The sequence below is a fragment of the Acipenser ruthenus genome, chromosome 7 (genome assembly GCF_902713425.1).
Source record: "Acipenser ruthenus chromosome 7, fAciRut3.2 maternal haplotype, whole genome shotgun sequence".
NCBI lineage: Eukaryota > Metazoa > Chordata > Actinopteri > Acipenseriformes > Acipenseridae > Acipenser > Acipenser ruthenus.
Genome location: NC_081195.1, coordinates 42,243,521 through 42,365,416, shown reverse-complemented (window position 1 = coordinate 42,365,416; position 121,896 = coordinate 42,243,521). Strand labels below are relative to the sequence as shown.

At 38.3% G+C, this 121,896-nt stretch overlaps 2 protein-coding genes and 1 pseudogene across 18 annotated transcripts; 1 reads left to right on the top strand and 2 right to left on the bottom strand.

Moving 5' to 3' along the window:
• Positions 1–3,809: 3,809 nt before the first annotated feature.
• Positions 3,810–13,741, bottom strand: LOC117414984 (SIN3-HDAC complex-associated factor-like). Of its 5 annotated transcripts, XM_059026974.1 has the most exons (8): positions 13,536–13,740; positions 12,553–12,602; positions 11,335–11,446; positions 10,810–10,942; positions 10,080–10,179; positions 7,698–7,821; positions 7,133–7,283; positions 3,810–6,683 (listed from the first exon to the last, which is right to left on the bottom strand). In XM_059026974.1, the coding sequence occupies exons 4-8, from the start codon at positions 10,935–10,937 to the stop codon at positions 6,515–6,517; spliced, it is 672 nt and encodes a 223-aa protein (XP_058882957.1). In that variant the 5' UTR covers positions 10,938–10,942; positions 11,335–11,446; positions 12,553–12,602; positions 13,536–13,740; the 3' UTR covers positions 3,810–6,514. The 5 variants fall into 5 exon arrangements, with proteins under 5 accessions (XP_058882957.1, XP_033880770.1, XP_058882959.1 ...); XM_034024879.3 differs by lacking the exon at positions 12,553–12,602; XM_059026976.1 differs by lacking the exon at positions 12,553–12,602 and having other exon boundaries at positions 11,335–11,401.
• Positions 13,742–19,601: 5,860 nt separating this feature from the next.
• LOC117415847 (DENN domain-containing protein 5B-like) lies at positions 19,602–104,062 on the bottom strand. 13 transcript variants are annotated; one of them, XM_034026699.3, is made up of 24 exons: positions 103,684–104,062; positions 67,627–67,686; positions 60,047–60,156; positions 54,812–55,478; positions 46,782–46,969; positions 42,634–43,170; positions 41,056–41,287; positions 39,717–39,867; positions 39,097–39,187; positions 38,268–38,378; positions 36,669–36,800; positions 36,182–36,334; positions 35,554–35,632; positions 34,675–34,756; positions 33,287–33,415; positions 32,728–32,849; positions 32,168–32,313; positions 31,880–31,924; positions 29,433–29,551; positions 28,886–29,070; positions 27,377–27,459; positions 24,039–24,165; positions 22,463–22,637; positions 19,602–22,182 (listed from the first exon to the last, which is right to left on the bottom strand). In XM_034026699.3, the coding sequence occupies exons 1-24, from the start codon at positions 103,784–103,786 to the stop codon at positions 21,999–22,001; spliced, it is 4,011 nt and encodes a 1,336-aa protein (XP_033882590.2). In that variant the 5' UTR covers positions 103,787–104,062; the 3' UTR covers positions 19,602–21,998. The 13 variants fall into 13 exon arrangements, with proteins under 13 accessions (XP_033882590.2, XP_033882589.2, XP_033882591.2 ...); XM_034026698.3 differs by having other exon boundaries at positions 39,097–39,190; positions 103,684–104,061; XM_034026700.3 differs by lacking the exon at positions 31,880–31,924 and having other exon boundaries at positions 39,097–39,190.
• A 3,176-nt stretch (positions 104,063–107,238) lies between these two features.
• On the top strand, positions 107,239–110,251 carry LOC117414569 (electron transfer flavoprotein beta subunit lysine methyltransferase-like; annotated as a pseudogene).
• The last annotated feature ends 11,645 nt before the right edge of the window (positions 110,252–121,896 follow it).

Here is a 121,896-nt window from a genome sequence, read left to right as displayed (position 1 = left end):
CCCGGTTCAAATCCCGGTTCAGCCACTGACTCATTGTGTGACCCTGAGCAAGTCACTTAACCTCTTTGTGCTCTGTCTTTCGGGTGAGACGTAATTGTAAGTGACTCTGCAGCTGATGCATAGTTCACACACCCGAGTCTCTGTAAGTCGCCTTGGATAAAGGCGTCTGCTAAATAAATAAATAATAACTAGCTAACACAGGGCTGTAAGCGACCAGCAAAAGCAAACAAAACCGAAATACTGCTCAGTTATCGTTGTGATCTTAGTCCCATACCTTTAAAGCCAATTGCACTTAAAATACACATCTATTACGATAATAATTTTAAAAGTTATATTATACCTTTTAAAATGAGATCTCCAGTCACACAAGCAGGGCTCTGATAAGGGCACAATGATTCAGAAGTGCTGTGATTGATGACTGCACAAATCACTACGCACAAGACAAACTGTAGTTCACAAACAAAATCGTATGCTTACAATTTTAGATAACCCAATGTGTTGCTCATTAGTTAAAGTCACATACATTTGCTGAATTGTCAGAAACATTATATTAAATAGAACTTTAAGGGTTAAACTCAGTACATCATACTCCGTTCAAATGGGTATTTCCTTTTTTCTGCGCTAAAATCATCTGTGCGTGTCTGGGCAATCACAGTACACAGCATACTCGGGTTGGCAGTGCTCTGGGTTTGCTGGCTCCAGCTCTGGAGTGGCTCCGTTAGCTCAGCTCCAGCTCCAGACTGGCTCCAGAGCTGAAAGAGACCCCTGCTCCAGCTCCTGGCTGGCTCCAGAGCTGAAAGAGACCCCCTGCTCCAGCTCCTGGCTGGCTCCAGAGCTGAAAGAGACCCCCTGCTCCAGCTCCTGGCTGGCTCCAGAGCTTAAATAGACCCCTGCTCCAGCTCCAGAGCTGAAAGAGACCCCCTGCTCCAGCTCCTGGCTGGCTCCAGAGCTGAAAGAGACCCCCTGCTCCAGCTCCTGGCTGGCTCCAGAGCTTAAATAGACCCCTGCTCCAGCTCCAGAGCTGAAAGAGACCCCCTGCTCCAGCTCCTGGCTGGCTCCAGAGCTGAAAGAGACCCCCTGCTCCAGCTCCAGACCAGCTCCAGAACTGAAAGAGACCCCCTGCTCCAGACTGGCTCCAGAGCTGAAAGAGACCCCCTGCTCCAGCTCCAGACCAGCTCCAGAACTGAAAGAGACCCCCTGCTCCAGCTCCAGACTAGCTCCAGAGCTGAAAGAGACCCCCTGCTCCAGCTCCTGGCTGACTCCAGACCTGAAAGAGACCCCCTGCTCCAGCAACCCCTGCTCTGGCTCCGGATCTGCTAATGTGGGGAAGCTATAAAAAAAAGGCCAACAAGATGCACGGATATATTATGAAAAGTGTTGAATTTAATCAAGGGAAGTAATGTTAAAACTTTACAATGCATTAGTAAGACCTCATCTAGAATATTTTGTTCAGTTCTGGTCACCTCCAAAAGGATATTGCTGCTCTAGAAAGAGTGCAAAGAAGAGCGACCAGGATTATCCCGGGTTTAAAAGGCATGTCGTATGCAGACAGGCTAAAAGAATTGAATCTATTCACTCTTGAACAAAGAAGACTACGCGGCGATCTGATTCAAGCATTCAAAATTCTAAAGGGTATTGACAATGTCGACCCAGGGGACTTTTTCGACCTGAAAAAAGAAACAAGGACCAGGGGTCACAAATGGAGATTAGATAAAGGGGCATTCAGAACAGAAAATATGAGGCACTTTTTTACACAGAGAATTGTGAGGGTCTGGAACCAACTCCCCAGTAATGTTGTTGAAGCTGACACCCTGGGATCTTTCAAGAAGCTCCTTGATGAGATTCTGGGATCAATAAGCTACTAACAACCAAACGAGCAAGATGGGCCGAATGGCCTCCTCTCGTTTGTAAACTTTCTTATGTTCTTATATAAGAACGCTTCATTGTGTATGTTTACTGTCATGCTGGTCGTGCGGTGTTGACTTGAGGGGATACGTTTATTATTATATGATAGAGTGTTTTTTTGCATATGACCCCTCCCATGTGTATGATGCTGTGGAAGGGTGTGGGTATTCACTGACACGGGAGACAGAAGGGTGGACTTGAAACACCTCACATGTGCCCAGTTTTATTGATTTACTTTTTTTTGTACTTACTGGGGATGAGTTGTTTTAGCCAGGAGAGGGCGCTGTTGCCTGTGGCCTGAATACCAGTGATTGTAAAACAGGTCCACAGAAATACCCACAGGTAAACAGACACTCTGGGGCATTCACAAGTGCTCTGAGATAATAATAACAAAAGGTAAAATGAAAAAGAGAAAATAAAACACAGTAATCAAAAACTACAAAGAAAAGGTGCTGCACTCGGCAGCGTTACCCCGACCGTCGCTACCCGCTCGGCCCGGGTCCCCGTCCTACACTCGCTGCTCCCTCAGCCTGCTTCTTATGCCCTTATGGGGTCTTCCCAAGGTCCCCCCCCCCCCCCCCCCGAACAGTTTCTAAATGTTGGCAAGTATGGAAGTAGTACTGATGCAAAATGTTAAACTGGAGCATCTGGTGTGGGGCTAATGGGATTGCTCTCAAAGACTGTCAGGGTTGTGGAGTCAAATGATTTTTGGGTTGGTCAGAAAAAGATCTTTATTTATGTGGCAATTCAGGTGCAGGGGGCCCCATGACTCCAGCATGTGACCTTAACTCCCTGGCAACCAACTTTTAGCCAATCAAAAGTCAGGACATCATTTCTGAAAATAGATTGCTGTAATAGATTACTCTGGTGGGCCTGAATCCAGCTCCGCTCTGGCTCCGGAGTACAGCTAAAAAAAAATGGCCAGCTCCACTCCGGGTGTTGAAGCTGGCTCTGGGCTCCGGAGCCAAAACACGGCCAACCCTACAGCAAACCATGTTTTAACGCGTAATGCAAAATAACACTATACTGGACCACAAACCACAGAATGCTACAACCACTTCTTCTTCCATAACATACCTCAGCATGTCACACGACAACTAAACAAATTAACATTTGAATTAGTATTTTTTTTTTTTTTTTTTACAAATCTGTTGCCTTTCATTGATATAATCAATATTGATTATATCAGATCACAAACATTATCGGAACAAGGCCAGTTCATATGTATTGATTTGAAAAAATCGACATAAACTATTAAGTGTTTACACTTTAATACTTCACACTGTTTATCATTACACGTAAGAATTTCAAACTAAAAATATGGTGCCATCAATGTTGTAAACAAGACAACTCGTGAATTGTATTTAAAATTAGAAATACATCAATTTTTAAAACATGTAGCCTGTCTACTTGAAATGAATATTAGTGACATATATGCAATAGCACCATTAAACAAGTAATATTTAATTGAACAATTAAGACATAACGGGTAACCTACAATTCAAGAACCATATTTCAAATGAGACAAGAATGTACCTTCTTACTGCCAGACGGTGGCTACATTTTAGAAGTAGACTACCTCCATCTTGTGGACAGATGAAACACTTCCTATAGTAGAACGTGTAATTGTATGCTTTTTTATTGGAGGTAATTGTGGTTCTAATATTATAAATTATTCTAATCACCAATAAACCATAAAAACTGGTGTGTGTGTGTCCACTTAACATATTTCAGGATTAGCAGACTCAAGCTCACAGCTCAAAATGCACTCGTCAGATATAAGCAGCAATAAAAAGGAGAACTCTAACTCCAGCAGCCATAGCTCTAAGTAAATACAAAGCCTTGCAAGGGAGGTGTCCGGGTAGATTTCATATTTGAAAGAAGAGACTGGAATTATACACAAAGGACTATACATTGAAACAATTTACAAAGCAGTCTACTTTATTATAGAACAAGTAGAAAAGTACAATATGTATAAAAATACAAAACTGTCTCGATAGATATCTAAATACATGAATACAATGTGCATAGCTACATACATGCTCATACTGCAACTAAAAGACACTTACATTTTTTTTTTTTTTTTTTTACTGCTGACCAGAAGTCAAGAATTCATGCCGGAAGTTGGGTTACTGGGAGTCCTGATCAAATTATTGTTTTGGTATTATACAGGTACCCAAACTGGTGGACAAATGCTAAATAAATACAATGTTCAGCTTTTAACAGCGTTAGCTTAATGTATTCATTTCATACAGGATTACAAATGATATATCTCCCAACACAACGTCCATGAAAGCACAAATGAAAGCGCACTATAAAAAGGTACAACAAACAGTCAGTGGTTGAAGTTTAACTACAAATAAATACAAAATAATAAATAACAGCAATAAAGGAGGTCATTTATTACAATATTTTCCCTAAATTCAACATGTTCAGAAATCCAGTTTACTGCAGCAGCACCCAACGATACCATTTCAGAGTGCATGCCCAGTACTGATGTACAGAATGCCACACAGCACTAGCATATGGACTGGATTGCAATCACATTACAATAAAAAGGAAACCAAATAAACATTTCATTATTACTGTTGGAATTGCTGTTTTCTAAAATATGCGTTTATCTGAAATTAGAACAGTCTTCATGTTAAGGGGAAGCTGCATTTAATAGTGACAGGAAATAATATTAAAAGAAGAAGTGAATAATGAAATAGCTGCCAACATGTTTTAACCATTAATGATGGCATGTGACATGACCTGGTCACCCATCAATAATGACAACTGACCAACCTACCCATGAACATCATTTTAAATCAATCTTCAGCAGAGTCACAGTCAACTGCGCAAAACAACAATATATTTATATGATTTATGTAGCAACTCCTGGTAAATGTGTTGAAGAATTGGCTAAAGTGTCCAAACCCTATTTATTTAATTATTTTGAATAAAAGAGGACTACTTGCAGCTCTTTGCAAGTATCGACTAGAAAACGTCTGTATTTCACCAGGGTAAGGGTTTCTAGTAGTAATGGGTTAAACCCATTACTGGAATTTTTAATTAGAACACTAAAACACCACAACCACACTTATTTTAAAAATCCATTATTTAGACAAATCCATACTAAATGAATTGGGGGAGGGATACAAGTTATGATTCTGGTACATATATACAATATCAATAGGTTATAGAAGTCTGGAAAGATTCCAGTATGTGATAAGGCTTAAACAATACTCAATGGCTGGGTTTACATGCATGTGAAAATCGTCTCTACAGTCATGACTCTGTGACGTTGTCATGCGAATACATCGTGAAATAGCAAAAGAACGTCCTTTGGTCAGCACGACTTTAAGGGCAGGGTCAATCGCTTTCTCACGATAAAAACAGCTGTAAAAACCTATGCAAACTGGAGCATTCTCTTTGACTGCAACATTTAAAGTAAATGTTTTTACACTGTCAATACCATCAAGACACAAAATCACATATTAAAGCTGCCCGGCCAAATAAATGTAACCACTGCAGGTCTGGCCTGGACCTTTTTAGTTTTGTTGCCAAAAGCCTGCCAAACTCTTTACCACCACCTGAGGATACTATGGTATTAGAAATGCTGACACCACCAGGTCAAGAAATGTTATTCAAAACTGACAAATGGTTTCCAACACACTAAAGAGTGGGAAAATGCAGGTTATATTGATTACCTGAAACCTGACTGGTAAACTTACAGGCCAGGAGACCCCTCACCACCCCCCCCCCCCCCCCCACCTTTTTTTCCTTTTTAAGCTTTACAGAGTCTTAATAAAATACAGAAATATCCTTTGCTTTATAAATTAATTTAACAAAAGAGTATCTTCCAAATCCAAAATTACACAAGTGTACAGTACTACATATACAGTAACAATTAAAAATCACGCTTCAGACGCAGAATACAGAAACCATTTTGGGGGTTTAGCTGATTTGAAAAGTGTTCTAACAAATCACTTGGCATTATGTTTAAAAACAAATGTTAGCTCCTGGTTGAAACAAAAACCTGGGGAGGTTCCAATCCTCCAAGGCATGCAAAATACTAGGTGATGCAAAACTTTTGGCCACAGCTGTAGGGTGCACTGGACTGGGATAATACAGCGTCATTTGCCATTTGCAGACCGCCACTGCCACTGCAGATACGTTACTTAAGTTAACTTGTAAAACATTGTTTGTGTGGACTGCTAATGCACATATAGAATTTTTTTCTAAAGTTGTCTGCAAATCCAAAAGTGGAGGAAACAGTGGTTCTTCCCTGTAAAACCAACTGTACAGCACCACTGCAGTTATTCCCTTGTTCTAGTCGCCCCCCCCCCCCCCCCATATTGTAAAAGGAAGTGTATTTGAATTACTTAAGTCAGTGTAGTGTATCCAACAAATGGCACAATAATATTAGTTAAATACTCAAGAGGGTCATATTTGTTGGCAGTCTGCAAACCACATGTCAGCACCGAGTCCCAATGCAGTCCTTCCGGCTAGATAACGGAAGTCTTGGGGGGGGGGGGGGGTATTTAAAGAATAGTGTTTGATCTGCTCAAGCCACCCAAAGCTTTTTCAGAATTCCTTCCGATTCAGGTACTGTGGGTGTGGTGGGTCACCACTCTTCATCCTCCTCTTTTGTGATCGATGGGGACAGCAGGCCTTGCGTATCCTGGGTTTCTACTACCTCCTTTTTATTGCTGCAACAGGGTTTGAAGAGATGGGGATCAATGAGGACCTCGCCAAAGCGGCCCTTGTAGATTATCCCGCAACACACCTTCTGTCTGGTGGGGAATATGAATAAAAAAATTGGTAGAGGTGAAAAGTGAGCTTTAGGGTCTTCCCCAAATGAGACCTAGAACCAAGTTGGTTCACATTGTCTTTCAAGTGTCACAGAGGAGTCGGTCGCGGCAACCAGGTTCATGGCTTTGATTTATTAACTTGAGCAACATTTTTACAAAGAACCTTGAAATTGCAGCAGATTAAAATGGAGTAGTATTGCAAGGCAGATTTTTACTGTACATGTGCAAAGACATACAGACAATCAAAGCACCCTAACTGTATTTTACAAAACTGACAAAGTGGGCGTCAAGTACACAAATCGGAAACCAACAAAAACATTTAAAAAAAAAAAAAATCAAAGCCATGCGTCCTCTAGGAAGGGTTCTGAAAACCTTTCATCAATATGAATAGCAGTTTAAGTAGGAGGCTCGGGCGTTCTTTCATCAGTTACCTTTTCCAGTACGTGAGGTCAAGGAAGGAGAAGACGGGCGCCCTGCCGGAGCCTGTGCCCAGCTCTGTGTCGGACCCCTCGTCAGAGTGATTGCTGTAGCTGGGGGACTGCGCTGGGGAGGCACTTGATGTGGTACTGTGGGCATCAGAATCTGGAAGTAGTTAAATAGAGGGAAAAAAAAAAAATACCACTAAAAACAAATACTTGTAACATTTCAGGATACTGTAACAAAACACTAACAGCTTGGAAAGAATATATATATATATATATATCTAGAATTAGAGAATGATGGAGTCCTCTGATCCTAGGAAAATACAATCTATCTAGTAAATGCTCCCTTGTATGTTGATAAAAGTAGTTTTATTTATTTTTTGTAAGCTGGAGGCAATATTACTGCAATACACAATAATTGTAACATGCTATGGATTGTACAAACAGATTCTTAATAGGATCAGCATCAATAAAAGTGAAATGTGAATATATACTGCACATTTACAGTCGCTTTATTTATTCACAATAGAAACATAAAAAAAAAATCAGAGGAAGCTGCTGCATCATTTCTTACTCTGTCGTTTTAATCCCTTCTTGAGTTTGCTGATCTGGCTTGGCCGTATTCTTCTGGTCAGAGACTTCATTTTCTTTGTCTTTACGGTGGTTTTAAAACTTGGTCCACCTCTTGCATCTACAACCTGAAATTCCCAAGGTAAAAAAAAAAAAAAAAAAAAAAGAATGATTAGACAAAATAATTCAACTTCTAAGCCAATTGTGTCCCAGCAGAAAGAAACATGCATCCCATTCAAATTGTAGGATTTAAGTACAAGTGTATCCAGAAGTCCGGACCAATACTTGGTCCTGAAAACACAGGCATGTTTCTTATTTTTAAGATGTTAGATTTTGCAGATCACAACAGCTTATATTTGGCACTTGTGCTTTTAAAGCAGACAGTCAGACTGCAAGCTAGCCACTTGCAGCAGTAGTTTACAGGCTTGCAATGTGCCCCTGTTACTTTCAGGGTTCAATAGAAATCCAGAAAACAAACTAACCAGACTGCTTCCATCCTCACAATTTAGTTACCTGAAGTTGTACTGCACGATGTTTAAATACATTTGGGATTGAAGTTTTCTTTAAGTAAATACCAATTGACATGTTTATAAAACCCTTCTTGCATTTATATAAAAGATAGTTTCAGTGAGATGACGGCCGGTGAACGTTAAGTAGCAATCGGAAACTGATTGCAGGAGAAAGTAGCAGGAGAGAATTACTGAAGTACACAACTGTACTGACCGGATCTGTACGATAATTCATTTAATCCAAAGTACATCTCAAGCTATGCATTTACCAGTATATAATATATAAACCATGTTTACAAAGTGGTGACAGTTCCATGGTTGCCATCTTAATTATTCCTGGCAAGTCTCCAGGTCACACCAGCATGTTGCAAATATGTAAAACAGCAGAAGTCTCCCTGACGGGGCGCAAAATATTAACACCACCTAGAACTACAGTACTTTGTGAATTTCATTGGGCCCTACTCATAAATATTTATATTTACCAGTTATTAAAAAAAGAAAAAAAGAAGATGGACAGGTGCAGACCAGGGGGGAGTTGGCAGACAATCACAGAAGCACAGGACTGCAAACTGCATGTCAGCATATACCAGAAATAGACAGGGCTTGAAATGAGCATTTCCATCCACTAGCCATCAGGGCTAATGGATGGAAAAATCAACTGGTCCCACACACATTCTACTGGCCCAGTATAATGTATGTTTAATATTTTAAATAAGGTAATAAAATAAACTTTAAAAACTAGCAACTATGGGAACATGTAAAAATTACATTAACTGTGACCATTGAACAAGTCATACAAAAAAAAAAAAAAAAAACACAAAAACTAAACCGTGTTTCAGTGTGGGACAAATTGCTATTCGTCACTTCCAAAACAGATTATCTCTTATGATTCATTTTTGAGAATCTCTAGTTCTTGTTAAAAATGCCTCATTAAATCAGTATGCTGCCCCTTCCTAAATTATTATTATTATTATTTTTTTTCAGTATGCTGCCCCTTCCTAAATTATTATTAATTTTTTTTTTTTTGAGTACTTTTTAAATATAGTAGTTTTTATTAATCTTCAGCACTATAAAGCTGATTTTAAAAACAATAGAATTTGCAAAGCTTAATTTTTTAATTCAAACACACTTAAAAACAGTAGCGGAATGTCAGAGCTGTGTCATCGCCACATAGAAATAAAACATTAATCCAGCTTTAACTGTATATAAACATTACCTATAGGAACTAAGTACTGTATTCAAATCAACAAGCACATAAACATTTTCAAATTATGCCAGCATCAAATACTGTACTACTATTGGAAGTATGGCATTCAGTAGACTTTTGAGAAATCATTTTGTGGTAAATCATGTTCATACAGTTTGTCTCAATCCTAAAATTCTAGGTGATGTAAAACTTCTGGCTATAGCTGTACTACTGGAGGCTTTATGCCGTGGCTACATATTATTATTATTATTTATTTCTTAGCAGACGCCCTTATCCAGGGCGACTTACAATTGTTACAAGATATCACATTATTTTACATACAATTACCCATTTATACAGTTGGGTTTTTACTGGAGCAATCTAGGTAAAGTACCTTGCTCAAGGGTACAACAGCAGTGTCCCCCACTGGGGATTGAACCCACAACCCTCCGGTCAAGAGTCCAGAGCCCTAACCACTACTCCACACTGCTGCCCACTACATAGTGGGAACATTAATTATTTCAGTTTTCATGAGTGTTGATTGAAAAACTTAATACTACAGTAACAGTTACAAAAAGGCATATAATGTACTGAATAAACAGCACATGACAGAGAAGACAGCAGCACAAAAAACTCAAAATACAGTTAGTCTTTTTTATAAATCTAATAAAAACAAACAAAAAGTACACACGTGATTCCAGTTCTTTTTAGATCCCACGGGTAGCTTCTTCCACCTCTTCACAAGTAGTACACAAGCGTTACAGATTTCTCCAGAACGATTTTCATGCAACCTAAAAAATGAGCATATTAATGTATTTTGGTCACTAAATTAAAACAAAGCGATAATAACTGTCACTGTATTGTTAAAACTGACGCCTAAGCATCCCCAGTCATGATACATATTAGACCTAAACTTCCACATACACTGTATTATCATCCAAATCAATGTCATGCTGTCATACATGCTGCAACAGATTTGGGCCTCGCAGCCTTTGTATAATTGGATGCCCATGAAGAACTGAGTGGCATGCTCATCACAGTAGTATCCATATTCTGATTGAATATGGTGTATAATACTACAATAATAATTCATACTAGGCAATAATAACAGTAATACAATGCTTCTAGGTATTTATTTAAAATCTTTGACACTCTCAGATTAGAATTAGTTACATGTTCCCATATGACAAGTTGATCTAAATATTACATGTTTAGAAATAACAAAAACATGTGGCCAATGTGACTGAACTTCTGCTGGCCTCAGCGAGTTCTGTTTGCTTTAGACTGCATCCCTACTGTCTGGAAGCAGCTAAAAAAAAAAGGAACCCCCAGCACACACACTCACGTATCTACCATCTACTTTAGAAAGAGCTTCTGGTTCACATACACCCACAAAACAAATGTGCACGGTTATAACTTACCCAAAGCAATTGTGGAAGTCCTTTTCATAGCGCTTACTGTCAGTAAAGCGAGAGCTTGAGGACTTGGCTCTGCAGATACAACAACCATCTATGCTCCGGTACATCTTTGGCTTATGGAATCCAAACATCTTCCCTGTAGAACAAAAACACTAGTGGGTATGGCTTGTGTACATCTGAAGAGATTCATACAGGATACGCCTGTGTGATGAGGGACAGTTGGGAGGGGGGAGGGTGGGGGGTAATAAAAGAAAGCACTTCCATGAACCTATTAAATGACACATCCCCAGATAAACCTTAATGCATGCAAGTGCAATAATGAACCACATCACCAGGCCTTTCGAAAGGTAAACAGAATGCAAGTAATCAGCCACAAATAGATACTAGCCACCACCTAGGTTGCTGAAAACTGTATTTAAAAAGGGTATACTACAAGTCTAGATGTATTTAATTAAATACATAATCCATTATAAATAGTGCTCACAACCCAGTCACAAAAATGTACCAAACTATTTAAAATATACTTACTTTTACAAACACAATCTTTAGTGTGTTCAGACTAAGGGATGAAAGTCAACATCATCTCTCCAGTTTCCTGACCCAAATCATAAGTAGGTCAGAGGGATACTGTATAAAAGACCTAATAAAATTAACGTATATGTCAGGCCATGCACCAACTAAATACTGTAGCATCCACTTTAAAAATGATCCCTGTTCAATAATACACCCAAATTAGAATACAGTACAAAACACTTGTTTAAATCTTTGCAATATACAACACTAGACAGGAACTGGGGCATACGTTATACTTTGCACATATTAAGAAACGAACAATTAAATACAATTTATAATCGCTAAATTGTCTGGATAGTTGTTAACGGGTGGCAATTTATCGGGCAGATAGTCTCCAGTAAGGGATATGTTCCTATATTATGGTTCGGCAACAATATGTACTGGGTAAAGTACTAGAATAAAGTATTTCACCCTCTGTAGAATACACCGTATATTGATATACTACTATGCTGCAGGCGACTACAGAGGGACAAGTGAACTGCTAGTTAAACAAAGCAGGAAAAACCACCATGTGTATTACAAGCATACGGAAACTCTTTGTAATATTAAAACCTTACGTAATTCAACATGGCTTTCACTTTATTTAAAGGGGGTTTAGTTGATATGCTATAAACACTACAATTTAGGAAATTAAAAACGAAAACACATCTGAACAATTACAAAATGCTAAGATAAACGAATAGGGTTACGAAAAAAAAACAGTAAAATATTACACCAACAGCCTTAAAATGTGCATAAGGCAGAAGACGACAATCACCGCCTACAACTATTTACATCAAGCATGGCTGGTCGTAGCTCATACCTGCTACACCATTTTTAAATACACAGTAGATCCCCTACCCCAAGTTTCACCAACAATTTGTATACAATAGTAACAACAACAAGTGTAACGGGCTTCTTATTTTTTCACTTTAAATTGTTGCAATATTTTAATAATAAACATTGTACAAGGCAGATGCGCACGACGCTCTTTGTTTTCAATCGTGCAGCCCCCAGTTATGTGCTACATGAGGCATGACATGAGCAGAAAGACGAGAAACCGAATATTTGGCAATTTGATGAAACTGAATGCACGAAGCTTTCCTTTAACCTTTAAGTCGCACTTTAGAGTCATATTAAAATCCGTTTTAAAATTACAGTAATAAGATCACAAGAAAAAAAAAATCCACGTACTCTCAGTTTGCAGCAACACCCCCTTTTGAACTGGCAAGACGCAATCACATCTCAAAATATGTATGCACATTGTACTCAATTAAAACACGCATAAACAAGTATCATTTAAAATTACAAACATCACTAATGATACAAAACCAATGTGTTATTCTTGCTGAATTCACCAAGTGAACAATTTATGAGTAGATTTAAAAAGGACCAGAAACATTAAGTTATATGGTGCCACCGCCGTCACATTCCAGTCAAAGAACGTGCAGTGAAATGGAAATCGACTCGAGCAGTGCCAGCGCCACACAAATACTTAAACAACCTCATGTTTGTTACTGAATTGATATCATAAAGAATGAACCAGTATCAAAGTTATGTAAACCGGGGAACTTCCCAATTGCTTGTACGTACTAGTCAGCAAAAAAGAGGTAGACAAAAAAATTGATTCACGCTAGCAAAAAAGGAGATATTCTCGGTTTCATGTACTGCATATATTAGCGGTGTCGTGCATATTAGCAGATCATTTTCGAAGTAAACATTTGCAACATGTTCTGCATGTTTTATTTGTAATTCTAACAATCCACGAGGCGGTAATCATTTGCATTTTAACTGTTAAAAGAAGATATTTAAATACAGGAAGTAAATGTTGTTGTCCCGATACAGAAAATAAAACAAAGCGTTGACAATTACAGTGTGGTGCATTTTCTGCAAAATGAACACCACGAGCTAGAAACATTTTGAAAAACCTGAAGGTTATTTCAGGCTATTACAACAGTACCGTATTCCACACCTGTACCATTATTTTCATTTTTAAACTGAAGCTTGCCTGTACGTAAGCGCAAATATAGCTTGATTAACAAGTTATAAATACTGACAAGACTAAAATAATAATAACAAAAAACGCTGTCTGTCTGTTCTTGGACGAATCCATCGCAATTAATTTAAATTAAGAAAAAAAAAATCTGCGCACAAAGTCAAAACCCCGATTTACTTACTTGTTCAATGACTTTAAAAGTAGTCGAAAAAACGATTCCGTCTTATAGAAGCAAATCCAAACTCGGCTAACTCACCTACACGATACAAAAACAGAAAACCTCCTGCCTGATACTTGGTTGTTTACGTCACTCTCTTGTTATGAAGCAATTCTGTAGTAAATTATTTGATTCTGCGCACGCGCTGGTCCCATGCCACCATTTTCTTCAATCAAATTAATTTACATACCCGTATGACGTAGTATAGCGGCCGCATTCTGTTGTCCTTATAAGGAAGGGAATATTGCGCGGGAAAGAGGGCTGGCATTGGTTGCTATAGTAATGTACTGTGAATGCGAGCGATGGGGGCGGGATAAAATTATTTTTAAAATGTATTTTCTATTGCGAACAACAACACTACGTACACAACAGGTATAAACCAAGGCTAAAACATAGGGGACTGTGTACAGCACATCGAAACAATGAAAACCAAGCAAACAGGAAAACATATTAAATCAAATTCAATTTTTCACACAAAATTATTGTTTTTAAGCCTTTCAATTACTGGTTGACTATTTGATTGGAAATATATATATATATATATATATATATATATATATATATATATATATATATATATATAGCTCAGCTTTAAAGTTACAAAAATGATTTTTTTCTTTAAGAATTTAGATTTATGAATAGAAATGTTGCCAACAGTATTAACAGTATTATTAAATTAACAATAAACAGTGCGCCTTTGTTTTGAGTATACTATTTACACTTTGTAGATGAACTGGTACATTTAAATGGTCTAGGACAAAAAAAGCTCAATTTTTTTTTGTAAAAGAACATAAAACACTTAAATGCAATAGACTCTTCTTCCCTATCAAATATGCCGTTTGGTTAGTTTCACTAACTTTATTACTAAGAAAATATTTAAAAACTGAAAGCTTGCAAATGTTGTGCCTATGTTTAAAAATGGGGATATGACAGACCTAGGTAATTATAGACCTATTAGTTTAACTTTTGGCAAAATGATGGAAGCAATATTAAAAGTAAGCTTGAAGACTATTTATCTAGCAACAATATTATAGGGGATAGCCAGCATGGATTTAGAAGAGGGAGGTCATGCTTAACTAACCTACTTTACTTTTTTAGGATGTTACAGCTAATGTAGATGAATGCTTATGATATAATTGAACTTGATTTTCAAAAAGCCTTTGACAAAGTCCCACATGAAAGACTAATACTTAAAATCAGCAGGAACACAGGGGAGGGCAAGTAATTGGATACAGGATACTTTGTAAAAAACAGAAAGTAGAGAGTAATTGTATGAGGTGTAAAATCAGATTGGGGGATGTACTTAGTGCGGTACCACAAGGGTCTGTACTTGGACTCTTACTGTTCCTCATTTATATAAATGACTTGGATCAAGATAACATTGCAAGATAGTTATATTTGCAGATGATACTTGGGGTAGTAGTGGACTGTGAAACCGCAGCCCAGCTAATTCAAAAGGGTTTTGACCTTCTCTGTAACTGGACAAACTTGTGGCAAACTAATTTTAATGTTAAGAAATGTAAAGTATTGCATATTGGGCATAAAAATCCATTTTATAAGTATACAATTAATGGGATGGAAATGGGGGGGGGGGGCTTTGAAAAGGATCTCAGGGTAATAGTGGAGTCATCATTAAAAGTATCTCGCCAATGTGGTGAGGCAATTAAAAAGACAAATAGAATGTTAGGCTACATTGCAAAAAGCACAGACTACAAGTAGGGGGAGGTTATGGTAAGATTATATAATGCCCTAGTTAGACCCCACCTAGAATACTGTGTTCAGGTTTGGTCACCCAACTTCAAAATATGCATCATTGCACATTTCTCTGTACCTTCATCATTGAAGGTACAGAGAAAGGCAACTAGGCTGATCCCAGGACTTAATGACATGAGCTATGAGCAGGTTAAAATAATTAAATCTCTTCAGCCAAGAAACAAGAAGAAAGAGAGGACTTGACTGAAGTGTTTAAAATCATAAATGGTATAGATAAAGTTAACCCAAGACTGCTTCAAATTTAGCACAGAGAGAAGAACAAGAGGGCATAAGTGGAAGCTGTAAGTAAGTTTAGAACAGCAGGTAGGAAGCACTTTTTTGCACAGAAAGTTATAAATGCACAGACTAGCCTACCAGGTGAAGTAGTGGGATCTAAAACACTCTGTACTCCTAACTCTGCAAGTGCGGTCCTAAATAGACTGATGCAGTCATTGAGACCCTCATTATCATAATTGTGGATCATTATTTGTGCATGTTGAGTAATTTGCATTGCTCTTAAGCTTAAATACATGTGCCTATACTTACATCAACCCCAGAAAGTCACCTGATTCTAAATTTTATATGAACCCAGAAGCACTGGAGAATAGACTAATATGATCAATGGCTTTCTTAACTTAATCCACATTGCTTTAAAACAACGTTGTACCATCCGGTAACTGTGTGATTTTAATTTCTATCAAGTTTATGTTTATATCAATAATAATTATGACTTCCAATAGCAACAGCTAATAATTGTGCTACAAGTAAAAACAAAAAAGGTGAGTATATTCTGATGCCTCTTTCCAGAAAAAAAGTCTTGGTGAGGTGCCAGAAACTAAAGTAACCTGGCTATTTATTTCTTTGCATTGTTTTTGCATTATTTTAGTAAAATGGTTCCCAAAACTGAACAATTGGTGGGCTTTAAATAGAAATATGTGCACTACAGTATCAAACATGTACCATGAGTCTAAAAACAATATCAACGTGTTTTTATTTATCTATTTTTTTATAATCCAATAAATCTAACAATAAACCAAAAATCATTTTAGTCTATTTTTCATAAAGTCCAATTGAGTCTCATTAATAACTTGGTTTAAAACACCTTTTAATCTATTGGGTATTCAAAAATACCTCTGCCTCAGTTATGGATTTCTTTGCCATTAATGTTAAGTGATCAGATTGATTTTCGTTTGAAAAAACATTTTTCCAGAGCAAATAAAAAGCTACTATTTTTTCCAACCACTTAACACAAAAGCACCTTTTGCTATTTCTTTAAAATGATCATCAAATGCAGAATGTAGATTATGCAATTCTAATGTTTCATCATTAAACTATGAATCTTTATTGATTAAAGAATATCGTTTTATCAGTAACAGATTCAATGCTACTTTTCACTTACTATCCTGTAACAAGTAAGAGTTCAATTTCCAGTATCCATTTAAATTACCCATTTCATTGAAGAGGTTTCCAGTTAAATTCTGAAAAATAGTATTATAATCTGAAAGAGAGGAAGATTGGTGTGAAACATTAGTACAGTACATTACAATAATTCTGTGGAGATTGGCCACAAATATAATCTGATTTATTATCTGTACAGTGCATTATTTATTATCACTATATGTATTGCTCCAACTAAATTCCCATATATATGGATGATAAAATCTCCCTGCAACTTCTTGATTCAAAACAGACAGAAAAAATATCTAAAACAAAATTTTGGGTTACTTGCATATTTGTTTTCTAAGGATATATGTACAAACTATTACACTGAATTTCATTAAAGTCCCCAGCTGTAATTATAAAAGTATTTAGATTTTTTTTTTCTCAAATTACAATTTCAGCATGAACACAATTTCTAAACTTTACTCTGACGATTCTCTGTGAAAAACAAAGGCTGGCTGGACAGAATGAATTAAACTGGAACAAGTCATGTTTTAGGTTCTATATAGAAGATGTATGTAGATGTAAGTAGAGGCGCTTTATGCAATTTATCGCACAGTAATTTTAAATGTATAAAAAAGCAGCACAACACTTTGGCTTGTATTTTTGATGCAAGTTCGATCCGCTTTTATTGTGCCTGAAAAACACAAGCCAAGTTAATAGAACCCAATTTTTTCTTCTAACTTAGTTTGTGTTTTTGATACAAGTTAGAAGAAACAATTGGGGCAGCCTTGGCCCCCATCGGTTTTACTGTTGTTCCTATTTGCTTTGTGCTGGGCAAGGTTGCCCCAATGGTTTCTTGAAACTTGGCTTGTGTTTTTGATATCTCCACTTTAAATGGCTGGGCACATTTGATAACTTGGACGTTTTTTCACATTTCCAATGTGTTTTTGTTTCAGATATTTTTTCACTTAATGGATAATAACACACACATTATGGTAATAGCAAAATTCTTCAACCTATATTGTCATTTGGATAAGTTAAATGTAAATAGTAGCCTAGTCTGTTGAAAGGGTTATGATGTGAATCTGTGTAACGTAGCGGTTATGTAGTTGGAGTGAAAGTATGACTAGTTAGAATTCAAATCCTGCCTTATATATATTGTAACGATCTTGGTTCCCGCAGGCAGGCGCATCACACAGGGCGAGGAAATCCACACACAGGCGTATATTGGGTTTATGTCTTTGCAATACAAACCCTGTGTGGGAATCGAACCTAAGACATGCTTCCAAAGCAGTGTACAATGCATATGCCGTAGCTTTCAGGACACAAAGTTTGTCCTTCCAGTTTACCAACATTTGCAAGTAGTATAGCAGTAAAGTTACAGTTTTTAGCAAGTAAGACGAACAGAATTTTGTAAATAATGATTATGTATTATCCCGATTGTATTTCATCTGATTTTGCAAACTATCATAATACCCTTGATCTGTTAATTTAGTGTACTACAACGTTTTCACGTTTAGGAAGTAGTACTCAGGGAGACGGTGCTGAATTCTCAAAATGTTTGTTTTATTTGAAACTACAATTCCTGTCATGGGCCGGAATTCACGGCACCAAAATAATAATCCCACGTTTTAGTCTTGGCACGTTCACTGCATATTCTCGCCGGTCACAGGTCACTCGCTCGCTCAGTCGCATCCACAGTTTCTCATTCAAGTTCAGCGCTGGACTGTCTTGTAGAGGTCTTCACGGGTCTACCCGGACCATAGGCTATATGACCCGGACCCGAGGAGGACACGAGACCCGACCCATACCGAACGGGTTTTCGGGTGCAAAATTGTCACACAAGACTCGGGTCGGGCCGGGTCAGATTTTGTTTACTCAACACACAAACTGTCGATTACTATTAAAGAGTCTCTCTTTGCTACTAAAAGTCATTGTTTATAATTCCTGTTGCATGGATTGGCTACCCCCAGTAGTACGTGACATGGCTTGCAGAGCGCAGTAGCAGACACGTGGCCCATATCAAAGGTGTTTCTTTTATTCTTAAAAGTCGGAGTAATAGATTTGTTTTTGAACAACGTGAAAGAAAAACTTAAGAAAAAGTAACTGATCTGTCTGCTTCACTGCAATCCTGGAACAGTAACGTTAGGTTACTTACCGTAACCCTGGTTCCTTAAAGAGAAGACGATCACCAATGACATGATGTATGGGATATGCCTGCCATTGGGTAGGTATTGCTACACTCTTTATATCAGAGCTGCTGGTGGTGCCCTTCCTGGGGTGACGCACTGGGTTCCGCCAACCGAGGGATTAAAACTGTCATCCTGAGGAAGCCATTTTTCTTTCTCTATCGAACCCGTGAGGGTGACCAATGCGACCTCGCGGTTGGTGGTCATCTTCTCTTCCAGGGAACCAGGGTTATGGCAAGTAACCTAACGTTCCCTTTTAATTTCAAGACGACCACCAACGACATTATGTATGGGATAGTGTATACCAGAGCCATCATGAGGGAGAAGGAATGGCAGCATATGAGGGACGCATCAGAACCGGATAACCCAAGGGTTAACGGCGCGATCTTGCACCATCAAGGACCCTCTTGTCCTATCCACGTAGCATCTCAATGCCCGCACTGGGCAGAGGAAATTCAATCTCTCATCCCCCGAAGAAGAAAACAGGGGTGGATAGAAGGACTCCAGTTCCACAGACTAATTAACGTGGAAGGCTATGATCACCTTGGGGATGAAAGCAGGGTTTGTACGCAGTGACACCCTGCTACCACCTACCAGCATCCAGCAGTTCTTGCAGAAACTGTAAGATAACTGGCATGGGGCAAGAGATTGGGTAATTTCTAAAAAGGAACAGGTTGTAGTTCTCATATAGAAGAAAAAAAAAACATAAAGAACAAAGCTTTTTTAATGAAATGTTTCATAAATATTACAACATAACAGTGATGTGAACAGACATTTTACTGCACTGACACAAGAGCGTAAGTTTAATTAATACAAATAAACATAAAAAAAGACACACAACTGTGTTTATTTATGCAGTGCACACATTGATATCCTGAAAAAAAAGACAGCAATGCTTTAAATACTGTTTTTTTTAATCCGTTTCACATAATTTCTTCCAGGGGTAAACATATACTGTAATTGATCACTGCAAACCTTTCCATTTAAACTGTGAATAGCTGTTAGGAACCATGTTCCACAATATTAGCTGCACAAATCCATATATATATTATATATATATATATATATATATATATATATATATATATTGCTACCCTCTAAGACTAACATCTAAAAGGTGTAGCAAGTTGAAAGTTAATACAAATATTTTAGACTAAAACACATTTAAAAGCCTAGTTTTATTAAAATTAAAAGTAACGTGAACAAATGATATTTTAAAATCAAGTTTGTACAAACTACAAACATACATAGATTGCACAGCCCAACACATTCTGTTTGCCCCATTTAATGATTAGGATTCCCTTAAAAGCCGTGATATCGGACAGGCCTGACATTTAATTTACACACAATCTTGCATTGGACAATTGGTAGGATCAGTTGCAGAGTAGGGAGAATGATATTTGTATTGAAATTGAGCACACCACAAAGCACATCCACATTAATTAAAGGACAACACAAATTAAATGCAAGACAACTGTACAAACTCGAATGAAATATCATTCCATGACACTCCAAAAGCTGTACACCTGGCTACCTAGTTGATTTAGTTGACTTATGAATAGTGCACAACCCTTTTAAAACTTGCTTGGCACATTTATTTAGGTTTCATTAGAGTACCACCGCTGCACTAAAAGACATGAATACACTGTGTATCAGGAGCCTTTAATACTATTTGTAATATGCAAGACCATCGACAGCCAGATAGGCATAAGCAATGTATTGTGGTGTAAAGTGCAGCATGTTTTTAGATCTATTGTAGTGATGGGACGAGTGTAGCCTTCTATGAGACTAAAACTGGAACTTTATATATTCACCCTACTTCTTAAACAGGGCCAAGCTGATTGAACTAGAACAGCCCTCACAAAACATGGCAATCTTGCTGGGCCTTTAATTGCACAAGTTAATAGCAAGGTAAATCATCAGCCACAACTTTTTACCTATGATGTAATAAAATATATATATGTAACTGATTTAATACACTAGGTCTGGGATAATATATATTTTAATGCAATTCTGTTCCAGTGAAATTCAACGTACGTTTCCAGTTCTGATACAAAAAATATATACATCCTGTTTCCAGCACAAACATTATTATGAGTTATGATGATATACTGATGCCTTAATGTTCCATTATAACCAGAGCAGTGTTCTGTACTGGAGGGTCCCAGTTGCTGTAAAAGAAACACGGAAATCTCCAATTGGACCACAAAGAAAAGCCATTCAGTGCTGATATTTCAAGCTTGCATTGACAGCAGCAGTAAACTTCAAACCTCCAGGCAAGAGAAGGTCTCATAGCCACAACACATCCTTATGCAGTGGCTGATAACTTTGATTTGATCTTGTGATGGAGAAGGCACGCTGTGCATCAATTGCTCCAGAAAAGGACACATTTGCACATTAGGGCCATTCCATAAAAGTGGTATGTTTATCACACTGATAAGGCATCAATATCTGTGGCGATAGATCTACTGTAATACAGTTTCATCATCAAAAAATCTTGGGCTTGCCACTAGTCTGATATTGATGACTAATCCAATGTAAAAAAAACGTTATTGCCCAGTGACTACACTTGAATTCCCGAGCAGTAACTATGGCATGTTTAAAGCAAACAGAACAGAACCATCAATCAAGTGTGACTGATAGCATGCCTTCTAGCAATAGCTGAAGATTCTCTGAACTAAATAGTCAGCAAAACACATTACATTACACAAGAACATGTTTGTCTTTTGTTTTCTGGTAAACTCATCTTAGCAGTGTATTAACCTTTTATTTTTATTGAAAACGTATTTACACACATCTAAACACATGAAAAATATTTTATATTCTTACTAAATGTCAATGTTTCTTTAAACAAGCTAGGTAATACTACATTCAGCTTTATACATTACTTCCTGACCAGGCCACTATGCTTTGTCCCAGGTCTTGTGGCCCAGTCTTTGATGTCTTCTTTTGTTTTCAATCTATTAAATGTCACTTGACATCCAGTGTTACACTACCAGCAGCAATTTGGGCCAGAAAAAGGTCCCTACAGTATTCTCAGAATGTAGACCGTGTAGAATGTAGACAGAATGGCAGCCAGTCTTTTTTTTAACATACAGTAAGGCTACAGGGTTATTCCTTTGACCAGCGAGGATTCCAGTGTAATATTGAACTCATGGACTGTCTGTAGCACCCGAATGAGGGAATTCACTGTCAGGTGGTCCCGCAGCAGAGCATATTCTTCATACATCCTTGTGATTAGAGGGCATTCCACCAGGAGCGGGATCCATTGAGGAAGCAAGTGGTCCCTGAAATTGCAAAAGCAGAATGTAAAATCAATGGTTTTGTCTATTTCCAGTTCAGAAAATATTTATTTTCTTATGTAGCAGAAAAGTTAAATGTCGCTAAGTGAGCTGTTAATCCTAGAGTTTTTTTTTTAATCCGTTTCAATAAAGTGTTAAAATAGCTTCTGTTTTTGTAAGATTTACTGATTTCTTTGTCCTATTTATCCTTATGTTCTAAAGTAGACAATTTGCCCTGTACAGGAATGGTACTGCTCTAAAGCAGGAGGAGATGACTGACACATACCTTGCCCCAAGACAAACAAGAAACTGGAATTTTCCATCTTTTCCAATGTTCCTTGGGGTTACGTTGATGGCGTTCGCATAATGACAGAATACTTTACACATGGATCTGAATGCTTCCGTTTCCTCCTCAGTGTCCCCAATCTGATCGGTCATTTCAAAGTAGGCCACGGCTTTCTCTGTGCAATAGAAACAAAAAATGGCATTCAAATGGGTCAGATCTGGTATAAATAGATTAGGACGTTTAAATGCATACAAAATATACATTCCCTTTATACACTCCTGCTAATCTGTGTGGAAGATACAGTCCTAAACTGTACAGAATATACACAGAATCAGCCAGGAGATGGTGCTTCTGTTACAATCAAGCATAGCATTTGAAAAAAAACATTATACAGGTACAGTAATTGTTATTTGATATTGTGTAACATCAGAACCATACTAGAAATGAGATGTTGTATTGCTGTGGTTGATCTGGTTAACTAAAACAAAATACAGTAAATAAACATAATCATGAATGCTTGTAGTTCAGATGAGTTAATGATAGGGATATAATAACTTTACATAATAAAGTACATAACTGGTGAGCAATTTTTTCAGTGGGCTCATCCAGTTGATATTTCCTGTAATAACCGTCCAGTTATCATAAGAAACACATGCTCATTAACACCTGCAACAGAGCGAGCTGTCAAACTGAAAGGGAGTAAAGCAACAAGCAACACAGAACTTTAGAACTCTGGCAGGAAAAAACTGCTCACCAGATAGTATAAAAAATAGGTTTGTCATAAATGATAATTTAATACCCACCCGAGGGGTGGGATGCTACATAAATGCACTGCCGAAGTATTCTCTATTTAATAACTTCTTATCACAATACTCATTTGGAGGTGCAAAGCAGTTAGATATTTAGTTTTACTTTTTAAACTGAAAAACACAATGGCCTTGCTCATGTTTAGAACAATACCATCCACTGTTCTACATCCACAAGCTTACAGCTGCTTCACATTTCCCTGCAGAATAAATTCTATCTTTAGATTTTTTGTAGAACTCCAATTTCTCCCATTTTTCCAGTCAGCTATACATTTTATATTACGTCATTTTACATAATCCATAAATGCTTAAGTGTTTTTATTAAAACTGCCATTACATCATCTATGGGTTTACAGTACACGATTGGCATACATAAATTTAACATCCAGAACTCAATGAAATCTAAAGATATTATTTGTCAAAAAAAAAAAAAAAATGTATTGGAGACATTTGGTATTTATTTCCAATACCCTGCATTTTAAAACACTCTGCCTGAAATATGGCCGAGTCCACTAGAGGGTGCTTATCCACTGAACCTGCCTGCGAATGGAACTGCAGTACAGCAACCTGCTGCAGCATCAGCATGACAAGGTTAGCTTCCCTGCCAGGAAAATAAAGCACAGATAGAGCATTTTGCCTTTAACTAAACTAAATCTGTGATGCATGAAACTGGGCTTCCATTTGGGTTTAAGGTCAGCTGTTTATGAACATTAATTACCAAAATAGCAACTTTTCTCCTTCACAAATAGCGGATCCCAATTTTTTCTTACCTATGAAATCCCAGACAAAGACGTTCTTCTGGAAAATGCGGGAGGATTTGAACCCGTGGTGGAAAAACTGCTCCAGAGCAGAGACCAGACCGTTCTCACCACACAGCAGGATCGTGAGACTTCCTCTCTGCAGGAGAAAGCCAGGTTAGGCAAATGCAGGGGCAACAACTAATGCAAACTTACTTCTGGAAAAAGCAGCACTGAAAGCTGGTAAATGATACTGGGAATTTACTTGTAGTACTACTATAAATTTTGTTTTTGATAAAAACTAACAAATCAGTATTCCCTACATATTTGAATCCCCCCCCACCCCAATTACATTTTGATCAATGCAGTTTTTTTTTTTTTTTATTGTACCCTTGTGCGACAGGTTGGCAGAGTGTAGATGTTCCCAGACCAGACAGCTGACAGAGAAACACACATACAGGTGTCTCGTGTGAAAAGCGCTCTGGTGCGACATTTTTATTGAAAACAAAAATAAAATAAATATTTAGACAAAAACACTGCTCATAGAGCAAAATAAAAGTTTAAATAAAACAAAACAATACCTAAGTCAGGCTGGGCAATCGCCTTCACTGATCCTCTAGACACTCTAGTTTCATTTTTGATTTTCTCCAGTCTCACTCTCGTTCCTCCTCTCAAAAACACCCACCACCCATTAATTAAATACAACCATTCCAAAATAAACAAACAATACACCACAATACAGCATTTACACACAGGGATTTGCCCTGCCCCCTCTAATTATGTGCAGGGCTTTTCTTCTGTCCTGCCATGCCTTGAAAACTACTTGCCACTCTTGCCTTACACCGTTTATAATTATTCCAGCTCAGGTGTGAATATGTCTATATATTTTACATTAAGCTATTTTAATGTAACCCATAAAAGGTTTGCCATCAATAAAATAGCTATTATAGTGTGCATGGGTTCATGCATAATTAAAAATTCAATGCTAAATGAGATTAGTTTTTGCATGGTTTTCAGTTCATGGGCAGACCCACTAAATAATGCTGCTTGTTTTGCAGGTGGTGGCTGCTTCCTTTTTGTATGAAATTAGGTGCTACAGTGGCAGTAAAGAAGCCTATAAGAAAAAGGACACAAGGCAACTTTTATTCAGGTACAGAACAATGGACTGGAAATGAAATGCAGCAATAAGAAGTGAATTAGTGATTGGGGACAAAGAAAGGTGGAAAAATAAACTTCCTTATTGTATGTTATATAACTGTAGAAAACAACAAGTAAAATGTTTGGTTTAAAAAGAGAAATGCGGTAAACGTCCTTTTAGTCAGCCTACCTTTAAAAGTGTTAGAGAACCCCTTGCAGTGTTTACAAGAAAAATATCACTTTACCTTTTCTGTAACCCGTGTTTGTCCTTTTCACTGGTTTTCAACATATTCTCAATAGTTTTGAATTTATTTATTTTTTTATTCACAAATAAAATAGGGAATTACTTTTTTCAACTTTTACTCAGGAACATTTGCCAAGAGAAAGCAAATTTACTTCTTACTCAAGGTGAAATCCTTCACATAACAAATGGGTCGGGAACCGCTATGCTGTGTCAAACACTGTCTAAACAAATAACCATTTTTCTTGTAGACTGCAAGATAAGTATATATTTTTTTAAGATGAGTCCCTGCAATATGAACACAACACTGTATTGTTTGTTTGTAATACCACTCTGCCTCTTCTGCCTTTGTGGTTTGGGGAGGGGAAAACTCTTCCCTTCAGTGGTCGTTACGACATCACCGAGCACGTATTGTAATTTAGATGGCATGCGCGTGCATTCGAACCTAAGCCAGCTCAGGGCACAACCGCAGTGTAAACACTAAGTGAAAAATGATAAGAATCTCCGCAATCAGTTGGACCTGAGTTGATTTAAGTCCAAAGTGGCAGTGTAAACGCAGCATTAGAGACTAGTCTCGGTCGATTTCAGTTTGGGAGATCACATCCTCTTTGGTGGTTTTAATAAAAAAGGTTCCCATGGATTATTCAGCAAGCCCCTGTACTATAATCAGTGGACCAGTGCAGTGGTGCACAAAGTGGGGGGTGTGGAGAGTCAGTAAGGGGGGGCGCGACTATGACTAAAAGGGCAGTTCTGTAAAAAGTTTATTTTTTTGTAAGGATAGAACATTTTAAATAAATTCATAAATGTCAGCTAATTACCAAGTTCTTACCTTTCAAATGAGCCGTTGACGATTACTCTAGGAGAAATTATGTTTGAAGTGGCGAGTGTGAGTGAAACTGCAGTAAACAGAGCCGAAATGACGGCTACCATGTATGAGGTGACAAGTGTAAAAAAAATGAGAAAAAAAAGCACTAATGTTTTAACAGCTGTTTTTTACCCGGATTCAAAGTAAATAACTTTTTCCCCATATATTTAACAAAAAAAAAACTCTTAAAACTCAGCAATGCCAAATCAAACGCTTGCATGTTAGCTTCAGATTTAGCTGACAAAATAATATCAAATACATGAATGGAGGCTATATTTGCATCCTGAGCCATTCTAAAAAAAAGGCATAATACCACAGTAGTGATGTCAAAAAGTGATAATTCCTCTAGAGGAACATATACTTGCACCCATTTGACTCCTCGAGACCATAACTTTCAATTCAAACACAAAATGCCTCGTTTTCAAACACTCGACAACACCCACAGTACAGAAATGTTCATTAATGATCAACAAAATAAGAATACATTAAAAAAAGAAGATGTAAAGCTGGTACATTCGTATCTCAGAGAAACGATAACAACATAGAACGTCTGTACAGCACTGAAACACTACGTTTAAAAAAAACCAAACTGTACTGCTGAACCTCGTCTTCTTTAATATTAGCATCACAAGGGTATCCATGTATTATAAAAACATAATAGATGGGCCTCTTCAGTGAGATATAGGAAAACAATTCCATCTTGGGTTTCTGTGACAGTTTTAAATTACTCGACCTTCGGTCTCGTAATTTATGATGTCACAGAAACCCTAGATTAAATTATTTTCCTGCAACTCACTGAAGCCTATCTATTACTTAAAACCCAGATTTATTTATTCAGATACATTTTTTTTAGATTTAATTGCTGAATGATAAATGAGGATTTATAAACTGATTTTAAATGTTGAATTTGTGATACGCTTATGTGTTTAGCTAAATCTGGACTTTCTGGGGTTAAATCTAGGAAGAAATTTGCTATTTATGTGAAATCGGGGGAAAAAAACACCTGTTAAAATACAAAGATAAGTTCTAACGCGTGAATATGTGTGTGTGTGGGGCATGACAAATTGTATGCTAAAAAAGGGGGACAGCACATAAAAAGTTTGCGCACCACTGGACTAGTGTACCTACCTCCTTTTCAGGTTTATGAAAGTGTTTTACAATATTATTCACAGCTTCCCCGATGGCCTCCTGAATTTGGCCAGCATTCGGCTCTAAAGACAATAAACAAGAAATTAATCACCTGGTACTGCTCTTAGAGAAGGTACAAAAATACCTTAAAAAATATAGAGCTATATACTGATTTGGATGTAAATGTATTCAGAGCTGTTTCATTTCAAAGATTATCCAAGTCACCTGCATGTTTACAGGTTTAAAAATGTTTGCATGTTCTCAGCGAGAGAGAACAGGTAGTAATGTAATTGAAACTAATCCTGACAGGCCTCATACAGTACAGCTCGAGCAATCATATTTAATTACGATGGAAGCGCTGGGTACTGATTATGCCCTGGGGGGGTTGTTTTGACAAAATCAAGGCTGTAATGCTATTTATCTTCTGGGCATCAACGTCATTTTGCTTTAACATCCAAAAGACAGTGTTTATTACACATATTTCAAGCAATACATAATATATTCTTCCATGACATTTCCTTCTGTGTGTGTGTGTGTATGTGTGTGTGTATATATATATATATATATATATATATATATATATATATATATATATATATATATATATATATATATACGTGTGTGTGTATGTGTGTGTGTGTGTGTGTGTGTGTGTGTATGTGTGTATGTGGTGTGTGTGTTTTTTGTATTATTCTACACATGCTTATGTTTGATTCCTAACCTATGCATTATGATTGTCTCCATCATCATGTTTACAAGTCACAATACACACTCCCTCCTTGTTAAACCTGCTAGGAAGCTTGTAAGATACACAATTGCTTACCCACTGCTGGCAAACCAACACAGCCTGCAGTACTTGCTCACTGCAGGAACAAACTTAAGTGTGAAATCAAGCAGTACTGCAGGGTTTGGTGCAGCAGTGGGGAAGCAGTTTTCGTAACAGTCCTGTGCTTTTGGAAGTTAAATTAATCAGAGCAATTTGACAACGTTATTATAGTGCTTGGAATAAGGGCATTTGTAATATAACTTTAAACAATTGTACATGCTTGTGTAAAAGGGTTCTATCCTATCTTTTGTTTTGACTTTATATTAGATTCTTAAAGTTCTCGCGACACAGCAGGATCACGAGGCTTCCTCTCTGCAGGGAGAAGTGCCAGATTAGGCTAACGCATGGCAAAACAATATTCTAGAAAAAGCTGGTACAAGATATTATACATTTATTTTGGAAGTAATTTTAATTCAAAAGGAGGTCAAATTGATCAGATTTACTTTTTGATCATAAAACAAAATCACTCCACAAAAGAACAGCTACTACTGGTATTCTTATCAATAGATTCCCCCCCCCCCCCCCCCCCATTAAAAATGTATTGATGCAATTTTCTACTGCTAGTCACTCTTGACTCACAGTGTCTAGAATTATTCCAGTCAACTGAGAATGCAGCTCCTCAGATATCTCCCCAAATGGCACTGCTGGTGTCTGAATGCTGGAGGGCCTGCCTCGTGACTTACTGTTCCTGCCTGCCAGTGAGGTGATGCTGAGGCGGCGCGTTTGTGTGGGGGAGCGCTGCAGTGGTGGGGTCCTGCACTGCTTGCTCACGTCCTCGTCGGCACACGGGATGAGCAACTCTCCAATCAGTATTCTCTCCAGGCTCCCATCGTCAACACCCTTCCCCAGCCAGCGGCCACACGGGAACCTGAACACACAACACACAGCTGCTTTCACCCTCAGGTTTTTATGATGTGCAAAAAGATACTTTTGGATAAAACAAAACAGAAAGTTTCCTTTCAAGAGTGTTCTCTGAAGTGAACACTGAAATGTCTGCAGGACTATTTCTTGCACCAGTTGACACCAGCAGCCCAAAAACAACTGAACAGCTAGTTTAATTTTGAAATGTTTTCTGGAGGACAAATTCATTGAATTAGGTCTTTCTCCAAGTCCTCTCCTACCTACATTTTTTTTTTTTACTAGTTTTAGCACACAATTCATTAATAAGGAAGACTTAACACATACATCTGTAAATGTACTGAACTGTTAAAGAAATGCCAGCTCCCTTACTTGTAAGTGTGTCCTGTGATCTCATTCCTGACCATCACACAGTCCACCAGCCACTTCGCTAACAGACCAGAGTTGTCATGTCCGATTTGAGCTGTCGTCAGCTTTCCTAGATTTTGACACTGCAGTGGAGAAAAGGAAAAAAATCAGATCCTCCTAATCTTTCATTGTATCATTCAATCCAGTACTTCTGTAAGGAGTTAGCATTAATGGTTAATGGTTAATGGTTTAAAATCTCTGTTCTGTCTGGTGTGCCACAGGCCAGGTCAATGGCCATTGAAACTCCTGTAAGTGCAGGGCTCTCTGCTACCTTTTTTTCTTTGGCGCACCAAGTTAAAAAAAGTTAGGTGCACACCGAAAAATGTAATAATACACAAACACAATTTTGTAAAAGTAAGTATTACAGTTCCAATTTATGTATCTGTATAGTTTTTAGTTTTTTCTTTTGGAGTTTCATTCTTTTGCATCAACAAAATAAATAGAATACAGTATTTGTTTCCAACTTAAAATGTATTTCTTTTCAGCTTGCAGATTCGTTTATATTTGTAGCTGACAACATTTAAATTTCTGATCATTTTTTTTAAGTAGTGAAAGCATTGGTTGTACCAACCAAATTGAGCAGAGTGCAGAGCTCTGAAGTGTTAAAAGCTCTACATCATTGAATCCTGATACAGTGTAATCAATGTTTTAATAGCTTATTTCACAAATACGGACAGTTCAACAGAACAACTTTTCGGACGGTCTCAGAGACAGAACACTTTCCTTAAAAAAAGAATTACATAAAATGGTCTAGCAAACAAGACATTCAGGCAACTTATTCCAATCATCTTAATAAATAAATAAATAAATAAAAAAACAAAGAAAACAATAATAACAAAAATAATATTTTGGATAACAATTCCAATCAGGTCATTCTGCTTAAATGTGTTAACCAGCAAAACAGATTGCCATCCAGTTAACTTAAGCGTGCATTTATATATTCCTATAAGTCACTGCAACCATTTTTGTAAGCAAGATTTAACCACACTAGTGTACATTCTACATCAAAGTGGACAATTAAGCCTGGAGATTGAACCTGCATACCTGCTGGTGAATAAAAGGCATCACCTTTTATATCATCATTATTATTTATTTCTTAGCAGACGCCCTTATCCAGGGCGACTTACAATTGTTACAAGATATCACATTATTTTTACATACAATTACATTATTTTTACATACAATTACCCATTAATACAGCTGGGTTGTTACTGGAGCAATCTAGGTAAAGTACCTTGCTCAAGGGTACAACAGCAGTGTCCCCAACCAGGGATTGAACCCACGACCCTCCGGTCAAGAGTCCAGAGCCCTAACCACTACTCCACATCATACAATGTAACAATTTGGAACAAAGCTCCAATTAATCTAGGGTACTTCATCATGAAAAACACATGTACTTTTTTCATCTACTTTAAGATCTAAGCAATAGTCCTGCCCACCACCGCACCGCACCGCACCACACCACACCACACCACACAACAAAACACATCATCAACATTAAAAACTACTGTATGGTGCAAACAAAGATCGTACCATGTTGAACTCTGCTGAGGGCTGTTGACATGTACAATCAACCACATATTTAGAAAGCTTGCAAATAACCATGATCTGCAATGGGGTTACTGGAAAAAACCTGAGAATAACAGACCCAAAATAATTTACAACCAGCGTGCACCTGGATACAAAGAGCTTATCCAATCCCCTTCACAGGCACCTAGCTCATGGATCAAATACCTTTAGGAGATTAGCCCTTTACACCCCAGCATCATTTTCTGCTGATACTATTTTTTCAGATTTTTCAATAAACAGAAACGAAGAAAACCGAAAGAGAGGTTTTATACAAATAGTATTTAAAAGTGGTAGACTTAAACAAAAGAAAGGGAAACACAAATAAAAATATGACTTACATATTTTCTTTTAACAAACAATATTTTCTTTAACAGCATTGTTTAGCCACACTTTTCTGGAGGGTCAATGATAGAACACTTCCAGACTGAGGTAGGAAGGCTAACCATGACAACTGTACGTAATAGGGCAAAGCAAACGGGCACCAGTAATATTATTATTTATTATTTGTTTATTTAGCAGGCGCCTTTATCCAAGGCAACTTACAGAGACTAGATGTGAACTATGCATCAGCTGCAGAGTCACTTACAATTACATCTCACCCGAAAGACGGAGCACAAGGAGGTTAAGTGACTTGCTCAGGGTCACACAGTGAGTCAGTGGCTGAGGTGGGATTTGAACCGGGGATATCTTGGTTACAAGCCCTTTTCTTTAACCACTGGACCACACAGCCTCCAGTAAGCACTCTAGGAATCTACACTAGTGGGTTCTGGAATCTAAAGGGTTAATAGAGTTAGCAACTGTCACCAAAACCTTTATCGAGTGAGGAGAGAATGTCATCTAACCTTGAATAATGCAGACACTGTGGAGCGTCTGGGCCGAAAGCTAGACTGGAAAAGGAACAAAAGATTAGCACTATACATTTTTATGCAGTTTTTATTATCCCTAAGTAGGCGGCAGACATTCCTGTACAGAGGCTCCTAATGCATAAATAAATACTGAAAGGCAGTGGGCAACAGCTTTAGTGCCAGCGATTTTCACTTGCATCAACCTAACCTGTTCCGTGGCACAACTAAATTGAGAACTACAAGAATGTTTGTTGGTCTGTCCGACTGAATCTTTTGGAAACTCACATCGAAGGTCATCTCCAGCACGTTCTTTGGAATCTGCATCACTCCTGAGTCCCCCAGCTCTCCCGAGACACTGACCCAGGGGTTTGAGGTGGTGATGGCATTGCTCAGCTTCTTTATGGGGATGATCACTGCTCTGTAGGGTATCACTACAGGATGCAAGAACAAGATTTATTTTTAGGGGACAAAAATGTTTTTATTTTTAAGGCAACAGAGGTAAGATAACACCACCCTATTCAGTTGTGTCTTTTTGTAGGGGTCCTCAGTGTCACTGTGATAAATGCTGTCGTCCTACCAAACTAATTGAGGGAAATAAAAAACAGTAGTGTTTCTTATTTGATCAACTTCCCACCTCACTGCAAACAAAATCAACTGCTACACCTTTTTGTTGCATAGAAAACCTATTTTCATTATTCCATAAGCTGCAAGGAGGCCGTTTTTCTATTTTCAGAGAACAAATGCTAAAAAACCCCAAAAAACACAGTACTTTCAGGTAGTTCCAGAAAGTACTTCAACACGGAGGCTGCGTTTAATGAGACACAGAGCCATTTCCTCACACTTACTGATGGTAGTGAAGACACTAGTGAAGCAGAAGTAATCAACCGTGTTGAGCGTGAGGAGGTGATAGAGGAACTGCTCCTTCTCTTCTTCACAGCGGAGGAAAGCATAACGCTTATACAGCTTTCTGTACAGCACACACAGAATAAACATGAAATGCATTTATATTTTTCATACCAATTTTCATAGAGCAATAATTCATCACTTTTATAATAACATATCCATTCCCAGAGCCCATGTCTCACGTATATTAAAAAAAAGGAAACTTAGCACATCCTTAGGCTAGGATGCAAAGTCCCAAGAACATCAGACAACCATCGTAGAACATGACATTTTTGTTCATTAGAAAATTATTTTGAAGACATGCAATCTTTCATAGAGACTAACTTGATTCAAAACCCATCTCATCTGTCCTTACAACCCTAGTTCCACCAAGATGAGTCATCATTTTGGTTTTAGTAGAAAATCAGCTTTCAAAACATTTTCCTCTCACTCTCTCTCTCTCTCTCTCTCTCTCTCTCTGATCTGCGTATCACAGCACTTGCATACATGTTTTCCCCCTACTTTGTTAATGCCTGGTTGGACAGCAGCTGTTTTAGGTGCTGGGAGAGCAGCTTCTTCTCCAGCGAGAGCCTGATCCAGCCACGAGCTCGACCCACATCCGTCTTTATTTCACTCACGTTCTGGATGTGCCTGCAATGGAGATCAAGGGTCACAATCTGAACCTTTGTCTGCAATCATTTTTTTCTGTTTTTTTGTGACTATCCACCTTATAGATAAAAGCAACAGATGCATTATTCAGCATGTTTGCTTTCAGCAGTTATTATACAACGGATGTTTCCTCTTGTTGGTAAACTGACTTTTATGTCGGGTAAATACATAAGGTGACCAAAATGGCTGGCACGACCCCATGAAGTCACAGAATGAGTCAGTGGTAGTGGTCAACGGGACTTTAATTTGAACACTCATCTTTAGCTCTAACACTGGGACTAATTAGTTGTACTCAAACACACTGCCTCCTGACAGCCTCAGGCATGCAGCAAGCAATTGCAAAGAATCGATCTGAGGGATTGCTGGAATAATGCATAGATCACTGAAACAGCAGGAATGTGGAAAATGCCATCTGGAGCCATATTGGATATGCAGTATATTATTATTGGTGATCCAATAACTTGTTTCAATTGGCTTCTGCAATAGGATGATTGTTTAGAAATATAAAAGCAGCCACAAGGAGCCGTCAGAATCTGGCTTTCCAGACAACGATGTATAAATATCAAAATATGTAAATTGCAGGTGGACTTTTACCAAGAAACCTCATTACAATGCTTTATTATAAATATTATTCATTAGTGATGTAGTTCCGATTACTGCCAGCAGTCATTTGAATAAATAATGGAACACTAAAACTTTAACGAGAATCGATATCTCACAAGTATGGAGAGGAATGTCCTGCCATCCACAGACCCAGTGATTCATATAGCCTCAGCCACGGGTATGATCTATCAAAAGCCAAGGGAGCCTCTGCATATAAACAGTACCGAGGCACAGTGCTTTGAATTATTTAATAATGTGTGTAAACTTGGCTATGGCTGTGGGAAGGGGTCTTACAGCTACAATCAATCTAAATATAAATCTTATATTTCTTCTGAAAGAGCCGACAGCCATGTCATCCTGTTTTACAGGACAAAATGCAAGTATACTAGAAAGACTTGCATGTGTCTGTCCACTGATTGTCAAGGCATCCTGATCAAAGCCATGCTCACACTAAACCTTTGCCCTGTTATCTATAAAAACACTGCATAATTGTTGTTTCCATTGAGATACCAAATATACATTTCCTTTCCATTGGGGATTTTATGTGTATAATGAATGTCAAGTGGTAAATGCCAAGAACGCCTAGTTTTAATGAGACAGCTTTAGATCATGTGGCATCTACACAATATTGTACAAACCTCATGTCCTGAATAAGGGACACCCGGAGGAAAGGCATGGTCAATCCTGTCTCAGATTTTCGTCTCTCTGGTCCTAGCAAAACTGTAGAAACATAAAAGACACTGACTGAACAAATAGTGAACATGCTTTCCAAGGGGATTATCTGTATTAAAAACCTAACCATGCCAATTGAATCAACTTATAATTTAAAATACTTTACAGTATTATTCTTTTTACATAATATCTTTAATACACTGTGCCAGTGACTCACCTGTTTTTGAAAATGGAAATTAACACCATTAACAGTAGCCTAACTAATAAAAAAAAAAAACTCATCAGTTTAACCTGCAGACTACGTTGTTTGTTATTAGCTTTTAACATGAAAAGTATGCTTTTTCTTTCACAAAAATAGTGCAAATTGCATTTTGGTCTACAGTTGATACATTTTTGGCCCGTGTAATCCACTTAAAATTACTAGTCTTAGGGGCTTACTGTTGAGGCAGTGAATGCAACTAACTGACAGGCCTGGGATTAGGCAAGAAGTGATCTATGGACATACAGCAAAACAATAACTACTGGAATTTTAATGTATTTCAGGTTTATCTACTTTCTGTGGGTTACACATGTAATTGCTTTGACATTTTGTAAGGTCATACTGGTAAAAAATAACACAACAGTATTCAAGGGCATTGAACGAAAATAGGTATGCTTAATTTCAACAATAAGAAATAGTGGCCTCTTAAAAATCATCACATTTGTGAAAGTACATAGTTAAGGCAGCTGTTTAAGAAACACAACAAAACAAAATCAGCCTTTGGTGTGTAAGAAACAACAGGTTCTTCATTTCCAATAATGATGTGTATTCATCTGATACTGTCATTGCTGTGCAGGATTCTTACCTGGAGAGATTGCTGTTTGCTCCAGTTTCTCTTCCCTCTCCTGGTACTGAAGCAAATGAGACCACAAGGCAGATTTCCCCTGTGTGAAGAACATCACAAAGATTTTTGTTTCCACAAATGTATTTCCTGATAATGTAGTTACCCATTCGTAAATTCCATGTTCAAGGACCCAAATATCCAAAGCCCAAATGCTTCTACCAAATCCAAATTCAAATTTTAGTAACAGCAAGGTGTATTTACCTACCTACTATACCGATTACACCAATAATACTACTTGTAAAATTAGTTGCAATAGGATAGCAATTGGGTTAAAAATGGTTGATAAACAAGGACAAGACAAAAAAAGGCTTTTAATCTTGAACCACAGAAAACATTCTTAGACCATTGGCTTATTAGGTAGTTTTATAAACAGTGTGGGCCCTACTTAGCAACAAGGGCAAAGGTAAATTGTGTAGGAATGAATAAAACATGCTTAATAGTTTAAAACTAGCAAAAAGTTGCTCAGAACAATAACAACAGTTCCTTTGCATCCTTGCTGAATAGGGCCTAGTGAGTTATAACTGGACTTTAGCTGTTAACACAGCTATCACGTAGAGCCCTTGTCTTCTTGAACACTGTGTCTGCGCACCTGTTTGACCTGCAGCCCGTGACTCCAGATCCGTTCCATCAGGTCGCAAAGACTGGCGATGAGCGTGTTCTCCTCCAGCCCTGTTATGTTGGCCTCTCCGTGGCCCAGCTCCACCGCCTCATGGCCCATCTTCTCCACCAGCATTCGCTTAGTCTGAGGGGTCAAAGCAGCAGAGTGAGGAAGCCTGGTCTTACCTCATTACGAGAACCACCTTGCCACATTTTAACATACATGTCTGGAGCAATTCAAATAGCTTTAAGATAATAGACTTGGAGAGGACTGACATTTATGGAAAGTAGATTTGTGTACGCAGTACAAGTGGTGTAAAAGTCATTAGGAACTAAATTACTCAGTGAAAACTCACCAGAAAGCGAAATAGCGTAAATAGCATTCAATATTTTTAAGTGACACCAAGTTGGAGTTGGTTCTTCCTACCTGTATAAATATCTGTGTGTATGAGAGTCAGTACAAACACACTGTTCCTCACCTTCATTCTGCATTCTTTAAGCAGCCCCTCCACAAATTTCCAGTTGGTCTGTGCAATGACGGCAGGGGAGAGGTCCGACAGTTTGGGCTGTCTCAAGTTCTTCCCTAAACTCCTGGCCTCCTGCATGTATTTCTGGATTAAACCAAAGGAACATGTGGTCATTAGTGGTGTTTTATTGTTCCTCAATAAGACGGCACTAAAAGTCTAACCCATTTGATGTTTTTAACATTTTTGTTACTTTTAGGCTATTTCTCCATGTTGCCATAAGTGACATACTTTGGTTAAAGGATTGGTAATGGAATTAATGTAGACTTCATGCAGTGTATTAAAGTGAACTGCCCTTTGTGACATACTGTATCACACAAGATAATGCAAAAAAAACCCATCTCTCTGAATATATCCAGACATCTCTACATCTTGCTATCATGGTTTGGTTTATATTATAACTTAAACATAAAGCAGGTTTATGTTGCTAGAAATCACAATTTGGTTTTACTAATGAATAGCCAGTACAGTGCATAGAACATCTATATTGGCTAAAGATGTCAGGATACATGAATGCTAGTGCTACAAATTCAAGTTAGTGTTAGTGTTGTGTTCCTATAAATTCCTTCGATTCCACCTCTCATAGGGCTCTGCATGTTTTTTTTAGTGCTGAACAACGATTTATTTGAGCACTTAGCTGTGAGAGCCGATTCGGAACAATGCAGGCGGTGTGAACATAACTTAATGTTCAAACATCCCCAATCAATAAAGCCACAGCCTTTCAATACACTTATGTTGCCCAGGTTGGGAGTAAGCAATACCTATGATTTCATAAATAACCCTGAGGTATTTAGACATCTGCTAACAGTACTGTGAAAAAACTGTGCTATGGAGGGTGAAGAAATAAGAAAAAAGCCACACAGATGTGTACAATGATCACTCCAAGCATTTTCCAGAGTTCTGCGCAATCCCATTTCTGATGTTTCAGTTTTACTATTCAATCAGTTTCTGTGGGACCAGAATCATTCTGTGGGTTTTACTTGATCTTTACTTGTACATGTATTTATACTTGTGATAAGGCTATTGATTGTTTATTTATTTAATGGTAAACCATATAATATGTTTATTTCATCTGAATTAAAAAAAAAAATACCTGTTGGTACTCAAGTATTGCACAGAGTAAAGCTTAGAAAATCAGTTTACATTTAAGTGGTCAGTTAGACTTGATTTAAATGCTGAATTTGAACATCAATATCCATGTACATGCACTATACAAGCAGCGGGTAGCTCTGTAACTCCACAGGATTGCTTTTCTAGATTTGCTAAAACAATAATAAATAAAAAAAAGTAAAAATGACTGTAAAATTCTTATTGGGACATTTTTGTTTTCTTCTGTCAGCAAAACAGAGCTTGGAGCTTGTAAATGTACTCTGTCACGCATAGTTTACAATTTTGCAAAGTTAACATCCTTTCCAAACCAGAGGTCTTGTTAATAAACAGTATGGGTGCTGGACATTTTCCCCAAAACATCACACTAACACTCCTGCCTTCACTCTGGGGTCAAAAAGGGGATTCTGCAGACTCAAAATGCACCTCTGTAGCACCTTGACATACCAGACAGCAGGCAGAGAAGGATTTTTTAGGTGGTCGTATGGGAGGGGGTGGGCCCTGATCCCACTCCCAGAATGCCATTGAGTTCTGCAGGACCAGACACCCCTCTACTTGCTGTTGGGATGGCAGGGTAAGCAGACCAACGGGGAACCAGAGGTGAAACAAATAAGAAAAAAGACACAAAGAAAGAGAAGCAGCATGCAGATGAATGCACAGCACATTAAAAGGAAAAAGAGACTTAAATAACAAAAAAGTAATAAAGCAACAATCTATCAAGTGTCTGTGTTCCACTTAATACTATTTCGAATCTGTATTATGATAGATATTAGTCAGCAGAATGCCACTGAAGCATGAATTCCTATTATATATGTAACATTTATTTTTAGACCACTGTTAATGTTTTGACTGTGGTTGACAGTGGTTTGCCATGCAGCTATGGTTAGGGTTGGAGCTAGGCCTGGGGTTGGCGCTAGGGAGCTAGGGTTAGGGTTGGAGCTAGGGTTAGGGGTGTTATGAAAGTAAATCTAATTTTCAACTAAATCTTTACAAACAATTACACCTTCAATAAAACACTACAGCAGTGGTAATTAACCCCCCAGTATAGTTCATGGTAAAACCAAACTACAGTAAGATTTTGGATTGATCAACTGGAACACAGAAACCCTTTGCATGGCAATACAATCAATTGCATGTAACAAACAATCCAAACTGCATGAGAAGAACGTGCTATTTAAGAGAACAGAAAAAATGATGAAAAACAGAAAAATAACACAGTAAGAGAATGGAGATGAGTCTTGGAAGCCAGGGGACAGAGCTGCAGTAAGGGAACTACCTCTCTTAAATCATTGTCCAGGCCCAGGTGCTCGGAATGTTGTCTGAGGCGGTCTTTCCTTCGCTGGGCTGTCCCTGTCCGACTGGCCCACCTGCTGGAGGGGAGGAAGTGAAACACATCTCTTTCTTTTCTTAAGAAATACATGACAAGTGTCAGAATGCATTGCAACGTTTAAAAAAAAAAAAAAAAAAAAAAAAAGTGCTGTTATTATTTGTATGAACTGTATTTTAACTGTAAACCAGATAAAGGCTGTCGATTAGCTTCTGTGCAATATTCATTTGTGTCTAAACAGTTTCATGGTTTGTCAGAAAATAAACTGCAATCTCACTACCACCAGTGTTCATGGAAATTATACACGTGAAATGAATATTTCTGGCTTACTTTTTTTACATTTTCATTTTAACAGTAATTAAATACACAATGTACAATATGTGTTGTTTTGACTGATGTTCAAGTCTTTGAATGTTTTCTGAAGGAACTGGGACCAGACGCTTTCCTACAATTCCATAATCTTTTTCAAAAACCTATACACTGCAGAAATCGCCTCATTGCTTCATCTCACAGCATGAGGTTTAGGCTTTTATGTGTTCTGTGAGGTAGTGTACAGCTTTCATACTCACTTGTTATTGGTTGGTCCTGCCACCAGCACATCGGCCTGCAGCTTTGGAAAGAAGCCCTGCTCGTACTTGCCTTGCCCGATCTTCATATCGAGCAGGTGCGGGTGGATAGCTGTGTGATCGATCTTCATTAGCCGCTGCTCAATAGACTGGGCTGCAGATAAATAAATAGAATAGATTGAACATCGATGTGACCTGGACCAAACACACTGAAGGAGTAACACTTGGGATGTATGTTGCAAAAAAAGGAAATATTCCCTCTGTAGTGCAGAATACCCCTCCTGCTGCATATCTAAGCCCTAAAAGCTTTGCACTGCCTGGCCTCTAATGGTGTTCAGTTATTCTTTTTAAAAGGTTTCCTTCACCAGGTATTTCAAAATATTGTAACCATTTTCATTTTGTTTTTCCTCTGGATGGTGGTTATGGATGGTGCTTAATTGTCCTAAATACATGATGATTCGGAGGTTATCGAAAGTCTTGTTCATGGCTGTACTTGTTTGCATCAATAAGGCATAAACACTTCAACGACTTATTGTGTCATTATATCAGACCTTGTTTCATATTAAGAAACTAATGGGTGAAGGTCTGCTTTACTACAAAAAAGTACAGTACTGTAATCAACCCTGAATCTTGCGATGCATCCATCTTTATTGGGGGGATTCCATCTTCAATAAAACTGGACTGGAAGGACCTACCAAGTGATTTGAGCTGAGGAATACCCAGTGAATGTACACTATGAAAGAAATCATCTGATTTGTACACAGACTAAATGTTGGACACAGTATATAGTAATAAATCTAACTTTTACTGTGTCAAAAAAAAAACAACAAAAAAAAACACCTGATCATCTTTACATAACACGCTCGATTATGAGGCTAAAATACATGGTGCAAAATCCATTGATTTTTCCTAACTGTGATCCAAAGTGCTGAAGCAGCAGCAAGCTCCAATTGATCTACTCACCTGGAAAACAGAATAATGGCTCTGCTTTCAGCAGCATCTGCAGTAGTTAGTGATTTAATTAGTGTCAGAAACTTGTTTCAATTAATAATGGCAATCGTGATCTATACGAAACTGTGTGGCTGGAGACCTGAAAACAAGTACCAGTATTTGTCCGGGTTCCCTTCTTGACATTCACATACTCCATCTTTGCAGTCCTTAAAGTTTTACTTAAAATGAGCAAAACTCTAAATAAACTAAGGTTACCCCAATTTAATGATGTCCGTTTAATAAAACAAAGTATTCTGCTTTGATTTTGTATAGTATAATCAAATCCATCCCAGTCAATGTGGACTGGGCTATTATCTGTCAGGACTAAAGAATCTATACCGTGCTCTCTTACCCGATTCCTTTAAGATGGTGCTTTTCTGGTAGTTGGAGGAGCGGAGGTTAGGGATGCGCACGTTATAGAGCCTCATCTTCTCGATGCGAGAATCGAAAACTCTGAGCAGGGGCTCCTTGTCCTCCCACTGTGACATGATCTTGTTGTCGATGAAAGTGGCGAACATCTGCGTCTCAATGAAGTGGGAGAGGAAGGGGAGGTATGGCTCAGGCTGGTCTGACAGGAACGAGGCCTGCAATGCACACCATGACAAATTAATCAATACAATACTATTACAAAAACAGCCACCATGTGGCACTGTGCTCCATATACAAATCTAATCAAAGGGAGAAACATGCAATTGAAAGGCATAAAACACTTTGAACATACTGGTATTTTAATACTTTCATGTCCACACCTACTAAAATAGCTATCTGATATCTCCTAAGGATTGAGACATTGAAGAAGGGGTGAGTAATTAATTTCTTAAATATTCATTCTGTTGTCAACTAATTTGTGTCATATTTAGAGACACTGTGCATTTCAATTAACTTTACTGAATAAACAAAATTGAATGTAACCTTATTTAAGTGATTAAAAAGACATTACATCATTCAAACTCTCTTTTACAGCACTGAAGGAAAGAGGCTGAGCATACAAGAAACTTGTGTAAACAAATAAAAACATTATTTTTCCTTTCTTATAATCTGTTTTGCATCCCTTTTTATGTTGGGTGTTTCTTACTCTTTTCTGTACACTTTGCTCCCTGAACTGTGAAAAATGTGCCTGCACTGGCCTGCATTAAGTGTTTTGCAAGCATTGTTACCAACAGGCATGTTGATGCTCTGCAATTCTTTATTCAGTAGTGAAAGAAAGCAGAAGAGCCCAAAGACTGACTTCTTAAAAAGCCAGTTACCAGCTTTTTATATTATATTACTTATTTATTTTAAATAGGAAGCGCCAGTATGGTGATAAAACTTATTTTATCTGGTGTACCTAAACTGGTAGATATATAGTTAATTAGCTGATTTACTGAACTAAATCTGTATAACCTGTAATACTAAAATGTAAAATTAGTCCTACACCTTGAAGATTATTCATATTACCAAGTACATATAAAAAAGCAATACATAAATGGGTCTCTTTGTGGATTAGTTATCCTTATAAAAACATACAAATATTATTATCTGCTCTTGTTTCTAAAAACCTGGTCACATTACCCTAATTTTCAATAGAGAATGTAAAACTTTGTTGTCTGTCCAGAGAGCATGAGCTTCACTGCTTTCAATAACCGAAAGGAAGCATTCCGAGTTCCTGGTAAAAGCAAGGCTGCTGAACGTCCTGTAAACGGGAACGAAGTCAATGTGTCTCTATTTCCATTTTCTTTAATTGAATTTGACCAAAAAAGGAAAACATGAAATAATGTACGTAGGCCAGGTTTTATTACATTTTGAACTGAGCTACCTTAGAGGCACTTTCAAAAGGAACATTTGAAGAAACATTTAAAAAAAAATCTCAAAGTTAGACATAGTGTACTATGGGTTATGAATATATTTATTATGCCAATAAGCACGTGTTGAAACGCTCGGCCCTCCCTACCTTGTCGAAGTTATGCATTTGCTCACGGTTGGTAAGCCAGGATTCCAAGTCCGTAGCGCTCTGGATAACGAATGCCTCATAGTCAGCGAACATCTGCGAGAAGCGGTTGGCAAAAACCTCGCGGACCTGCACGTTGAGCGTGGCTTCTCGCAGCTCCTCCTCCTCACACTGTAGCCTGCTGTCCTTCTCCTTAACTGTGCTGCCGCCCAGCGCCGGCATGCGCCCCACTGTCACCCCTGTGCGCTTTGCCAGGGCCTGCAGCCGCTCCAGCGTGGCATTGCCCTGCAGCAGCTCGAAGACGGCCAGGGCATCACCAGGAAGGTTGCCATTCTTCTTGTCATTGACCAGGTCGTGCAGCGCCAGGCTCTTCAGCTGGGTGGCGCTGTCGCTGCAGTGCAGGCTGCCCTCGGGAGGAATCCCAAACTGGAGCAGGACTGCCGAGATCTCCTGGATGAATTCCAGCTTATTGGGGAACTGTGGGAAGTCCTCTGGGAGCTCGATGAAGTGGTTATCAATGTCCACAAAGCAGAGATTTGCCTTAAATAGAAGAAGGTATTTAGTTTGTTCCAGTTTACTTCTGTTTTTTATGGGTGGGCAGAAAAAGGTAAAGACCAGGTTGAAACTGTGATTTAAGAGTTCTGTACATTCCATTATGTTGTTTCCCTAGAACCAAGAAATCCTTGTTTCAAGTCAGACTACTGAATCAAATAATGGATTATTATACAATGACCAAATACATTCGGAAGGTGGGATAGTTTATGTTTTATTTTTCATGTAGTGCTGAAGTACCCTTTAAAAACCATTGGTAGATCTTATCAGTAAACTTACTGAAAAAAGGCCCCTCGGTTTTTGCCGTATCAGCGAGGCAGTACTAGACTTCAGCGATAGGGGAATTTTGGCGTGCAAAGCAGGACTTGGCTGGTTAGACGCTGTTTCCAATTCAAGGTTCCTTCGCTGTTTATAATCTCTGATATTAAGTAATGGAAGGTACTTTATGGTACAAGAAAACAAGAAGATGATCTTACGCTCATTACATAATTATGTTATCCATCAAATTAATGAGAGATTAGTTGCTTGAAATTAGGATGTAAGCTTGACTTATTTGTAGAGATACCGGTCCGAGCGGCCTCTTGAATCTAGCAAAACTATTATCTAATGCAATGAATTTGGGAAAATGCTTACAGTTGAAATTTCTTATTAATTAGAGTGGCTCCGGTTAGAAACTGGGCCTCTTTGAGTCTTTATCAATAAATTGTCCAAGGTCTGTTGAAGAAGGGGATTTTTAGCTAGAGAGAAGCCAAGTTTGTTGAACACACACTTGTAAATGAAAAGACACAAGTTTATTAAAACACATTGAAAAGTATGGTTTTCTGTTGAGAAGGAAATGCATTTTAGACCAAGGCTGGAATAATTAAACAGAGCTGGTGTTGTATATTAAAAACATCTCTCTGTCTCTCTCAATAAGTAATATGAACCTTGTAGTACCAGAAAATATGTTATCAGTCTGAAGATTACCTCATATATTTTAGAGATTAGAAAGGTGTTGCATTCATTTTAAAGGAGTTGCCGGGACTTTTTAAATATATTTTTCACTTAAAGATAAGATCTGCCGCTGGGCTTCCGAGTGGATGCACCCTATAGCCTGGAGGCCGCCGGTTTGATTCCATGCTATTCCACTGCCGACTGTGGACAGGAGCTCCCAGGGAGAGGCGCACAATTGGCTGAGTGCCGCCCGGTTGGGGAGGGCTTAGGTTGGCCAGGATGTCCTTGGCTCACCGTGCACTAGCGACCCCTGTAGACCGGCTGGGCACCTGCAGGCCTGCCTGTAAGTTGCCCACAGCTGCGTGGGCCTCCGACACTGTAACTCTGAGGTGGCTGCATGGCAGGTTTGCAGAGTGAAAAGAAGCGGACGGCTGACGGCAGACGCTTCGGTGGACAGCGTGTGTTCGTCTTCGCTGCTCCCGAGTCAGTGTGGGGGTGGCAACAGTGAGCCGGGTTGAAATAAAATTGGGAAGAAAACAACAAAAAATAATTGCCGTTTCCAAATTTAAAAAGAAAAAAGAGCTGCCAAAACAGACCAAATGTTTAGATTTAAGGGGTGCAGAGATTACCATGCAGAGGTCGTGCTAGCCTTTAAAAATGTGCATTTATAAAAAGCATACCATCTCAAAATCTGTGTTTTCAACTACAACATCTGCGTTTTTACATATTGTATCAACATAGTTACATTATTTTCCAGTGTAACTATTTCAAATTAACTAAGTTAACATGCAAAACATTACACAGTATAAATAATGGTAGTAGAAATAGACATAAAGACAAGCTTACCACAAAACGTTTTCTTTTGAAAATCCCCAGTTCACGATGTAAAAATCAGTGTTGTAGAACATGTACCAATGTCTCTGCGGGTAGCTGTCAACATCAGAACTATTTACAGTTCTTTAAATGTACCTTTTAGCACTCAAGTCAAAAAATGACTTGTGCTCTTTCTAAATCAAAGTCTTAATAATTCTCAGGAGCTTCCATGGAAATTGTCATGTTTTAGATGATCCTCACGTAAACGAGCGTTTGCTGGTCTGTTCTGACAGCTAAAACCCTGTTCTGCTGGTACACAAGATACAGGTATCATGATTGCAATTGCTGCAAATTTTGCGAAAGCAGGAAAGATGTCGGAATAGTTCTCAATAAAAACCCTGCTGGCCTCATCCATGGTCTTAAAACCATGATTTTTGAGCATGTGTTTTAATTGTCCAAATTCTTGGCTGAGAGTCAACAGGTAAGATGCTCCGATACAGATTAGTGAGTCACTACCAGGGACGTGTGCAGTACTATATGGGAAACTGAGACCTCCGCAGGTTTTTTTTTTTTTAAAACGAGGATGCAGGGAGTAGTGGATCCATGTTTACACATTTCATTGCATAAAACTACTTCGTAATATAAACGTGATTATTGGATAGGCATGAAAAGGGGAAATGTTGTCTTTTATATATGCGTTTTAGAAACGCACTGCTGTTATTGTTTGCATTTTATAATGTCCTGCGCAGTTTTACTCTTGATTGATTGTTATTCTGACTAGTTATGGATTTAAACTACTTTTTTTTTTTTTTTTCAAATTTTGCTTTGACACCCAAATGGTACAAACCAACATGAATAAGGTTAAAAAAATAAATAAATAAATAAATAACTAAATATTACATATATAATTACTACTGTATATGCATAAACTGATGTAATCAATTTAATATGCATAATAGTTTTTAAAGCGTTACTAGCAATGTTACACAGTAATCCACAGCTCCACATTTTTTAACCCATTCATAACATTGATGAATCAATGCATCAGCTTTTTTGGAGAACGATATATCAATAGTGAAAAATTAGGCATCGTGCCAGTTTAATAAAATTACCTATTTTTTTCCCCCAGAGCTATTGTTATGAATAACGAAACCCTATACTCAATTTACTGTAATTTAATTTAGAAGTCAGCGAACTTAGATTGATACACTTTTGGGAAAAAAACACAATTGCTTTCAAGCAACAACTCCAGAGCTTAAAGTGTTAAGAATAAAGCTCCTCTTTCTGGCCTTTGCCTTTTCTTCTTAGCGGATTGGATGTTTTCTACAATCTTGTTCAGCCTAAAGCTAATGCCCCTGTCAGGCTCTTTTTCTAGGGCACCAATACTTCAAAAGACTTTCTAATTCTAACTTGGCATTCACAGATCTGCAGGAAAAAGTCTGACAATTAAAATTGATGCATAGAGTTGAGGAGATTATGAGTCTTTGGTGTATACAGTGGATGCTCATTAAAATGTTATCTCTTTCACACACAAGTGAGTTTGTGCCTATTTTTATAAGCTAGAGCTGGGAAAAGTTGGCCTGGGTCCTGGAAAACCATTGCTCCGAGGGCTGCATTTTATCATCAGCTGAAAGATGAACTCTTCATTTAATCGGGCTTCCTAGACACAACACAGGCTTTACCAGACTACAGTTTCTGCATTTCTTAAAAAGAAATGTATTCAGCAGATAGCACCTCAAGTTAAAAGGCTTGCTCAAGGATACATGTAAGCATACAGGTACTACTCAACATCCTTACATGCCAGGACACTATGGAGCATTCAGAGGTAGAATATATAGGGCCTTGTGCTTTACCTCCTGTGGCAGCTCCAGCTTGGAGCGGTCGGTTCCTTCCTTTGACTGAAGCCCCATCAGGTAGGGCACAGGGGCATCGAGGAAGTGAAGCAGGGATGCTGGGAGGATGGGAACGTACACGTGTTGCCATTGGAATGGGAAGAGCAGCGTTGTGATCCCTTCTGCCACTGTCATCAACCGCTGGTAATCTGGGGAGAGAAAGACAACAATAGGTCACGTTACATGAGTGTTTGACTTTTCTAGAGACATTTGTGTCTCGTGAAATAAACGTGGACATGGTGCCTTTTTGTGTTTATATGTAAAGCCTCTCATTTCCCTTTGGAACGCCTACTTTTCCCTGAACGTTATGCAAATGAAGGAGGGGGGGGGGGGGGGTCAGATTTTAAAAAAAATTCCACATTTTATTTTGAGAGTGGGTTAAACAATGTTCATGTTGTGCATTGTATCAAGCTGCCTCATCATATCCTCTTTCTTTAAGTTATGGATATTAACACCTGAGTCTCTTCATCGCTCCAACGGATGCAAGTGGAGGATGGACACAGGTTTTGCTCAGACATAACAAGAAGAAATTGCATTTGGAGTATAGCTATACACATTTAAACGTGACCTTACTTTGGTGCAGCCTTTAATTTGTCCTTGATGAAACCCAAAGGAAACACTGGCATGCTTTCTCAAACTGATAGCCTTCAATATTTGCCAGGGTTTTGATACATGCAGTGGCAGTTTTTTCATCATTCAAGGTCTATTTTTTTTTCCAAAGGCACCAGGAAGGCATGAAGGTCATTCTGTATGAGGAGCCAGCAAATATATTGCTACAGGTGTTCAGAGCATTTTTACGCTAAGCAATCCAGAGCAGAAGTGGTTGGGCTACCGATCCTGGAGAACAGAGATCAGCCCTGCTTTTTATCCACTCTGAATGTGCTCGGTGTCTGGCCAGTAGGGTTTGCTGTTGCGCGATGAGGAGAATGAGTCACTGCCGGTTTTCCATCCTCCACCCCGGGAGTTTTGGTGCCAATGTGATGCCCCCTTCGGAGTCCCAGCAAAGTCCGACCTCTTTGCACAGCCCGGACTTGAACTGGCGCCGTCCAAGCTGGATGAGCCACTTGGGGACCCCTTGCTACTCCATCTCTTGTGCTAGACATTAAACACATTCCTTCACAACAAAAAGAACGTACTGCTTGATGTTTATCAGAAACACTTTGTTGCATAGAGAATATCAGTTCTTTATGCAGTTGAGAAGCAAGTATCAATATGAATTATATGGTACGGAGCTGAATATAAGGATACATTTTTTTAATTATTTACAGTGATAAGGTATATATTATATTGTTGGTAAATCTATTCAGCTCATCTTTAAAACTGCAACAGTTTTAAGATTACTTGATCAATATCTCGATTTGGATAAAAAAGTAGTTGAAGTTTAATTCGGAGTTATTGTTTCAAATGACAATATATAACCCATTTTCACAAATAATATTTAACTAAGCATATTTTTGTAAATCTGAAGCATTTTTTTTGCCAAAATAAGATTATTTTTAGTTTGTTTGTGTAGATTTGCAGGATATTTTATAAAAGTGAAACTTAAAATCGGCAGTTGGTTTGTGCTTAAGAGCGTGCTTTATGTTAATTAGACTTGAGGTTTCCCAAATGCTCTGTATTCCAACACAGAAACACATATGTGCAAATAACTTTTCTACCTTAATAGAAAATTGTATTATGTACTGCTTAGTACTATAGTAAATAGTGAAATAATGTTTAATGCCCAATTGAAACATACTGTTTTTCATAAATATATATTTAATATACCAGTATTTCTTTCCGCGTTTAGCAAAAGAAAATGTAACGTGTCAGCCTTTGTGTAAATGGGTTGGTGCAGTTCTAATTTCAGAACATTTTAAGGGAGCATCAGAGATCTGCACACGAAGCACAAGTGTTCAACTGGACCATACCATAGGTTTACAATCTCTGCTTTACGTATATATGGAAAAAATATGATCTTATATTAGAACTCTTGTATTAAATTAGAACTAATTTAATACAAGAGGTTTCCATTAGAATCCAGCAGCCTTTCCGTCACCTTTGTCTCAAGGGCAATTAGCTGAATGAATAATTGGCAATGATCCAAAGCCAGGACTCGCATGAAAAATAAATCCATTCGAGACAACTCATTATCAGCTAGGTTGAGCTAAATATTCTTTGTTCAGGGCTTCAATCTGATGTGACTGTGCTGGATGTCCTTTTCTGTTTCATTGCAAGTAAAACTGGACAGGATCATGTTGAATGAATATTGAAATGCTGTGAAGTATTCATGTGATAAATGGACAATGACTATCTGACTAATACCAGTCTGAAGTTAATAATATTCATAATGATGATAATACTTTGAACTGTGACTGTATACCAATACGCCGCCTGGTGGTAATACATGGTAGGAGCCACAACCTGTTTACAAACTACAGCGTATGGATGGACTGTTAACATAGCAATACAATACAAAATACTGTTACATTTAGGACACAGTGCACAACTTATAAAATATATAGTCTACCTGTGCAAAGGCTTGTGAGTGGACAGGAAGTCCAGCTGATTTAAACCTGAGTGACTGACCGATCTGGCCAAGAGAGGAGTGCAAAGTTCCAGCTGCGCTGTTCAAACCAGTCCCTCTGAAGTAACAGATCACAGCATTGTCGTCTTATCAGTAGAGTAATGATGCAGGAAGACATGACTGCCACGCTATCTAGGTACGACTGCCAAATAGCCTTGGTCTGCCCAAATCAGCACTTCTCAATCCAATTATCCAAAGCCCTCAGGAATGAGCCTGACAAATGACAGCCCCAGTCTAATACACAGCGCAGTCAGTAACTCTGACCATCTTCACAGAAAGGTTGTAATTAAAGTTGAAGCTATGGGGTTTAGCTCACTTAATAGATGTGTCTGGGGTCAGCTGATCTGGACTTTTCCCTTAACATTCCAAATGCCCAGTTGTTCTGTCAATGTTCTATTCTCACAGTGTTTTAACTGCAGATCATTGATCAGGTAGCAACATGTAAAATTATTACCTAACTTCTATGCCCACTGCTTCCTGAATCTCTTTTTTTTTTATATATAAAAAAACTACCTTTTTCCATGAGTATGCATTTAGTAAAATCCAAACTCTTGGCACGGTTTAAGCAGAATTGTATCTGCTGAGTGTCTGCAGTGCTAAGAGCATAAAACCATAAAGCATTGATGGAGCTAACGGCAACTTTCTCTGGAAACCATAAGGGAACACCCTCCTCACTTCCCATCTAACCGTCTTCTTGAGTTGACCCCAAATGGAATGGAAGATGTCAATAAGTGGTACTCAAACCCAGCACAACAGTTGTATGTCAGTGAAGTATTTCAGTTTGTAATTTCCCAGGATTGCTGCTCTACCTAGCTCGGTACTTTCCTTTATAAACAATTAGAGCATGAAAAGCAATTGCCCAATCTTAATAGCCTATAAAGTTGGAAGAGGGGAAGGTTGTGCAGATTACCATTTTGTGAGTTCTTCAGGTAAATAAGCCATAAGGGCACTAGAAGCTCTCCAAGGGCAGACTTAGTACAGCCATGGCAGTACCCTCTCCAGAATTGGTAGACAGACTGATGAACTGCTCCAAATGTAGTCAATTTGATCCATTACGTGTCTGCCTGCACTGGCTGTCAACAGACTACTGTTATTAAAGCATGTAAGTAACAGGGATTTGCCCTGCAAGCCCAGAAAAGCTTTGAGGTTTACAGTCAAAAGCTGCTAAAAAGAGCAATTTGGTCTAGGTATGAAATATCAGTTAACTTCACCAATCTATTCTTCTTGGTGTTTAGATTTACTTTTGATCATTTCTGTTTTGGTCATCACATCCTAGTGACTTTCAAACTCAGAAGTTTAAAGCAGCCCTGTGAGTTCAATATAGGGAGGAAGACAATCCTCCAGTGTATACTGTCTGGGAATTCTGACAAGCTCAGCTAACCCAGTAGAGCTCTTCTGTAAGACATTCAAAGTAAGAATCTAAACAGCTGCCAGGGGCCGAAGAAGCTCCCTGCAGCTGCCCAAAGCACATGATGCATGGCAAACTTGAAGTACAAATGATTCATCATAAAGCAGTTACGATGACAGCGTGTTGTGTGTAATAGTAATGGACTCAGATTAATTGGTTCAGTTACTGAAAGGATACGGACAACAGCACTGTAATTCTGAGGCCATTAACCACCCAGCCTTGGCCATCCTTTACCTTCAGTACAAATGAACAGTGTTATAGAGACCTCAAGTCCCTATCCAGCCACCTCTTTTGTTCTTCCACCAACTCAATGCAGATGGGCGGATTTAGAAAAAGATTATGATGGAAAATAAGCACAAATTTGAGATTTACTACAGATATACAGTAGCTCTCTAATAAGGTCAAAGTTGTATATTTATAAGTTAATATATACCTGAAAAATACAATGCATGAGTTAAAAAGAGCATAGAATACATCATCTCAAGTTTTTATTCATGGAAAAGATATCGTTGCTACTCGAAAAAAATTGTGTCTTATATTTTATAAATACCGGTATGTCTTGTATGTCATTTCTGTTTTAGGGTTCACTACACGTTTAATCCAGTAAATAAAATGAACTTGGTACAGCGGTATTTAGGAAGTTATATTTAAAATGTGCTTCAGCAAAAGCAGCAGCTCAGTATACTACTGGGACTGTGAACATGTTGTGAATGCGAAACTACATGACGGAATAAACATAACCAAGAGAGCTCAGATTTGATGTATTTTAATAACATATTTTTTTCAATTTTTTATGAAGGTCAAGCCAACTAAACAAACATACTGAATTTGAAAATGTACCTCAGTCACACGCAGGTTTTCTCAACACACTCTGTTAGAAAAAAAAAAAACCACAAAGATTTTACTTCGACATTCCAGACATGGATTTAATTTTGAATAAGTGATAACCACTATACACACAATTCTCATGATTCTGAGATCCATCCTGATGAGGCAATTAAAATTAATACATTCCTCAGTTGGGTTTCAACATTCTTCCTAGTGTAACAAACACAACTCAAAGGGATTATGGGTATTATATCTGTATAATGTGAAATAATGTATAATGTGATATCTTGTAACAATTGTAAGTCGCCCTGGATAAGGGCGTCTGCTAAGAAATAAATAATAATAATAATAATAAGACAAATCCTGCATATCATCTAATTACAGCCAAATACTCAGCTATCCACCCTGATTTGTGCTTAGTTTAGTTTGATTTGAAATTCTGTACGTAAAAAAGTTCAAAACAGTTACAGTGGGTCAAACTATCTGCTGCACCTTATTTTTTTTATTTTATTTTTTTATGAGCATGTCATAGAAAATGTACTGCTCTTGATAAAATCAGTAACATTTTAGTTTTATTCCATGAGTTATTTGATAACAATGGTATAACTAATTTTTGTCCAATATCAAAACTGTATCATGCATGACATTGATGTTCTAACATTATTGTATGAGAGTGACCCCATAAAGATTTGCATAATTCTACAGAATGTGTTTGCTATGATGACATCTCGATCCAATCTGAAAAAAGTTGTATTCCTGTATTTTGTCATGCAAAGGCAGTAGCAAGAGGCTTTACTGAAATGATTGAGTTCTTGGGTGGTTGACCACATCCTATACCCATCCACGATTTTGTTTGCTTTTCTTTTTATTTCTGCGTTCTGTGGCAGAACACATTTGGTGCAAAGACATGCAGGTTTTCAAAGCTTCTCTGTTCAATAGCCTAAACTAGATTACTGGTCTATTATGGTATGCCACACAGGCAACAATCAGGCCTCTTTGAATACCACATCCCGATCAGCCTGAACCTAATTAGGACTGCAGGGAGGACTATTCTACAGCTATTTACTTCTCTCTCAGCGTGTGAAGGCTGAAGCGACACCATGTGGTACTCCTGCTGCTACCCTGGAGCTCAGCACACACAGGAGGGGAACGGCAGGACATGTCAGCAGTGCCTGGAGGCACTTGGCAGCGGAGCCTCTGCAGCGCATTTTCATTTATAGCCTGGCTGGAGCAAGGAGATGATTAAAAGCACACAGATCTATTAGAGGAAACACCTTATGGATTATGTCTCCCACCTAGCTGGAAACCCATGCACACGGCACAGCTGCTACAGGAATAAACTGTATTGTTTTGGATGGGGGTAGTTTTACAGAGGGGTATTAGGTAAGGTACACCTTCGAACCTCCGCCAGATCTAAATGGAATTTTGATGGGTGGGAATGTGACACTGCTGACAGAATTCTGACACAATCGAATCAGAAACAGAATATAATGACAAGGACATGGAAAAAGGTTGTCCAGTATAATGTACAGTTTGTGCTACGAATCCACAAAAAACTGTTGATTTGTCAGCGAAACCAGTCAAAACAACAGAAAAGCAAATACAAATTTATTAGTTAACAATGATGTCAACACTTAGTTATAGTATTCCACATTTCAAAAGTAACACTTAGATCATTACTCATTACTATCTTCACTTACAACTGAGTAAGTGGGATTTCAAACTCAAAACGCCAAGGAACTCATGACAACATTCCCACAATATGAGAGACAAAAATTTTAACTGTTTGAACTAAGCATAACAAAACAGCAAAAAGCAAACCCAATAACCAAATTAACAATCAATTGAATCTCATTAAATCGAACAAGTATCAATTAGGAAGAAATGTTTTAAGTGGCATAAACAACTTTGCCAAACGGCACTCGAAACAGTGAATTATTTGTACCAATTCAACACATGTTTTTGATCCCTTACAGATTTGATTGTGATTAGAGGCGTTTCTACAGTACTACGTCTGCAGACACCTTAAACAAAAGCTGGTCTTACAATGAAATCCTGAAAGCAAAATCAGTGGCGCTGTTTGTCCTGCTACTGTAACAGGGACAGTCAAAAGCAAACACAAGGCAATACTGAGGTTAAGATACAAGTCTAGCAAATTTCCCTTGTAGATGTAGTTGAGCGTCACAAGAGGTGAGGATGATACATCGGCTGGATGTATTTTCATTTGTTTCCAGGTTCATTCAAACACGCGGCCCTATGCATGTAAGACCCCTGTATTCCTCTCAAGTTTGCAGTACTGTCAGCAACTTCATTTGTAGTGTGTCGAGTTCATTTTTAAATGTCTTGCCATTTTTAGCTTAAATCGTGGGTTACATGACTACGCAGCACATAAACTTGCGCACGGCTAATAAGTCATTCATTCTGGTGTAGATTTGAGGTGAATATACGTTGTTTTTTTTTATAGTAACTGAGCCACAACAACAGGGCACCCCTTGCTGCCTCAGGGCCCCATGCAATTGCATGGGCTGTCTGTGCCTAAAACCGCTACTGAGGAAAATCAATGTGTTAAACATAGGCAATTACGAGGAATCATCTTTTGTCAGTTCTGATCAAAAAGTCACAGTGGTAAACCATGCTATTTGTAGACAAAGTGGGACTGGTCATGGGGGAGATTTAAGACAATCCAACCACATAAAAACATTATTGAAACTAAGAGGCTTATGAAAAGAGATATGTATGTTTGTGACAGCTTCTGACACTGTATTCATTTTAATAAGGCTTGTAGAACTGCTGCTTTGCTTAGCCAGATGTATTTAATCTTTATGACATCCCTGTATTATGAACTCTGAGATGATAAACGGATACATGTTCATGATCAAATAGTTTTTTACGAATACACAAGTCTCAATTCTGTTTGTTGACTGGTAAAAACAGCACCAGTATTTCATGTATATAGAGGATCAGCAAAATGAAACTCTGTGATTGCAGCAGGGGCAGACTCAGGTTTCAAAACAGTAAACAAAACTAGTATATTTACTAAAAATAAAGTTTAATAGTAATCTGGTCTTTAGTCCCCATTGCTTTAATGCTCTCTTCACATATTTGCAAGTGGGAGTTAAACTGCTTCCACAGCGAAAAAAAACAAACATCAAAGTACATTTCTCTGTCCTCGCAGCTCGCCTGGCTTACCTTGTGAGTAGAGCAGGATCTGCATCTCCAGCAGGATGCAGGTGAAAACCTGCACTAGGTTCTCCACGCCCAACAGCTCAAAGACCTGCTTCAGTGAGTAGTCTGCGAGGGGCAGCTCACTGGGGCTGGGTCTCTGGCACACGATGGGCTCGTACACTCCATGGAACTTCAGGGAGCGGCCGGGGGGAGGCAGGGGCACCTCATACAGGATGTTGTGGATGTAGCTCTCCAGGGGGAGGGGCGGTGGCTGCTGGGAGCTGACGGCCCGGTGCAGCTGGGTGAGGAACTTGCGGCAGGCCTGCATGAAGGGCAGCGGGGTGATGAGGCAGAGGGCCTTGGAGACGTAGAGGGTATCGCGGCTCATATCATAGGAGCTGCAGCAGTGGAGCTTGTTGAGAGAGGTGGCGTCGCCTTCATCCAAGCTGCTGGCCAGGGAGTCCATGCTGCAGGAAGACGAGGCACAGACGCTGCCCAAGTGTTCAGCGTGGTGCATCTGGTAGAGCGTCTGCATGGCTGTGCAGATCTGCTTGCTGGTCACCTCCTCGTAGAACGTCAGCACAAAGCCGTACGTGCGTGAGCCATCTTCCCGGGTTATGAGGTACGAGTGGAACTGTGGCTCACGGTTGTCCACCTGGGTCCGGAAGGAGAGGCCTTTGGGCATGCAGAGCTGCAGACAAGAACAGAGTTATACCGTTACTGACACGAAACAACTGTGGTTTTCTGGAAGCGTCGTTTAGGATGTTCCTAGAAGCTGTCCTGTTTCAATAAAAAAAGCTTTATGGAAAATGAAACTGAAGGACACTTTGCTTAAATATATATGAATGATATCTATAAAAATAAACTATCGAGTGGATTTGCATAAGGTGCTTTTTAAAAGTAATGACAGACTGTAGAATCATCACACAACCCCACAGAGACATTTATCTATGAATGATAAGGTTCAATATTTTGTCATTCCAAGAAAAATACATAATGTAACATTATTCAGCTACTACTTCAATCCCAAAAGACAGTTTGTATGGAACAGCATTAGCCTAGAGCTACTGTCATTTTTTTTTTTAAATAATGTCATCCTAGAGAGCCTTCTTAAATCATAATTACCATCCAGTTGTCAGATATAATAAAACTTCCTTGGTGCACGTTTAACCAGCTGCCCACAATGCAAGTAAACATTCAGTGTTTTCTTAACGGCCGGAGTGTCCTGCATCATCTGCTAAGGTACTGCAAGGGGCCAGTTTGCCGCACTGAACTCCAAGGACCACCACTGATCAGGTGCCTAAGGAGTCCAGACAGAGACTTCTAGAGTTCAGTAACTTGGCAACATCCATTGCATTGCAGTTGAAGAAAGGCAATTAGCTTGGATTTTATACCCCATTTTTTACCCCAATTTGGAAACAATTGTATATATTGATCTCGGTCCACTGCTGCAACCCCCGTGCCAACTTCGCGAAACGGTGGCAGACACACGCGTCCTCTGAAACGTGCCCTGCCAAGCCGTCTTTTTTCGCACTGCATGCCCACAGCGAAGACATATAGTGCCGGAGGACAACACAGATCTGAATGGCTCCACAACAGACCCGCTGGCGCCCTGCTGGCCACAAAGTCACTGGTGTGCGGTGAACTGAGGATTACCCTGCCGACCTGAGCGGCGCTCGGCCAACTGTACGCCACCCCCTGGGAACTCCCAGTCATGGTCGGCAAATGACATAGCCTGGATACGAACCAGCGATCTTCAGGCTATAGGGTGCATCCTGCACTCCACATGGAGCACCATTACTGGAGGCGGCACTCAGGAGCCCCTTCTAATTTCCAATTTATAAAAAAGTGCAGTAAAGGGACATACATATGAATTGTTAACGGTGTTGTGTGCAGATTTATCATCTGTATTGTGGGGGACAGACACACTGATTTTTGCAATGTTGTCTTTGTGAACACCCTGATGCAAAATAGGATTGAGTTCACTGAGGATAAACGGGATTATGTTATTCCACTGGTACATGATGGGTCTTGCGCAGGCTGGAGGATTAGCTCAAGATAACAGTCTGCAGGCTGCTCTGTAGGGAGTTAATGAGATCAAACCCCAGCTGTGCCCAAGAAAGATGGGATTCAAACAGATACTGTGCCTCTGCACTTTGCTTCTGCACTGGGAGGACTACTGTACCACCTGTCAAGTCTGGAATCTGATACGAACCAAAAGGTCAGACTCCTCCATATATCCCCCAGAGCCCAAACTTTACACAACTTGTGCCAGAATATGACCTAACCTCCAGATTACAACACATGTGAATGTCCTTAAAGTTCCTGTTTCTAAGTGGGATATTACCCCAACCTAGGAATAATAAGACAGAAGCATGGAGGCTTACCATCCAGAACTTCAAAACACTCAATCAAGTTCCGAGGTACAACTTAAAAGAAACTAAGTCAACGTGGCTGTCAATTACTTAGTATTGATAAGTAGTTTATGGCTACTCCAGACCCATTTCTCCCACTAGAGGTCACTTTGAAACAGCTATTGAATAAATTAACTCAACCCAAGGAAAACCACTCCAAAAGGAGCAGTGAATCCCATGGCACCTATTCAAACCACTAAACCATTTGGTTGCACTTGAAAGGGAGAAGACTTCTATACTTCCATGAAAGAGAATTGCTTTGCAGTAAGGCAGTTAAAGATTTTATTCCCACAGCCCCTGGGGATGGTGGTTAGGTTTATTGCTTTCACTCGACATAGTATAAATCACCTCTGCATGCTAATTAAAATAGTGTAGGATACTTTGTGTGTGGGGTGTTTGCAAAAGACACCCCCAGTAGAAACCTTCAGCTGAAACCTTCATCCAGGAATGCCATAAGAATAAAAAAAGAGTGGCAGCAGCTTCTATAGCAAACCATATAATACTGTATATCTGACCTGGGGCTTCCCACAGTTAAACTGTGTCCCTCAGATGAACCATCCCCAAAACATACCTCTGTGAAGAGCTGGTGTATTGACCTTCAGGCCCTGCTCTAACCTCATTGTCTCCAGGACGTAACATGCATGCTCAACTGTGCATCAATGATCAAGAGCTCTTTAGCTGATTTCAGTAAAATGCTGCCACATGTACTTCAAAAGACCCTTCTTGTAATATACAGGGTGATTAGAAAGTAAGTTTACCACATAGGTATGTTGATATGATACTTACTTTATAAATCACCCTGTATATTATGCTTGAATATGCCATTCTTCTGCTGACAGAAGTATTCCCATCTGCTTCAAAGTAAAGTTTACCACATAGGTATGTAGATATGATACTTACTTTATAAATCACCCTGTATATTATGCTTGAATATGCCATCCTTCTGCTGACAGAAGTATTCCCATCTGCTTCAAAGGCAAACTTGTGGCAATCAGGTTCAAAGGAGAATGCAGTAAACAAATTCGATATGGTCCAGTGTAAAATTAAATTTGATTGTAGGGCTGTGCAGCTGTAAAATCATGCAATTTCATGAATCTGTCTTATTTTCTGAAAGGTTTCCCCATTTGCAATTGGTTAATAAGAACACACTCTCATTATAATCTACGATAATGACTGAATTGCCCGTCGTTGGCGAGTGAGTTGAGCCAGAAAAAAAAAAAAAAGCAATTATCCGAAGCCTTTTATCCTAATCCCTACAGGACCATTAAGATATTTTAACTGTAACCAAGACGGGACCAGTGATGGTGTGCTGCTATACAGTATAGCCCATCAGTGAGATTATGCTAAAAGGATGAATTCTGAACACCAAGGGTTGTTTGATACAGGTACACATGTGCAGATTACCACTCAAAAGGCTTTAGCGTTTTGAATATCACAACACTCATGACATTTTCGCCTATGTAGTTTTGAAAAAAGCAAAGACAAAAGAACAATAAATACACTTGTATTAGTTGTTAGCTAATAGCATATAGGAATATGATGTGATAAATGCTCACTATTGTGAGTTTATCCTATTTTACCATGCTTTAAATAATAGATTATCTGAACCAACATATGATGCATGCAAATGCAAGAAAAAAAACATTACATTTTATAATTGCACTGTACTGTATAATGCTATGCTAAGTAAGTGCAGACTAGATAGCAATTACTACCATACCCATGTTTATTGCCTATACTGTAATAACACTGTCTGGGTATGTGCTGAAGCTGACAGGCGGTATTCCATCTGTGAGTCAGCTCAGAAATGTAATGTAGCACCTGCAGTTTTTTTCCCCCACTTACATTTTAGGGAAAAATAAAATACTTTATTGGTAGACCACCATTCTTGCCGTCCAATGCAGTTCACGCAGATGAAGCCAAATCAATATGACAGCTTTCACCACCAAGTGAACACAGGACAGCTTTCACACAACAGTCTGTTTCAATTGTTTTACTTATCCTCGTGTGCATACTGCTCTCAGGAACAGGTAGAGAGCTGCCTGGGTCAGAGTAAGCAGAGAACCTGACAGAGAAATTATAAATTATTCAGAAACATCGACTGTCACCGAGGCTAGAATGGAAAAAATGACATCAGCTCACCTTTCCGCATAAAGACCGTCCACTTATTCTATAGATTTTTATATATTGAGCAGGTCTTTGTGCGAAATATTTGTTCGTTTTTAGATTGAACCACATTTAAGATTAAAAAGTAAAAATAAAACAAAACCCGGCAAAGCAATGAGTGCTCAGGGAAGTAGAGGTTTAAATACAGTAGCGGCATTCAGCAATTTGGCCTGATATAAGCTGTTTATGATTTCACAGCATTCAGTTGTTCTAAATAGCAGGTCTTTCTTAAAGGAATACTTTCTACCTTTGAATTTGCAAAATATTTCAATTGTAATAATTTTTCATATGGCTATTATGTGTTACTAATAAATTATTGTTTCAGCCACCAGACTTGACCAAAAAGCCTGAAACAGGGAGTTAAATATGGCTTAAATATCTAGTATCACCCCTGGTGTTCATTTTTATAGTGGCTTCGAATTCAACCTCTCAAGATGCCCCAAACAGTAAAATATGCTGTGGTGAAGGCCATTGCACACTGGATCCGATCATGCATCCAATTTTAACGTGCGTCTAAGAAGAAAAAAGCTGATCATGTACATTCCCTATTGCACCTTGCACACCGAGTCTGTATCTGTTGTACCACAGTTACCAACTCAGTGTGCAAGGTGCAATGTTTTTAATAATTCTAATGCACAGGACCAGGAACACATTTTGATTTCTATGCTTTGTCACTTACCATATTAACAGCATCTTGGTCAAAGGGGTTCCATTCAATAGTCTCTGGGAAATGCGCTAAAACTTTGGACTTGAATGTTCTTCTCAGAGGGCTCTGTTCAAAGTTTTCCCCTACAAGGAAAGGCAAAATCAATCAATCATTCATGCATGGACTGACAAATTGTGTCAATATCCCCACACAGTCCAAAAGATAAACCTGAACGTTTTGATTCAAGCCTACCATCCAGGGTGCCTGGATCAGTACCCGTTCATTTTATATTTTTCCCCTTTAGCTATGGAGCCTTTATTAGAGTGCGTAAACTACTCAGCCACCAATACACCAAAGCATGGAGAACACACAGGCAAACAGACAGATATTTCACTTGGCAGAGGTTACTGTGCCGATAACCTTCAAACAGTCCAGCCCTCTGGATGAGAGGGGATAACAGTTCTTTACAGTGCCTCCAGCAGGCCTTGGTGAAAGGAACAGGGCCTGACAGTTCTGGAGTGGAGTGGCCTGCACTGGAATGAAATGTGACCAGAGAACAAAATTACATCATGCCAAGACACAAAGACTGGCTCTATAAAAGCAACGTGCTTGCAAATACCACAAGTTCCATTCCATGACTCATGGGCTATTTATTTTCCAGTGCTTTACACCGCTCCCCCGCCCCAAGATGAGTTATGCCAACTGTATGCCCCAACTTTTCCAGAATCACATTTACCTGTAAACCCAAGTGAGGAAGAAGAAAGCAAGCAATTCCCTTTCTTTCACCTGACAGTCTTTGACTGAGAGTAAAGAGTTCTGAAGGGAAACTTGTCATGTATTGCATCGCAAAACCAACAGTGGCCGCTTTTTCCTTTCACTCAGCTTAAGGAGACCTCAATGGCAAATGCTGACACTCAGGAATTTGCTCTGTAGAGCATGAAGCTGAAGTGCACAGTCACTCTCCACACTGTGCCGCACTTGAATGTGTTCTTCCTTTATAATCATCTGATGTCAATAGCAACAAAACCCCAAAAAGATTTCTGTGTATTAACATCGCTGTTAAGTAATGATAAGCATTTGGACTTAGAAACACCCTTGTTTTACATACATTCATTCACAGAGTCTTTGGTTGAAAACAGATTTTGGCCTTGCCCCTTTATATATATTGTAAAAGATCTCACCCACTCGGGTTCGTTGCCCCTTTAAAAATAGACCCAAACACAGAAATGGATTTTTAAGTGCGGTTGCACAATTTTTAATAAACACAAAAATGAACAAAATACAAAACAACACCTAGCTCCTTTGGAGCGCTAACTAAACCTCAGGAACACCCTGACTATACAGTGGGACGGCTAAGCCGTTTCCCCACAACAGAAAACACATACACCCAGTATTTTTTTCCAAAATCCTTACTTTTCCCGTGGCTGCTTGGACACAGAACCCTCTACCTGTCTCCTTCTATACAGCAGCCCTGTGCAGACTGACTGCACCTCTTATATACCCTGCACCTGGTCCTAATTTACAATCACTACCAGGTGCAGGGGATCATTAACAATAAACCAATTAACAAATTAAATTAAACAATTAACCAAACTAAAAGGTTTTTCCCTCTGGGAGACGTAGTCCCATTCCCCCAGGACTACACTACCTTACACTTCCTCCCCCTTGTCTTTACAAGACACCGGCCATTTAACGGCCATCTCCCCCCCCCCACCCTTAAAAGCCCACCCACCCTCATGTCCCAAGTCTTTGGTTTTCAGCCTCTTCCACAGGCGTGCTTGAGGGTGGGTCGGTCCTTCCTCCGGCACACTCAGGAAGGGACCACGCACCAGCCAGAAGGGACCAGGACGGCTTGTCCTGGGTGACCGAAACGCAGGCCTTTGACCGGGAGTGAGCTGTGACAGGCAGAAGTGGGTCGCTCGGGACCGGCGCAGCGACGTCTGGGACCCTGAGGGGAACAAAGTGGAAGGAAGGGGGAGCGCACGCGACGTCTGACGCCCACGGCGTGACGTCTCAGGTTCCGGGAGGAGCGGAGCTGGGGACCGTGCACCCAATTGTGCCTGGCAGAGCTGCGACCTGGGCATAAGGTCGAGTGGAGGGAGGTCGGGGCATTCCGGACTGGTGTCCATGTAGCTGGAGCACGTGACCGCACTTGAAAGTGGCGGAGTGTCTCCCTCGGCCTGTTGCTGAGGCTCTGTTGGAGGTGGGTTGCTCACCTCCTCCCCCTTGACTGCATCCGGTGGTTCCTGTGACAGCTCCAACCCCTCTGGCTCTCGGGATGGTAGCTCCACCCCCTCTAGGGCTGCAGCCAGCGGTGCCTCTCTTGCCTGCTCCCACTTTTGGAGCAGCAGCACCAGCCTGTTTGGCTCCGGATCCGGCAGCTCCAGCCCCTCTGGCTCTCGAGACTGCAGCTCCACCCCTTCTGGCTCTCGGGACAGCAACAGGTCCTCCTTGTCCTGCTCAGGAGACAGCGGTGCTTCCGGCACACCAGGCTCCCGTGCACTTTCCACCCATCTCTGGAACATGAGCTCTATCTCTGTAGGCTCCGGATCCGGGAGCCCCCTCTCTGCTCTCCACTTCCTGTTGCTCTCTTGCATAGCAGCAGTATTCCTATTGATCTGTTCGATCAATGCCTTTAAATCATTATCCATTTCTGGGTCTCTAGGGGCGCCCACACACGCTGCCACCAAATGTAAAAGATCTCACCCACTCGGGTTCGTTGCCCCTTTAAAAATAGACCCAAACACAGAAATGGATTTTTAAGTGCGGTTGCACAATTTTTAATAAACACAAAAATGAACAAAATACAAAACAACACCTAGCTCCTTTGGAGCACTAACTAAACCTCAGGAACACCCTGACTATACAGTGGGACGGCTAAGCCGTTTCCCCACAACAGAAAACACATACACCCAGTATTTTTTTCCAAAATCCTTACTTTTCCCGTGGCTGCTTGGACACAGAACCCTCTACCTGTCTCCTTCTATACAGCAGCCCTGTGCAGACTGACTGCACCTCTTATATACCCTGCACCTGGTCCTAATTTACAATCACTACCAGGTGCAGGGGATCATTAACAATAAACCAATTAACAAATTAAATTAAACAATTAACCAAACTAAAAGGTTTTTCCCTCTGGGAGACGTAGTCCCATTCCCCCAGGACTACACTACCTTACAATATATATATATATATATTAAACCAAGTAATGATACACAAGGTTTCATTACAGAGTATGCAAAACAGTACAGGCCTCAGATTGTTACAGTGTCCAGTAACTTTGTTTCACCAAGCTGATGCACTGTGCATTGTCTTGAGTGACATGGTGTTCTACATGAATTCCCTTATCTAATGGCTTCCACATGTACTGAGAATGAGTGTCAACCATTATGAAAGTGAATTGATGCAGATTTTTCATTGCACGCAATGGCATGTATTATAAACTGAGTGAACTGTTTTGTTATTTATTTTCTCGATTCAAAGTACTGGCTCTGTGTTTGTGCGTGTGTATTGTCTGGGCTAGAATGCAGTCACTTGTCCAGATTAAATAGGCTCGCAGGCTTTGTATCTGGAAAGGACAGAAGGGAATGCTTCCAAATTTCCAATCAGATTTTCTATAATCGTTTTCTAAAGTACAAAGTAAAGCATGACAAAGCATTGGTTTGCTTTCAGGAAGGAATGGGAGAAAGAGTTTGAAATCCCTTTCACAATCTATGTGTATGTGTATGTGTGTGTGTGTCTAATGCAATAGATAGCTCTGTTCTGTATATTGATTAAATAAAAATACTGCCTCTTGAGATAAAACATCTACAAGTCCAAGATACTGATACATTGCAACTGTATCCGGAAATTGTATTGATGTGAATGCTAAATTTAATATATTGTAATAGTGTACTAAATTATTATAAATTGGGGGAAAAAGGCAGGGGGTTGGACACACTAAAATAATGACCTTCACTGTATACCACTGTGCTCTACTGGTACTGTAGGGATGAATAGGTCCTAGAGTTTAGAAAGCTTTGTGGTAAGATCTGAGAAATCAATATTCTGCAGACCACGCAATACAATAATTAACTAGGCTAATAATTCATTCATATTGAGTAACAGACTAATCAGAATTCCCTTCAAATCCTTATGCAGTCCATCATAAAAAAAAAAAAAAGTAAAGTTATTCTTCAAGTGAAGAATAATTTCGTCATTAATTGTTAACAAAAATTCCTGCTAATAAAAGATGAAAATTTATTTTAAAAAAGGCATTTTGTAACACTCAGCTGCTAAACTGGGGAAGCATTTTGAATCATTTTTAGGGCATCTGGTTTTCAGGTTTAACCCAATTTAACGCATGTGCAGTTGTCTGTGATTCAAATGCAACAGAGCAGAACTGGCGCCGATGAAGGTAAGCTGATTTACCTATTAGAAAAATGTGGCTTCTTAGTGTGTGTGTGTGTATATATATATATATATATATATATATATATATATATATATATATATATATATATATATATATACACACACACATACATACACATATTTCTAAATTAAAGCAACATAGCTTTAAAGTTGTTGTTTTTTTTTTTGCACACTTTTCTTCCCAGCTATTTGTTTTATGAGTGTGTGTTTAGGCCAAGAGCATTTATAGGTATAGTCAATCGTTTCTCTTTGTTAAACAGCATGGAGCAAAGCTGTTTAGTTTTCCCGTATGTTCTGTGTGCAATTATACTTGCAACTCCATTACAAAATAAAACTTGATTGGAAAGGAGAAATGCCTGCATATACTGTATGTGTGTGTGAGAGAGAGAAAGAGAGAGAGATGGGAGAGAGCTAGATGTTGTTAAACGTTTGCATACCCCAATGTGTGGAAATATACATACGTTGGGGATTTAAACTGTTGACGACAACTGTGTTGTCAACATTTTGTGCTTAAGCATTTGTTTATTTCTTTCTAAATAAAACCAGATTTCTACCCGAATATTTATTCTTTCTTGATTATATATAGGGCTGTTGTTTTATTAATTGTATTTTTCGGTGCTTATTTTTAGCTATTTTCAAGTTTTATGTAAATCTTTTTTTTTCGGGGCTTTCGTTTTTGATATACTGTATGAAATTGGTGTTTTCGGTTAGTTTCCAAAATGCTTGAGCGTTTTTTTTTTTTTTTTTTTTTTTCTGTGTCAGAATATGTATAGTAACTCGACAGTACTTACACACTCAAGTTGTATCTTCTTTCCTCTTTCGTTTGCTGTCTTCCACAACGAAATCCCTATGGTCACGGGCACATTCTTCTGGGGTTTTTGTGTGTAGGCATTTTTGTACATTTCGCCACAATTCTGTTTGAAATCCTCTATATCTTAACTGTAATACATCTTTAAATCCCGCTAACAAGCCTCCATCCTGATTGTAATCTCGTTTTAAATCTCATAAGTGGAGTCTCCAATAGAAATATAGGAATGTGCTGTCAATCAGTAGTTGGGACAGGTTTAAAGTATTCAGAACTAATCAATGATAGATACAAGTCAGGAAGGCGGGACATTGCCCAGCAGCACTGGGAAATGTTTTTATTATTATTTTTGTAGTAGGTTTTACTTTTTTTTAATGGGAAAAGGGTAAAGTTAACATGAATAGATTAACCATTTCCACAGTTTTTCCGGTGTTTATTGGCTATCTGGTTTTATTGGTTAAAACCGAAAATCAGAAGCTCCAATTATATCCACCCGATTTTTTCAATAAATAATTCCACCCAATTTTTTAAAAAGCATTCTCCCGAATTGGGAAAAAAATGTCACCTGAAAATCAGACGCCCTAATCATTTTCAATTTGCAAATGAGCCTGCAAAGTGATTTTCAGATATATATATTTTTTATTTTTCTCCAATTAAAACAGTCAGTATGAAAATGACTTTAATAATGAAACACTATACAGTATCCTGTCAGATTTAAAAAAAAATGAGATTTTTTTTATTTCCCCAGGGATACCTACTGTATCGGATTAGTATTCAAATGACTAATGGTATCCTCTCAGAACGCAATCTCCATTCCTATGGGATCCTGTTCAATGGCTGTAGCAACACACTATTTACATTTCACAGTGTTTAAAAATCATTAGGAGCTTTTCCAACCACTGTGTATCATATCAGAGTAAAGCAGCTCCAGTTCAATTTACAAACACTAGAGCTAATACAGTGCCAAATTATGAGATCCCCTCCTAGAGCCCCATTTTTTACTCTCTGATTAAGATAGATATTGCGACAGGGTTGGATTAATAACAGTTAAAGAAATCAACGCTTCCCACAGGATGTTTTGCCAATCTGACTAGTCCAATGAATTGTAGGCCTACAGTAAAACCACAGAGAAGCCCTCTACTGCAGGCAAGCAGAAACATGAGTTTATCTGCACGTGTACTGAACACACCTTTGATTTCACTGCTACATGTCTGTTATCATTTATTTATGTGATGTATGGGGGGGGGGGGTCTGATTGTTTTTTATTTTTCATTTTAAAAAGTGAGTGCAAATCCCAGTTGTAAGACATCAGCTGTTTTCAGTTCCTGTTTGATCATATTATGGTTCCAACAGTCAATTTCCAACAGCTGCAACATAGACTCCATTTGTTTTCTCCTTGGCTTTATTTTAAAAGATTTAATAACACACACATTTCCCCAGGACTTTAATACTAGGAGGACATTTTGAAAGAATGACAGATTGCCTTTAAATTAGCTAGAACACAATACCATCAAGGTGAACACCAGTGAGTAACACAGTACATGGGAAAGAAGCGTGTGGGTTTGGGAAGCAGCACAGTGAATAAAGGAAGCAGCAAGGAATACAAGGAAACGGAATTGCTAGGGAACAAGTCTGCCAATCAGCCGCAGTGTTAAGACCCAACACCCCGAGATAACCTCCTTCACCAATCAGATCTCCATGCAGAAAGAAAACAACAAATTCATTTCAAGTTAAGGAATCGTGTGTTACATAGGACAGAGGTGTTTTTTTCATTCTTTCTCTGGCAGACCTACATTAATATGTGTCAAACCACCTACTCACTACTCAGGGTTTACTCATAATTCCACTGGCTTTAATCCATCATTATTCAGGAACATGTCAAAATTAATTCAATCTAAACCCTTGGGATTTTGTACATTCCTGTGAACAAATATGTTCCAGAACTTTATAATAAACACCTTTTAATCTTCTATTTATTACTATTATTGTTGGAAATGAAAAATCTAGGATACCAGTATCAGTCATGAAGAGAATTTGAGATATATTTACAGCAACTTCTTTGAAAATCTTTTAACTAAATGCAGCTGCTAAGCATGTGGTTGATGTGGGCTCATAATATTTGCATTTGAAAGAGCAGGGTTTAAAATTCAACCTACATTATGTAAGAGCTTTAAAACTCAACGCAAGATAAGGCCTATAATTACATTTCTCTATCTAATGAAAAAAATAAAAAAGTACAGTAACTCTTCTGATGCATAAACAGGCACTACTATTCACCTGAACCACACAGATACAGTAGATATGCCAGAGAGGTAATACAGGAAGCATTGTAGATTACAAGATGTAGAAACACAGGAGGCAAGAGTGAGAGTTGGCAGCTGCTTTTCATTTTTACCTGTGTTTGCAGCATCTTGGCTCCTGCCATGACGATCTGCTTCTAGCCATTGGTATAATGCTACGTAAACACAAACAGAAACAAACAGTGCGTGTCAACCAAAAAAAAAAAAAACACATAATGAACATGGAGCAACACAAATAAATGGCATGACAATGTGAAGCATGTGACATGAATAGGATGTCTGCATGATCCTAGAATAGTATTGAAGCATGGTCAGACCTTGGTAATAAGGAATCACAGAGTTTCCCTATGGATTACAGCTTTGGTTGTTGCAATGTTAAAAGCGTGGTCATCATATCAAAATAGAGGCTAGTATTACTGCACCCTGACTTATTAGAATGTACATAGAGTAATCTCTGGGCACACCAGGCCACATATGTAAAAATGCACAGCTGCACATGCACCAAACTCCAAGGCAAAATTTCAACATACCTTAAGACATTCTGAACCCTGACTGCAATTCAAACGTATCCGAGCACATTTGTGAACTTGCACAAACCAATTTTGTGCACAGATTCAACTCATTTTACAACCACCTCCAGCTTTAAAAGGCCCGGTGAGGGGGTTTAGGTCTCACTAAAAGGATCAATGAGAATGATAAACTGGTATATATTCAGTAATAAAGACGTTGTTAAAATAACGTTAAGGTTGAAGTTAAAAATCACAAAAGTCAGGAAATGGGACGTTAAGGTTGCACGCAACCTTAACTCACCCCTATTATGCCTATGCATTGCATCAGATATGACATCATATATGACATCAGTAATGACTAATCACCAGAATATTGTGCTGTCAGCTGTTCTTAGGAACTCATATGACAATAAAAAGACAAAGAAGCACAGTTTTCCATGGCACTGTTTTTTAAAAAAAAACAAAAAAACAAAAAAAAAAACAACCTTCCTTCTACTGAGTGAGATACATATTGAAATGCATTTGGTAAACCAATGGTCTTGGATAGCATAGAGGCAAGTGTGCCAACTTTTGCATTGGAAGTAACAGTAGTAATTATGCAACACCTATATCACATCTATAGACAATAGTGGAAAGAGTGACCTAAGTGACAGTGAGCACAATGAAAGTGTACTCCTTTTGTCTATGATTGTGTCTACGTTGGCATGTACGCCAAGAAGCATGATAGCTACAGTCCAGCACAGAGAATTTTTTCCAGTGTAATGTCCATCTGGTGGAGCATTTGTTATGTGATTAGTTATGTGAACATTCATGTTAAATTTAATTACAAAAACAAAAAAGACATATTCCTCTAGACGATTAGATTTTACCTGTGACCTAAGCACATTTATATTGTCTTTTTTTTTTTTTACATATACTAATGTCCAGGTATTATAAAAAATAGAAGAAGATGTACTTTAGTTACAGGTTCTGTGACTGTAAACTAAAGGTCTCCTAGTTTATGATGACATCAGAGAAACTCTCCAAAGGTAATTATTTTGGTAATGTCGTTCTGGGATGTCATGTATGATGTCATATCTGATGCGATGCATAGGCATAATAAGGGTGAGTTGAGGTTTTTATTATGGCCTTACAGGGAATTGTGTGCAGAGACCACCAGGACCATGGGCACAAACAAAGATCAGTAGAGGGTTTAAAACAATTAGAGCCTAACCTCCACCAGACACGAGAACAAGCCTAACCTCCACCAGACACGAGGACAAGCCTAACCTCCACCAGACACGAGGACAAGCCTAACCTCCACCAGACACGAGGACAAGCCTAACCTCCACCAGACACGAGGACAAGCCTAACCTCCACCAGACACGAGGACAAGCCTAACCTCCACCAGACACGAGGACAAGCCTAACCTCCACCAGACACGAGAACAAGCCTAACCTCCACCAGACACGAGAACAAGCCTAACCTCCACCAGACACGAGGACAAGCCTAACCTCCACCAGACACGAGGACAAGCCTAACCTCCACCAGACACGAGAACAAGCCTAACCTCCACCAGACACGAGGACAAGCCTAACCTCCACCAGACACGAGGACAAGCCTAACCTCCACCAGACACGAGGACAAGCCTAACCTCCACCAGACACGAGGACAAGCCTAACCTCCACCAGACACGAGAACAAGCCTAACCTCCACCAGACACGAGAACAAGCCTAACCTCCACCAGACACGAGGACAAGCCTAACCTCCACCAGACACGAGGACAAGCCTAACCTCCACCAGACACGAGGACAAGCCTAACCTCCACCAGACACGAGGACAAGCCTAACCTCCACCAGACACGAGGACAAGCCTAACCTCCACCAGACACGAGTACAAGCCTAACCTCCACCAGACACGAGGACAAGCCTAACCTCCATCAGACACGAGGACAAGCCTAACCTCCACCAGACACGAGGACAAGCCTAACCTCCACCAGACACGAGGACAAGCCTAACCTCCACCAGACACGAGGACAAGCCTAACCTCCACCAGACACGAGGACAAGCCTAACCTCCACCAGACACGAGGACAAGCCTAACCTCCACCAGACACGAGGACAAGCCTAACCTCCACCAGACACGAGGACAAGCCTAACCTCCATCAGACACGAGTGGAGTGGTGCATGTTGATAACAAGATACAGATGTGCTTTTAAAAAGTACCTGGTAATGCCCAACGAACCTCATAATCTAGGTGCCATATTGCCCCACATCAGTCAATGAAACTGCCGTGAAGACTGAACACCATGTTTACACTGGAAACCTCAAAATATAACAGGCCATTTGCCCTCCAAGAGGAGAATAAACCAAGACAAACTACGGCATTACTCAGACCGGTGCCTTTAGAGTGCGAGTAAAGATTACATTAACCTATGATTGGTAGCCTACATTAATCTAGTCTTATACCTTCCCCACAGAAAACCATAATGAACCCCTCTCAGCCAGGCTACCAGTAGGAAATCAATGTACATTTACTGTCAGTATCGTATTCAAAAGCTTGCATTGTTTTCAGAATCAGATTTGAGCCAGGAGGCTGACTGATACTTGGTGGTGAACAGAAAAGCTGAAAGCCTTTCTTTCTACTACAGAACTGCACACTGTTTACAAAACCTTTCTATTGGTCCTTTCCCTGGAATATGAATTTCAAGGAGAAAAGACCAGGTGGTACTGCATACCAAGGTAAATGGATCAATTATTCAGAGACTTATTTGTATGAACATGCAAATTATGATCACTCTTCTTTAAACCAGACTTTGTTGATTGGTAACATGCTCACTTGCTGGCGATTTAAGATTCTTAAACTATTCTTCCTTACAATGCTTAAAATTATAATAAAAAAATAATACATATTAAAATAGATTAGGCATTTTGGGTGAGTAAAGAAAGAAATAATCCGATGCAATGCATCAATGCAGGGACTACAGTCAGAGAACAGAGACCTTTGACACATCAATTTAAGGTGTGAAGAAGTTAGTCCCTCACAGCAATGTAATAGGATCACAGGCTAGAAGAACTTACACACAGCAGGGAAGAGAGACCGTGTTACAAAAATGTACCAGGTGCCACATCAATGTACAGTAACTCATGCATTAGGTGTATTCGATTCAGGAACTCTCTCAATGCCACATTTCCCTTGTCTTTATGTAGCTAAAATGGGACAAGAGTTACAACAGTTTAAAGCAGTAATGTATGTGAAATTACAGTAGCCTGAGGAATGCATTACCCAACAACAAAAAAACACAAGATCTGATGTATACTGATACATGTATTCTATCACAGAAAATAAAACATGCATAAAAGAAAGATAGTGGTTTAAGATGCCCAGACTTGAAAACCGCTCGGATATTAAATAAAATAGGTCATGCAAAAGTAAAACAAGAACCCTTGGATTCCCCTGTCAGAGATTCCTCTACTTGTCATATACAGTAGAAGCTTTCAGCTTTGTTTTGTTTTTCTGAGTATGAACAATTTAATTTATTTGGGCTGCCTAACTGTGGCCTATATAGTGTAGTATAATTTAGGACAAAAATAAGTTTTGAAGTAGTGTATGTCGATTCTGTGCTGTTTCTGGCATTCAAATACTATACATCAGTACCCTTTACAAACAGTGTTTAAAACAAGTATGTCATCACCATACAACCCCCACTATGACTGTAAATGCAGCATGTACAGTATAGTGTAGAATATGATTTAGCAGTGAAAATTTTTAAATCAAAGCTTGCTAAGCGAGTCTCCAGATCTATGTAAAAATGTGTGAAATACAGACACATGGATGAAAGGACAGACAGACACCTCTCTATCCTCAGAAGGTGACACTCAATAGGTTATGGTAAAAAATGTTAATACCACGTGCCTGCCCACACTATAGGTATTACAGATACACTACAGTATACACTGTGAGTCAACAAGGATAAGCATTCCCCATCAAACTATATCACTTTCCACTATTTAATGTACTATTTCATGTATTATGCACTTTCCACTCTCTTTATGTGTGTTTTTTTTTTGTGTTTTTTTACTGTATAGCATGTATTATGCATTTCTCTGTATCTAAAGTATTATGGATTTTCTTGTTGTTACTGCATCTTGTAAAGCACTTTGTGATGGCGGTCCACAATGAAAGGTGCTATATAAAGATTTATTGATTGATTGATTGAATGATCGATCAACCACCAGGCTGTTCAAAGCGCAGTCAGCCTCATCACAGATTGGTTTTTAAGTTCTCTGGCTGAAACCTACAGCTCTTCACTTCTCCACACCCATGAAATCACTGCCAGTTTTGGCTGCATTGGAAATGCAAATCGTCCAATTAATTCTTGTGACTCAGCTGGTTACTCATGATTTTGTCAACTCATCATCCGGTGAACATGCAGATCCCTGTGTTGGGATCAAATTCTGCCAAGTACTGCAAGGCTGTATTTACTCATTAAATTAAGGGCAAACTAATGTACCACTTAACAACTACAGTTAAAATACAGCCAAACTTCTATAATATTAATGTGGTATGAATACTGTATAAAGGCGGCACTCTGTGAATAATATGAAGGTCTTGGTTGGATAACGGGTCAGAACACATTCTTGGGACTAGATCAAAACAATGTGCTATAGAAGGGGTAGTTCTGTTGTATGGTGGTTTAGGGCATGCATGCAGGTTTAATTGGTTCAGTTTAATAATTTAGAGTGCAATTTTGCAGAGCCCTGTGCCAAAGGGTTACCGTATTTTACACAATGCAGAGACAGACAGAGCCACATACAGTAAAGTGGGACAGTAAAATACGGTTCTCAAAATTAAATTTAGCTCCTTTCCAGCACAGTGAGAAGCCACTTCCCACATGTTTCAAAGCCTCACAGAAGATCAGCATATTTGTGAAAAACAAGCCATGATTTAACTGTGTTGCATAATTTAACAATCACTTTACAGTACAGACCCAGGAAACTGTTTAGACCCTCATGACCTTCGGCAGCGATTTGGCAGAGACAGCAACGCTAGCAAATACTGCCAACGCCACTGCTGAAACCAGCTGAACGGCAGAGTGCACTATTAATGTTCTATTAACGTGGCCATATTATTCAGGACAGGAATAGTAATAATCCTGCATTTTCCATCAATCCATTTCATCAAAAACAGACCAACTGTCAAACTACAAATAACCAAGTCTTTTACCCTGTCAACATATTTTAGTTGTAGAAGGCAGTAAGAATAAGAACCAGTATACAGTAAAAGTAAGACATTTGTAATTCGGATCAAGCATGGAATACCACACTGTGTTTTATACAGTGCTAATATACAGTAAGGTTTATGCATATTTAAATATTTTACTCTAACATTAGCATATTGTACTTGTCAGATCCGCTGGCTTAAAATGTGGTTTCACTCCGACTGGAATCAAATATCTCAGGATGTGTTAAAAAAGAAATTCATTTTTTTACCGTCTTTTGACATTGCATGGTTGTGTTCCAACAATATGAAATTACAGGCAAAACATTTACTGTATTCCCAAATACATCTAGTGTACATATCTGCATTGTCCAGCAAGTAACAATTAATGATACGCCTGTGCTATTAAATAAATCGGTCACACTTTAAGGGCCTTTTTTTGTTTATTAACTGTTAACAAACAGCTAATAAACATGTTAATGTACATTATTTATTTTCTGAACTGTTGGTAAATAATATATAATAGGCCAGCTAAAACTGCAAACACCAGAGCCCTATGGATGATCAATCAAACACCAGAGCCCTATGGATGATCAATACCCAGTCAATCATATGCCTATCAGTTCAAATTGTTACTGTAGTAATGTTCAGCAAATTAAATCCGGTTTTTATTAACACTAATCCTAAGCTAATAATTAACAATGTTAGTTAACAGTTAATAAACAAAAAAATGTCCCTTAAAATAAAGGGTGACCAAATAATCTATATCTTTACAAATGTGTTAATTCCATCGATAACAGGCTAGAACATAAACCAGATTCCTTAGACTCACCTAAATTGGCAGTTGCTACTGTAGATTTAAACCAGCAATTAGAATTTATTTATAACTGTCGCGTAAGCAAGTACTTTTTTGGACAGGTTTCAAGAGCAAGAGATACAACATTGTACAATGCTGGTGCTTATCTTTTATTTCTTCTTCAGCTGTGCTTTTAATTAAGATTGGGGCTATTTCAATGAAGTATGTCTCCAGAAAATGTTCAACATTTCCTATAGGAACTATATGGCATAGTTACTTTAGTTTACATTGCAACTGCACACAGATATCTCTGTAATTACATGTGAAGAGCTTGTGGATGATATTTTAAACATATGGTAAATAACAGCACACTACAAACCTTTCACGGATGCTCTAGATTTTTACTGAAACATTTCACAAGTATGGCCAACAGATTCAGAGTTATGGCATTCAGTGATTTATTACATTCGTTACAATGCAAGTGTTGTAACTGAATTTGGAAACTTAAATATTTCATTTCTTGCATTTGATGTGCATTTCTTTTCTATTCCTTGTTCTTTGTTTGTTTAAGAAATACGCAAAAGCAATTGCCTGGCTGAATATAAAATGCTATGGTCACTTTTCTCTAGTATTGAGTCTGGAATGCATTTCCGCTTGCTCGCTGCATTCATCTAATTACCCTGACCTTCTGAGAGCCCTTCATCTGCATCACAGGGGATGGAGGGAGTTTAACATGGAGACACATGGGCCAGCCACATTTTTATTATGAATAATGAGAACCAGACCCTTGTCCCAGTCAGAAATAGACTGACACAGAACAGAAAGGCAATGTTTAGTCTCAGAGATAATAAAACAATGTCCTCATCCAGGGGATGACCATGGGGCTTGTTTTCAAACAAATCTTATGTCTGGATTCAATCTAAAATTACAGTGGCAGGTGTGGCACGACTGTATTGTGTTACAAAATTATCATTTTCATTTAATTCAGGCCTCAGTGCGCTGGAAAGAAAACAGTGCCCATACTTTGTAGATGCAAGTCTTGTATAATCTTTGAGTGTTTAATTTAGACTTGGCTCGAGAGAAAATCTGATAAAAAGGTTCGACTGAGCCTCAGTAAGCTATCACTTGATTATCACAGTCACTCATCTCTGGTTAATGAAATGAAACAAAGACTTTCCCATTGCCCCAGCTGTCAGAATCTCTATTGATGCCATGGCTTTCCAAAGGACCATTTTGTGACTCAAGACTTCCAAATCAATAAAAAGATGTTGGCTGGAGACAGAATTAGATTGATTTTGTGATTGCTGGATGTCAGAAGAGAAAAGTGAATTGAACCTGCCTCTGGATTCCAGCGCTGAGCTCTCCGTGCAGGAAATGGAATGTACAGTTGTAGTCAAAAGTTTACGTACCTCAATGGAAATTGATAATTTCTAGAAATTTCTCAAAGAATTTTAGGAAAAATCTTTTGTAGCAAAAGTTTTGCTTTTGTTGATGAGGAAAAAAAAGTTACAAGAAATATATGTCTACAACTTATTCAGCATTTTTTTTTTTTTGCAAAACTCCAAAAATGCTAAAAGTATTCATACCCTTTGATGCTATGATAGTATTGTCTACAAGGTGCTAGAAATTTCAATATGTTAATGCAGAACCTAATTCTAGAAAAGTCTAGATTGCTGTCATTACCAATAAGTCAATATGGGAAAAAGTAAAGAGCTATCTGAAGACCTTAGGCAGGATATAAGAGTATTTCCAAGCATTGGAGTATCCCAATTTCAACTATATAACCATGAAGTACAAGACTCATGGTACTGTCACAAAGCTCCTGCAGTCTGGAAGAAACAAGGTTCTTTCACCAAGAACAAGTAAAAGAATTGTGAGGAAGGTTAATAACAATCCCTGATTGACTGCCAAAGATATTCAAAGTGAATTGGCTGCAAGTGGGACTGGGGTTTCCATTTCAACCATATGTCTAGTTTTGCATGGTGAAGGTCTCATCGCTTAAAGTTTACAAAACAGCAAAGGTTTTGTGGAGTCACAGTAATAGTCGTTACTTTTGGAGAAAGTCTGGTGAGGCATACAAAGAAAAGAACACCATACCTACTGTCAAGCATGGAGGTGGTAATATCCTTCTATGGGGCTGCTTTTCCTCTAACAGCACAGGAAATGTAGTTCCAATACATGGTAAAATGGATTACATAGCATACCAAAATATATTGGCCAATCATCTGACTACAAACCCTCCACTACAAAACTTGATTTAAAGCGCAACTGGACGTTCCAACACAACAACGATCCAAAAAACACATCAAAATCTACTTCAGAATGGTTAAGAGGATAAAATCAAGGTTCTGGAATGGCCTAGTCAAAGTCCCGATCTAAATCCGATTGAGAATCTTTGGTATGAGTTGAAGAAGGCTGTGCACAGTAGAAGTCCTTGGAATTTAAATTAACTGGAACAATTTTGCATTGAAGAATCACTAAAAAATCAAGCCAAAAGCTCACTGACAAATATCCTAATTGTTTAAAAGAGGTTATTATTGCTAAAGGTGCCTCAACTGCCGTAGCTATTAATTTAATTTTCCTTGTCAGGGTATGAATGAATTTTTGGAGTTTTGCAAAAAAAAAATAATAATAATAATTGGACATTATTGAGAAATTTCTGAAACTATAAATTTCCATTGGGGTATGTATACTTTTGACTAACACTGTATGTTGTATTGTATGCATCCATCATATCTGCATGGTAAATCACTAAGATTTCTTTCTTCAGTTGATATGTTTGACAGATGAAGGGTGATGGGTGTAAGCATGCAGGTATACTGTGTGGTCAGATGGATAAATAGGCAAACAGATCATTGAATTTAACTTGGAGGCACTTCTTTAGTCTGTGGACACATGCAGTAAGAAACATTCAGAGTCCTATTTGGTTGCTTGTTAGAAAAGACAAATTTGACAGCATGCGATTGCTCAAACATCACAAACCACACAACTGTCCATCTTGGGACATACAGTAACACTGTTTGCATGTTAAGCTTTAACATACCATGTCTAATCAGAAAATCTAGACACATTCTCCAGGGTCCCCACATCAGAATGTGAAGAAATAGCCAGGGCTTGTCAAATAGTCCATCATAAAATAATCCTCAAAATCAAAAAACAAGCTGCATTATGTTCAGGGATATGCACATGCAAAAAGCAGGGTTAAATAAAACTGTAACCTTGTGAATGGTCTTAATCAGAAGGCCAACAGTATCACAGTTTAACAATGACCTGTGGTGTGATGCTTCTGCAACAAGAAACCCATCTTAATCTCCTATAGTACAATCAACACATGTGCACTAGTCTGTATAAGGAAATGTACATAATCTGCATAAACAATCCCCATACTCTATCTGATTTGTCATACATGCCTGCACAACATAATAACAATGGTGTTGCAAATGTACAGTATTTCTTAAAAGTTCACAATATACAGTAGTCACTACATGATGTAACTTGATTTTCACTAGAGACAAGTCCTGAGATGGTGACACCTGGAACCACATGCTAATTTGGCATAGAATGAACCAGCAAACTACATAATTGTTCCAGATGTTCCAAAAAATGTATCAGAGTGTTGTGAAACTCTAGGTGATAAATCTCTCTCCCGACCTGTGAGGGAGCTGTGTAAAGGTAACAGAGTGCCCTGGACTGGATGGCCAGACAATTCATTCCCAGGGTTAGAAGGAAGTCGCCATCTAGAAAGGGGGTGGAGTTACTATACACTAAATCATTGACCCGGAAGGGAAACGATGTAGCAGCTGCGGATTGGAGGAGCGGTTGCACTAGTTAACCAAGGGGTCATGATTGAAGGTACAAAAGGGGGCGTAGCGAAGTGATCTGTTCCTTGTTATGGTTAAGCTGAACCGGAAGGAAAGACGTGTGTTATTATCGTGAGTGTTTTGTTTGTTTTGTCGTTAATAAATATACTGTTTGTTGTTATTTAGACGGCTAACACGATCCGGAGCTGTCACCAAAGGACAGCACTAACCTGGACAACACTGCACTTTGTTTCACGATAAACTGTATTTGCACTACGAGCACTAGAGCACGCACTGTGGACTGGTGATTGTGTTTGCGTTACATGTCAGTGTAAAAAGCAATACACGCTGCTGTATTGCTTGTTATTACTATTTACTGTGTTTTGTGTCATCAGACCATTGGATTGTACAAATAAAACATCATTGCACCTGGATTATCGTTGTCTGTCTGTTCATTGATCACTGCCTCATTACCTGCACCTGCACACTGTTAACCACTTTGCCATAAACCTTTACTGTTTTTATAGATTCAACTACTGTAGCCTCATCACCCAGTGTGAACCATATAGCTCCACATTGTACACAAAGACAGTTTTGATGTTTGTTTTGTTTGTTTGTTTTAGTATTCAGCTGCTGATACAAGTTTAGTTGTTTTTGCTAAGGATATCTTGATGCCAAATGAGGCAGGTTAAGCTTCTGCAAAATAATTTCAGCCTTCTCTGTACTATCATGAGATAACCAAGAAAGATAAAGGAGATTAACTTCAATATGACCTTAAGGTAGCCTTCATGGTCAACACAATGTTTGCTTGGTTGCTGCAAAAGCTTCAAGTTACACTCAAGTAACCTGCAAGGACTTGTCAGCTTTTGTGCAAGGCATTCACAAAATGATTCTATCCTTTTATCATCCTTGCATGATCCCTTTCCTTTTAACCTGCCTTTATGTCTCTTGTAGCTCGTCTTGCTCCTAGCACCATGACTTTGTGATTAAATTAGTCACACGCCAAGGTGTTTAATTTAATTCAAGAGGTGCAGTGATGTTGGACTGGAAGCACAGAAACACATACATCTAAACACCCTCCCACATTTCAGATGAATTATCCCACATTCACTTGCTGCTTCCCAAATGCTACATTACGTGGCTAATCCCCTCATTGACTGCATCACAATAGAAATTGAGCAGTTCAGCCTAAAACTTGTCACTCTGCATTCTGTTATACAGAAGCAGATTAAGTCCCACAACAATAGCAAAAAAGATACTTTACAGAAGCAGAGGAACATTGCTTTTTCCCAGTTGATTGTTTCAGTTAAAGCAAACCAAGTATAACATATGGCTTGAGGTTAACCCTAATAACGACTACTGGTATTGACTTTTCTGTAGCAATAACAATTTTGTGTTCAAGGTTCCCAACCTCCTTAACAAATTGAAAAAATGATTACGTACATACATGATGAAAAATAAAATCAGGTAGATGTTACTAATGCTACACAGAACCAAACTTTCTTGTGGAACTACAGTAAAGTCAGTGTTTATTTAATCCTAGGATACAGAAATCGAGCAGTTCAACTTGTCACACGGCAATACATAAGCAGATTACGATATGTTTTACAGTATGTTTAAAAACAGTAATTGTATACAGTAACTGCTACTCTTCATGCTGTACACTGTACTCAATTGCTAGACCAAAATGACACATGGCCTGGAAGGGATGAGGTGTGCCGTGCTTCGGATGATCACACACCGCTGACTATACCAAGGGACAGTCCCTAGCTGGCCCACAGAGCAAATATTTATCATAAATAGCAGCGCCTGCAGTTGCACTCTCGCTGGCTCATTCACCCATGAAATGTCGCATAGCAGGATTCCTACACAGCTGCTACCCCCGCATATTATTTCACAGTCCATTTTTTTTGAGCAGCTGCCAAAAAACAAATCTCAGACCTTGCAGCTAAGCTATGCTAACAGGTTGTTCAATTATTGTTTGGGGGAGGTGCATGTTTTTCTTTTTGCAGCAGCAATGCATCCCATGCAATATGGGAGTGAAATGTAAATACATTTAAATGACCCCACAGGACAAAAGGACACAAACTTCACCTCTTTACTGTAGAACAGAATTACATTTGCATTTATATAGCACATTTTCAAGAAACATTGAAACCCACTGTGGATCTTCAAAATGAATTGGAATCAAATATATGTATGATTACAAAATAACTGCTATGCAAATCCTTTGCTTATAACAGGATTGTACATAGCATACCATCCAGTGGCAGAGTACTCGACTGATTTGGCAGTCAGACAGTATTTTGTAAGCACGAGAGCTTCCTCTTTGAATACTTTGAATACTGCTCTAAATTATAATGGCAGAGCTGCTGCAGCCTTATCGTACCCTAAAATATAGAAACATTATTTATATCCTTTATACAGCAAGATCAGTTTCTAATTGCTGTTCCTCAAGTCTCTTCTTGTTAATGCTGCACACATATATCAGTGAGCATATGTACAGAGATTTAAAAGTAGGTTAAGTATAGGGGTGACAGTTTACTGCTCAAAAGGTAATGCTACTGTAACAGGCAAATCAGTGGTAAATAGTGTCTATTCATTGTTCTGCCAATTTCATTATCCTCTTTTGAGATAGAGGTTTCTGAGCCTAGAATCAGTGCATGGGGATCTATGCAATCCAAAGTTCCATCACAGCACATGGCACTCATTTGGAAAGTAGCCCATTGTACAGTATATCATGTACCGATAAACTGGCATGCCTGGCTGGAAAACACATCCCTGTATTATGATGCATGTGTGAAATCTAATGGATGTGACAGGGAACACGTACAGTCTGAAGCACAGTACCTACAAAAAATATGTCTGGGCCTCATGTGGGATGATCCCTCTTGCAAAGACCAGCTGGACCCCACACATCAAACCACAAAACCTGGCCACGAGATGTCTGCGGAGCACTAGGACCTGAACTTCCCTGCACAGATAGGCACTCAGCTGAATAGCATGTAGGGTAATCCCTCGCTAAATCTTCCAGCTCACATTGGTTTGCTGAACATCCATTGCTGTCGCTCGTGGCTCTTGCTCCTGCACAGGCCTGCTTCACATTGATTAGTACTGACACAGACTTCTGGACAGGATCAAACATGCTGTTTGGTAAAGATGTTTGATACAGAAAGAGCAAACACCCTTTGTGGACAAACAGCATGTTGGCCTAAAAACTGCATCTGCATACAGTACTGAAGTCTATAGTACATGTGGCATGTGGATTGACCTTTCACCCTAGATCGGAAGTGACGCTCACCCCAGTGACCCAATTGCTGTGTTTTAAAAAAATATATATATATACAATTAATAAAACAGAGCTGCTTTTGAAATGTTTTGTGATTATTTCCTTTTTTATATGCTCCCTTACTCCATTATATTGTTTGAGTGATTCATTTTGCAATTACTCAAATGTTCTTTTGTATTTTTTCACAAGACTGTGTTAAGGTACTTATGTTCAGCAGCTGCTCTAAAGTTTCAGTTGACTGCCAACTGCACCTTAATACTGACTTCCCAAAAAATTAAAAGACACAGTCTGAGCTACTGAAATGAGAAGCACACAGTATGATTGCAATCACAGAAAATTAAATTTAAAGTTCACTGCTTTTTCCCCCAGATGCAAAGTTCTACACATTTAAAAACAATTTAGAAGCAATCACAACTGATACTAAGCACATATTGTTAAAGTCATTATTTCACTTTAATATGCAGCTGTCAGATAACCATTAGGAACAGCCCCCCCACACCCCCCTCCTTAATACCAAAATGCTAAATGTTATGCACCACTGATTCAAACAGTGAACCTGTTAGCGACAGAAAGCCACATGATATTTGTTTTTAATCTCAATGTGGAATTGTGCCCTTGCTTTCAGCAAGGAGGTCAGATTAGCAAAGCAAGAGCAAGTGGCAAAACATAACACCTTCACCTCATGACAACTGATAATTAGTCTTCGTTATGTGATATGTTCCAGATTTCAGACATGTATGCATTATTTATAGGCCCCCTGTTGCCTTTGCATTTTACATAATCATCTGAACGCTAATCTTATTGCATGACAATTAGCACCAGGACGTGGATTACGGATGGTTCTTCTAACCCTTAGTAGCACAGAACAGAATTGCTTTTTCTGAAACCAGGCGTCATCTGCCACCATCTCGACCCTAGAAACCCAGGGAATGAAGGAAAGCATTCTGTTTCTCCAAACACAGGCACTGAAATTTTACTTTACCTGGAAATCTTGCAACTTGAAGCAGTGCATGGAACACCTGCAATCCCACTATTTTCTGTGGTCACAAAGCATTAGTGAATCAATAAACACATTGCAGCCCTATCAAAATAGCAACACCAATGAAAAGAAAACTGTGATTTTTCCTTTAGACATAAAAACTACTTTTGGTTGTACATTACTACAGTATGAAGAACATATTTAATTAGGGTAATCTTTCTCGACACCCCCCATTTTCTGAATGACAAAATGTTACATTTTTAGCCTGTCTACAAATCTGTGAATTAAAAAATGACAGGACCAATACGTTAACACAAACAAAGTCACCTGTCCTCCAGAGAAGACATATTCCGGCAGCAATAGGTGCCTTCAGGCTACGTAACAGCATTCCACTGCGCAGCATGACCACACCTTCCAGGCGGACCGAGGCAAAGCACAGAGACAGACAGCACGGAGCAGGAGCTTTAATTAAAATACCCATCTGTTTGTCAGTAGCACTGCCAGGAATTTGGATTTCCTTCTTTGTTATTCCTTAAATATATATTTATTGAAATCTTCTGTGTCCCACCTGTTTAATACATTTTTCCATGTTCTACCCTTCAGTGCGATCTATGTTATCAGAAAAATATTAAAAGAAAGATACTGTATGTCCCCGTGCACAGGCAGCAACCTGGTTGTCACTCTACCTCTCTCGTGTTGGGCTGCCAATCAGGTGTACACCTCAAATTATTCACTGTTTTGCACCCATAATAAATGGAGAAAAATCCTTCAATGAAAAAAAGTTAAAATCCCAGCTGCTTGTTCGGTCAGTGTGGAAAAAATGGCTTACAGGAGGTCTGAGGTGGTGTGTGCTAAACAAATTGATAATGTCTTTGACAGAGCAATGGTTTTCAACCCTGGTCCTGAGAACCAATGAGTGTTTATTTATTTATTTATTTATTTATTTTAAGTATAAACTGTTCCTCAAAAGTAACCATGTATGTTTCATACAGATGGGAAAATTTGATAAAACCACTAGTAAATCACTAGTAAATCACTAGTAGACCTGCTGTTGTGTTAAGAACTAGTAATGTAATTTTACAAAAAGATTAATGTTTTATTTAAATGGCCAGTAGATACTGTAATTGTATAACTAAAAAAAATAAAACGTTTGAAATTATTGCAAACATAGAAGGTTGTGTGTGTGTGTGTTATTTTTTTTTAAAGTTTTTTTGGACCCTCGCTTATTGCCCGTTTTTGCCCATGATCCTTACCAGGGGGTATAAAGACAGTTAACTGTAACTTGAACTCTGCAACTGTTTAAGAAGGTTTAATTAAGCAAATTATCATTTCAATTAAGGGTCTAGTTAAGTAATTGAGAGCTCAGTTGGAATGAAAACCAGCAGACACAATGGGTCCTCAGGACTGGGGTTGAAAACCACTGCAATAGAGGACTATGTTTTCTGTACTGTAAACTCCTTAACATATTTGAACAAAAACATATCATTGACAAGACAAGTACAAGAATGTCACAGTATGTTTGCTGTTGCCGTATGAATACAATCAGAAAGAACAATGTTGCTTTCATAAGGACGTGTACTAGGAACCCTGACTAGCTACGACGAGGCAGGGTTCTACTGCTGCCAACATTCTCTCCTACCAGGATGCAGTTGATTTTTGCAGCTAAATTACTGTACGGCAGCGCAGCTTTTAATTGCAGTCTATTACAAATAGCCACGGTTTTAATTCAGCAGGTTTGTTTTACCAAATGGGATGCTTCTAAAAAAGCAGTATCAGGTAGTTAAAAAAGGGTAAAATAGTTAGGAGGTTGATACACTTTCACTATCTACGACCTAGGAAAGAAAGCCACCAGGATTAACGCATCCAGCACAGCATTCAATTTAAATATCTCAGGATAGCAAGGAAGTGTTATCAAGCGAGCTGTCTCTATTTTATTTTATTTCCACAGTCTGTCAAGAGAAGGTCAAAGTTATAAGTAAGAAGAAGTCAGTCGGTGACCTAGTCATTCCTAACAAGTAAAATCAGAAAACATACTGAAGCTGAACTTTTTTGCTTCAAAGTGAAGAGGATGTGCCTCTGCATTGCAGGTCCATTCTCACAGATCAGGAGGGACTGAATTCTGACAGCATTGTAGGAGATATATGTTGCATTGCTTCATCTTGTAACTTAAATCACAGGCACATTGCAACATTGCACAAATGATGTGTCAAATGATTTCTTTCCCCCTCAGCCCCCAGTTCAATGAGAACATGCAGCGATAATGCTAACAGCGGCCAAGCTGTCAGCGGCAATGCTGACAGTGGTGCGGCATATTCCGCCAGAGGTCACAGCAAATCCCCGGGGGTCAGCAGCAAGCGACCCCCAGGCGGTGATGTGCATGCATCCCCGGGAGCAGCAGGTAGTCTCCTATCTCTGGAGACTGGTGTGGTTCTCCCTCGGTCACTAGAGACTGGTGTGGCTCTCCCTCGGTCACTGGAGACTGGTGCGGCTCTCCCTTTCGTGCTGGGGACAGATGGGCTTCTCCCTCTCGTGCATGGAACTGGTGCTCCATCTCTTCCTCTTCCTGGAGGAGGGAGCAGTTGACCACAAAGTGGCCCCAATCCCTGCAGGCAGGGCACATGTTCAAGGCCTCGAGAGCGCTGAGGTAGGCCTCCCAGCTGCCCTCCAGTCGTCCCTCCTCCTCCTCTCCAGGGCGGGGGCAGTTGATGACACAGTTGCCCCCCTCCCTGCAAGAAGGGCACCAACTCGAGGCCTTGACAAGGCAGAAGTAGCTGTCCCAGCGGCACCTCTTGGCCTTCCCTTTCTTGGGCTCTGGACGCTCGGGCTCCTCCCACTTGGGCGTTGGATGCTCTGGGTCCTCCCACTTGGGTGCTGGGCTTCGGGCTCACCCCCCTCCTCGTCTATGTCCCTGTCGACCTCAAGCAGCTTTCCTCCTGCTGTGCCTGTGGTGCTGGAGACAACAGGGCTTCTCCCACTGTTTCTCCTCCTCCTCCTGGAGGAGGTGGCAGTTGGCCAGAAAGAGCCTACCCTGCAGATGTGGCACAACTTAAAAGCCAACACTGAGTGATGAGTGAAAATAGCTCACATTACCAGATTCTCCCATTCTAAGAATGATCTGGTATTCCAATGAAGCAGTTAGTTTATGTGGTTGGTGCAGATTTGTTGAGGACAGGGATACAAAAAATAAACTTTTTTTTTTGTTTGTTTGTTTGTTTTACTGATGCATTGGCAAAGTCCTCAGCTCTTTCCACTAGCATTCCATAAACCGTATATTTAATAATACGGCCGGAGGAATTCAACCAGAAAAGTTTATTATGCTAAACTGGAAGCATTTGCAATAGCTGTCACTCCACAGTACTATCTCTTGTCTATGCATGAATACAAGACACTTAATTTAAGAAAACCAAACTGTCGAGCACAGTGTAGGCAGCGGCACTGTTCCTCTGAATGTTGTGGTTTATATTTTATTATGATAAATGGTAACTTCCTAGTTGTGCTGCACGAACCAAATATTTAATTATTCAGAATGAGTTTTCTAATCAGGACTGATGATTTTGTTTATTGTCCTCCAAGCAGCAATCATATTAAAAAACAAAACAAATCCTATTAGAGCTGTCTGAGGTTTTGTTTTTTATATATACAATTCAGTAATATAATCAAATGGTTTCAGGTGACAATAGAACAAACAGAAGCCAAGTTTCAGCAGGGTGCTGTAACCCAGTACCCCAAGACTGTATTACAGCCCAAGAAATGTGAAAATGAAACGAGTAAAACATATCCTGTACTATTGTTGGATGACAAGGTAAGCCTAGTAGGAAAGCTGGTCACCAGCTGAGTTTGTAAATTACATCCTTTTGTGCGATTTCATACACTACAGTATAATATCCAGTATAATATTCCATGTCATGTTAGCAAGGACATGTAATACATGGTAAAACAATGGACACTTTTAGGCAATGTTTTTTTTTTTTTTTTTAAATAATGTTTGCATACAATTGCTGTAAAATACTGTCTGCAGGCAGCACTTCTTCAAAATAAAAGCCCTGATGCATGTTCCTTAAATATTTATTTTGCTTGACTTGACATCCTTAATCCATTGCATTGGCAGCAAAGCTGTTTATTATTTGCAGTAAGCTAATCCATTCTAGTGCACATCCCCCGTCTCTGATCCTCTAGGTAAACTGTTCCACTGAGCTGACAACATCGTATTCTCATATTTTGAAAACCCATTTATTCTCATATGTTCTTTTATTGGCACCTGTGCCTTGAGGTTCTTTTGATTGTTTCCTGTGATTGAGGCGTTTTTCTCAGGGAAGTGCAAAGCATAAAGGACCCTGGAATGTCAACTCACGGTCAATTAAAAGCCAACACTGAGTGATGAGTGAAAATAGCTCACATTACCAGATTCTCCCATTCTAAGAATGATCTGGTATTCCAATGAAGCAGTTAGTTTCTGTGGATGGTGCAGATTTGCTGAGGACAGGGATACAAAAAATAATAAACTTTTTTTTTGTTTGTTTGTTTTACTGATGCATTGGCAAACTCCTCAGCTCTTTCCACTAGCATTCCATATACTGTATATTTAATAATACGGCCGGAAGAATTCAACCAGAAACGTTTACTATGCTAAACTGGAAGCTTTTGCAATAGCTGTCATTCCACAGTACTATCTCTTGTCTATGCATGAATACAATACAGAAACAGCTGCTTGTATTTGTTATGACTGCTACTTTTCTTGGACTCTGTGGAGAACAGCAATCCATGCAAACACAAGCAGCTGCTAGCCCCTAGAAATTAAAAGGTTCTTAGGCTCTGGCAAGCCAATGACCTCATTGGTAATTGTAAACCGCATTTAGAAATTTAAAACCCCCCAATAAAAATACTTCAACACTGATTTTTTTAATTTTTTTTAAATTTGAAATTCTATTTATTCTGGATTTAAATATTAGTAATGAGGAGTGTTTTAGGATCTCGTAAGTGCTACCAAACCTGGACTGAAATATTCAGCTTCAAAACTTTATAAAAAATAAATATAAAAATCAAAATAACACCTCAAGAAAGATTTAACATGTTTCTTTTTTTATTTAAATTGTTACTACTCTGCATCTATCAAAACACAAAATGCTGTGTCGTATCCATTAATTAATTAATTATTTAAAGCAAGTTAAACCTCAAAACCCATTTGCACAAACATACAGTAACGGGGAGTGTCAGATTTTGCTTATTGCTGGTGTTTCTTCGTACCCACATGAGTGATAGTCATGATGGCCACCATGTTTCACAGAGAAGTCTGTCCAGCAGTATGCACAGCAGATGTGAGATTGAGACACTCCACTTCTTTTAATGCATGACCATTCTGTGGTAAATGCCTCTCAATCTTTTAGCTGCAGGAGAGTGACATTTTTCTGTTTGATTTGTGATTCCTATTTTAGTAACTGATAAACATTGCATTTAATTTCACTGACAATTTCGTAGTAAGCATTGTATTCACGCTGTGCTACACAGTTGTCTTCAAACAGTAGAATGGCTATGCTGAGATACTTCACTTTATTTGGGTCAAAGAAGACCTGGCAGGCATTGACAAATGCAGCTGCAGGTTGTATAAATGTGTTAATTAACTACAAATGTTAAGATAATGTTGATTCGTGAGACATAAAAGACAGCTGAATATTATACTTAGTTAATGTTCAATCCTAGTTTTCCAATTAGGCCAGCAGTCATTGATTCCTGCCCTGTCTGGGGAATACCACAGCACAGTCAAACTACTTCAACTTCAGCATGATGTGTGCAGAGGGGCACTGTGCTGTCCATCAGAAGACACTTGAAACCAAGCCCCCCATCTGAAAGATTCTACATGGCATTATTCAATCAGTGGTATTGACAAGCTTCCTTAGTCAAATTCCTCTGGCTTTCTCATCTGGGGACTGGCAGATAAGCTTCTACTTTGAAGGAAGAGAAAATAGAACTGGAACGCTTTACGCAATTAATTTAATCTATAAACATTCAGCACAACATGCAGAAATGCAAAAAGGGTTTTGAAAAGCAGAACCTTGTTATATCATGAAGGAGCAGTTGCTGGTCATTCTTAGATGGTTGCATGTTGTTATGTATGTTGCAGTTTATAATCCAATGATTCCTGACACACTTTTGGCCTTAAAGTATGGCTGTAGAGCTTTAGAATTCAGCATGAATTATTACAGGGTTGTCATTTTACAAAGTGAATGAGTTTTGTACAGTAAGTGGAGGCTGGTCCTTATTGAATATGACATGAAGTGGCTGCTAGCTAAACCTCACTCTTCTGAAGTAGAAACAGGTAATGCATACAGTACATTGATATGGTTTTATCAAACAATAAATACTTTGTTGTTGATTGCAATTTCCACTTTACTAAACATCAAATACTGTAGTTTATATTGCATTAGTGTGCAGTTACTGTATATAGTTTGTTTACTTTAGACATACAATGGCTGTGATTTAGAATGCATAATGACAGACGGATAATTAAATTAATCAAATGCTCTGAAGCATACCGTGTTTATTCGAATTTAAGTTGCACTCCTAAATTTGGACACCAAAAAAAAAACAAAAACATTTCTTTTAAAAGCTGCATTAAAAAATGTTCATGAAGTTCGCTGTGCAGCCATTTTAATATACCAGTACTGTACGGAGAGTAATATCTGTAGTGGGCAGTACTGTGTACAGATGGTCTTGTACAGTTGACCTTGTTCAAGCGCACTAGAGTAATTGACATGCCCAAATGTAAACTGGTACCCTAACTAAAAACCTTGAATCCAAGTCGCTCCCCCCAAAATTGAACTTTCATTTTGGCCACAAAAGTGTGACTTAAATTTGAGTAAATACAGTAATTTTTCTGTGCATGCATTTAAACAGTCCCAACACATTGTGAAACAAGATTAGTTTTTTGGCCTGGGACTAAAGACTTTCAATACATACACATTTTAAAGAATTGAAATGTATCAAAAAGATGTATGCAAAGAACATCAGGTGACTGACCAGTGCCTGAACTTCTGAGATTTAAGAGAGAAATGAAAGCTACTGATCGAATAACAATCCATTTCGATTACCCAAGCACACTACTACATCCTGGAACATCTTGTCTTGCCTTTGAACTTCAAGGAGGGTTTATGCTTTGAATCTGGAGAGGCTGCACTTCAGCTCTGAATCATAGAAGTTGCTAAACTTTCAAAGGCATCATACAGCAGCTTTGAGAACAGTGGAATAGCAGTAGTGGCGGTTATGAACTGCAAATTAAGTAACAAGAGTTTTTTTTAAAAATGCCCAGATGACTGTCTGAGATTTAAAGAGCTGGTTTTAGCTGAAGTAGGTAAATGAGATGCATCCACACGCCACAGCATGGCTGTGAAAGATGATAGATTGACTGCTCTGGAGTAAAACAACTGGGTATGGTTATAATGCACTTTGTTTCTATGGATATCTTTTTTACCCAATAAAGCAAGACATGGTACTGTATGTGTGTGAAATACAATATAATGAAGTGTTTTGTAAGTAGCTCAGAGAGACAATGGCAAGATCCAAGATGACAAAACTGTGAATAATATCAAAACCTGGTAAAATAAATGTTTAACTTTAACAGTAAAAGCTTTAAAGAGAAAACAAAATGACCATTATTACCAAATGCATCTCCAATTAGAGCTGCACAAACCAATGATTCAATTATTTAAAGCGAGTTAGGACCACGAATAACAAAATGACAGTACAATGTGTCAGCGTACTACAGATCAATAAAACGATTGTAGCAGGATTCCAAATCATGTCAGCTTCTGTAGAAGTCACCATCTTGCATAGTCACAATCAATGACTCATGCTCACAGTCTCTCCTGATTAGCTAAAGGCATTTTTTTATTGATCTGTACGCTGACGTACTGTAGTGTAATTTCAAGTTATTCATTATTATTTGTTTATTTTTAGCAGACACCTTTATCCAAGGCAACTTACAGAGACTAGGGTGTGTGAACTATGCATCAACTGCAGAGTCACTTACAATTACGTCTCACCCGAAAGACGGAGCACAAGGAGGTTAAGTGACTTACTCAGGGTCACACAATGAGTCAGTGGCTGAGGTGGGATTTGAACCGGGGACCTCCTGGTTACAAGCCCTTTTCTTTAACCACTGGACCACACAGCCTCCTATTCATGTCCTACAAGCCTCAGCAGCTCCTCAAAAGAGTCTTGATCCATACAAACAAAATTGCCATTAACTCAGTGCAATAAGGCTTTCCTCCATTTTTGAAGCATGCAGCAGGAATGATCACGTGCTGCTTGAAAATGTTTCTTGACAATTTTTGAAGAAACATGTTTCCACTGGGATGCAATCATTACAAATCCAAGCAGCAGTTTCTTCACTTGTTTAATTTTTTATGATAAATTAGCCGAACAGACACAAATAACCCTCACCTGACTGTCAGCACCTGATTTCTGTGGACAGCTTAATCCAAATAACAGTTTTGTGCTGCATTATCGCCAATGATAAGTTTTGGTTAACTATTAAATTTGGTTGAAAACTCTACACAGTATAGAACATGTTTTTTTGACTAACTGCACTCATTTAGCAAATAATTCATAATTCAGCCAGCACATCTGCAGTTTGTCAGCTTTATCTCTACAATGGTATCTCTGTACCATTCCTTATGAAAATAAACCAAAGCTATGCCTATGTTTAATATGACTATCTTTTTGTATCTCTAGTGTGCAATGTTTGCAAGGATTTGTCTTTAGGTATCTTGTTTGCCAGACTGAGCTGTCAGAGGACAAAGTCTGCAGTCAGTGTATTCCAGTGTATTGGAATTGTAACCTTTACACTGCTGTGTCAAGTGAGCCTTGAAACCTTGAAATGTCATCACAAGATCTGAAAAGCAGCAGCATACACTGCCCATGTGCCATCAGAGAAGCAAAACAACCACAGACAAAGAGACTTCTTACCAAGCAGAGAACTGATCGACAAACACTAAACTCAATGGTGGGTTTAAGTACATTGCAATTTGTCATCACGCAGACTTGCATTATTTAGCCTTGCTGAGGTTACCTACGGTAGAATTATAATTTTCAAGAAAAAAATATTTGAACTGCACACAATCAAACCTAATTGTACAGTTTTCACAACACAGGAGCTTTGCATCTCCGCTTAATGAAAAACTGTGAGATTTGCATCGCAACAGAAAATAAGTAAGCCACAGATGCTTAAATGCAGTGGCAGTCCTGACAGTAAAATACTGTACTGTAATGTCATTTTAATTCAAAGGCCATTACACGTAACACCGCATGTCAGTTAAACTAGGCACCCTCACCAGACGATCGCTTCTCATGTATACTGTAGTAAAATAGGATTCTGCAGCCTTGAGTAAACATAATCGTGATCATATAATAAGCTGTTTACCGACAAGGATTTGTTTTGATGTATTGTCCTCAGTAATTGAGCATCATTGACATCTGTATACTGTATTTAAACTGCTGATAGCACACGTTTTGCTAATTGTAAATGATCAGGCTGGAGTCTTGATTTACAGTTTTAAACCGGTGTTGGTTTTATTTTTCTTACACTGCGGTGGCGAAACAACCACTAATAAAACAAACAAAATAAACCGAGCTCTCAGTTGGTGCACTAACTAAACAATACTGTGTGTGGAACAAACACTAGATCTCTTACTCATGTTTCGGTTTCTTTCTTTTTCTTTCTTCTCTATACCCACATCACAAAACTGTCACCTAAGCCCTTTTTATCGTGGTGCCATTAGCTTTAACAAGCAGACAGTTAACCAACTGACCATTATCCTTAATTCGTTAAGGAAAAGAAGATTATCCAGGGCGACTTACAATTGTTACAAGATATCACATTATTTTTACATACAAGTACCCATTTATACAGTTGGGTTTTTACTGGATAAATCTAGGTAAAGTACCTTGGTACAGCAGCAGTGTCCCCCACCGGGGATTGAACCCACGACCCTCCGGTCAAGACTCGAGAGCCCTAACCACTACTCCACACTAACATACTGATTCTGCACCACAGTAATCATATCGCTCCGCTTTTAAGAATCGGCCGCTTATAAGAATCAAATCATCCGGGACGGATGTGATTCTTCTAAATGGAGTGCACTGTAAAACCAAAATTAAAATAAAAGACCTCTATTAAGTGTAAAAATTATAAAAATGGCATATATTTTGCCCACTGTACTGTGTTGTTTTATCCTAAATGTAGGCCTAATGGATGAATTGTGGATACAGTGAAGAGAACATTTTGTGTGTTTTTAGTGTTTAATGAGGCAGTTTCAACAGCTGATTAACTATAGCTCAAATAATCTGTTGGCCTTGATCTAAAATACCAAGCCATGCACTTAAATGCATTTTTAAAAAAGAGGGATTAGCTGGATTTCCAGAACTAGATATACTCAAGAGAAGGAAATAGTTTCTGAAGGATAATATAACCTTTCCTTCTGAACGTCGCATTCAATGAACACTGTATTAAAAGCACTGCCATTTTTATTCTTGAGAACGCATAAATGCCAAGAAGAATTAAGAGGGGGGGAGGTTTGATTTTTATTGCCTTTCAGCAAATCACAGAAAGGGTCTGTACATTTCAGATACTCGCCTATAGAGTAAAAAGAGTTATGAAGTACATTAAAGAGATTATTCTGAAAAAGGTTGTGTATTTCCAGAGTCAAATGTTTCAATTCTAACCACATGAAACAGATTTACTGCTGTATAGAGTATAACTATAACACGGCACTTTTAGCTAACAGCGTGTCTCTTATCAATGTTTATTAAGGTAATTTTCCATTTCCATATTCCCTTGACATGACAGCTTATTGTTCTGTTCATGCTATATGCACTTTTCTCGAAGGAGCAGCTACTGTACAACATGTCTTCCCAACTGCAGCAATCCTGCAGTGTCAATAATATGTCCCAGAAAACACAGACTGAATTGAAAACCATTTTACACATACCTTTAATGTGGTGGTCATCTGGCTGGCAGGAAAACAGCATTAAAGCATTTTTGACAACCTGCTACAGTAGCACACATATTTCAATTACAGAGCCCTCACTAGATACGTGCAATTATGTTAAAGATGTATAGTAAAGGGTTAAAAGACTATCTCTAATGCCACCCCGGCTCAAGACACACCATCATAAAACACTTGTGACCTTACAGTATGCACAGTAGGTCATCAGTGCACAAATCCAAATGCAATCAGCTTTAACCTGAAAAGAGGAAAGGTCATGTGAATGTCAGAGAGCAGTGCACTACGCAGGGGCTGCTAAGCCATTTGTCGTAAGAAGGCTGTGATGATTGTTTTAATCAATGCCACAAAGCATTAACCATCCCACAGTAAAAAAGCTTTCCCTTAGAACACGTGAACATACAGCACAGTAACAGAAAGGACTCCATTACATGTGACTGCCTCATGCTATCAGGATTTAGTGGTCAGCCTACGGGAAGAGGGAAAATCACAATGCTCCCTCCTGACGTTTCTCCCCTTTTCTATTCCCTTTCCCTTGCACTTCACTTTGCAATTGAGGGGCTTCACTAAAGTACAGTATACTAGAAGTTAAACAATATTCAGTTATTGTTATAGATCCTTTTAGTCTTGATTACTTTATGTACTGAAAAATGGTTATCCATAATTGTATTACAAATCAGCAATAATGTTTCCCACAGTCATCTACGCTAAAAGGGAGCAGCTATATAATTATACCGGGCTTCAAAAATATAGATTTATTTTGTAATAAATGTAATTGGGCATTCATTTAATTCAGTCATCCCTCAATTGTAGGAGATAACAGTGGTGCGGCTGTATTTTAATAAACCAAAACATGAAAAGCAGACAGAAAAAAGAAAGACCATGCGAGAGAATGTACCAACTACAGAGGGAGAAAAATCACAAAATAATGGGAGTTGAAAGATGATTTACAGTAAGATTTGTAGCCAGCAAATCGACAATTGAAAATGTAATTATTGTTCAATCCTATCGTATACAAGGCTGTTTTTCGTCAGGGATACTGTAGATGTCCCTAGTGCTATACATCTCTGTTATTAGTGACACCCCTGTACTATATAGAGTTCACTACAGTTTTTCAACAACCCACACTTTGATATTGCAATAAATCTACCTACAGTACTTCATACTCCCAGTATATGGCCAATAAATTAATATAGTCTTACTAAAATGATTTTATTTTCAAAAACTACTAACTTGTTCCTTACCAGAAGTAATGCTTATCAGTGCTCTCAAAAAATGGTGCCTTTGCTACAGAGAGTAACGAGAGGATTTAATGCATTTCACATACAGTACTGTTGTCAAATGTCATCATTATGGCTGACAACCTAATAAATTAAGGGAAAATAATTTCTGGCAGAGAAATATAATTTAATACAAGAGCTTCTTACTCCTAATGCATACCAATTGTTGTTTACATCTTAGCCCAATAATTTATCTACACCAACAGTAATTTCTGGCAACCTTCAGTTTAAAAATATTAGATTTTATTTTATTTTTCTTTAAATAACCACACTAATTTAAATACATTTTTCTACTTAACAATTTTTTCAAGGTTCCAGATTTAGTCCTGTCTGGTGTGAAACATAGTACCCTTATTTCAGAGGACCTTGGTTTTTTTTTACCTTTCCTCTAGTAATGTGAGTTTCCACTTCGCTTTTCCAATCATATTTAAGCTTGTCCCTGCTGCTGGTAGACACTGAATCAGAAACTATGTATAAGTAGGACTACTGTATCATAGTGTTCTGCCTTTGGTTTGTGCAGATACCAATGTGATGGTGTCAGAAGCTACAGTACAATGGCCTGCATATCCACCCCTGTGGTCAGTACGGGCAACAAAGTAAAACAGAAATCTGTAGTGAAGCACAGTTGAGTAGTTTAGGTTTGTAGAATAAAACATTACTGGTCAATACAGTACAGTCTGAATTTACTACATTAAAAAAGTGACACAGTGCACTTATTTTGCATTGTTTTGAATAGGAGGAAAGCAAAAGTGAGGAAGCTGCAGATGGAAACAAACCTCCATGCTTAAGGGAACAGGAAACATTAAATCAGTCAGGTATTAATCAATGAATACAAATCCTGACGTAAATGCTTACAAATGAAAAAACACTACTGACACAACTACTTCAGAGATTTGCAAACCTTCTCTGTGACAATGTCACCTTTCAAACAATTATTCCCTCTGTCCTCAACCAAAAAATAAAACAGGCTTCATCAACATATAAGTTCAGGCACAGACCCCAGGGTAATGTCGATATTATAATATTAGCATACACGTTGTGTCGCTTCCCAGGCTGGCTTCTAGAAACAGATGGCAGGCTGCAAGTCCTCCAAATCCCTTTGTCTGATCCAAGCCAGCCTGGATACTTCCAGGCATCACAGTCAGCTGAGAAGCGCTGACCTAAACAACTGCTTTGTCCCGGATTGCAAAAGACAACAACGGTCACCAGACTGGGCAAAAAACGGGTAAAAAAGGGAGGCCGAGGTGCAGCCCCCCTGAGGCTAAGAGACTCATACTTGTGTTAACTCCTTGTGGGTGGGATGTCACAATCAGTTAGGGGGTCATGAAACCGTTTCCGTCTGAACAGATACTTTACACTGCATTCTTTTGTTGGGATGTTAATAATTAGAGTTTAAAAGTTTTGCAAGAATTTGTCCTAAATGTTGTGCGTCAAAGATGCATGGCAAATATAGCTGTCAGCTGCTGTGTTTATACAGTAGGATGTGTACAGTGTATGATTATTAAGTCGTTTCCATATACACACATAAATGTTGTACACTTGTAGTCTCATCCTCATTAATGTTGTCGTGCAAAAGTAATCTTAAAAAGCTTAAATGTGGAATGGAAGGGAAAGCAATGCATTTTGTTTGCAAAGTTTTCAGACTCAAAGTGCAGTATGAAAAACACTATGACTTTAGTAAGTGATTAGTTGAGAGTAGGATGAGAACTTGAAGGAGACTAAAATTCAACTTAAACTACATAGCAATACAATCGATATAATATGGTGTTCTTGTTTTAAAACTATAAATAAAAATATAGCAGGCACATGGTCACCTTCATAACAACCCCCCCTCCACACACCATGGAAGACAAACTTGACAGAAATAAAAAAAATAAACAAAAATCAATGTGAATAGTTTCCGTAGAGGAGTCTTGCAAATTAAAAATAAATAATTTGTGTTTAAAAGGTCTGGGAAATATAGCATTACTTCAAGCACTGATTTAGCCTGATGATCTAAAATCTATATATTATATTGTTCTATATCTGCCTTCCATCAGTCTTGGTGTTGTTTAGTTCCTAGAAAAGGAATTGACATTCTACTGTCTTGCTAGCAGTCACTGAAAGCTTCTCTCTCTTGCCCCAGTAATTGAGACAAAGATAAACACATCCCTCTTACTTTACAGGGGGTTACCATTATCATTAAAGGCCAAGGTACTGCAAGGCACACATCCTATGACCTGGGCATGACTGTCTTTTGCTTTGTTGATTACCGGTGTGCATTGTTAGCAAGAGCGTTGAACTGTAACCTATATATACAGTATCTGATAGTGGTAGTGTATTGGTGCTAAATATAGATGGATATTGGGTTTCACATTTCATCATTGGGCAGTACAGTAGTACGCAACATAGCTCACAGTATTTTTTCACATTAAGAAAAGACCTACTATACATAGGCCTAATATATAAACAATACTAATTACACATTATCTTAATGATGTGCAATAACATTTAAAGAAGTACTGCAACATACGATCCTATCAAATAAAAATCTCATAAAACTTTCACCTGTAAAAAAAGAAAAAAAGCCTTTGACTAAGCAGGAAACAGTGCAAATAACAGCACATGGGCCTTCAATAAAAGACACTGTCCTATTCTAACCCAGCATATGATGCAACAACATTCCTTTATGTTATTCCAAACAGATGTTCCTGTGGCACACACACTACAAAACAGAACTAATGAATCTGCAGGGAACGCTCACTTTTCATTAATGAAATGGGCTGCTGTGGACAGCACAGAGGGGCTCTCTTCATTACAGGCTTCATGTTAATAACATGCTGAGGTCATTCCACATTGCTAAGCCTCAGGGAGCCTATACAAACATACATTCAAGTACAGGTGACCCAGGATGCAAGCATACTCTGTGGTGGCAGGCTAAGCTACTGGAAGAATGTTGAGGTGGTACAGCAGCCTAATGGGAGCCTTCAGCACCGAGGCTAATAAGCAGTATGATATTGTAAACATACATTCCAGTAGAACTAAAGCCAGAGGCAAGCCAATTCATTTTAAAAATTAATTAACCCTAAAGGGCACTTGGATTTCCTAGCACTGTTTTCCCTCACTTAGATTGATCCTTGCTTTTATTCTGAAATGCCATTGTAACAAATGGCATAATGGTGGAGAAGTGATTTGTCCATAGAAAGACGGTGGCAGCGAGGATATTGTAAAAAGAACACCTGTCTGACATCCATTCTTTATCTTCTCATCAGCCTGCCATTACACTGACTGTGTCTGAGATTTCAATATTGTAGGGCACATAATGACTCAGTGATGTTTACCTGATAGTGTATTAACCATCCCAATGCAAAAAAACCCTGGCATTTCATAGAATATTAGTGTATCATATTGGGCTGAGAGATGTAACATCAGCAATTACCTTTTTTATGACATTAAAACAATATTAACTAAGATATCATATAACAAATCTAAATAAATCTCTCCAACTAAGCAGGGGTCCAAGTATGCGTCCAGAGCTGGGGTGAATACCACTTCCCATAATAGCCTTGTAAAGTTACACTCCGGAGGACAGGGAAATCACTGCAGACGATTCATAATCTCCCTCAACAGCAATGCTGCTGATCAGGAGCAGATGTATGGATTCATAATAGAGGCTCTTCCAAGTCGGAACTGCACCAATAAGCACTTCTTATTTTTTTAGAGAGCAATACACCAACTTTCACCTGCTACCCAGATATAAATAGATAAATAGAGACTTCAATATAATATTTAGCCATAAATTGTTGACATTGTATTTTCATGCAAAAAATATCTCTGATTGTGGCCCTGTGCTCAATAGGCACACCGTATCTCTGTGAATGCTATGATAAACTCCTACCCCGAGACACACACTTCAACAGGAAATTTCTCAGCTTGCCAACAATAGATGCATGTACTTGAAACAAAAAGGGTGTGAATGACTGGACGCGATGTTTTTTTTTTTTTCTTTTCCCCCCAGAGATCTCCATTATGCAAACGTATAATCTCCTGCATGGAAGTCATTTGGTACAGGCTGGTGAAGTCAGCGCTTCACTCTCTGGCTGCTAATAACCTGAAGGCATTATAGCAGTGTCTGTGTGTGTGGGAGGATCCCAGGGTAAGCAAATGGATTCATTTGAATTGTAAATTAGACTTTGCTTTCAGCATAACAAAGCAATAAAAGCTCAAGGAGCCCACAATATGGTAGCTCTTTCAACCGCCATTATGTTCCCATGTTGACTGGCAGAACAGGTGGCTCAGCAACACCACACCCCACATTTCTATGGGGTTACTGTATCCTGCTACTAGTACAGTACCTTTTTTCCCCTGTTACCACTAGCCATGCAACAGAGTAGCGATTTATAGTTGCCATGACAATGGTCTTCCGGTTTATAGTACATTTATTTCCCATGATTACATTTACAACCTCTCATGAATGAAATCATTCTGCTAATGCTTTTTTTTGGGGGGGGGGGGGGTGGAGGGGGTGGGGGGGGGGTGGGGTGGGGTGGGAGGCATATTGACAATTTATTAAACTTCATATCTATAAAGTGAATTCCTAACATGACATTCAGTTCTTGCTAACAGTGTTGTCTTGATTTATTAAAAAATATAATGGGGATAACATCATCATCCAGAATATTTAAAGGCAAAATATATTGAATTGAATCATTTAAGGAAACTTTAAGAATGCAACGCTACAGTATGAGAATCATAACCCTTGTTCGAGATGCTGACATCTTCCCCAGAGTAGATCATGAATTGATGTTTTTAACACTTTTCTTTTTATTATTGTGCAACAAATAAAACCTTTGTGATGCCTGGATGTCTTTGTCTGATCCAGAGAGGGTACCAGTGTGTTTAATAAATAATTGTATCTCTGAAAAAGATGTCACTTTTGATGTTTGACCTGCTTCTGCTTGAACTGGCAAAAAATTAGCTTTTGGGTAAGAAAAGTGAATTATTTACCAGGTCAAACAGCATTTCTAATAGAATTGTTTCTGCAGTATATTTTTTACGCTATACTGTATATTTTTCTTATTTACAGCACAAATTATAGTCTGAAAACAGCAGTGTATTGCTGGATAATCCTGGCTCCTTGTTTTATTCTGATACAAGAAGCCTTTCTAAATAACTCGCTCACTAGCTGCAGAGCATTTTCGAAGGTTAGCGGTTTCTAGTTTTAATCACATATAATACAGGAGATAATCAAAATGCTGGCCCACATGGGAAAACAAATGCTACATTAACAATATACTGTTACTGACAGCTGACAGGCCGTTTAGCAGCTTGTGAAAATGTGTGTAATGAAGAGAGGCCTAGAAAAGACTGTGGTTAGTGTGTGAAAATAGAACACTTGGCTTCAAATTTAATGCAAAATAAATCCAATACCTAATAAACACAACACAAATTAACAAAAATCTAGTAGCCTACTCTGTGGTATTTTGCAAACCCCATCCTGAAATCCTACAATCTGCACCACTGTAGTTTTACGCGACTCAAGTACAAAGGTAATCTGTAACCTAAAACAAACAAAACATTTTGTTTCAAAATCAAAAAAGCAATAGTGCCAACTGCAACACTATTACATAATCTTAACCTCTGTACTCCATACCAGCCCTCTGACACGTGTAATGCCACAAAGTGAAACATTAAATAAACATTAACATGTTTTCTAAAAGACACATCATCCCCCTTCCTTAATAGGAACAATATATATATATATATATATATATATATATATATATATATATATATGCGCTTTACTGGATTCTGGTTTAGCAACTGCTATCATTTTGGTTCAACTATGAAATTATAGAAATGCTTATACTCCTCAGTTTATACAGATACTAGTTGAAGTGCACTGCGTTGCCCGGGGAAATGCAATATTTCAATATTTCATGCAAGCCTTGTGGTTTCATATAAGTTACCGATCTTCGGTGTCGCACAATGCGCTCGGACCCCTTTCCCTTTTTATTACTTTTTTTTTTTTTTGCCATTTTTAAATTTTTTACAATTTTTGTTATTTTTATTTATTTATTTTTGGTTTTGTGGGTTTCATTAATTATACATAGCTACTGTAGTGATTCAGTTATGGGGTTACTAAATAAAGTACCCCGGAGATCAACATTTTTGATCCAAACATAGCCCTCGACCTTCCCCTGGATGAAAGAGGAGGCCATGCAAAGTTTGGTTGCACTGGCTCCTGCGGGGTCCAAATGCATAAAGGAACAGACAGACAGACAAACTTTCTTAATATTAAGATTTTATTCTGAACACAGTTTGTAATTTAGCAATCTGTTACTTTTTACCGCTGACAGCATATCAAAGCAAAAAGCCAGCAATTTTAGGTTGTTATGTTTTTATACTGACCAACAACACCCTGGACACACTGCAAGCGGGATTTGAAAAACACTGGTAAATATAACACAATTGGGTCTATTCATATTTTCTGTTGCATATTTTTTTTTTCTTTTACATTTTTAGAGTAATAGAAAATGCTGCTAATTTACTAATAACCTAATTGAAGCCCAAATTTGGATTTGGGTGTTTCACTATCAATCTCATGGGGGGCTAGATATCTCTGCCCTTGCATATAAACAGTGACTCCTTAATGTGGTAAAGCAGAACTCTTGCTGCTATGTTTTAGTTGCATTTAGACCTGTTAATAACACTAATGAACCCCAATAAGACAGACTACAGTACGTCTGTTTCAAAGATTTGTAAAATAAAACAATAATTCAATTACAGGGATAGTGTTATGATCTGATCCAGCTGATGAGCAAAGCTAATGGTCCTGTTCAATATCATTGCAAGAGATGTTTTAGAACAGAACATTAATTGACTGAGATCGGTAGATTGAACTTGATATTAGATGGAATGCTTTCAGAACCGAACTAGAAAGCTTGCTGGTAAATGAGCAAATATTCCAGCTGGGTCTTTAATCAATTAGTTCTGCAATTCAGACATGTAGTCAGCTTTAAATATTACTGTACCATCTATTAAACATACCATTACTTTACTGAGGATTACAATAGCAGCTGAACTACAGTATACCAGCATTTTCATATAGATATTATGTTTTATAATAACCAAGAGATCTCACTGTGGCTACATAACATTCTAGACACCAGCAGTCGTTCTGTGTCAAATACCGAATAGTCTACAAATCTTTTTTTCTCTGAAAACTTATTTGAGCTGAAATGATTATTCCTTCATCTGAGAAGCAGAGAACCCACAGGTTCTTATTAGTGGGGGAGCTGGCTATGAAAACTCACCAATACTGCACCATAAGAACACAACAGTAAATCTTAAAACCTCATTCTCACAACCAAGCAACATTCTACAGTAATGTAAAAACCAAAGCAAAATGAGAAAATGGATGACAAAAAGCATATCAAAAGATAAAAGAACAGCAATAATCTCCCTACAGTACACAGCCCCAGAATGCCCTGATTGCTGTGAATTACAGAGCAAAGCATCACCACTTCACAACCTTCTTGTAATGAACCATGATGTGTACAACACATGCTATAAGGTCATCTTTGAATCTTCTACTCACACACGAACATCAGCAGACTTCAACCCACATTCATTCATACCATTATATCCAAGTCCCCCCCTTGTCCCACGCCTCCTCACTTTTTTCTTTTTTAATAAAGGGAAATCAAGTTTGCTTCACTGCCCAACATCGGCATTGTTATGCAGTCACATCAAGCTGAATGCTTTCTTCACATCTTGTAAGCTTGCTTTCACAATTATTTTATTGTTTCCATCTTACCCAGAGTGAACCAAAAACCCTGCAATGCTTGGATTAACTTAAGCCATCTACTCAGGCATAACATTAAGTCATTATTCAATTTAGTACAGTCATAGCTGTACCGGAACAAACATCTCTGCCTAAATGCATTCATATATTACTGAGGATTCGATGGCAAACCTTTAGTTTAATGAGCTGTATTTAATGCAGGGTATCTTAGGACAGTGTGTCCATGGAAAAGATAAAGAGAATGTGTTTAACAAGAAGCAACGTCATATCATCTTTCTGACTTTATGAAAAACTAAACTGGTTCCTTTCGAATGACATACGTCACAGTGATGTCTTCTTGGAATAGCTATTACATGTCTTCATGGTTAGTTGCTGATAGCTACCTTTACAGTTTTCAGCATCAAAGCTCCTGCCAGGTGAGATTGGCTGCAGGTATTATAGGAGGTATCAACCTAATGAACATGACTGGTTACATTAAAGAGATACTTAAGCTTCTTGGGACGCCAGGGTAATTTAAAGTTAAGGAGACAAAATGGTTTGAAGGACTGAGAAATGAATAAAGAAATCAGGAATTTACAGCCCTGTTGGTTCTGAAAGCACAAACATGCAGGTCTTTCAGTCAACTAAACAATCTGCAGCACAGAATTGGGTGAAGAAGTGTGAGGCTAATGAAAACAGCTTCCACAGTGCCACAAACACTTGGGTCCGAATATATATATATATATATATATATATATATATATATATATATATATAAACAAGATAATAAGATGTAATTCATGCTCCTTCTTGGAAGGTGTAAAAACGTACTTAAGTGACAGGTTTTACCTTTAGAAAACGTATCTCACTGATACACAGAGTTACCACATAATGCAAGGGCTGACTGTATATCTCCATCAGGTTTAGATGGAAGTGCTATGAAGAGTTTGGCAGTCTCCATATATATATATATAGATAGATAGATAGATAGAGATAGATAGAGATAGATAGATAGATAGATAGATAGATAGATAGATAGACAGACAGACAGATAGAAAACAAATTGACCAGAAAACCATTGTATTGGCATAAATTGCATTGCTAGAGTAGTGTTAGGCTGTAAAAATGTGTAAAGTCTTTTTTGTTTGTTTGTTTGTTAGTTAATTTAGCATTGGTTGCAAACACTGAGTAAAGACTCAACAGTGTAGCAGTACAACAAGCACAGCCGTTACCTGACTTGATTTAGTCACATCACAAAAGTAAGATATCCTGCTTGGTTTGGTTTAGATTTTGACAATGTAAGACGTACCGTAAAGCGGCTCCAAACACAATTGGCTGTTTCTCGCTTCATTCTCTTGACTTACACAAACGCTATTCAATGTTCATCTCTTGCACAAATCACTCACATGCTTACAAACATAGCTAATGAGAACATAACATCATTGTGTTCACCTACCAATAACGTTTTTGGTAAATGTCACATCGTCATGTCTCTAAAGTTAACGTACCCTTGCTCCCCAGCCCCCCAAATAGACTTACCGGCTAACTCATCCGGTTCAAGACCAGTCTCAGTATCTATCCCACAGATGACGAAGTAATGAGCGAAGCGGCAAGGCGCAGTGCCCGAGCCCGTGGCACTCATCCTGGATCCCGATAGAAACCGCGTCCCTCTCTATTTCAATCGTAAAATCTCCATAGCAAGAAGTGTGAAACTTTGGGTTTAAAAATAAATCAATCTTCACTAATAATAATAATAACAATAAAACAAAACAGTTGTCTGCTTTTGCTATTATTTCATAAGACCTGGTAATGTCTTGTTATTGTAATTCTACGCAGTTGCTTGGTCTCTGTTGCAGTGACAGCATACTGATCTGTCTCGGCTGTAGCACCGAATCCCAGTGTATCATCTAATGCATTCTGGGGCGGACGCTTCACAAATAAACCAAATAAGCTCCCTAGAGCGGGATATTTAAATAAAACATTTTTTTTGTTTTCAATGTATGGTGTTTTCCACCAATGACAATGTTTATATATATATATATATATATATATATATATATATATATATATATATATATATATATATATATATATATATATATATATTTTTCAATAGAAAAAAGTTTGAGTGAAGGTTTGAGTGTACATTTAAAATAGCCTGTCGTTTTAGGATTTTTTAGGTTGAAGTTTTTTGAGGCTTTTTTCATAATGCAAAAGACAACATACAGTAATAAATCTTATTTTAAAAATAACAATAGGGCTAATACGGATTTGCAGTTGTAACATGGCGCATACATACATTTTATTGAACAAATTTAAAAAAAAAAAAAAAAGTTGCTGTTTGGTGTTTACTTTAGACGCACTAACACCAAAAATCAAATATTATCTTACAGTATATATATATATATATATATATATATATATATATATATATATATATATATATATATTGCAGTGAATTCACAATTACACAACACAAGCCTTTTTATTGTTGACTTCTAATAACATCAATTACGACACAATTAGCTATAGAAATTAAATTATATAAAATAAAAATAAAAACTTTACAAATGTATAGAAATTAATTGTAAGGCCGAAATGTATAAACTGCTGTATGCTCACATGACCCATACAAATAATATACAAAACAACAAGAATAAAGACAGCATTTCCATGAAAAATGTTTATTATTCACAAATTAATAACTAATTACATGTTTTGCACGTTTTAGCAGTATTTTGAAAACGCATTGTTGGAACACGTTTGCAATCTAACAAAATAGATGTACTCCTGTGACACATAATTACTTATCAAGTACAATGTAACATGTAACAAGTACAATAGTACAATGTAACATGCTCCTGTCAGATTTGTGAACACAATTTGAAGTACATATTTATTTATTTAGTTTGTATTATTATTGTTGTGGGGCAGGGTGGCAATATATTGTTGTTGTTTCACATCAACAGAAGATCAAATAGTCATCTTTTTTATGTCACAACCAACAAGCTGAAATATAAAGAAACACTGCAAATACTACAAAGTAAAAAAGATTTCAGGTTTTGGATATCACTTACAAAAAAATATCAGTAGTAAGTGACATATTTTGTTTCAGTAAAATTAATAGGAAAACTTTTTTGAATGTTACTGTATTTTTTCCGTTTTTTTCATATCATTTTCACCTGCGGGTATGGGACCAACATTTGAACTTTGACTGTAGCATATAATAATAATAATAATAATAATAATAATAATAATAATAATAATAATAATAATAATCTATAACTCGTTTGTTTTTGTCTTGATTATCTCAATAAATTAACATTTTCTGGATGCTCACTTTGCACCACCTTCGGTCAAGATATTTTATTAAAATTATTAAAAATTTTAAAACAGTTTGAGTGAACTCTATGGAGTTCGAGAATTTGCACTGCCAAAACATTGGAAAAAAACAAACAAACATAATATGCATTATAAAATAGATATATAGATAGGAAACTTAACGTGGTACAATTATGCACGCAGTGACTGAAGGGGATATAAACTATATTAGATATTCAAAGGCTTTTCTTTTTTGTTTCAGAAAAGTAGAGATGGATTACACAAAAGAAAAGCATACTTTTATATAAAAGGATGTTCGTTTTAGGCGGCATAATTGTTAGCAAATCCTTCACTCTTTATCTCTAACTTCAATCAAACCCTAAAGAAAGATTTGCATTTCTATGAGAATTGTAAATCTCAGGAAATCTCACTCCCAACTGGGATAAAAGGGTCATTATCAAAGGGAACTTGACTTAATGAGACACTTGTAGTCAACATGATAAAGTACAGCCCCTCTCCATTGATAAAGAGACAGACAGAAAACGTTTCTGGTTGGTTTTTTTTGTAAAGGATTGTGGTAAACCAGGCTTCTGACCAAATGATGCAAAATGTGTGCGTGTGCATGTGTTTAAATAAGTACAGTATGTATAAAGGACAGTTAATTATATAACAGGACATGACTAAATTGTTAACCTATAAATTACTTAATAAGCTAGAAGCTGAATTTGAGTTATACAAGAATATTGTTTATGTGGCCATTTTCGGGTTATCCTTACTTTTAGCTCTACCTAGTGCTCATTCATGCCCATTACATTCTTCTCAGAAAACAGAATGACGATGAAACGCCCATCAATGCATTAGCTCTAGAGTAGGGGAGACCGGGGACAGTTGTAAGGGTTTTTTTTTTTTTTTTTTTTTTTTTTTTACCTTTCTCTCCATTACACACAGATGATTTGAGCTCGTTTGACCAGACTTTGATACAAACAACTTACATCTGTCCTCAACCAATACCCATAGTTATCATGTTTTAAGAGCTGATATACATACGTCAAGGGGCTTGAATTGTAAGGTGTCTGATGTTACAATTGTCATTTGTAACAACACATTTGATTCAACTCAAGAATGTAATGTGTTACTGAATAAGATCATTTTTCACATGAAGCAAATATGTTCGTTTTTATTTAACTCAAAAACGGAATATCTTTATTGAAAAGAAAAAAATGTATAAGGATTTTTTTTTTGTTCATGTGCCCAAATATAGTTAATAGTTTATAGAGTCAATTGTAACTAAAAGTCATGTTCCAGTACAGAAATTAGGGACGAGAATGCTAAAAGCCTGGATCCATAAACTGGATAACACATGTATACATCACAAAAGAAAATTGGTGAAACAATTGACTCTACTAAGTCAAAAATAGTTTTTTGTAGATAAAATGCCAGGGCTTTGGCACAGACAGCTCCTCAGTAGGACCATCAACAGGACTGGTAAATGTTGTGATAAATTAATTAAAACGTTTCCAAAACATGGGGTTAATTGTATTAAATCGGTAATAATTAAATGGTCCATGAACTTTAATTGTAAGGTCAACTGAAGGAAAACAAATTGCATTGCATTGCAGCCATTGGAGTATAATACTGTACACTGTGCACACAATGATACAGTAGAAATGGCAGGTAGCCAGAACCAAAGTCTGTAGCGTTTTTGCAAGGGGGGCGGAAGACGCTGCAGGACCACCGTGGAAGTCAGATGGTCAGAAAACGTTCTCTGTAATTATGAAGTACAGGCACGTTGTTAATGTATTTTACATTAGTTTTTTTTTTTATTAATGTAAAAAAAAAAACAAAAAAAAAAACCCAGACAAATAACTAAGATTAGAGATTAAGCAAATTGGAAGTGTTGTGAATCGTATCAATGTATACAGGCAGCTTGAGAGTCTACGACTACAAGAAGCCTATGCATGGGAATTGTCACCTTTTCAAACACTTCCTCTGATTTGAGGAGGAAAAATACGAATGTCTTTAAAATGTCACTGAAGATTAAGAATAAACCAGAGCTTTTTTTTTTTTTTTTTTTTTTTTTTTTTACTAAATACAACGTCTTCCCTCGTTGCATGCTATTCTTTTTATTTTATTTTTATTTTATTTTTAATTTTTTTAGTTTCAGTCCAGTAAGGGGAGCACGTGAGCTGTGTATCTGTGACGATGGAACGCAGTTAATCAACAACAGTACACATTCATGACTGCAATGGCTAAGATGGTTTGTGATTCGATGCAAGACCTATTTAGCCAGATTCAGTCACTTTCCCGTTGGTAACACTGAAATTTAAGCGCATTCTGTCTCCCATAGTATCCGTTGTGAAAGCACTTTGTCCTCGGAAGATGAAATAAAAAAAGTTTATTATAGAAAACACAGAAGTGGTAGGGTATCACATAACCCCAGAAATCAGGCTGAGATTGTGCACCCCTAACTGCCGATTCTGGTATGCAAGGCCAGAACTGTGGCCATTTAGTGACCCTTACTGGGTGATCTACTGGCCTGGTGGACAAGCCAGGTACTGTATATTTTTCATTTCCATTTTTCAGGGAATTACAAAGACATTTTTGTTTTTCTAAGTATATTTTGTGCATTTACAGTAACAGATAGTATTTGTAGCATTTAATATTTTTGTGTACAATGGTGGCCAATAGCAGCTACCAGAAACAGAAGAAGTGTGAGGAAACGGAATGCAAGCAGCACTAACTGTGCTGAATGAAAGCGCATTTGAGAAACGTTGCACTAGTGGACTGTGTGAGTGGATGGAATGCATCTGTGTTGGATGAAAAGCAGATTAAGTAAGTCCCGGTACCCAGTACCAGCATCAAAATATGTCCTGGTACAGAGTACCGGTGACTACCAGCAGAATTTCACCCCTGCTTACACATATGAATAAGCAATCTACAGAAAATATTATTGCTGAGTAGGAAAAAAAACTTTTTTTCTAGGAAATATTGAAAGCCTGTTTTGAGATACTAGCCCTTTTTAGATAGCTATATTAATTAAACCGTTTTTTTTTAATGTCAAATTGTATTTTCCAGACAAAAAGGTTTTTTTTGTTTGTTTTCTTTTTAATAACTCAGTATAAAAGCTTTGCGAGTTGGGTCCAAGATTTAAAAATTTTACAAAAATCATGTAGCATGCAATCATACATGTATTAAATTCAGTCTTTAGTTTTTTCTTTTCTGTGTGTTCTGTGTGAAATGCTTTATTTATAAAACTGCTGTTATTTTCCACACTTCCTATATAGCTATCCATTTTTTTCCAGGTACCTGCTAGATAATCCAGGTGTTACAAAGGATAAGAAAGTGTTGGACCTTGGAAGTGGCTGTGGAGCCTCATCCATAGCAGCCAGACTCAGTGGTGCCTCACAGGTTCTTGCCAATGACATAGACCCAGGTACACTGCATAGGGGAAAAACAAGTACTGAATCTGTTAGTTCGACACTGATTCAAGATATGTTTTTAACCTTCGGAAATGACTGTCTTACAGTCTGAAAACTTGCAATTTGGTGGAGTTAGCTATTGGGGATTACAAGCCTGCTCTTTTATGTACAGTTTTTAGAGCTTGGTTTTCTTAACTGTTTCAAGTACTAGGTCCAATTCTATAATAAGAGTAGTCTAAATTGGCATACGCTAACCTGCTTTTCTTTCTTTCAGTTGCAACCATAGTCACCACTCTGAACTGTGAGCTGAATGGCATGAAACCTTTCCCCGTAGTATCCAAGAACCTGATTGGGACCAAACCAGAGAACTTGGAGCTTATTTTGCTGGGAGATATGTTTCATGAGCAGCAGCTTGCAGATAGACTGCACTGTAGGCTGAGGGAATGCATCAGGACTCATCGCACACAGGTGCTTATCGGGGACCCTGGAAGAGCCCAGTTTGAAGGACACACAATCCGACAGCATCTGCAAAAGCTAGCAGGCTACCAGCTTCCTGATTCCGTCAGGGAGCAGAATTATGGTCTGACAACTTTCAATAATTTTATATTTGCAGAACTGTATTTTAATTATTATTATTTATTTCTTAGCTGACGCCCTTATCCAGGGCGACTTACAATTGTTACAAGATTAATACTTGTGAAAATACTTAAATACAACACTGTATTAAATCCCTTGTTGTCCCTAATGATGCTGTAAAACATTGTTCTTTATATTTTAAAGATTAGAGGACAGGGGATGCTGAACAGTTTTGATGAAAACAATCAAATAAGAAAGGGTTCCATTTAGAGGTTGGCACAGGTAGAAAATCGGAACCGGGTAGCCATGAAAAATACCCAGATACCCGGGTCTTTTTCGGGTAATGATTAAAAAAACCACACGTATATTAATGTTTTAAGTGAATGATACATATTTAAATATTATATAGTACACATACAGTTAGTCCCTTTAAAATTACAGATGACAATTTTCACCTATCATAGCATTCTTTAATTGAAAATGGTTTTAAATCAATTGTTAATCCAGCTCAAACACTGATATATTAAAGTACTAAAATACAGCCATACATTCTGCTATATGTTACAAATCATATTACATAGTTAACTTAAACAGTAAAACTGAGGAAACACAAAACAACTTTTTCAGGAACAGTGGCTTGAAACCAGAAGCTGCTTGATGAGAGTCTGGGATCAATAAGCTACTAACAACCGAGCGAGCAAGATGGGCTGAATGGCCTCCTCTCATTTGTAAACTTTCTTATGTTCTTCTTATGTTCTTGTGGTTCCAGGAGACCGGGAGACCTAGTTTGAATAAACTTTGCTGTGTTAAGCCTCAAGGCTCCCCTGGTGTGCCATGCAGTGACTGGTTTGAAACATAGACCTAAGGGGTACATAAGTACCTTTTTATTTTATTGTGTTACATGGTCCCATGTGTTGCTACAACTGTTTACATACATTTTGTGTATTGTTTTATTATTATTTTTTTTTTTACATTTTGACCACTGTTTTAAAGTTTTAAATTGCATTCCCTGCCTCAAGATGGCTTCACATGTACCCGCATGGACCTCTCAGAACTACATTTCCCGTCATCCTCCTGCTCAGTGGTAAATCCATGTACAATAAAATAAAAAGTTCCTTATGTACCCTTTAATGTTATTTTCTATTAATATAAAAACAGAACAGAACATTTCACAATAAATAACAAAATGCAGTAACTTACACTGGAACAACATTTAAATAAAATGTGCAATTAAACAGCAAAAACCTAGAAATATAAATTGCCTTTAAACAGTAAAAACATGAAAATATGAAGTGCAGTTTACAGTAAAAACAACATGAAATAATATTAACTAACAAAACATAGTTATAACGAAACCTTACATGTAATAAACTAAACTTGTTGCTCTTTCTTTCTGACTGGCAATTGTCTCTTTCATAAAGATAAACTCCATCTCTTCTAATTTCAGTCTTCTCTTCATCTCCAAATGCTCTCTTTCCACAGCCAGGTGACTCTTTTCAACCCCCAGTCAGACGATTTCTAAATTAAAATGTTTGCTATCACACTTTCTAGTTTAAACTGGCTTTTAAAATAAGTAAGTTCATTTAAGTAATAGATTAAGTGTTATAGAATGTTCTATAGGTTTGGGCAGATTCCCCCCTGAACAGAAGGTATGTTAGAGATGTGAGTTAGTAGGTTGTTCACCTTAATAATTGGATTTTGAACAGGGGAATGGGAGGGGAATCACCCATGTTTTTGTATAAATATATGTCTTCCTGTTATGAGTCAGTCATTTCCTTGAATTGACTCCACTGATATCTGTGTTCTAATACAAACATATGCATTGAGCCATACAGAGACTTGTGCCGAACTTGGTTGTAACTAATGCTTATGTGGTTGTATTGGGGATATACCTTTTCTACATTTAAACTGTTTTTGATCATAAAACAGTTTGTCATTCTGTTTTTGCCTACAGTGGTTACAATGTGTTTGAAAGTTGATATACCTACAATGCATTAAAGAAGACATGCTAAAAAATACATATAATGCATTTAAGTAAAAATGCATATTATGTGTTAAATAAAAATGTATATACTGCATTAAGTAAAATGCATATAATGCATTTGCTTGGTTTATATGAGTAAGATGCTTTTCAAACATTTTAACAAGAATAATACTTTATCAAGCTGATATCTTAGTTAAATATCATTACCTAATCCTGCACCAGGTCAGTTTGCAAAAAATACATTTTGTGGTAGTTCTTAAGAAGAACATCACCAGACTGCACCGGTCAGATCATTATACTGCAATTCCATGTGTAGGAGCCAATTAGTATTTTTTGCCTATATTATTTATGAGAAGACATATTTTGATACATTATATTTGTCTATTACGCATTTACAGTAATAGGGTAGTATATCTTTAAGAGAGCGAGCTTTGTTAGGTTCTGGGGCTTGCGCGCTTTTGTATAAATTCGGAAAATAACTGTCACTTGTTACTCTGTTGTAGACATAGCTTTGGAGCCTCACAGTTTTCTTACCATGTCATGTTATCTTCGTTATTCTGTGGAAATTGCCGGTCAATAACTTATCTGTTATTACGCTGAAAATCCTGTAAAATAACTGTGAACACTAACCTGTGGAAACCTGAGGAATAAAAGTTGTATTGCTTTATTTTACTACGGAGTCTGTGTGGATTGGATAACGTTAGATGGATACGCGTCAGCCATACCAGCCCAAGCTATGCAAATTTGGATGTTATACACCATGGTTTTCATTTAACAGAAATTTTGTTATATGGTAATCTCTAAACACAATCTCACACTATCAGTTCACAAAAAGTTCAGTGTGTGGTGAAGTAAAATGTTATTTAGAAAGCACACAGGTCCCTTTTAGTTTATAAAAAGTTCAATATGTGATGATTCTCAAAAAAAACTATCATATCACTTTGTAATCCTCGGGTTTGACCCAAAACCAATAACAGGTCCAGTCCAGGTTCTTTTCTCACCCACACGTAACACAGAACACAAAACACAGTGTTTATTTAGTGCGTGAAACTAGTGCTCGTGGTGAAACAGAGAAGTGCTGGTGTCCAAGCTTGTTGCTGGCCTGTGGCTGCAGCTCCGGATAGTGTTTAGTAGTATTGAAAAACAAAACAAAAACAGTTTTTACTTGACAGAACAAAACAAACACAACACTCACATTATTTCCCACAGCGGTCTTCTTCAAGGTTGTTCTAACCATTTACAAAGGAAAAGATCACTTACACTAGGTCCCGTATTTATACCCTCGCTCATGACCCCTAGGTTAACGAGCGCATCCGCTCCTCCAATCCTCGGATGCCACGGCGTTTACCATCCGGGTCAATGAGTTTGGGTACCATAGCCCCTCCCCCTTCATAAATGAACGACTTCCACCTAACCCAAGGAATAAATTGTCATGCCATTTAGTTAAGGGTACTCTGTTCCTTTTACACAGCGCCCTCACAGGTCGGGAGGGAGATCTAACACCAAGAATCATTCGATCTCTGTCACAAGAGCATACAATTTTAATTACATTTAGCGAAAATATAAATTTATAAAATGGTACTACTTATTACATCGTATGGCCCTGTGGCAGTGTGCCCCGCCCCTGTGCGTACCTTTGTGTTTCATGTTGTCGGTTATATGTGGATATAGTGGTGCACGGGATTTAAATGGGTCTGTGTAGCAGGAGTGATTTAAAATGTTTAGTTGTATTTAGGCACAGGGGTTGCACAATCACTTCACGTGCAGATAAAGTATGTACAGTGCCTATAATAAGTATTCACCACCCTTGGACGTTTTCACAGTTTGTTGTGTTACAACCTGAAATCTTGATGCATTTAAATGGGATTTTTTTTCCTTTGATTTACACAACCTACTCAACACTTTGAAGAGGCAAGAGAATTTATATTGTGAAACAACAGTTAATGAGAAAAAAAACTGAAATGTCTTGGTTAGATAAGTATTCACCCCCTGAGTCAATACTTGATAGAACCACCTTTGGCAGCAGTTACAGTTGTAAGTCTTTTGGGCTAAGTCTCTACCAGGTTTGCACATCTGGACCGTGCAATATTTGCCCATTCTTCTTGGCAAAATTGTTCAAGCTCTGTCAAGTTGGATGGGGATTGTTGGTGGACAGCAAGTCTTGCCAAAGATTCTCAATCGGATTCAAGTCCTTGGGGTCATTGTCCTACTGAAAGGTGAATCTCTGTCCCAGTCTTAGGTCTTTTGCAGACTGAAGCAGGTTTTCCTCAAGGACTTGCCTGTATTTAGCTCCATCCATTTTGCCCTCTACACTGACAAGCTTCCCAGTCCCTGCCGATGAAAAGCATCCCCATAGCATGATGCTGCCACCACCATGCTTAACAGTAGGGATGGTGTTACCTGGGTGATGTGCTGTGTTGGGTTTGTGCCATACATAATGCTTTGCATTTAGGCCAAATAGTTCAATTTTTGTTTTATCGGACCACAGAATCTTTTGCCACATCTTTTCAGAGTCTCCCACATGCCTTTCTGCAAATTCCAAGCGGGATTTTACATAGGCTTTTTTTCAGAAATGGCTTCCTTCTTGCCACTCTTCCATACAGGCCAGATTTGTGGAGTACCTGAGCTATTGTTGACACATGGACAGTTTTTTCCATCTCAGCCATGGAACGCTGTAGGTCTTTCAGAGTTGTCATTGGCCTCTTGCTGGCTTCTTTGACCAATGCCCTTCTTAACCGGCTGCTCAGTTTGGGAGGACGGCCTGCTCTAAGCAGATTCTGGGTGGTTCCGTATACCTTCCACTTCTTAATGATTGACTTGACTGTGCTACAACGGATATTCAATGCCTTTGAAATCTTTTTATTACCCTCCCCTGATCTGTGCCTTTCCACAACTTTATCCCGGAGTTATTTTGAAAGCTCCTTGGTCTTCATGGTAGTATCTTTGCTTTGAATGCACTACCCAACTGTGGGACCTTACAGCGACAGGTGTATTTAATCTGAAATCATGTGAACCACTTTTATTGCACACAGATGGACTCCATTTAACTTATTGTGTGAATTCTGAAAGCAATTGGTTGCACCTGAGCTTATTTAGGAGTGTCATAGCAAAGGGGGTGAATACTTATCTAATGAAGACTTTTCAGGTTTTTATTTTTAATTGATTTGTTTTTTCAAATGCCTGTGATGTGATATTCTTTGAGCGCTGGATGCGGAAGCAGCTATCTTGTTTGTCCGTGTTATCTATGTGGTGTCGGGTCTATCTGTATTCATGAGATACGCCCTTTTTTTCGGCTTCTCTCGGCTCCTATTGGTCTCACTCGGCCATTGCATGGTTTTCTCAGCTTTTTCCGGAGAAAAAACAACTAGAGACCTGTTTTTTGCGTCTTTTTGATGATGTCGGACCAAGTCCGACATAGGACCACAAAGGGTTAATAGGAATGATAGGGAGTTTTGCCATAGGCCTTTGTTATGAAGTCATTTAAGCTTTCAGTGGAAGGTCCAGTTATTTTCATCCAAATTCAGGCTACAGTTAACATATTAGAATGTAACAGTCTTAGAGTGACTGAACTAAATCTGACCTCTTTTTCTGTTCATACAAAATCCAGTTTAAGCAAGTTTTAAGACAACCTACCCTCTCGCCAATTTTAGTGTTGACTGATATGAAACACTACTGTAAGCATTTTCTAATACTCATTATTTCTTCTCGCCTGGTTCTAATCAATTTCTGTGATATATAGAAAAATGTTCATTTTAATATAAACCCCTACCTTCTGTTATCTGAAAAGTATTTCATTCATTAATATCAACGAGATCGCTCATTATAGGAAGGACCTTGGCTTCTAAGTTGCTGATTACCAAAAATCCCGCTTCAGCGGCCAAGACCTATTAGTCATCTCCAACACTGCTTTTACTACAAGCAGGTAAAGAAGAGGTCACAAAATGAGTTATTTTCCTTCAATCGGTTCACTGTATATTAAAGTTACAGTTTATACTACTTTTTGTTTTAATGTCTTGCTTTTTCAAACATAATATTCTAATAGCTGTAGTATTTCAGTCTTTCTAAAATATTTGCTTTTAATTCAAGGGCTACTTTTAGATAAAGTCTTACTACTTATTCCAAATAAGCTACATGACTGCTAATCCATTTCAACTATATGTGTGTTTAACTTTAAGAAATATAGCAGCAGTACTAAGACTTCTGTTATTGGTTCAAATATTCTGTTCCTATTATTTTAGAATATTTGCTTTTAGATTAAATCAAACATACTTCTTTCTTTAAATAAGAGACTTGACTTTGAGTCTGTTCTTGAACCAGTTAAAGTGTATAGTGGTTTTCTAAGTCTTTTTAGTTTCCCTACTATAAGACCTCCATTCTTCATTACATTAAAACTTACACTAGTAAAACACCTATATTCATGTGTTTAGATTACTTTATTCCTTTTTTGCTCAGCACAGCAATTCTCTCCAGAAAGTTGGCTACCTTTTTCTCATTAAACTCTAATGTGCTAACAAGGCTTGACACTTGATTCAAAGAGTTGCTTTCATCTGATAAGAGTCTGCAGGTCAGCTCGACCCCTCCAGCAGGCTTCTTCACACAAGCTGCACACAAAAGCTACCTACAGTATTTCCTACTTGGTATACAGATCTAAAAAAGAGTACAGACAATATTCATATCATTATTGACAAAGAGTATATCATATTATTTCAATCAATACATGTTAGTTTAAAGCATCCAATTCATGTCTAACAAATCGGCGCGTTCCCAGCAGGATTCGAACTCTGCACTAGCCTCAGCTCGGATGGGTTCTGCAAACACCACAACAGGCCTTTTCATCCAACGCTTTACATCACAGATGTGGGCAACCAGGGTCTTCACTTGATACCTGCAAGACACTTGTACACGTTTGGCAGGAACACCTGTGTCAGAATAATTTGAACTAATCGTAGTAATTTAGACTAATCGTATGAAGAGTTTTAATTTAATGTGTTTTGATGATTTCTGTGATTTGTATAACCTGAATTATGATATTATATGAAGTTTGATGTTAACATAGTATTACATTTACAATGTTGAACTAACATGCTGGAATGTGGCCAAGGAGAAGTAGCCTTGTCCAGAGAAGAGTGCATGAGTCAGCAACATGAAAATAGGACATTGTCTCAAATGATAGATATACAAAGAACATTTTGAGACAGTGATAATTCCTCCTTTCTCCCCAGTTACTACCATATATGGATTGTTATTCTTGTATTAGGGGAATCAGCTTTGTGGGACCTGATAGACACCCCATAGCAACTAAAACTCCACCAATTAGAGAAGTCGGTAGACAACAGTATCAAGGACACCACAAGGTTGGTTTGAGTTGACTAAGGCATGAACTCTGTGCAAAAACTGATTTTATAAGGAACTGTTTGACTTAGTGTAATTTAAGTTTCTTTGCGGTTGCTTGCAGAGTCTGCGACACTCTGTTGAATGCTCCAGTTTGCAAACTAAATAAAATCAGTTGCTCCTACTTGTCTCTTCTGATTTGTCCTTACCACAGGTGTACCTGAATGAGGCAGGTGTAATTTTCCACGACACACCCTCTTCATATTCTGGCTTACCCAAATGAGCCCATGTCACTTTGTGACCACTGTCACAACCCACACATTCAAGTATCTTTACATCTTGTGGGTCCACATTCAGTGTGAAAATGACAACAGTCCAACAGTATACTTATTCCATTCACAGTCCCTATGTACTGGAGTCATGTAACAGTTAACAATAACTAAAACATTAGCATCCATCAAATGGGACGTGTTCCCCCTGTGTTCTCTCTCTCTGTTCTTTTGGTTCCAGTTATATAGGGGAACTAATCAAGGGGTGCTGATGACTACAATTAAGGTCCTAATCACTTGTGATTCTGTGGAGGCTGTGTGGTCCAGTGGTTAAAGAAAAGAGCTTGTAACCAGGAGGTCTCCGGTTCAAATCCCACCTCAGCCACTGACTCACTGTGTGACCCTGAGCAAGTCACTTAACCTCCTTGTGGTCCGTCTTTCGGGTGAGACGTAGTTGTAAGTGACTCTGCAACTGATGCATAGTTCACACACCCTAGTCTCTGTAAGTCGCCTTGGATAAAGGCTAAATAAACAAATAATAATAATAATAACACATAAAACTCCTTATTGGAGTCTCCCTTTGGGTACATAAAACATACATTTAATCCCTTATTGAGGTCTCCCTTTGGGTATAAAAATTAATAAAACACACAGTGTAAAAAGTATAATAAATAGTGCCACTAAAACAGTATACAATAAAACCACCAGTGAATATAAAAATTAAAAGTTTGGTCATTTGTGACATTGGTGTTTATTGATTGTATGTTTATAATTAAAGGGCTATAATTTGGTATGTTTTCAATGAAAACATATAAGGATTCCTTGAAAAAAGCTAAAGCCACCCACTTTTCTAAATTGATTTCTAATGGAAAAAATAGGCCTGCTACTCTCTTTAGTACAATTGATAAAATGCTAAATCCAAAATTGGTAACCATGCAAAATGTCAACACCACTACTCAGTGTAAGAAATTACTGGATTTTTTTGGTGATAAAATTAGGGCAATTCAAGCACAGTTAGTGAATTCCTCCTTAACTTACGGTTCCCCCAAATCTGAAACTGGCGCAGGTGAGACCTCTTCTTAAGAAACAAAATCGATCTCCTGGTGTTAGGAAACTACTGTCCTATTTCCAACATACCATGTTTGGCAAAAATAATTGAAAAAGTTGTTGCTGACCAACTCTATGACCATCTCAGCAGTAATGACTTGCTGGAAACATTTCAATCTGGTTTTCGTTCTGGTCATAGTACTGAGACTGCTTTATTGAGAGTTTGCAATGATCTTCATATAGCTACAGACTTTGGAACGCTTTCAGTTCTTGTTTTGTTAGATCTCTCTGCATTTGATACCATTGATCATGAGATTCTGTTAAATCGCCTGCAGTCTCATGTTAGTCCTTCTGGGAAAGTTCTTAATTGGTTTGTTCCATATCTATCTCATCGTCGCCAATTTATCTCACTGGGCACCTGTACCTCTGAAATAGGTACTGTACAGTTTGGCATTCCTCAAGCCTCTGTTTTGGGCCCTTTGTTGTTCAGTGTATACATGTTACCTCTTGGGGACATGATTAGAAAATACAATCTTGACTTTCATGTTTATGCTGATGATACACAAATCTGTGCATCATTTCCTACGCAGGCAGACATGGCAATAAATACACTTACAAAGTGTTTAACTGAAATCCAATCATGGATGGCTACAAACTGGTTGAAAATAAACCCTGACACAGTTGATGTTTTGTTAATTGGTTCTAAAATGGGTTTAACAAAATGTAATCCAGTCAATATTAATTTTGATTGCAATTCCATTTTACCTTCCACTAGAATGAAGAACCTGGGTGTTACTCTGGACCCTGAGCTTTCTTTTGATTTCCATATTAATTCTGTTATCAGAATAGCTTTTTATCATTTGAGAAATGTTGCCAAATTAAAATCTGTATTGGGTGTGAGGGATTCAGAGATGTTGATACATGCATTTATAACTTCTCGTCTTTGATGTAGGGGAAATAAATTCACACCAGTCCGTTGTCTTTGTAGTAAGGAAAAGCTTTAATCACAAGCCCGGGAGGTTACACAAGCAGAACACCGCAAGGCAAGCTCTCCGATCCACAGGTTACAACTCCTTTTATACCTCATTACAATCACAAATTCAGTCCCGGCCCCCCTTCCCATTATTGGATAAGTTTTGCTGCGTAGGTGTGCAGATCCATTTGTCATCTGTTGATTGGTAGTAGGGCTGGTCTTCACTGGTAGCAAGGCCGAGCTGTTCTAGAAGATTCTTCTCTGTTTCTGAAGTTGTGTTGATGTCTCTCTATTTCAGTGCAGCTTGTCATGTAGACAGTTTGTGATTTAGCTAAGGCATCCTGTTCTGCTCTATGCAGGCAGTCTGTGGTTAAGCTAGGCTTCCTGTTAGTGCTAAACTAGGTCTGTTCAGACAGTTAAGCGCACAATATTTTAACTCCATTTCTACAGCAGTTGTTAACATAAAAGCTTTATAAGTACTTATGCATTCTCAACTACACATTAACATTTGGCTGACCTAAAATCCTACTTCAGTCCCTCCTATTTCCCCAAGAGGTTTTAACCCTATTTGGGGGAATAAAACTTCTTACGATCCAGGGTCGGGCCCAACCCTAGACCTGAGTTGCAGCCTTAAGAGGCATGTGCCAGGGGGTCATTGCTAAATAGCTCAAAACACATCAACATGAATACCTTTGTCAAAAATACAACAAGATTACTTAAAGCTCCTCATGTGGGTACATGAGGTCATTAATTACTGGTTCCTTTAATTACGCGGTGCTCATATGTAAATTACATGTCTAAATTTATGCTAATTATGCGAAGAACTTAAACGTCTAATTCAGGTCCCTCCTGTCGGTGGTTCTGTACCATGGGAGGAGTGAAGCGACGGGCTGGGGGTTCCCAAGGCCCTGGATGGATACTAACAGCAAGACAATATGAGCATATAAGCGGATATAAACTACGAGCTACACTGGTGCTCCTCCCAGGGTGGATGTGGTGGAGGGTGGTTTCAAGAAGGGGTGGTCCGGCTGAGGTCAAGCCATCCGCCGGAGTGTGCCCTGAATCAACATGGAATTAATGCACATGCATGTTAGTTAACAATGACTGTTACTCAAGCCCGACTGGTCATATACAAGATCTGCAGTGTCCTAAGCTTGGAGCAGAGTTTCCTATACAGCACTAACACCAACAGGAACGTGAGTATTGGCACCCACCACATCACTTGGCAAAATATTACCCAAATCCAAGTACTGCAGGCGTGTTTTTTTTTTAGTCTGAAAAAAAGGGGAGTCCCTGATGGTTTTTCCTCCCTAACCCACGGTAGCCCCAGAGCCAATGCAACACTCCCTTTGGAATCCCCAGGAAAGACTGCCGACTTTGCACAGCCAGGACACAAACCTGCGCTATATCACCCTGTACACCACACGGCTGAGCTTTTACCAGATGAGCCACTCGGGGACCCCCCTGAGAGTATACTTTATAAAGTAAAGAAGTGTTCTCTCAGCTTAAAGGCAAGTTTCATAATTTTAATTATGTCTGTACCAGGTTCCACGGTAATTTGGCCCAATGCCCAGTTTCTTATCTTATGCTGTCCAGATGTACCTCTGTGTGCACAGCACCCAAGTTACAATTAACATTCCTTTCAAACGGCATAGTGAACTCATCCTGAGGCACACAAAAGTTAAAGAATGTGCTAGTCTCTTTTTCTACAGATATTAATTAAGTCATTTAAATGCATAAAATGTGTTTGTCCCTTTAGTTATTGATGTAACTTAAAAAAAAGGATGATGAGTAGGTAGATTCAAGAAACTGCACAGAGTCCTTTTCTTCAGTCAGTTGTTAGGTTTATTGAAATATGCAGGGAGCCTGGTCCCAGGTACAGGACACAGAATACTCGTTCTTACAATTGTTGCATGACATTAAATACCCTTCTGCATAGGTGTCTCTCTCCTCCTCTTTCTCTGACACTTAACCAATAGAAAAGGTACAACTCATTATCATTATGTGTGTGTGTGTGTGTGTGTGTGTGTGTGTGTGTGTGTGTGTGTGATCTAGTGTGAAGATCTCTGAACTCAGTGCAGTCTTCAGACCCTAGTGCCCCAAAGGTCCATACATCTGTTTTTTGTCATCTTCCTTGTTCCTATCTCTAGACACTTTGATCTCAGTGGCACTATCTCTTTGGATCTCTCTAAAGTCTTAGAGCCTGGTTCTTTGGTCCCCTTGAAAATTAGCTTTATGACCCCGTCATAAACCAGCTGTATTTTCTAAGCAAAAACCTGTTAACTAGTTTTATACCCCAGTGGACTCCCGAAGAGCAAACTTCTTTCATGTCAGGGCTGGAGATCAAAGGACTTGTTTATACAGCCGTGTGCTGCTGGCCAGCCATTTGCTTTGACACAAAATAATCTTAACTTCTCTACCATATTGCAGCCTTCATCTATCACAGCAGTGATTGCATTTTTGGAACTAACAGTTTTTTCTATCCAATGTTAAATCACTTTTCAGAAAAATAACATGAATACAGCCGTCATTCCTCATGCGTAGCAAACTGCTATTCAATACTTGTTCCATGTTTTCCAACAGTTATAAAGTCCACTGGTTAAACACACATATATATATATATATATATATATATATATATATATATATATATATATATAAACCCAACTCATATTAACCTCCTAAATGTTTGATGCCAATAACATTGATAATATAACACTCATCAACACGTGTTAAGTGGTGTCTCTCTCACGGGAATGTTGGAAAAGGGTCTGAAGTTTGATTGAAGCTGTTATCTTCTCTTTGTCTGTTTCCAAACAGAAAACCAAACCT

Excerpts from the sequence above, each read along its gene's own strand:
- LOC117414984 (XM_034024878.3), bottom strand. The coding sequence starts at position 10,937 with ATGTTTGGATTCCATAAGCCAAAGATGTACCGGAGCATAGATGGTTGT. Across the intron at positions 7,822-10,079 it reads CTAAAAAGAACTGGAATCAC|GTTGTAGATGCAAGAGGTGG; the intron begins GTGTGTACTTTT and ends TGGGAATTTCAG. Across the intron at positions 6,684-7,132 it reads GACCTCACGTACTGGAAAAG|ACAGAAGGTGTGTTGCGGGA; the intron begins GTAACTGATGAA and ends ATTCCCCACCAG.
- LOC117415847 (XM_034026698.3), bottom strand. The coding sequence starts at position 103,786 with ATGAGTGCCACGGGCTCGGGCACTGCGCCTTGCCGCTTCGCTCATTAC. Across the intron at positions 33,416-34,674 it reads TCCCTTATTCAGGACATGAG|GCACATCCAGAACGTGAGTG; the intron begins GTTTGTACAATA and ends TCTCCATTGCAG. Across the intron at positions 32,314-32,727 it reads TAGTGTCTTCACTACCATCA|TGATACCCTACAGAGCAGTG; the intron begins GTAAGTGTGAGG and ends TGCATCCTGTAG.